A 137,500-nucleotide genomic window follows, 5' to 3' on the forward strand; every position below is an offset into this window, starting at 1 on the left:
GTGTGTATGTTCAGTCCATGAGTTTAACGTGGGTCAGATGTCAGGAGGCAGAGTTCAGGAGTCTGACAGCTGTGGGGAAGAAGCTGTTCCGGTACCTGGTGGTCTTAGTCCGGAGGCTCCTGTGGCGCCTCCCAGAGGGCAGGAGGGTGAAGAGTCCATGTGATGGGTGACTGGGGTCTTTGATGATTTTCCCAGCCCTTTTCAGACACCGCTTCCTGTAGATGTCCTTTATGGCAGGAAGTGGTGCTCCGGCGATGCGCTGGGCAGTTTTCACGACCCTCTGCAACGCCTTCCGGTCCGAGGCAGAGCAGTTCCCGTACCAGACTGTTATACAGTTGGTCAGGATGCTCTCGATGGTGCAACGATAGAAGTTCACCAGGATGTCTGAGGACAGGTGGTTCTTCCTCAGAGTCCTCAAGAAGAAGAGGCGCTGGTGAGCCTTCTTGACCAGCTTGGAGCAGTTGGTCGTCCAGGTGAGATCCTCGGAGATGTGGACTCCCAGGAACTTGAAGCTGCTCACACGCTCCACAGCCGTCCCCTTAATGTGGATGGGTGGATGTGGGTCAGCATTCCTCCTGTAGTCCACGATGAGCTCCTTGGTCTTCTCGGTGTTAAGCAGCAGGTTGTTTGTGTCGCACCACTCAGCCAGACGATCCACCTCCTCCCTGTAGGCGGCCTCATCGTTGTCACTGATGAGGCCAATCACCGTGGTGTCATCTGCAAACTTAATGATGGTGTTGGAACCATCAGCAGGTCTGCAGTCGTGGGTGAAGAGGGAGTAGAGGAAAGGGCTCATCACACAGCCTTGTGGTACACCGGTGTTCATTGTGATGGTAGATGAACAGCGGTTATCCAACCGGACATGTTGGGGGCGGTTGGTCAGGAAGTCCAGTAACCATTTGCAGATGAGGGAGCTGATGCCCAGGTCTGTCAGTTTCCTGATGAGTTGTGAGGGGTGGATTGTATTGAACGCTGAACTGAAGTCTATAAACAGCATTCTGGTGTAGGTGTTGTTGTTGTCCAGGTGTGAGAGGACAGAGTGCAGTGCGATGGAGACTGCATCCAAAGCTCCTTTATGTAAAAATGTATGATATTTATTTATAATAGTGAACCAAAAATACTGAAAAATTATGTTATTGGGCGTAACTACTGACCTCGTCATGGCTGCCTATCCTGCATGTGATAGCAGTCGTTTACTACATAGACTAGAATAAAACGCTGGATTTGTCCAATTTGAAACAAATGAGGAGTTTTCCTCCAACAACATACATTAGAAACACTTGATACATTTGATACTTCCATCCATGCATCCATCTCTTCCACTTACCCAATTCAGGATCACAGGAGGGTGGAGCCTGTCCCACCACCACAGGGCCAGAGCCAGTGCCTGTGAACCCAGATGAATACAAGTGGTCTACAAACATGTCTTAAAGACCCAAAGGCCGGGGTGATCTGACTTGACTAACTATATATTAAATAACAAAATACTGAACCTGGATGGCGTTATCCAGGATCCAGTGGTCTTTAATGAATAGTTAAGCTCATACATAAAACTAATCTCTACCTTTTTAAAGCTGCAGAATTTTACCATAAAAGATTGCGTCTTAGAGTGATGCTAAAATCTCCTCTGTGCAGTTTTATTTCCAGGGTTTACTGTTGTAAAAACCTGTTCAGCTGATCCGTTACAGGGACTGTATTCTTCCAAACAGTGCTCTTTGCTACCAGCTTACATGTGGTGCCTCGAGATCAGCTATAAAGCTCCTCTCCATTTGTTATCAGGAAATAGACATCATCTCTCAGGGACGAGGAAGTGGAGTGTTTTTAAAAAAAATCAAACTTATAAGTTTTACTTTACAATATTATTTCCCAATAGAAAGATGGATTTGAATTTAGAGACAGAAAGCGACTGCCAAGACAAACATCGTCTGAAGAACATTAGTAAGGCATCAATGACAGAATTATAACAAGCAAAGACTTTTGACAGGGCTTTTTCACAAGGAGTACTTTACATTATATTCCACACTATGAGGAATCATCCTCAATGGAAGACCTCATTGGATGATTGTAGGGACGAGGCCAAGGCTCTTTGAGAGGCACTTCCCTGCAGCTCTTGAGTTTGGTACAAGCTTCTGCTCTTGAATGATGAATAGCCTCCTCAACTAGCGGATGTGTAATGAGCCATTCGCAGCCATGACAACTGGAGGCTGCAAAGGTCAGAAGTCTTAAAGAGAAAGAAAAAGCATGCTTTCGTATACACACACACACACACACACACACACACACACACACACACACACACACACACACACACACACACACACACACACACACACACACACTCATAAAAAGAATTTACTTGAACTTTCAGTAATGTACAAGTTCTTTTTATGAGAGAGTCATAGATATAAACCTGCCTGTCTACATATAGACATACGCTCTGTTTGAACACACATTTAAAAAAAATGCGTTATTTTGTTCTAGATGTATCTTTTCCTAAACAAGAGATAGATTATTACCACTATGCTGACTTTTTGAAACATGGCAGCACTTTATTTTCCAGAATATATTCTGTAGTATTTTTCCCTTTGCTTTAAAGGAGAGAAGACAACAAACAAGGCCTGTATTTTTCCTTCAGTTGTGGGCCTGCCCCTTGTGACTGCAGAGCGGTGGGTGGTGGTTGCCTGTTTGTCAAAGGCCCACTAGCCTTGTCCATTTTGACATTCACATGGGAGCAGTAATGATCCTAAAAGCTGCAATTAAGCTGACTGTCGCGTTCCGGGGAAGTGTCTGGTGCTGGCACTGTGCAGCACCTATTATTCCCAGTGGGAATACTCTCTAAAGAATAGCATTTCTTCTCTTCTCCTCTTCTCTGCCCCTACCCCCATCAAATAACTTTTATCTGTCTTCAAAATGTTTAAACCCTAACACATACAGATTTTTCTAAGGTACTCGTGAATAATTATTTTTATTTCATCAGAATGTCTGTTTTCTGTCGACAGCAGATCACCTGCCTCCATCTCCTCCTATCCAGCAGTCCGTCCTGCCTCGTGGCTGAGCCGAACCAGCTCACCCTGAGCCGTCCCTCTAACGTACTCACTTGTCCTCCTGTTCATGCTGGTCACTACTAACATCAACCTTAACAGCTTCAACTCTGCCACCCACAGCTCCACCTTTTGTCTCTTGTGCCACCATCGCTCTGTGGCTGTAGCTCAGAAAGTCCAGCTGGTCATCTTCTAATATAGCACCAATGGATAAACAACTGAATCTGGACTATTAAACATGAGATATCGCTCTTCTAAATCCCTGTTAGTTAATGATTTAATAATTAACATACTAACATTTGGATTAATTTTGCCTAATTTTGCATGGTTACATACAGCAGGATGGTTTAAACAGGTCAAGTCATCCTAACAATCAGAAACCTTGAAGAACAAACAGAGAAGCAGCAATCTTTTACTCCAGCTTATTAATCATCCAAAGACCCAGATAGTTTGAATTTATATTAGAGTCAGACTCTTAGCCTTCATTTCTCAAACTATTCATATTATGTTATTTAGTATTACTCAGTTCTAATAAAATAATCATTATTATATAACTATGATTAGTATATGATTTAAGCATTCATGCAATGTGAAAACAACGAAAACAACACCTCGGTTTTTAGAGGCAGCTGGCTAAACTCAGAATGTAAATGATCACATTCATCATCTTAATCACACTCTGGATCTTGTCCCAACATATAGCAAAGAAACTGAACATTAAACAGCAAGTCCTCTTTTGTCTAACCACTTTTTAAGACACCATTAAATTTGGAAAACATTGAATTTCATTACACTGTCTGTCCACTGTTATCTCCTTCAGTGCCATGTGTCAGCACAGTCTAGACCTACCTAAACTCCCCAGAGGTCGGTAATCTCATCAATAGTGTTTCATCCTCACTACCCTGAATACTGTGGCTCTTCTGAAAAATAAGTCAGATTTTCAAACATGCACCTTAAATGAGGTAACACACAGGCTGGAGAGGAAATGGTGTTTTTCACTAATCTAGAAACAGTTTGTTACGTTATAAAAAACAGTCCTCCATAAGGCTAGGCCATCTTACTGACTGATAGGTCACTGATCAAAGAAAACAGGAACAACCCCGTGTTTGTTGTCAGCACTGTAGCCATGCTGACAAAATCAGAGCTCTGTTGAGCCAAGTATTCCTTAAACCTTAACTAGGAATTGTCACCCCAAGTGTGGGGGATGGACACAGAGGACCCAAACACAGGACTCTTCTTCATACGTTGTTCCCGCTGGTACAGCGTCCGCGTTGACGATTTTAAGTTCCTCCTTAATTTTGTCCATCCACCGTTTCTTCGGTCTGCCTTGAGGCCGGCATCCTTCTGCGTCGGTCCTCATAGCTGTTTTTGCTACAGAGTTCTCATCGCTTCGAATCACGTGTCCATACCACCTCAGGCGGGACTCAAGCATCTTTTCCTTAATTGGGGCTATGCCTAGTTGCTTCCGTATGTCTTTGTTCGTAATACGGTCCCCTCTTGTAATTCCCAGGCTCCATCGAGCATGCGCATCTCCATGGTGTTTAGAGCCTGTTCATGTGTGGTCAACGCGGGCCAACATCTGGAACCATACAGGGCTACTGGGCGGACCACCGTTTTGTAGATTTTTCCCTTGAGTCGATCTGGCACTCTTCTGTCGCTAAGGACACCAGTGACCTGTCGCCATTTTAACCATGCTGCATTTATTCATGCTCGGACATCGGAGGTGATATTTCCATCGTAGGTGATGACTGAGCCCAAGTAGCGGAACTCTTCTGTCTTCTTCAACTCTTCGTTGTCAATTATGATGGTGCCATCAGTTTGGGGGCCTCCTTCCAGGTATTCGGTCTTTTTCGTGTTGAGCCGCATAACATATTCATCGAGCCAGGTCTTCCAGAGTTGAGTCGTCGTTTGGGTCTCCTCTCTGTCTTTGCTGGTGAGGAATACGTCATCGGCAAAGAGGAGAGACCATGGATGAGGTAACTGATGGTGTCCATATGAAGAGGAGGGGTGACAGAGCTGATCCTTGGTGGATCCCAACACTAACTGGGAAGGGAGGCGATAGTCCAGCGCCACATCGGACTGAACTGGTGACGTTGTCGTAGAGGAGCTGTATCCATTTGACATTCGCCTCAGGGACACCATGCGATCTTAGGGAGTGCCATATGAGGTCATGGGGTATCCTGTCGAAAGCCTTTTCAAGGTCTAGGAAGGCCATATGTACCGTCTTGTTCTTTTCCCTATGCTTCTCCAGCAGGAGGCAGGCGGCGTGCATGGCGTCAGTTGTTCCGCATCCCTTTACAAAACCGCATTGTTGGGGGTGACATTGACAATTTCCCGAAGACGTGCATGGATGACTCTTTCGAATGTTTTCACCGTGTGACATAGTAGGCGAATAGGACGATAATTTGAGCATTCGGCTACATCCCCTTTGTTCTTCCATATGGGTGTGGTAATACTGGTCATCCAGGCCTTCGGGACTTCCCCTGTGCTGACAATGTTGTTAAACAGTTCTGTCAGGATGGCCATTCCCGGTCGCCCGAGAAGCTTCCAGACTTCGGTTGGGATATCGTCTGGTCCAGTTGTTTTTCCATTTTTCATCTTCTTGACGGCCGTTTCCACTTCAGCGGGTGTAGTAGGCAGGACTGGTCCGGGTACTGGGTCGGCGCTTATAATTGGAGGGTGAGGGAATTCTTTGTTACTGATCTCCGAGAAGTAGTTGCTCCAATGCCTTAGTATGGTGGGCGGATCTCGGAGGACCTGATGGTTGTTGTCCTTGATGCATTTGACCCAAACGCAGGACTCACAGGTTTATTATTGAGACAGGATGAACTGAATTGAGCTAGACTGTAAACACACGAGGAATTGATGATGGCGAGACAAGGAACCGAGGAAAACTGAGGGCTTAAATACACTGGATAATGACGATGACTAGAAACAGTGTGAACACGGCTGAACTAAATCTAACTAATGACCCAGAGGAAGTAGAACTAAACATATTGCACAAAGACAGCCTAACGCATCTTTTTGCTTTTTTCTCTCTGCTTTTCAGTTTCAACCCTGTGTCACTGGGAGGAGCTGAGAGGCGGGGCTTCATGGCTGAGTCTTGTACAGTGGGGCAAAAAAGTATTTAGTCAGCCACCGATTGTGCAAGTTCCCCCACTTAAAATGATGACAGAGGTCAGTAATTTGCACCAGAGGTACACTTCAACTGTGAGAGACAGAATGTGAAAAAAAAATCCATGAATCCACATGGTAGGATTTGTAAAGAATTTATTCGTAAATTAGGGTGGAAAATAAGTATTTGGTCACCTCAAACAAGGAAAATCTCTGGCTCTCACAGACCTGTAACGTCTTCTGTAAGAAGCTTTTGTGTCCCCCACTCGTTACCTGTATGAATGGCACCTGTTTGAACTCATCATCTGTATAAAAGACACCTGTCCACAGCCTCAAACAGTCAGACTCCAAACTCCGCCATGGCCAAGACCAAAGAGCTTTCGAAGGACACCAGGAAAAGTATTGTAGACCTGCACCAGACTGGGAAGAGTGAATCTACAATAGGCAAGCAGCTTGGTGTGAAAAAATCAACTGTGGGAGCAATCATCAGAAAATGGAAGACATACAAGACCACTGATAATCTCCCTCCATCTGGGGCTCCACGCAAGATCTCATCCCGTGGGGTCAAAATGATCATGAGAACGGTGAGCAAAGATCCCAGAACCACACGGGGGGACCTGGTGAATGACCTGCAGAGAGCTGGGACCAAAGTAACAAAGGTCACCATCAGTAACACACTACAACGGCAGGGAATCAAATCCCGCAGTGCCAGACGTGTTCCGCTGCTGAAGCCAGTGCATGTCCAGGCCCGTCTGAAGTTTGCCAGAGAGCACATGGATGATACAGCAGAGGATTGGGAGAATGTCATGTGGTCAGATGACACCAAAGTAGAACTTTTTGGTATAAACTCAACTCGTCGTGTTTGGAGGAAGAAGAATACTGAGTTGCATCCCAAGAACACCATACCTACTGTGAAGCATGGGGGTGGAAACATCATGCTATGGGGCTGTTTTTCTGCCAAGGGGACAGGACGACTGATCCGTGTTAAGGACAGAATGAATGGGGCCATGTATCGTGAGATTTTGAGCCAAAACCTCCTTCCATCAGTGAGAACTTTGAAGATGAAACGAGGCTGGGTCTTCCAACATGACAATGATCCAAAACACACCGCCCGGGCAACAAAGGAGTGGCTCCGTAAGAAGCATTTGAAAGTCCTGGAGTGGCCTAGCCAGTCTCCAGACCTCAACCCCATAGAAAATCTGTGGCGGGAGTTGAAAGTCCGTGTTGCTCGGCGACAGCCCCAAAACATCACTGCTCTCGAGAAGATCTGCATGGAGGAATGGGCCAAAATACCAGCTACTGTGTGTGCAAACCTGGTAAAGACCTATAGTAAACGTTTGACCTCTGTTATTGCCAACAAAGGTTATGTTACAAAGTATTGAGTTGTATTTTTGTTATTGACCAAATACTTATTTTCCACCCTGATTTACCAATAAATTCTTTACAAATCCTACCATGTGGATTCATGGATTTTTTTTTTTCACATTCTGTCTCTCACAGTTGAAGTGTACCTCTGGTGCAAATTACTGACCTCTGTCATCATTTTAAGTGGGGGAACTTGCACAATCGGTGGCTGACTAAATACTTTTTTGCCCCACTGTATGTCATCTGCATATAATTTGCATCCCGCCAAAGCTACTAGCTGCCCATTATACATGATGAAAAAATAGTTTTTTGAGTTCAGGTGACTATCTGCTACCCTTAATGTAATCAAGGTTTAGCCAGTCCAACATAAGGCATCACTTCACATGTAACCTGTGAATAACACAACATTTGTATATTTCAACTTGTTGTCCAAGAGAGTTCACAAAAACAAGCAAAATTTCTTTTTAAATAAATTAGAACATGAGCTTTAATGTTCATGGCTGAGCAGTCCTCACCTTTGAAAATAATCTCTTCTCTTCCTTTATTCTTACATTTTTCTCAGCAACAGTTTGTTTGTATGTTGAACTGTTTGAAATTAGTATTGAATGTTTTTCAAATCGTTTGAGCCCAGTTTAACCCCTGGGTTTCACATGTGTACAGGGTAATATTCTGTAGATAGTTTTGTCATTAACAAAGTAAAAGTATGGTGCATGATACTGTTATACAGACTGAAAGGCAGTTAATAAAGAGTGATCAGGCTTTGGAAAGTTTTGCAGCTCTAAAATGTTCCACTTTATTTTTCATGTTTCTTTCTTCCAGTTAAATTTTAAAATGTTTTTTTTTAATAAATGTAAAATAAATTTTACATTTACTTTGGCTGTATTAATCTTTTCTGAAAAAGCTAAAAGAAATACACCAAAAGAAATCATGAAGAAATAATTAACTTAATCCAACTTTAATGCATCTCACAATGGACTTCAGTTGTGCTCCTATTCAGTGAAATACACTTGTTCTGTCAGGTATCATAAGTAAAACAGAATCATTTACAGAATAGGCAAGATCAGGACATTATGAGTGACCAGTCTGTGGCTGAGTCATTCTCTGAACCACAATGCCTGGCTGAAGGAAGCTGTCAATCTTCAGAATCCCTCTCAGAACAATTACTGAGACCTGCAGCTAACAATGCAACAATACAACAGCTGAAATAACTGAAAAGATGTTTCAGATGATGTGTATTAGTAATCTAACGGTTAATGAACCTGCAGTGTCTGATAATTAGTTATGTGTGTAAAACAATGTCATAATTCAGTTCTCTTAGTGTTACATGTTTATAACAACAAAGCTCATTCTTGATGTTGTCAGCAGTTTTGAAGAGGTTTGTACCTTTCCAGGGCTGATCCCACAGACAGGCTCAAGCATTATGGTTGAATGAGAGTCCAGTGAGCATCTTCAGCTCTTCATGAAACAGAGGTGCACACATTTCAAACCGACCTGTATTACAAAAGACAAATCAGAAGGCCTTCAAGCTGGTAGTAATTAAAATGTTAAAAAGCCATCTCCAACCTTCCTTTATATCAAACATCCTTGAAAGAGTAGTTGTCAAACAGCTAACAGATCATCTGCAGAGGTTTATTTGAAGAGTTTCAGTCAGGTTTCAGAGCTCATCACAGCACAGAAACAGCTTTAGTGAAGGTTACAAATGATCTTCTTATGGCCTCTGACAGTGGACTCATCTCTGTGCTTGTCCTGCTAGACCTCAGTGCAGCGTTCGATACTGTCGACCATAATATCCTATTAGAGCGATTAGAACATGCTGTAGGTATTACAGGTACTGCACTGCAGTGGTTTGTATCATATCTATCTAATAGACTCCAGTTTGTGCATGTAAATGGAGAGTCCTCTTCACACACTGAGGTTAATTATGGAGTTCCACAGGGTTCAGTGCTAGGACCAATTCTGTTTACATTATACATGCTTCCCTTAGGCAGTATCATTAGAAGACATAGCATACATTTACACTGCTATGCTGATGACACCCAGCTCTATCTGTCCATGAAGCCAGATAACACACACCAATGAGTTAAACTGCAGGAATGTCTTAAAGACATAAAGACCTGGATGGCCGCTAACTTTCTGCTTCTTAATTCAGATCAAACTGAGGTTATTGTACTCAGCCCTGAAAATCTTAGAAATATGGTATCTAAGCAGATTCTTACTCTGGATGGCATTACCTTGGCCTCCAGTAACACTGTGAGGAACCTTGGAGTCATTTCTGACCAGGATATGTCCTTCAACGCACATATCAATGCACATGTTCAATCCAGAATTGAATTCAAAATCCTGCTCCTCACATACAAGGTCTTAAATAATCAGGCCCCATCTTATCTTAATGACCTTGTAGTACCATATCACCCTATCAGAGCACTTCGCTCTCGCTCTGCAGGCCTACTTGTTGTTCCTAGAGTATTTAAAAGTAGAATGGGAGGCAGAGCCTTCAGTTTTCAGGCCCCTCTTCTGTGGAACCAGCTTCCAGTTTGGATTCAGGAGACAGACACTATCTCTACTTTCAAGATTAGGCTTCAAACTTTCCTTTTTGCTAAAGCATATAGTTAGGGCTGGACCAGGTGACCCTGAATCCTCCCTTAGTTATGCTGCAATAGACGTAGGCTGCCGGGGATTCCCATGATGCATTGAGTTTTTCCTTTCCAGTCACCTTTCTCACTCACTATGTGTTAACAGACCTCTCTGCATTGAATCATATCTGTTATTAACCTCTGTCTCTCTTCCACAGCATGTCTTTATCCTGTCTTCCTTCTCTCACCCCAACCAATCACAGCAGATGGCCCCGCCCCTCCCTGAGCCTGGTTCTGCTGGAGGTTTCTTCCTGTTAAAAGGGAGTTTTTCCTTCCCACTGTCGCACTTTGGCGACAGTGGGAGGTCATATGATTGTTGGGTTTTCTCTGTTGTATTATTGTAGGATCAAAGTTATAGTAACATGGTGTTATTACCGTCACCTCAGAGCAACAAGGGCTCCAAGTCAAAGTACAGTGCTGCCGAGTTCGACTCCACCACCTGGCTGGGCCTTACTGTGTGGAGCTGGCATGTTCTTTCTGTGTTTGCATGGGTTAGGGTACTCTGTCTTCCTCCCACAGTCCAAAGACATGCAGTTAGTGGATAGGGTAATTGGTGAGTATATATTGCCCATAGGTGTGTCTAATGGGTGTGTCTCTACGTGTTAGCCCTGTGATAGACTGTCCAGGGTGTACCTCGCCTCTCGCCCAGTTACTCACCAAGGATGTATTCAGAATACATGACATCCCTTTTGACATTGTCTCCAATGTTCACTTCATGCATCTGGAAAGAATTATGTTCAGCACAGGTTAATCTATCGTCTGACTTCCATTCACAGACAAATGGTCAGACCGAGCATGCCAATCAGCTCCTCGCTGCGTGACCTCATCCAACCAATCTACATGGAGCTCACAGCTAGTATGACCCAACCTTCGCCTCTGTCACTGTTTGTGGAGGTCCATCTGGTAAGTCCTCAAAGATACAAAAAAATGCCTGGATGATCGACACCGGAGCCCATCCTACCAATCAGGTCAGAAGGATTGGTTGGCTGCAAAAAATATCCTGCTTCACACAGAGTCTGGGAAATTTGCACCCATTTACACAAGACCATTTAAAATTGGGACCATCGTTAACCCTGTCACTGCCCGTTTAAAACTATCACACAACATGAAGGTACACAATGTGTCTCCCAGATAAAGCCAGCCCAGTCTGGCTCTATGTGCCCTCCTTCCAAGGCACCTTCCCACCTGGGCCATTGACAGCAAACGGCGTTCTTGAGCACATGGTTTATGAACTCCAGACAGTGTGGGAGGGGCTTCCAATATTTGGTTATGTGGGAGGAATGGTCTTGTCTTTCACCTCACACACCCTGATCGGGTCGGTTAGTCGTCAGGAGGCTATTGTTAAGGGGAGGTTAATATCACTGTTCCTCTGTCCTCACTGGTCGACTTGCTGTTTTCAGTCTTTCTGTCCTCTTGTTGCTCTCTCTCCTCTGTATGTGTGTGTGTGTGTGTGTGTGTGTCTGTGTGTGTGTGCCTCCACACAATGCTTCAGTAGTTTCTATATCTTTGCCTTGCATTAATTCCTTGAGATTATGGTTCCTCTTACCTGTCTTTTCCCTGTTCCAAGGTTTCCCTGGAGGATCCCCTGTGAACAGTCTGGATTTGAGAGAGAGTCTGGAAAATATGGAGAGCCATAGTGGAGTCTGGGGCCACCACAATTGTTCTGATCATTTTGAAACTGTTAATATTCACTGTAAATAAATGCACTACGCTTTGACTTGGAGCCGTGTGGTGGCAGCTGTCCACCACAACCACTGGAGGGGAAAGAGAAGAGAGCAGTGAGCATTACAGGACAAAAGGCAAACTATAAAGTAAGCACCATGCCCTCCCGTGTTTTAAATGCACTTTAGAGCAACACACAGCAACACTACACATGAGCGGGAGGAGGGAGGTACACCCCCCCCCCCCCCCCCCCCCCCCCCCCCCGTTCTCTGCTGGCCATCGGGGCTGGGGGCTGGGAGGAGGTGTTGGCCGTCCGATTGGGATCTGGGATGCGGGCCTCCCTGCTGCTGCGGAGCCTGGGGCGGTCTGCTTGCCTCCACCCCGGGGGAAAGGGTAACATCTCCTGGGTCTAGATGTCGTTTCCCCCTCTGGGGGCGAGGGTACCTGGACCCGTGGTATAGAGTATGTTTGGGGAGTGTGATTGTGTGTACTGTGTGCTGAGTATTTGTATATGTGTGCATGAGGGTGGGAATGCATATTTGTATCTGTGTGTGCCTGTTTGTCTGTGTCTATATGTCAGGTCGGGTCTTAGACTCCACCTCTTTGGGAACTCCCAGGCCCTCCAAAGTGTGGAGGCCTATCTCCCCTCACCACACTCCCTGCCGGTGGCTGATGCCCACAGGGGTCGGTGCGTTGGTGGTTCTTGGTGTCCGGGGCTGGCCCTCTGGGCCTGCGGCTCGGTTCACTCTGGCACAACTGGCTGCCGGCAGAGCCGGCGGGCACGCCAGTGCAGCCCGCTCTGGCTTCTGCTCTATGGCTACTGGGTGACCCTTGTCTGGGGCTCTCCTCAGCTCTTCCCAGGAGGGTGGCACGGATGCCCCTTCATCTTTCTTTCTCCCTTTCCTATCCCTCAGTCATGTCTGTCCCATCTGTAACAACTGAAAATAAAATAAAATAAATAATAACAACAAAGGTCGATCAAATGGACCAATACGGCAATGCTGTGATGATCCATTTGGCAAAGTAAATCTATTTGGTATCCTTGCTGGTCTTCAGAAAAAAAAACTATAAAGTAAGAGTCAGTTTAATAACGATTAAAGACTGTAGTGGTATATAACCACACGAGAAAAGAAAAAATGCTGAGTGCATCATGGGAAGCCCCCAGTGTAATGCTGTAGGTCATTATACTAGGCTGCTACTGCAACTGTATCATTAGCATTTATAAAAAAGCATTGTCAAGCTCCACACACACAAAACAAAGGGTTATTGATTATCTATCGCTTTATCTCACAGTCCAGTACAACAGTAATCCTGCACAGTAGCCTGGGAATAGTACAATTGCTTTGTTAAAAAGGCCTGCACACAGGGTTTTACCTGCTTTTTTGCCCCAACATGGGGGAAAAGCAGGAAAACGAGATGTACAGTAAAACAGCAGGTGGTCAAATCTATCAAAGCCCTTTGGCAAACACAGACAAAAAGGGGGAAAAATCATTTTAATTAGCAGAGTGAATGCGATTTGCTGAATGTGAGGGGAGCCAGGCTCTCTGCTCTGCACATTAAATTGGTCTAATTTTCTGTGCAGAATAAGTCCCATCTGAGCAGCCCTGGCCACAGTCAATCATGTTAAAAGCCACGAGCGCTTAATTTGATTTACCAATATAAAATGCAAATTAGGTGATCAAGTGGAGTGGAAGCCAGGAGTAGGAGGCTCTTTTAAGCCATCAAGTTAAATGGGTCCAGACAGTAGACTGGCAATGTAAAGAATGTTTTAGCATATTCGTTTGATTAGCCATACAAAAATTTAATTAGTATAGCTAATTGTTAAACAAATTGCTCTACATCAGAACAAAATGCGGAATATATTTTTAATACACTAAAACACCTCACAATGGCCATATTCTCTCAACCCATATGTGGAGTTTTCATCCAAAACTGGGCCTTTCCAATAAGTGAAAAGCCAAATTAAATAAATGGAAGATGGCACAACAGTCCCTTACAATAGTCAATGAGATAATGCCTGTAATTAGGCTTGCACAAGCCTGGCCATATGCCTCTGTATAGCACTTAGGCTGCAACTGTAGGAGCAAATCGAATAACTGTGTGTAGGGAATGCTCCTGGGATTCAGCCATCTTATGTTAAGTAACCACACCGTCTATGCCGCATGTGAACAACGGAGATGTTTCCACCAAAAGGAACGAGATGTGCCGTGAAAACTAAGTTAGTAACAGTACATGCTTAAACAATGTTAGTGTATGCTGTTTGGCATATTTGGCAGCAAAATCAGACTGAAGTGTCTATCTACAGACTAAAATAATAGTCTGTTGCCTAGAGACAGGTCTAAAAAAGACAACCCACGTACTGCACAGTCACACTGAGACTTATTACATCTGACATTTAGTGTTATCATCCAGTGTCATTGACTTCCTTCACATTCGCCTAGCTATCCAAAATTCCAGTCTGATCGCTGTATGTAGAACAAAAACATATTGATTAGAATACACTTTATGAAAATGTGAGTGCCAATAACCATTTGATTAAACTGTTTTATACTAAAGAAGAATGAATAATGAACATTTTATTATTGTGTTTGCACTCGGAAAAGATTATCCAAACTCTGCCGTCATATAAATGTGCCAGCTGAGTTCAGACTGACTTACACAAAGTTTAAGTGCATGCTATTTAATGGAAGAATGTCACTGCCTCTCAGGGTGACTAAACATGAGGCCTCACATTCAGTTCTCGTAGCTCTGATAACAATAGCCATCGGCTATAATAAAAGAAAAATCTAGAATATAGGCAGTGAGGTGGTTAGATGGGCTAGAGAGAACATAAATCAACATTAGCTGAGAGGCCATTCTGAAAGCTGCAGATTTGATCCCTAATGGCTTTTCAGATTTTTGGCTTTTGTCGAGATTAAAAAGGGGATATAAGATAGTCGTCTGCAGAGGTGGTGGCAGAGGCAAACATTCAGAGATGTCGCTGTTTCTGAGTTCCTGTTCTATGATGTTGTAGCCATATATTAATCACTTCTTTAATGTTAGTTAGTGTTAAAATGCTGCATTCCCCACTTTAAGATACAAACTAACAGTAGCATTATTTTATTTTTTTCAGTTTTATTTATATAGCACCAAATCACAACAATCCCCCCTGGAAGCTTGATACTGTGAGGTAAAGGAGTTAAAAAGGAGGTTTTCCTGTCTACTGTCACCAAGTGGTCGTGTGATTGCCTCTGTATTATTGTGGCATCTTTAACATACAATAGAAAGAGCCTTCAGGCGGCTGCTGACCATATGACTACTAAAGAGTATCTATTGTAGTATTTTTAAACTTGTATTTGTAAAAGAGCATTTAACCTTTAAATGACAGCTGACAGCAGCTCTGCTGTTAATGGGATGTTGGATATGAGACCATACATACACATACAAATACATTATTGTTGTATCTTGACATTATAAAGCAGCTGTTTTTGTGATCTGACATCATATCGACAAAACTGAACTGAAAACATATCTACAGTGCATTCCATATGTAATTATTTCATTCGATGGGTCAGGGTCACAAAATCTTAATATCGTCCTTTGTTATTGAGCAACTAGTCGACTAGCTGACTAACAGTCACTGTTGTTGAACCAGACTTACTAGTCGTTTAATCTAATTATGTCACGGCCTGGGGAATCAGCAGGATGCTGATCGGCCATTTCTACCGTTTTCTCTCTCTCTCGCTCTCTCTCCTCCTCTCTGTCACCGGGGCGGAACTCATTGTGGGTTCACGCCCTCGGCCCACGCCCACAGCAGGGGACCACACCTGATGCCCATCAAGGCGATTGGCATTTAAGCCAGGAGGAGACTGCTGGTCTTCGCTGGATCGTTGTCTGCCACGCGTCAGTGAGAGTCAAAGCTACAGCACAGCTAAGTCAAGAGTCTATTGTGAAATTTGTAATTAAATCTCGTTTTCTCGTCTACAGACCTCCTGGACACCTTCCCTGTGTGAATCTTTGTGTCGAGTGTTAAGAGTGGATCTGCGGTCGTGAGTGTGGAGAGTTGGAGAACGAATGACTACCCCTTTGGATTTCCCTGGAGCCCCGTCCCTCGCTTTGTTGTATATAGCACTGCCCTGCACTTCCTGTATATACACCTGGTGGATTCTGTAAATAAATTCTTGTGTACAGTTGATTCTGGAGTCCTGCGCTTGAGACCCCCACGTTGAACTGTAACATAATGATCCAGTCATACTATGGACTCAGCAGACTCAGCCCCCGCTCAGCAGCACGTCCTTACGGACAAGGAAGTTCTGGAACACCACAAACAAATGCTGCAGCTCATCAATCAGCAGCTGGCCGCGTTAACGCAAGCCCTCGCTAAGCCCATACTTCTGGTAAGCCCAGTAGCCTCTCCTCACTCTGTCTCTTCACAGTTACCAGTTTCCGAGCCTCCAGCACCCGGGCCTCTGGCCCCACCTCAACCCACTCCCTCGGAGCTTTACAGGCACCGGAACCCTTTGCGGGTGAGTTTCACAAATGTGCGAGTTTCCTGACCCAGTTGACATATGAAACAGATGGGGCTAAGATTGGCTTTTTTGTCCAGCTTTTACGCGGACCAGCCTTAAACTGGGCTCAAGCTGTTTTAAGAACTGACGCTGAAATAACGTACCAGGATTTTCTTGCTTCAAATGTGTGTTTGAGAGAGGTACCGGCGCAACGCAGCTGCTCACCATTTGCTAAACCTTAAGCAGGGAAAACGGAGTATGGCGGAATACTCCATCGAGTTCTAGACATTGGCCGAAGAGACCGGGTGGGGGCAGCCGGCATTGATAAGTACTTTGTTGAACAATGTGTGTGACGAATTAAAGGGCAAATTGGTGATGAGAGAACTACCTAAAACTTTGTCTGATGTAATAACGTTGTGTGTAAAGGTGGACGAGCATCTACGAGCGTGCGCAGGACTGATGTTATCGAACAAGGTAATTTGAGGGCGGACCCTGCCAAAGTTCAGGCTGTTGTTAACTGGCCCACTCCATCCAATCATAGGCAGCTTCAGAGTTTCTTGGTTTTTGCTAACTTTTTCTGCCGTGTCATCCGCGACTATAGCCGGCTCGACCTGCCTCTGACTTGCCTCACCTCACCCATGGTCCCATTCTGCTTCACTCACCTGAAAAAGTGCTTTGCCTCAGCGCCCATCCTCATCCAACCCAACCTCAGTCAACCTTTCGTCATGGAGGTGGATGCCTCGGATGCAGGAGTGGGGACGGTGCTCCCCCAGCAACAAGGTGGTAAGCTCCATCCTTGTGCTTACTTCTCTCGCTGTCTCTATCCTGCAGAGAAAAATTATGACATGGAGGACCGGGAGCTACTGGCCATCAAGCTGGCCCTGGAGGAGTGGTGTCACTGGCTGGAGGGCGCTGCCCAACCATCCGTTGTATGGACGGACCACAAAACTTTATTTGTAGTACATCCGGTCAGCTAAGCGGCTCAACGCCAGGCAAGCCAGGTGGGCCCTGTTTTTCTCCAGATTTCAATTCACTATCACCTACAGACCCGGCTCTCTTAATGTCAAACCCGATGTCCTCTCATGCCAATTTGTTGCCTCTGCAGGCAACGAATTGACTCCCCCATCCTTCCTCCCATGTATGTTGTCGGGGTTCTAACCTGGGAGATTGAGTCGGCTATTCGAGAGGCCCAACGGACGAAGCCGGACCCTGGGACGGGTCCCCTGGGCCTACTCTTCGTTCCCTCTTCAGTCAGGTCACTAGTTCTGCATTGGGCTCATACTGCCAGATTCACCTGCCACCCTGGCGTCCACCACACCATTACCTTTCTCCAGCGCTTCGCCTGGCGGCCATCCTTGGCTAAGGACGCCTGCGAATACATTGCCGCCTGCCCTACATGCGCTCAAAACAAGAATGTCAATCAGCCCTCCTCCGGCCTTCTCCAACCTCTACCGACCCCTGGTCGTCCATGGTCACACATTGCAATCGACTTCATCACGAGCCTCCCTACCTCATCAGGTAACTTGGTCATCCTCACTGTCATTGACCCGCTTCTCTAAAGCTGCTCACTTTGTCGCCCTCCCCAAGCTCCCCACGGCTCTAGAGACAGCTCGGCCTTGACTAACCACGTGTTTCGTCTTCATGGGATTCCCACGGACATCATCTCGGACAGGGGGCAGACAGTTCACGTCACGGGTCTGGAAAGAGTTCTTCAACGCCCTCGGAGCTCAGGTCAGTTTCTCCTCCGGTTTCCACCCACAGACCAATGGCCAGACAGAACGGGCCAACCAGGAACTCGAGGTGGCTCTCCGGGCTTGGTGTCCACCAATCAGACAACTTGGAGCGAGAAACTCCCATGGATCGAGTATGCCCACAACAGTCTCACCTCCTCAGCAGAGTGTCCCCCTTCGAAGCGTCTCTGGGCTACCAACCGCCTCTCTTTCAGGCCGTTGAAGGTGAGCACTTTGTCCCCTTTGTCCAGCAGCATCTTCGGAGGTGTTGATGTGCCTCCACAACCACCTGAGCCGCCCTTCTTCACACAGCGGATCACAACAAGCACTTGGCGGATCGTCACCGGACCCCTGCACCCTCCATCTACCAAATTCGTTCCTCTCAGATCTGAATCCAAGAAACTGTCCCCCACCCTCATTGGCCCGTTTGTAATCGACTCTCTGGTTAACCCAGTCTCTGTCTGTCTCAAGTTGCCCCGAAATATGCGGCTCCATAACGTGTTCCATGTGTCTCAAGTAAAACCCTGCCAGTCCAGTCCTTTGTGTTATTGTGTCCATCTGCCACTGATGGCCCACCAGTGTTGCCTCAGATATGTTAATCTACATCAGGAGTGTCAGACTTACAGCCTGCGATACAGTTAAATCATGCCCACGAGATAACTTCATATGTCAGTCATTAATGGCCCATCGCTATGTGGGAGTCAAATCTTTTGCTGTGCTGTGAATCCATGCAGGCAGGCGTGGGACTTTGATGGGCACATCATGTGGCCAATCACATGCAAAGACAGACTAGGATCATACCATTATGTGAAAGAAGGAAGGGGGGCGGATGTTCCGAAGTGTAGTGGTACAGGCCGGGGACCAGGGAGCTGAATTTAAATGCAAGTATGTTGGAAAAAACTGAAGAAACGAAGGAAAACATAAAATGAGCAACATTTGGCTGCATTTCAGTGATCCTGGAGACTGCAACACTGAGTGCAGAATTTATCAGATTAGGAGCTGGCTAAAGTAATACCCATTTTTATTTTAATCCATTTTTCATTGCAGAGGACAAAAGGTTTCAAACTTGTACAGGCCTTAAAGCTCATGTGTGTCCTGCCTGGCAGAATAGCATAAAAATAAGGCTTTTAGGAAAACGCTGGATAAAAAATTTGCTTCCCTGAAAAAGACTAAACTTACAGTTCAGTGTTGAATTTAAGATAAATAATCCATAACCGAAGAGTCTCTGAATGACAGAGATGCAGAAATGTGTGCATGTAGCACAGAGCCATGGCTCAGTGTCTGAATGAGTCTCGCAGGTCTGAATGTGAAGTCATTTATAATTCTTAACATGTTTGATCTGCTGCTCACCACAAACATGCACAAGCAGAGTGTTTGGACTTTTAACTGTTTTCATCAGTTTTACAGCTTTTTCTACTAATTAAAAAAAACGTGTTTGTTTTTTTTTTAATGTAGCTCATTTCTGGGGGTTTCTTACTTTTACTCTAGTCTCTTAATCTAATTTCTTTTCCCTCAATTTAGCCAACTAAGACATTAGTTGACAGCTGGGAACATGCCTAGTATAAAGACACTGCAAGGTTTCATTATGTGATCATTTCAATGATAGTCATAAAATAATAATAAATAATAAAAAAGTGAAGAAACAGTGACATGCATGGTGTAGCAGAGATATTGTACAGTAAGCCATCTTGGTATCCAACGTATACCTGCTCAGTTCCAGCTGAAGGCTCTATCATTGTTATAATAATACTAATACAATTACTGCTAATAATAACAATAATACTTGGCAACCAATCATGATTTCTCCCGCCAGGCCCTGAGTTGTTGTTGGCTATAGGAGTACTGAAAAGATCTCACAGGCTCTGATAATTATAACCTGAGAGCTTTTAAATGAAGACTGCAGGGTTTTTATATAATTAGTTTCAAGTAGTTCACAAAAAAGAAAAAACATTTAACAATGCCATTATCATGTTCCCATTCAGTTCATCTGCCTGTTCACGCACTTGTATTCATTGATCATAAAAGTAAAGGTGAACTGTGATGCTGCCCTGTAAACAGCTGAGTCAATGGTGTTTGCCCTTTTTGGATTTCATATTGGAGTTGTGTAATAATGTAACTGTAGTAGATTGTCATTACAGAGCTCATCAGATAAAAGATGCATTCACATAAGAGCAAATACACTTATCAATCTTTTGTAAATTTACTCTGATGGTCTGTCATGACAGACCATCAGAGTAAATGCTCCGGTGGAAGCTGCAGGCGACGGTGATGGCTGGACCGGCTCCTCGGACGCTCCGGTGGAAGCTGCAGGTGACTGTGATGACTGTACTCCTCGGAGCCTCCAGCAAAGATGGAAGGCTGAAGCAGCTCCTCAGACCCCCAGCAATGATGGAAGGCTGAAGCGGACCCTCCAGCAAAAGCAGGAGGCTGGATCGGTTCCTTGGACCCTCTAGTGGAAACAGTCACAGAATCAGCAGGCACGCAGACCTCTGGCACACATGAGACAAACTGGAGCTGCGCACGCCGGAAACCACTCTCTGTAGCCCCTGTCTCCAAGGCGTGATGAAACTCCTTCTGCTCATGCCCGAGCCACAGGCTAATCCACCTCGAAACAGAGTCAGTTAATTCCTCCTGAAGCTCCTCGGAAGGTACGAATGCCGCTGGGTCCATGTTTGGTTGTGTTGTCTGTCACGGCTGGGGTAGCAGTGTGGTGTTGAGAAGGAGGACCCAAGATGCAGGCATAGACTGTGATGCGAGTGAGCTTTATGCTCAAAATACCCTGCATTTAATAAGGCTGTTGTGTTTTTAACATGTTTTAAAGCTTTGTATCTTGTTTTAATCAATCTGAACAAGCCCCTAAAAACACTGTCGGCCTCTCTCAGTTTTTATTACCGCTAATCATTTTAAAGCTCAGTTTTTAAATCCTTACAATGTAACTACAGCCCAGCCCATGCAGCAGTATGTTAATGACTAACCTCGTATTGTGGATGGATTATCTCAGTTGTTCTCCTGGCTTAAGTTTGGTCCGTTTACAGCATCCTGCCATGCGATTACATTTGTCCCTAACCACCGGGAGCCCTCATGTTAACTTTTATCAAGTGGAAAAAAGTTAGCATTCATCCTCCAGCTTCACTGTTTATGCTATGCTAACATAGCTGTGTCGCTAGCGATCACATCGCACATCATTATATAGCAGCTAGCCAAACTTCAGTAACCCTACAAACGTCACTGCTGTTTAGTTTTCTGTCTTCATTTATGTTGGAAGTGATAGCAGAGCTGTACGTTTTAATTTTTTCAGAGATCGCTCAGTCAGAACATGCTATATCATGTTTAGGTGGAAACTAGCGAGCTAACTTCCTGCTAACTTCTAATTTATGGCGTTATTTTTATGCCACTATTCTGAGCACACGTAAAAAAGATTTTAATGCACGTAAAAAAAAGTTTGCAGGTGCAAGTGTTGCATTTTGAGGAGAAATTTATTTCGAGTGAAGAAAAGCTGAATTTGAGTGAACAAAATTCATTGCTGCGTGCAAAAACTGTATTTCAGTGTTTGCTATTATCCACACACACCAGCAGCCCCTCTCGCTCAGTTTTTGCATTTGTGCTCGCTCGCAATGTGTTGCTCGCGCTCTCAACATTTCTGCCTGTGCACGCTCAACTCTTTCTCTACACCGTTATATTTGTGCCACAAAACCAGCCAATCACAGACTTGGATGCAAAAAAATCTGATTGGCTGTTCTGGTCTCCAATCAGCTCGAAATGACGAAATGCAATATCCCAGAATCCATTTCGTCCAAAGCTCAAACGAGGCAGTGGCGGAGGAACACAGAGTGGCGGAGTTTGAAATATTACTCTGTCTGCGTCACAAAATAAACTTTTAAGATATTTTCATGCGAGAATGTTTCTGTGTAAACTTCAAATACCATCACATATAATAGACATCACATATTTGCACAAGTGCTCTGACGTTTTCGGAGATGCCTGTTACCCACCAGCTGACCGGGTGGTCACTCGTGTTAAACATAATATAAAAGGCTGAACTGACAAAAAAATCACCGACTACACCACCAGGTATTATAGGAAAAACCATAAAGCCTTTGAACTAAAACAAACACTCTTGTGACAGTGATGTACACTGTCTTGTTGGTATATATGCCTGATTTGTATCACCTTCATGTTTCCAAACCGATATCATGAGCAGCAGCTTTTACAGCTGTGACCAATGACCATGACCAATTGGCTAATCCACCACCTTTCATTGTTTATACCATTACAAAAACAAACATAAAAATGAAAAATTACCATCGGTCCACCGGGCCCATTCCTCCATGCAGATCTTCTCGAGAGCAGTGATGTTTTGGGGCTGTCGCCGAGCAACACGGACTTTCAACTCCCGCCACAGATTTTCTATGGGGTTGAGGTCTGGAGACTGGCTAGGCCACTCCAGGACTTTCAAATGCTTCTTACGGAGCCACTCCTTTGTTGCCCGGGCGGTGTGTTTTGGATCATTGTCATGTTGGAAGACCCAGCCTCGTTTCATCTTCAAAGTTCTCACTGATGGAAGGAGGTTTTGGCTCAAAATCTCACGATACATGGCCCCATTCATTCTGTCCTTAACACGGGTCAGTCGTCCTGTCCCCTTGGCAGAAAAACAGCCCCATAGCATGATGTTTCCACCCCCATGCTTCACAGTAGGTATGGTGTTCTTGGGATGCAACTCAGTATTCTTCTTCCTCCAAACACGACGAGTTGAGTTTATACCAAAAAGTTCTACTTTGGTTTCATCTGACCACATGACATTCTCCCAATCCTCTGCTGTATCATCCATGTGCTCTCTGGCAAACTTCAGACGGGCCTGGACATGCACTGGCTTCAGCAGCGGAACACGTCTGGCACTGCGGGATTTGATTCCCTGCCGTTGTAGTGTGTTACTGATGGTGACCTTTGTTACTTTGGTCCCAGCTCTCTGCAGGTCATTCACCAGGTCCCCCCGTGTGGTCCTGGGATCTTTGCTCACCGTTCTCATGATCATTTTGACCCCACGGGATGAGATCTTGCGTGGAGCCCCAGATGGAGGGAGATTATCAGTGGTCTTGTATGTCTTCCATTTTCTGATGGTTGCTCCCACAGTTGATTTTTTCACACCAAGCTGCTTGCCTATTGTAGATTCACTCTTCCCAGTCTGGTGCAGGTCTACAATACTTTTCCTGGTGTCCTTCGAAAGCTCTTTGGTCTTGGCCATGGCGGAGTTTGGAGTCTGACTGTTTGAGGCTGTGGACAGGTGTCTTTTATACAGATGATGAGTTCAAACAGGTGCCATTCATACAGGTAATGAGTGGAGGACAGAAAAGCGTCTTACAGAAGACGTTACAGGTCTGTGAGAGCCAGAGATTTTCCTTGTTTGAGGTGACCAAATACTTATTTTCCACCCTAATTTACGAATAAATTCTTTACAAATCCTACCATGTGAATTCATGGATTTTTTTTTCACATTCTGTCTCTCACAGTTGAAGTGTACCTCTGGTGCAAATTACTGACCTCTGTCATCATTTTAAGTGGGGGAACTTGCACAATCGGTGGCTGACTAAATACTTTTTTGCCCCACTGTAAATGGCTGTTAAACTTAATTGTTACAACTGTTAAAGCAGCAATGCTGATCATTTGATTAAAGATGAAAGAATTTAGACAGTTTGTAACCTTCAGTGATGTCGCAGTGTTCGTTTGACTCTGAGACCTGTAGCGGAGTTTGGGCCCAGTCACGGCTAATGATGTCAGACTTAAAGACCGGATAGTTATGAAGAGGTCCCAGGGCGCATCTTCCCCAGCCGGCAGTCGTCCGGCAGACTCCACCAGTACAACATCGTCGGTAAACACTTTACCGACATCCTGGAGTCAATCAATAAGTGATTGTCCAGCTTCGATGCGAGGTTGTCCCTGGTGGAGATTTTACACCGGGAATTTAAATCCCTGAGGGAAATCAGCCAGCAGCAGGTGGAAACACTCGCTGCTGAAACCATCTCACTACGGGACTTGGTCAAGTCTCTAACTGAGAATGTGACCCAGCTTGATATTGAAAATGAAATAATAAAAGAGACTGTAATTGATCTCCAGGCCCGTAGCATGAGAGATAACCTTGTGTCTTCTGGTATCCCAGAGTCTGCTGGAGAGGACGACGAATCAACGGTTAAAACCTTCATTAAGACCCACCTGAAGCTTCCTGAGGACACCATAAAGAACAACTGCTTCGACGCAGTCCATCGTATCAGAGCTATGAGGCCTGGTGTCGGGAGACTGTGTCCTATTGTGGCCAAATTTAGTCTTTTCAAGCAGAAGGAGCAGGTGAAGAGTCGCAGCAGGGAGCTGAAAGGAACGGACTTCAGCATGAACGACCAGTTCCCTAAAGAGATCCTGGAACGACGCAAGGTCCTGTTCCCAGTCACGTCTCTGAACACCTAGATTGCACACTTGGTCTTGGGGAAAGAAATGTAAAGGTTCAAAACAGCAGGACCTCAGCGCTGTCAGCAGTACACAAATATAATCAAACAGTATATGAGCCACTTTGGGCTTTGCGACACATGGCGCTCCCTTCACCCCAACAGTAAGGAATTTTCTTTCTTCTCACTTGTCCATCGCTGTGATGAGGGGGAAAATAATTTCTTTCTCATCACATAAAAAGAAAGAAGAAAACAAAAACATTCAGCAACTAGAAAAAAACATCAAATCTTTAGAAGAAGCCTACGTGTCCGACCAAGGTCAGGAAATAATGAACAAAATGCAAGAACATAGAACATAAGATCAGTGTTTATGGAGATGATGTGTTGCTTTTCCTCCAACATTCACAAACCAATCTCTCTGAGATAGTCACGCTAATAAACTCTTTTTCAAGAGTTTCAGATTATTCAATAAACTGGTTAAAATCTGCAGTTCTTCCGTTGAATTGCTCCTTCCATAATTCTTCTTTTGCCCCACTGCAATCTGGAAATATTAAATACTTAGCTATTAATGTTTCTACTAAGCTTGCAGATTTAACTAAATTAAACCACATCCCAGTTCTAAAGAAAGTAGACGATCTGGCTAGATGGAAATCTCTACCCATATCACTCATGGGAAGGGTTGCTGCAATAAAAATGATTATCTTGCCAAAAATAAATTATTTATTCTCACTGATCCTGAGTGAACCATCACCAGACTGGTTCAGATCTCTGGATTTGTCTATTCCTAAATTCCTTTGGAAAGATAAACCCGTGTATCAGATTAAAAACACTACAAAGGACCAAGGACAAAGGACTAGATCTGCCTAACTTTCAACAACACTTCTTAGCCCACAGGCTTCATCTCAGGATGGTTTAAACACACCCTCTTAGATGAGCCCTGGGCAGATGTAAAACTTTGCACTAATCCAGAGATTTCAGACCATTTATCAGCTCAAACATCAAACGACATGATGCTTTAAAAGCATCAACATCAGCTCTTCTCTGACAGCATGGTGGGAGTTTGTAACAATGACGGAGTCTTCATGCAAACGCCTATCTGGAACAACCCTGACATACTACAGAACAATGATATGATAAACTCCCAGATTGGAGTTGTAAAGGACTTAAATACTTGGAACATATATTCAAAGGAACCTTTGTCAGTTTGACAGATTAGTTATACAAAATTGGTTTAACAACAACAGATTTTTAGAATATCAACTAATCAAATCCATAGTAAAAAAGTAATTTAAGTCTAATCAAGCCAAATCAATATGTTTTGATATGGTTTTCTAGCTCTAACCTTAATGCCGCAGGAACATCACCGTGAGGTTAACAGTGGCCTTGCTACCTCTTGTAATTTGTCATGTTTTCTATGGTCAAATAACATTGGAGGCAATCTTTCAAGTTGATTGGGATCGACTGAACCCGAGCAGCATAAAGTGCTAACAATATGGTAACAGGACAGAAACAAGAATGTAATAAAGTAGTAATTTCTAAGTTATTAACAATAAATTACCAAAGTAATAACCACCTAATATCCAAGTAATATAGTGGTAGTAACAGTGGTTACAGTTGGGTAACATTACAGTGAAATGTATGTAAATGGATAATAAGGGCCCAAATCTAAGGCCCTTTTCTATTAGAACTTAATAACTTTTCAAGGGTTTTCATTAAGCGACAGTACCTGGTACAAAGTACCAAAATAGTACGAGGGAAATGGCTGCAAAAACAACGCAGTGATCCCCACATGTGACAAAAGGCCACAGACAGCACAGCAGGTACACTGTAAAAAAAATCCGTAAAAATACAGTACAATCTACTGTATAAACGTGAAGGAATTTTCCGTATTAGTCATTTACAGGTATTTTTCTGTATTTCTCAACTACTGCAATGCATTGTGGGAAAAAGAACCTGAAAAGGAGGGAAAAGTAAGCGCAAGAGCAGCCATTAGGCTTCTTTCAGGCTTCATCTGGATTTTGGATTCTGAAGTTGGAGAAACTGCCTTCAAATTTCTGTGGTAAGTATTAAAATTCATGTTTCGTTTTATTAAAATAATGTTTTTCAAAAGACTCTGTGTTTTTATTTAGAAAGAATTGTTAATTTATTTGTTAACTGGTTTCGGCTGTCTCCAGACAAGTCAGGAATATTTTGCTGACTCATTTTTTAAAATAATTGTTATTTAGGTTTAACATGACTTAAGCTTTATTTTAGTTAATGTTAAAATAATTTTTACTGTGATACCACCAGTTTTGCCCTTCAGTGGCTGAACCAGTTTTCATAAATATTATAGTTAGCTGTCTGTGTCTCTCTGGGTATTACACAGCTGTGACTGCTAACTAGCTAATTAGCAAAAGTCAGCGATGTGGATAACTGGGAAAGTGAGAACTTTCGATCCTCTATGCTGTTGCATGCTGGGGGAGCAGGCTGAGGGTTGCAGATGCCAACAGACTTAATAAACTAATCCGTAAGGCCAGCAATGTTGTGGGGATGGAGCTGGACTCCCTCAAGGTGGTGTCGGAGAGGCGGATGCTGTCCAAGATAAAGACAATGTTGGATAACACCTCCCACCCACTCCATGACATGCTGGTCAGTCACAGGAGCACGTTCAGTGAGAGACTGAGATTACCGAAAAGCACCACTGAACGACACAGGAAATCATTCCTGCCTGTGGCCATCTCCCTGTACAACGCATCCACTTAACACACTGTTTGCTGCTACAACTACACATGTTTCTTTTCCAACTATTTATTTATGAGTGACTTATGTATGTATGTATGTATGTATATATATGTATATATTGTACTATTCTTAGTTAGCGTATTGTCTGTCTTGTCTTAATGTTGGTTTAAAATGGAGCACTGTAACAAAAAATAATTTCCCCCAGGGATCAATAAAGTATTCTGATTCTGATTCTGATTCTGATTCATGGTTCTAGAAATTATTCTAGGACTCTAATAAGTACTGTATCAATACCTGTGTTTTACAGTTGGCTCTACTGTACACTTTAAAGGGTTTCAGGCAAAGTTACACTAACCCTAGTTTAAGCCTCAGACCTTCCTGGCTGACGCTAGCAAATGCTAATGTTAGCCTCTGATTTGGGCTGCTAAAGTAAAGACTTTTAGCTAGCTGACCAGCATAGATTATTTCGGTGGTTAACAGACTGTAGTGGTAAAATTATTGAAAGTATAGTTTCACCTCAGCACATTTACAATTACAGTATGTCTATTTTGTAGCACATAGAAATGTTTAGTTAATATTTACAGACAGACACATTTTCCCTGTAACTGTGTTTTTACTCCAACATTTGTTGAAAATGTAATTTATGAAATGCTGAGCAGCATTTCTTGTATGTGGAATATTTTTGTCACCCCACTGTGCTAATGTGATTAAATACTAAAAATTATTACTAAAAAAATTCAATAATAAATCAATAATAACTATTTCTTGATTGAACTATAATGTAAGTGCAGTGCTGGTGTGCAGGGGCTCTATATGCCTTGTCTATATCAAGCTTTTAGCCAAATATAAGCAGAGATATTTGTATCTTTCTTAAAAATCCAGATCCTTACAGATTATTTGAGAAATGGATCAACAGCTATCACTACTTGAAGCACTTTAAGTCCTGCAGTGGAAAAATATCCCTTATTTCACCTTTGATCACACACTTTGGTTTTCCAGTGCAGAGCAATGGCCAAGAAAAGGAAAGACTTCCCCGAGTGAAAAAAAAGATGAAGATACAAGCTGGTGATGATCCAGAGCAGCTGGTCTCAGGAAATGAAGAAAAACCCTGATCACCTTCTCTACAAACACAAGGTGAGTTTAATGTTGTGGTTGATTTAGTTTTTCAAGGTATGTATGTTACTTTAATTATAAACTGCTTTTGTTGCAACAGAATGGTGTTATGTGTATGCAACTCTACGTGAATTATAATCCTTTGTAGGGCTGCGTGATATGACCAAAGTCTCATATCCCAATATAAGACGTATCTCTCCTGATAACGATATATATCACAAAATAGTGCATTTTCTGTAAATTCTGTGATTCTCGGGCAACTCGACTTATGTGAAATGTTTTCAGTTGGGCGTCGTGTACCTGGAGTCGAGTGTTTTGACCGATGCATGAAACTATACATTTTTAGACATGAGTTTAAATGGCCGCCATTTTCTTTCTGAGTATTTATTAGACGGCGTGCTGCAAGGAAAAGCCTGTTCTAACGTTTGAGTCTAAGGATTATTTTGAGCACCTGACGACTCTTTTTTGCTTTTCATTCGTAAACTCTCTCGAAACTCTTTCATGTGATTCTTGTGTAGGTGGTTAAAGAGGTTTGTCGTGTTCGAGTGGTGGTGGGGACCAGTTTGTGGCATAATTTGCATAGTACAGTTTTCTGGGGCGTGTCAGACTTTTCATAACCAAACCATGTCCATGCTACAGAGGTAGCCCCTCATTTAACAATAAGGTCCTCGATTTCTTTTGACTGGTCCTTCTGGTTCTGCCTCATCCTTGCTGGCCATGCTGGTATTCTCTGTGCCTTCATCTGCGTGGTGACTGTAAGCGCCATTTATAGTTACTTGATGTTTTTATTTGAGGTCATTTGTTTGATGCATATTCTGAAATTTTATGTTTGAGAATAATGTATATCATTTCAGTTTAGTTTGAAAAGTCTCAACAGAAACTTGAGCTTTATTGTGAAAGGTTTATGTGGAAAATAAACAAGCGGACGGCGGAGCCACACGATGGTTTTATCCTCATTGTTGGTAACGAAAGTACGCGTAAAAACAGTCACTTGTCCGTCCATAGTGTGGTTATTTTAAGTATAAGAGAAGGAGAGAACTTTAAGAAATAATATAGCAACTACAGTGACCATCAAAACCATGAAAAAAATATTGCCGTAAACAGTTTATTTTGCAACACCACAAAACAAAGAATAGTGTATAATATGAAACGATAGACATTTTTATATCGTAATCTGATATATATCGTCATATCGCACAGCCCTAATCCTTTTTTTGTTAATGTTGTTTATGTTCTAGGTAAAAAAAATTATAAAATGACAAACTTTTTAAAAATGTCTTGTTGTTTCTCTTTTTTTCCTCAGAATAAATTGCGACTAGTCTCAATGGCTGACACGGAGGAGCAACACAGCGACACGTTAACTCTGACTGCTGCAGTTCCTGTATGAACTGAGCAACTCTTAAAATCCAAGGGAAAGCTGAGTGTATTTTACTTAAAGCTCAGATGGACCTTGATGTACTAACATGCAGGCTGCATTCAGGACTTTGTCACACTGTTATATGAAGAGCGGTAACAAGACTTTGTAGTAATTTGTCTTACTATTGTCTTATTTGTTGTGATTTAGGGTCTGTGCGCACTAGCAGAGGTTTTTGTTTGTAACTGTAACCTCGTTTTCAGAGCCTTGTCTAACATTTAATGGTCATGAAATATGTCAGACTTTTTCCTCTACTTAACCAGCTTAGAGAATTTGAACAAAAGGCCACAGACAGCACAGCAGGTATAGTCTCATCTCGTTGTCCACCTTAGCGTTCATAGAGGGTCATATGATTGCTGGGTTTCTCTGCATTATTACAGGGTCTTTACAGTACAAAGTACCTCGAGGCAGCTGTGTTGTGACAATATAAACAAGTTTACATCACATTAAACTGAGTTTAAAAAGTTAAAATTAATTGGATGACACCAGTATGTTCCTTGAGTATTAATGTATAGCAACTTGGTTGTCTTAGAGGCATCCCAGCATGAATCAGAGATGAGGTTCAACTTTAATGGAGTTTGTTTTGAGTCATGTAGTTTTCACTAAAAAACGATGCTAACACTAACTCTTCTGATGTTTACTTTTCTTTTTAGTGTTGTTGGCCTGACTTTGAGCACGCCACGCGGACGGGTCTAATTCAGTGCCAGGTATGGTATATGAGGGGCCAGTATTTTGTGAAAATTTGTTCTTATCGTGTGACAGTATGTAGCCCGATACTATATTGTCTAGAACTGCCTGCATGCAGGACTGTGTTTTGAGCTACAGCAAACAGCCTTTTGTTTTAAACTTGCATAATTTTTCTTCATTTTTTAAAAATTATGCAAATTGTCTGCGGTGCATTATTGCTGGTGGCTCGATCCTCACGGCAGTCAGGGTATATGTGTGTATACATATCAGGCTTTGTCATTGATGTGCATGTCCCAGCATGAGTCAGAGTGAACCACGAGTGTGCTCTCCAAAACAGATAGGGACCACTTAGTAGCTTCTAGGATCCCCTACTTCTATAAATGCCCTGCCACTGTAATTTGTGCTGTCCCTGTCCAGTAGCCTGTTTAAGGATTCAGATACAGTACACAGAGATTGTAGCATGCTCTCTTATCCTATGCTTGTCAGCAGCTGAGTGACACAAGCAGCTAACTTTCTATTTTAAGGATCTGCCAAGGGTGTTCTTGTGAAAAGAAGCTGCTGAACAACTGAAGTGATTTTGTAGTTTCCTTTATTCTGCAGGGCTAAATTCTTTCTTTTTACCAGGTAGACTGAACAGCACTCGCTGATGTCCTATCTGCTATTCCAGAGCTAAATAGCACTTAGATATCTGTGGACGAGATGGGAGCGCTGCATTATTTGCAGATTGTAAACATTGCATTATTGTGCCCTGTAAAAGTTTACAGATTGCAGGCGTTTGGTTTTACATGTCACAGCCTGTGGTGTGAAGTCATACTCAGATATAATTCATACAGCATATGGACATAGTGTGGCAGACATCTGAGGCATTCTGATGCCGTCACATTTTCTTGGGTCAACCAAACCTGATGAAAGTTTCCAGCTGAAGCCCTAAAAATCAGCTACGTTTGTGTATTTACTACAGTCGTGTAAAATGTTCATCATTTACTCTCTTCTTCATGAAGGGAGCATTTCCCCTGTTTTAGCGATAGCCTATTGAAGTACACAGGTGTTGGCTGAACTTTTGTACTTGTTGGGGTTTCTCTGTATTATTGTACCGAATAATTACATTTCCACATCGGGCTGTCGACCTTCGAGCCATGATTCCCTCTCTATTAAAATTAACCTTCTTGCATGGTCGTGTTTTCATAGTGACAAATATAATTTATGGCAGTGAGGAACAATGTTGGTGAACATCAGCACTGTATATAAATGGTGTCCATAATATTTTGGACATCTCTCAGTAACCCTCTGTGATAAAACACTTCCAGGTGAAGAGCAACAGAGGTTGTTTTTATTTCTAAATATAGACACTTAGACATTTATATACTGCATCATAGTATAACATCATATATTCTTTATAGTTTTCCATTGATCACAGTTGACTCCAAGCCTGCAGCAGCAATGGTTAATGCGCTGTGTCGGTCAGTTTCTTTGCTCTGCATGCTGGACACTCTGAGACTGTGCTGACTTTAGTACCACATCAGGAAACAGCCGCCAAAGCTGAGAATCTGCATCACAGAAGAGCAATAAATACTTAGTGATATTTAATCCTTTGCCAACAAAGCCTTTGTCTACAGGATCTCAGGTTTGTTCATCTATTGAGCTGATTAACAATGTGTTGTTATTACACAATAGGATCAGATAAAAGTGCCAAAACCTGTCATATTTGCAGCTCGCACGAGGACTTAAGACAGAGCAGCTGCTTCAAACTAATAATGACGTTGTCGTTCTCTTTGCAGGAAATTCTATTTTCACGTCTCAACACTTTTCCCACTTACATTTATTTCCCTGATTTATGCAGACAGATTTCATCGACAAATCAAAATGACCTTTGTTCACCGTGGAAATTGTCGGCTGTACATATTCACTATTTTGTACGTTCCCAGGTTAATAACTGTCATGTCTGTTGTAGTCCACATTTAATAACACCTATTGCCAGCAATTTGACTTTTGAGATGGGAATATCTGCATGCATTTTGTACCACAACTGTTTCAGGTTAAAAGACTGACAAGTAAATTCAGAGAAGTCACAGAAAAATTACTCATTGCATTCATTTTCCACTACTTGAAATATATTTGTGGAACTGTTCACATAACAAATCTCAAGTATTGCTTCTATATGTATGTAGATCAGCTAATCCTCACTGCGCAGCTCAATGGCTATGATTTGAATAAAGTTTGTGCAGCAAATGCTACGGCTGTGTTTTTGTGATAATAATGATTAAACAGCAGGTCTGAACTTAAAGCTACACACGTGGACTCATTTCATCATTTTAAACACTGTATTTAAGAGATTTAACTGAAGCTGCAGCAACAAATCCTCACACATGAAAAAGAGTTCAAATTAGTATAAAAATGTTAATAATGTTAATACTGCAAAAAATAATACACAGCAAACATGAAAAACACTCATTTTTGTTGCTACAGATTTTTAATCAGGTCCAAAGCAGCTGAATTCTGCAGGCTGGACAGGAGGTCGCTCAGTACAGATCTAAACAGTGTGAGGAAAGGAAATGCATGACGAACCTGTAAGAGTTTGACCTGGAAGTTTTTTTGTGTATTATTTCATACTTGTTATTCTGTTTTTTTAGTAATGGATTAATTAATTTACTTTTTTAAATTCTGACAATAGGCCTTTTTACCACTCAGGATTTATATGACAGCTTCACCATTTACGCCAAAGCTAATTTATAATGATATATCAATAATTTGTTAAGAAAATGATCATCTGCTAGCAGCTGCCAAAGAAACATATCTATATCATTTTATAAATAACTTCAAGTAGTGAGGTAATACTGGCAGATGCTCTAACATATTCAGATATTTCTTACTAATGTTGAAGTCTCTTTGTTTCCAGGTAACAATGCAAATATTATGTTTAATGCAGAGAAACACCTGATGGTCGTTTAATAACCAGGCCTGCAGGTAAAACTGCCTGTTTACTTTGATAATGAAGTGATAATAATTTGCTTTATTGTCACTGAATAACAGAAAGTGTAACCAATATATGTGTAAATAATTAGAGAAAAGAAATAAATAAAAACTTCTGACAAAATACTGTTTGAGACCATTGATGTCCTTCCCTTTATGAAGAGTATGCAGAGAGGAGCGTGTGTAGCTTTGTTACATGTTTTGCACATTTCTATAACCTTCCACGCACTTCATGGTAACACAACTCTCTTAATTTTCAGTCTCGATTTCACAGTGACACTCAGTGCGTTGAGATTTTAAAGCTGCCTCTGACGCCGTCACCTCGGGTTCACGCTGCAGTTCTGCTGCTCGTCACAGACGTACGCACACTTTTCGTGCTCAGGTGGCTCCGCTGGAAACAGGATCTCAGCCCCATAAACCACAAAAGGTCTGAACTGGGACAAGATAGTTGCAAGAGAACAAAAATCAGACCTATATTTTGACACAGTGCAAAAACAGAACGTGCCTCACAAAAGTATAAAAATTAAATCCGCTCCCAGCGTCTCCGGAGCGTCTCCGCTTCCTGTTTAAAACTAGTGAGGCATTATTATTGTCCGTGTGCTGATGTCCTGACTGCTGGAGTCTGGGCAACGTCTGCTGCAGCTGATCATCTGTCACTCAATAGTACTATCAGTGTGATAGTGTGCTGACTGTATATGGAGACTGGGTTGTTGCTCTGGAGGAGATTATTGGCAGGTGACGGCAACATGTTTGAACCAAAATTTTTCCACAGTCCAAAAATGTATAATTATGTTCTCACTGACCACATGGTTCATCTGTGATCTGATCTCTCTGTATGTACAATCATTCAGTTTGTCGTGTGTGTATTCAGACGGATGCGTCGTTACAAACAGACGTTTAAAAGATTTCGGTTATGGAGCGCAGTCGGACGCTCACACAGGGCTTTATTCTCTTCCTCTGAGCAACCTGCTGGGAGACTGGGCATTGGACCATCAACCTTGTGAGTGACCCACTCTGCCTCTTTTCTTCCTATGTGTTTGTGTTTCTACCTTCATGATCCTCATCAAAACATGTAAATATCATTTGTGAACATTACACCTTTCATATTAATAACAACATAATTCTGCCTGTAAGTAAAATCTTGACTTGACTGCATGAATAACGTGTCATTCATCCAGAGCAGTGTGGAGGAGACTCATGAAGGTCCAACAGAACAAGCAGCACAACGTTTGTTTCTGGTAAAACACACAGAGCTCGACAATCATCTCAGATGCTTTTACTAACGTGAAAATCTGTACGTTGAAGAAGGAAAATCCTCGCGGCTCACCGTGAACAAAGACATGTTGGCTTTGTTAGTGGGTTAGTTGGAAGCACACAATGTGCTCGCCGGGAAGGTGCCAAATTGGAAACTTGGAGAAAAGCAACAAAAAACCTCATTGGGAATCAGCAGACGTACCCCACCCACCCACCCGACACACACACACACACACACACACACACACACACACACACACACACACACACACACACACACACACACACACACACGACTTTTATCAAAGAATCTTTCATAAACACATTAGGGATGAATTGCCCACCTGCATTATGTTTTCCCTTCCTACTTTGCCTTCCATTTTTCCTGCCAACTGCCCAGGACAAAGAAGAAGGTGCACCTCTAAGGTGTCCTCTCAGTGGAGAGGGTTTTTTATTTATTTCAAACAGGCAAAGCCTTCTCTCCCCTCACACCAAATGCTATACAGTGGGCCCCAGCTTTATTTCGCTCCGTGGGGAAAAACCTGAGTAGGGGACAACAGAAAGTGGCTTTAGAATACACGTCTGAAAGAGGGCAGCTGTAGACTGAATAAGACTCTATGTCCTTTTGTGTTTTAAATGAGCATTGTCTGTCACTCAGTCCAGGGCATACACTCTGTGGCAGCCACGGTGGAGACATCTTAAAGTGTTACACTGTGAGATGACAGAATACAGCAGGTTTAAACAGCATAATACAACGTCACTCGGTTATTTTACTGACGTGCTGCTGTGTGTGTGTGTGTGTGTGTGTGTGTGCCATTGAAGGCCCTCTCCAGGTGAAGGAAAGTGAGGAAGGTGATTCTCTTTGTCACCCTGTCTTCACTACCTTGTCCTGCTTTGTGTCCCTGAAACTATAATGAGAATTTCAAGTGTGCAGCCACCTGGTAGATCCACTTTCTTTTCTGTGGCCGTTCCAGTTCCATACTGGCTTTGGCTGCTAAAGTATCACTGGAAGACTGGTCTGTCCATCGCTACAGCCGACGATGGACTTGTTGAGCTCTCAGGGAGAAATTTAGCTTGTTTCATAAAGTGGAATAAAAGAGACACTTTGAATTTTGAATGTTATTTAAAATTGTTCAGTATTTGTAAGATATATTTTTATGATGCTGTTTTTATTAAATGGGGCTTCCTTATTAAAAATAAGATGACGTTTCACTAAATAAACCAAGATGAGAAGAATATTTGTATTTATTTACCAGCTTAAATTTTCATCATGTTAAAATGTGGACATGAACAAAGAGGCCCTGGTGGAGTCCACAGGGGTTATTCATAGACAAACAAATATCATCTTTGTTGCCAGAGTGATATTAAACCATATTTCCTTATTATAAAAAGACTGCTGAGCTCACCACAGTTCAGTGAAGCTTGTTCATACGAGTGTAACGCGTTTCTGTTTTACAGCCATGTCCTGCTTCAAATAGGAGAAACACTGGAGGAGGAATTAGGGCAGTTATCAGGGACCCCCAGTGTCAATCCCTGTGCTCCTCTCAATCATCAGCTCTCCTCACCGGGCCTGAAAGATGCCTCAGACTTTTGTCACCAGCAGGTTATTGTATTTCTAATTAAGCCAGGTTAATCTCTGAAGCCGCTTTGTGTTGTTTGCAAAGTGATATGGGGCCATCACTATGGCAGAAGTACCAGGACAGTGCAACGGAACAGAGAATGGCTGTTTTCACAGAGCAGTAACTGAACATCTCCCAGGAAAATGACACATGTTATATGCAGGAGAAGCCTGGCAGTGCTGGGGCGAGTCGCGGCGTTGTCCCGCTGAGACGATGGAGGACGTGAACAGAAAGACTGCTCAGTGGTTTTACTTGCACCAATAAGGAAAACATGAGATGAACTGTAAATTATAAACTAAAATCCTGTTTCTGTTTTTTATTGGACCAAATTAATGTTAGTGCCGCTCACTCACTATTATTGCCTGAATACAACACTTGGATCACAGGGAGGGCCAAGATGTCACCCCCAGTGTATCTGATCAGAGGACATGTTGCTTCACAGTGGTCGTGTGTGCTGTGCAGGCTGGATGTGTCATGCAGCCTGAGCGGCGAAGCCATCCTACCGTCTCTGTGTTCCTCAGACACTTACAGAGAGCCGTCTCTCTTCCCTCGGATCAAATTTCAGGCCAAAATAAAGAGTTTCAACACTTTTGTCAGAGAAGTGAAAGACTCATCTCTCTGTGGGTCAGCGTGGACAGACGCCAGCAATACTGTGCTTCTGACCTACTTATGTGAACCGGCAACAGACTTCCACAGTCCAAACAACACAAAGGAGCTACCTATAAAACAAACATGGCAGCAGGCTTTGTGCCTCATGTGATTGTGGATGGGGGCGGGGCTTAGGTTAGGGTTACTCAGTTAGTCTGAAATTTCAAATGAATATAAACAAAGTTATAATAAATTATAGAGCTTTACTTGACTACATGTATGTATGTTATTGCAGCTACGATCTGCAAACGTTTCCAACAACGTTTAGTTTGTGCACATCACCTGAGCCTGTGGGCCTCCACAGAGGAGCGACATCATCTGTAGCAACTGATTCTGGATCAGCTGGAGAGACATGCCTGTTAGCACTAACATGCTGCTTTCAGTGCCTTTAACGGGACAGGAAATCATAACGTCGATTTTGGGAGTTCACAGTATTTTTTGTTTGATCAGTCATTCGGCTGCTACTCGTTTTTGTGTATGTTGTGAGACACGAGACAAGAATGAGCGATACATGTTTCAAAAAGACATTCAGAGCAAAAAGTGAGTGTGTGTGTGTGTGTGTGTGTGTGTGTGTGTGTGTGTGTGTGTGTGTGTGTGTGTGTGTGTGTGTATATAAGGAGAGCTTTACATTATTTTATTTGTGCCTCGTATGTTTGGACATGTTTTGATAGATGTTCTGTACATTTTTCACTTTCTTAGTAACGTATGCGGGAAGCTCAAGGCTTTTGCACATGATCTAAAATAACATCAAGTGTCCTGCAGCCTGCAGCACCTTTTCCTGTTGAAAGCATGTCCAGTACTGCAACATATGGCAGAAAGTTAATTGAATGCGGTGCACAGCCTTCTTCCTTGGTGTCATTCATATATCTGGATGACTGCATTTATTTTTGCCATGGTGGGATCCAGTTTCACTGGGAGAAAAAAGTTTACCAGCATGATTCGTATGATTCATCACAGTTCCTCCCAAAAGCTGTGTGCAAAAAAATTAACATGCAATTACCGTGTCAGACAGTAGGAAGAAATAGCTTCAGCTTACCGAGAGCTCTGTGACAGGTACATTGTGGGAGAAGTGATTCTTGCACAGGGGGTAAGTGAATTGTCATTACCTGTCTGTTTCTTATGACACTTGGCTGGGTGCCATCTGATTTGTTACTGGAGTTTTGAATTGGCCTGCTGCCCTCGCTGCGGCAGGCAGCCGAACCAACCAGATTAGCAGGGGGCAGACATTAGCCTCTCCTTACAGGTCAAGAGCTCAGCCACTCAGAGGTTACACATCAGTCAAGCAGGGTGTGAGATTTGTGAAGTTGGGGAGCAGAGATGTGCCTCTTTGTGCTTATGCAAACATCACAAAATGATGGGGGAGGGACGGGGGAGGGGGGTATAAGAAATGCTGGATGGCTGCTCTGCTTGGAGTGGCTGATTCATGGTGAAAACCACAGTGAGAAGGATCAATACAGTCTATGCTGTCTCCATTAGCTTGATTAAAAAGAGGATGGATGAGAGCTACAAGCTAAACATCTTTATTCCACAAATTATAGAGGGATAAACATCTGGTCTGTAAACAGATGCAGAAAAGAGAACGTCACACTCAGGGTCAGCTGATGGCTTTGTGCTTTACTGACGGGGGAAGATTTCACTCATTAATATTCCACAGAGTGATCGCAGGGCAGGGTTCAGCTCATAGGACAGTAAATCTGGAAGCAATTCATCGCTGCATCTCTTATATTTCCTTTAACTAACCTGCGTGTTATTTTGTCTAAATCTGTTTTGCATCTTTGTATGAAATTCCAGAATGACGTTGTTGTTGTTGTGTTAGGTGAATACAATGAAATGGTACATAATCAAATGTGAGAGGGTTCAGCTTCCAGCCTGGGCATGTGTAAGTAGTAAGGCTCCCCAGACTAGGCCACCAATGCTACCCACGCCGGTCCGCCATATGTGAGATAGAAAACTGAAGCTATATCGGATGGACGTCACCCGGATATAAAAAACGCCCACATGTTGAGGAACCAGGACACACTGATTCAATTTAATTTATATAGCACCATGTCACAAAAACAGCTGCCTAAAGCCGTTTTCTATTGTAAGGTAAAGACTACAATAATAAGTTAAACCGTACCTTAAAAACCATCTCCAGACCCAGCAGTGATGATCCACCTGGTAAAGTAAATCCGTTGGCCTTCAGACAACAACTCTGACAGCTAAAGATCCAAATGGCACACGCAAAATAACCCAAAACCACAGACGCCAGTGTGTCAGTAACTAAATCACACACAGTACACGTGAATTTAATGTAAAGCAGTTATCCTTGTTCTAATTATTGTACTATTGTAGTGTCTACCTTACAGTATAAAGCACTTTGAGGAGGCTGTTGTTGTGATTTTATAAATAAAACTGAAATGAATTAAAAGATACAAAACCTGCAGTGTCCACGTCAGTAATCTGCGTCTCCTGTTCTGCCTTGCATGCATCACGCAGCATACGCTCTTATGCACTTTGGCTGAGTTAGAAATGATTCATTGAAGTCACTTCCTCCGAGTTCCTTTCCTCAAAGACTGATAATGATTCTTTGCCTCTCTTATCATTTAAAAGAGATCAAAGAGCAAAATTAGTCCCATTTTTCCCTTACAGTGACATAAGTGTTGACCTGGGAATATCCATGCCAGGCACACCAGAAATCATCAGGGAAGTAATGTTCAATTATACACACCATTTATTGTATTCCACTGGGCAAAATTAGAGTGGGAGGTTAAAGCAAGACAGAGGGTATCCCCATCATTTTGGTATCACTGCCCTAAAAGCCACTGACCTTTTATATTAGCACGAAGAAACACATTTGGTGTCATAACTCATGTCTTTGTGACATATTTCAGGCTCTATTAGCATTTTTGGCCTCTAATAGCTCCGTCCGAAGATTGTCACTTTTCCATAATATGAATACACATGTCTCTAAAAGTGAAGCAAAAGCTTTTCTGAATTAACATTATCGATTGCAGTGGAATTAAGTGCCTGTGTAATGGTTAATGGAAGGTTAATGTTAAAGTCTTAAGATAAGGTGTGGGGCTTAAAACACATGTATTGATTCTACAGCTCAGTGCGTGATTTCAGACATGCTTAGATATATATGCTTCTCTGCACACTTTCACTATCTTTGTCCTCCTAAAAGCCTGTTTGTCTATTTGCCAGCAGTTTGTAGTTTAACCTTAATGTTATGGTAAATGGTAGAAATTATGCTACATTATTGTTTATTCAAACGGGTTAGATCATTTTAATTATGGTCCTTAAAGCTAGTTTGAGCAGGTGTGACTGGACCCCCAGGCCTTCAGCACTGACCACTTACTATGGCTCCTCTTGTTGTTGGTGGGCCTGACAGATCCATGTGATTCCAGTGCGAGTGGCTCCAGCAGATCCCAGGAGCAACATCGGAGATCTCTGTCCAGAAGAGCGCGGTCCTGGGAACAGCTAAGATACTGCAGGACCCTCAGGACCCTCCCAGGCCTCTGGTAGAGGACCCGAGCTTGGAGGCTAGACCGCCCGCAGGGGCGAGTGGGGAATTTTTATTTTGTTATATCAGACAGACATCAAATATTCCAATGTGATGAAAAAGATGAATGAATTATTTAACTTTATACACAAATCATAAGGACACATTTTATATTCATTTTGAAATAGAACCATCTGTATCTGTGAAACTGCTTTAACGTTGTTTTTCTTTCAAAACTTTGAATTTTCCAGGATGCAAGCAGGCGGCTTGGTGCTACTTGCTGCAGGAGAGGCTGGATCTATGGCTGGCCAGGGTCAGTCAATGATCAGTGTGGCACAGCACCATGGTATTCCTGCTTATTGCACAGACACTGTCGCAGGTGTTTCCCGGTAATATTTTGTGTGTTTTAATAAGTTATAAACATGGTTATTCATATGTTAATAAATAGAAACAGGCAATTTTGCAGCTCTGTTTCCTGCTTATTATCTAGAAATGACCACAGGGAATTAAGTGGTAATAACTTGGAAATTACCATTAATTAATTCTTGTTTCTGTCTTGTTATTATTACCACTTTATTACTGAGCTGTATTTCCACATTATTACACCCAGTTGTTGGGTCCTTATAATCCAGTTACATAGGTTTCAGTGTAATATTACTGCACTGGAACCACTGTCGCTATCACTATATTACTTAAGTGGTTATTACTTTGCTAAATAAGAATAAGATTATTACGCTTGTGTTTCTGCCTTGTTACCCTTTGTTAGCACTTTATTACCGAGCTGTAATACAAATGCTACAAAAATTAAAATATTTCACAGGCATTAGTTTCCATCAAAATTAGAAAAGATAAGACAAACTTTAGTATAAGTTAATAGATGGATTTGGGTTACTGCATTTGAAACCTTAGTTACAACTCAATATGGTAATAGTTGGAAACAAGAAGGTACTAATACAGAAATAGGAAGTTATTACCCAAGAAATAACTCAGTAATAGCTTTGATGAACATCTTTTAGCTCCTAATACTGAAAGTTATATAATAAGGCATTAAGAGGCCAGACACTGTGGGTAATCATGTGGAAACAGGAACAGTATAATAATAAATTGTATTTGTAACATTTTCAAAATTAGCTAGGAATAAAATTACAACAGCCTTTTAGTTTATGCACTGACTGTATAGTGATAGTAACCCCATAATAATAAGGTAATATTAGCTAATGCCTTGGATATTACCATATCATAATGGTGAAATGTTACTAATGCAGATATTTTACTAGGTAATTTCCTTTCTTTGAAGGTAACAGTGTAAATATTGAGTTTATTATTGCGCCTTAATACCTGGAAATGCTTGGAGTAGTTTTGATGCAACTATTTATTAATAATCAACTATTAAAGAAAATGTCAAGTAATAAAGACATGTGGTCTCAGCCATACAGCATATGGCCCCCTGCTCATCCCAGTGAGCTAAACCAGCACCAGCAAAGTTTAACCTAAAACCTCCGACACGTTTCAGTACACCGGGACTAAGACTCTGTGAACACACTAAACCCTTTCTAGTGTTTTTCAGCCAGTACAGGCCAGGACAGCAGCAAATGTCTACCTCAGGGTGAGTGGGATATTCCCCCAGTGTAGCTTCAACAGTGTAAGTCTCGGCTTTTCTGACTCCTGCAGTGCCCGTCAACATCTTCTGCTCTGGTTGTGATGTATGGTAGGCTTTCATTTTTATCCTGCTATCTCCTTTTTGACTGGGGTTTATCTTTGTAAATCTACCTCCTGTACAGTAGATGGCACAGAGCATGTGTGTGGTTGCCGTGGCTTTAGTGAAGTGGCCACAGCAATGCTAACCAAAAATGTTGATTTTCAAATCCACGTCTTCCAGGCTTTTCCTTCGAAAATCCCTTTCTTTAGTCTCAAATTTGAGAGAATGATTGTTGGTGGTACAGGTGACATACATCTAATGAAATTATTTATTCATTTGAAACATGAAATAATATCTGAGGCACAAAATGCATTTGAAGTGAAACTCTTACTTTGGGGGAGAATTGATTGAGAGAAAATGAGATAATGTTTCCCTGATTCAGCGAACTCTCCGTGAAGAAAGGACTCTTTCAAGAAGCGCAACATGATTATTGTGCTACGAGGAATAGAACATTTTAAGGTTATACATCTTGTTGGTTGCACATGTGTTTTTCAAAAACTGGGGGGGGGGTGGAAGATTCAGTGATGATATCAAAAGAGCACCCACTGTTGAGAACATCTATTCTGAACTCAGAGCTAAAGCAGACAAAAAGCAGTGGCATCAATTCAGCAAGATTAAAAGAAAGCCTACTGTACTATTGAGTGCATCAATTCTAGAGTACAAAAGAGGGAGGTAAGTGCTGAGATGAGGAGAGGGCTGGCTCCAGTCTCTACATAACCTCTTGCCCCAACACAAAGCAGTGGTTTGAACCTCTCAGAGCAGCCGCATTCATACGGATAGGCCTGTCTACATGCTAAATCCAGGAAGCTACAGTTTGAAGCACTAAACCCCCGATGTCACATGCAAATCAAATTTCTGTTTAATCCAACAGACATAAACTGCCAAATACTGCAATGACTGGCCTGTACGAAGAGTGACACCAGCACCGATCAAAATGAGCAAGCGGGAAAGAAAAACACTTTCCCTATATTCTGCATAACACACATGTAGCTTTACGTCCTTTTAAATGAAGATGTTCTAATTAAAGCGATTGTGTCTCAGGGCGCCGGCCCAGCCGGAGCGATGTTGTAGCGACCACAGCGGAGAATGACGTGCTCTTCATTCAAAGACGCCCTCACAAGCAGCTGTAGAGGGGAGATAAATTGCGCGTGGTATTGCGTGTCACATTTTATCCCCATGTTTTCCCAGCCAATTAATTAACTCCATTTTTCTCCCGAACATTGGAGAAATAGGAAAGGCAGGGCAGCAAGGAAATGTTCGTTCAATGTCATCCCAAGAGCACTAACCCATCGCCTGATTGAAAGATAGCTGCAAAGATTTGCATCCTCCATGCTAAAGTTTTTTCTTTGACTACATATCCAGGGATGTGCGTACAGAAAGTAAAGACGCATTATGATGGAGACACTGCTGTGAACATGCAGAGCGTGCCTGGTTAAGGAGAAAACACATTTTGATCCATGTCCGTCTGAATGCCTTATTCCCTCTATTGTTTCATTTTTTGCTTGGTTTGTTAAAATTGTTTTAAAAGTAATAAATGTTTTCACAACAATATTTAAATCACATCTTTTCAATTTTCTCCTCCAAACAAAAACCTAAATGTTAACATTTATAAATACAACTTTAAGCAGGAGAAAAACTCTGAAAATTAAAATGATGAAATCTGAGATGGTGGGAGAATTCATTTTGTTCAGTCTGATTTTATTTACATAGGACCAAATCACAACAGCAGTCGCCTCAGCACACTTTAAGGTAAAGACCCCACGATCACAGAGACAATCCAAAAATCAGAGCATTCGGTGACAGTGGGAGGAAAAACTCCTTTTAACAGGGATCCATGAGAACCAGGCTCAGGGGCGGAGAAACAAAAGCACCTTTTATCAAGAAAAAACACATATGTGTGCATTCATAAATTATTGATAAATGAATGTTTCTGTGTTTAAATGATACTTCAAGAGTGGACACAAATATCAGTGTTGATATATGAAGTGTTATCATGCAAAGGTCTGAGCTCATTTCAGTAGCAAACAGCAATTCAACACCCAGTTCTTGTTCTGAAAGTCTTAAAGATGTAATGCAGTCAGATATATATCCATCGCCTTCTGCTTATCTGTATCAGGGTCACAGGCTGGGGTGAGAGGCAGGGTACACCTGGAAGCCAGCGTACCTGGAGCATGCAAATACAGGAGAACATGCAAACTGCACACAGGAAGGCCTCGGCCGGATGGTGCAGCAGCTTCTGTGTAAACAGTAAGTTTAGAGTTGGACACACAGCTTTTATGAGCAGCCACATTAGATCCATGCAGTGTTACATGGATCTAATGTGCTTTAATCAATATGTGATTAGAAAAAGAAACACTTTTTTAAAAGTACAGTGCAGAATTTTCCATAATCTAAACAAAAACAACCTTTACCAAAGAATATTATAACAGGCAACGTGACAGGAAACTTTAAAGATTCCCATTATTCCATGTTTTTAATGAGACAAATAATCAAACTTTGTCAAACTGAAATAACATAAAGATTGAGAAGGAACACAGAGGAGTGGAACAGCAAGAATAAGAGCCAGCCCGAGTGATGGCAAAGGAACATCCGAGATAAAAACATTAAAAAAACACTTATTTTCTGGGAACATGAGAACTCGCTGCTACAATCATGACGTGTTCTCTGCTAACTACAAATCACAAACCCTCATTCATCTATTGCTTTGGTTACTGTCTTCTGGACAATATGGTCAATCCCTCTCAGTTACGTGCCGTCCCACGAATTTAGTGCCATTGTGGGGAGTGAAGCAGCACCAATCAAACCCCAGTAACCAGCAATCAGCCTGGGACCCTTCAGCCAAGGGCATCCCATGTGCCTCTGGAAACCAAAAGAAAGAAGAAAGAAATGAAGCAAAATGGAAAAAGGCCGCATGTCCAGTTAAATCAGGATCCTGAAGACACTCAATAGCAGCCCCAGCTCGTGGCAGACTGTGCAGCATGTTAAAATGGCAGTGGGAATCAGCCATCACAGATACCCTCCAGTGTCACTCGGACCTCAATGCCCAATCAATTCCATCTTTTCCTTTAATGCCAGTGCGGTTAAAATGCTCTTCCCATTGGTGTACGTGTGTGTAAATCTATCTATATCTATATCTATAGATAGATAGATAGATAGATAGATAGATAGATAGATAGATAGATAGATAGATAGATAGATAGATAGATAGACTAATTGCCCAGCAGACACACTTACAGAACATATGAACAGCTAAACCATTGGTTGCTGCTGGGATGTAATTGCACCTAATAAACGGTGTGAAGTGCCCAAGTTCAACTCTTGGTCACCACTATTCTAATGTTTCAACCCCAAAGATCCAAGTCAGTAAAAATGTGTCTCTGCTCTTCTTTTTGTTTGCTTCTCAGTGTTGCACAGATTAGTACAAAATTATCCTTTTAATTATTTAATATTATGCAAAGTAAACGACACATATATATTGAAAGGTCTTTAATGACTTATATTAGGTATTATTTTTATTATTAGGTTACTGTTTACATAATGACTTAAATGAGGCAATAGTTATGTTCCACAGATGCACTGATAGAAAGCTCTTATGAAAAATGAGCACGATGACTGAAGTTGTACACAGTGCTACAAATGCAGCTGAAATGTTGGAGCCTCACTGCACACTGGTTTGATGTGATGGTGTGCAGCACAGGTGCACCACCTTGTAGTAAGTAAGCTGTAAGGTGCAGGATGTATACATGATGGGAACCAGGAGTTTCTAGGAAATAAACATGTAAAACTGCCAGGTGAGTGTATTCATGGCACTGTTTGTGCAGTGATTCACGCACACACACACACACACATGTAGTTAAATGACTTTATCTGTGCTTATTAAATCCTTTAAGACGGGCTCATTTACATCCTAACCCTGAATCATTACTGTCACTACTCCGTCTCTGGTGGCTCCTTCCTGTGGAAAGCAAAGCGCCTGATTTTTTGTCACCTAAACATGTACAGCTGTGTGTTTTTCTGGGTGCTGCAGTGATTACAAGCCTACCTTTAAGAGTAGACTCTAAGGAATAAGCTAAAATTAGCTGAAGTGCTTTTAATTCTCCAATTACCATGCTCCCACTTGAATGAGATGACATAATTGCAGTCTCCTCATGACATTCATCACTTAGAAGCAAGACTGAAGATGTCATGTTTGTCACATAATTATCTATTTCAGCATTACTGTCTGGGATAATTAATAATTGCCCTTCATGTCTCACTGTATACACTGGAATCTACTGCAGACGTGTAAAGCGTCGCACTTTTACCCGACTCGTGTCTCCTGTTTTTGTGGGAACTTACTCGGTCCTGCACTTTCCTGCTTTTCACAGGTCTGTCTGTGTGATGCTGCCAATTTTCTCCCAATTGCAGCCGTGGCTGCAGAGATTTGGTCACAGACACACACACACACACACACACACACACACACACACACTCTCTCTCTCCTTTGGCTACGAGTGACATGGGGCAAATACAACCGTGGCGTGTTACCTCACCTGGTGATTTACTGCTTTACCGTCAGCTTTCCTGGAAACTTCTCCAAATGTTCACATTTTTTCTCAGTATAAGCAGCAAATGATATTTTATGTCCATCCCCATTTTTAGCCTGAGCTATAGAAACATATTTGTCATACATTCAAACAGAATATAACACAGTAGTTGTTGTTTGTTTGTTTATAGTCACACGTCCGTTTTGTCCTGGGTCAAAGCAGCAAAGAGAGTGAAATAATCCTCTGAGGCTGAACTAATGTGTGACATCGATACGAAGGAGTGTTTCATATAAAGACAATGAGACTAAACCTACAGAAGAACTTCACTCAGGTGTTCATTAGAAACTGTTTGTATTCGTGGCTAATAGGTGTTTAAAAATACAGAGTTTGTTTGCATCAAAACAATCAATCGTTTTAATATTTACTAACATTTTCTTTAAAATCATTCAGCCTTTGCTGTTCAGCGTGGCAGCGAGCTGACAGCACCCTGTGAGGTCGTGACCTCTGTATTACAGAAAGAATGTCCTGTTCTCTTTTCTTCTGTTCCTCTCAGTCCACTGAGGAGTCCAGCTGATCTGAAAGCTTTCCACAGAGCCATCAGGACATCCTGATAAGAAACAATAACAACGACGGTAGCAGAGATTAGTTCATGGGTCTAACCAGGTTTGCTCACATGAGAGTATCTGCTTATATAGACATCCTTTAAAGAAACGGCAACCATGTGTTTTGTGTTTGTGATGCTGTAGATGTGTGAAGTCAGCTTTATCGTCAAAGACCATATCTACAGTCATACACAGGAATGTGAAATTGCAATGCTCCCACAAAATACCACAAAGATGTGATTTTGGTGTTGGCCAGGCCTCCCTCCCAGAGCAGAGCTGATCTCTGTGCAGCTTCCTGGTTAAACTAAGGTAATGATAATAATTTTACAGGTGACGCAGGCCTTTTTTAGAGTCTAACCAACTCTTTCATCTTCTAAACAGAGGTCGTTGTTTGTCTTTGTTGACTCTGTTTTCAGTGCCTTTGTTGATGTTTTCATATTAACAGAACTTTGGTAGAAATACTGTAAAAAAATATCAGGAGGATTTTTTTACACCAAACATTTTTCAGCTCCCGTGGTTTGTGTGTTTATTTATTTGAATGATTTATTATTCATATGTGTTATTTTGTGCGCTACAGCTAATGTGTTAAAAAGAACATAATGGATATATAGTGGTTTAATGGTGACTGAGTCCTGGGGTTTGCTTTTGTTTGTAATGCAACTACTTATTAGCATTTCCCATATTACACAGTGTTTGGAGAAAAGCTCCTGCCAAACTTATTATGTTCCTCACCAGCATTAGTATTATAATAATTCCCTGATGAGGCAATATTGAAGCTTTTAATAGTCAGTGTTTACACCACATTTGTTGCCAATAGACAAAAAGTAGAAACTGCTGATAATCATTGGTTCTGGCAACAGAAAATGCTTTTATGTAAATGTCTGTCCCTAAAATGTGACCTGGAAACAAAGGCAACTTAGTGGTGAGTGTGCAGCTAAATGCATTAGTGGATCAATTAAACACTAGTCTTCCTCTGCTCCAGTTGCCATAGCAACTGACCTACAAATGCAGTGAAAATGATGGAAATACGGGGAGTACACATCCAAAACCCTGATACTTCCTTTCAATCTGTCTTCTGTACCACAGAAAATATTTCTGCTGTGTTGTGTTATTTATACAATTATACCATAATCAGCTGAAATGACACGGAGCTGGATATCAATGTACACAGCTGATATCGCCCAATCATATTCATGTTTAATATGTTGTCTCATATCACGTTATTATAAGCGTAAGGACATTTATTTATTTGTTCGTGAAAATTCAGGCTTGTGAAAAATTTTTTTCCAGTTACATAAAATATATGATAATGAAAGTACAAAATCACATTCAAGTAAAAGGTAAAATGTGCTTTTTTATTATTATTAAAGTATATTAGAGCAAAAAGAATGACAGAGAAAGTAAGAAAGGCAAACAGAAATATGAAGATGGGACACAGTGTGTCTCAGCTGATTTACTGTTTATATAGTTAGAAACCAGATAAATCTCAGGAAAGAGCAAAGAATAAAGTAACAAATCTTTTCTTTTGTTCATTAGTGAAAACCACTTTAAGTTGTGGTTTTGCAAACCACTACATTCATGTTCTTAACTGAATGCAAACTGTAGGTACGCCGTACTACAGAAAGAATGATGAATAATAATGAATGACACTGTATTACCTCACAATGTAAAGCACCCTGAGGCAGTTGCTGTTGTTATTTGGCTCGATATAAATAAATTGAACTTACACTATGTTAAACATTCTGGGTGTATGCACATGATATACATGCTAGAGATGAGCCGTCTATTTATCTGGCACAGTTACAAGTTCAGGTGTATATACACACTCTGATCAGCTGTATCAAATGATACATTACCATCCACCAACACTACAGCTCTGTAGATGTCTTGGCATGTACGTTTGGCCCACATGGTGCCCTAGATGATAATAGAATTGGGTTATTTGAGAACACAGTATTTTGTATGTGCTATCTTACGAGGAGAGGTTTCCATTCAGCAGCAACTTTTAGAGGTAAACATAAAGCTAATGCAGTTCCTGAAGTGGCCACTAGAGGCTGGCACCAAAAGCAACCTTGAGCCAATCAATTCACACCTTGTGCTAAGCATGCGTACACCTGGTACCAACAAAAAGCAGCTGTTGTCATTCTTACTTTGCTCACAGAGCTCATAGCTTCCATTATGTTTCCCTTCAGGAGTTTTTCCTTCTGACTGTTCGGACGGTTTCAGTCATAAATTTATGTGGAATTTTATGCATCTGGCCCAGCGAGTTTAACTGTGACTATATCTGACAATACACCTCTGTGTGTGTGTGTGTGTGTGTGTGTGTGTGTGTGTGTGTGTGTGTGTGTGTGTGTGTGTGTGTTTCTGTGATGCATAGTCAGACAAAGCGACATAATAATGAGCAGAAAGTTGAACCAATCTTCATGTCTGTGCCGTGGCGAGACAATGGTTGTCATTTGACAGCAAAGAGAATTTGTATTGAATACGGAGAAATGTAAGGCAATTAGGTCAGGGGAAAATGCAATTGATGGTCACATGAGCTAGCAATGCATATGCCATCAGCACATTTGTAACTCTTGAGCTGTGAATAACTCATGTCAGGGTTGAATCCTGAGAGAATAATCATACATTTGAGAGGCGAATGAGGGAGAGTCTCTGGCAGCTGCACTGAAGATGCAAAGAGACGGGATTTGAAATAAAAACACGCACATCTGTTAAATATATTCATCTATAACCTGGTGTGTGTTCAAAGCGTTCTCTCATTGGTCGTACAGCAGGCTGAGAAATGAATGATGATGTCATCTGCCTATAAGGTAAAGTGTGCACAGGAACGTGACACTGGACCAGTGTACGCGTTTCAGGAACATTTAAATGTCTGACATTAATGATTAAGAGAGAGATCTATCCAACCTGTAACATGTTTCTCTCGTCTTTTTCCACATAGCTGAATATTTACTGTGGGCTTTGTGATCGGTGGGGGAACCATCTCTTCTGACAAAGGGAGCTTAGGGCTGGTTTTAGTGTTTCTGGTGAGACTACAGGAGAGACTTCAGTCGGGTTCACATGTGCAGTGATCTTAGCACTGTGTGCCACGCAGCAGCAGTGAAACCCAAATGCTCTAACACTAATGAAGGACGCGAGTGGGCTGAACACTAATTCTGAACACCGCTGCGGCTGCTCGGTTCGGTTACCCTACTTAAACGAGTCAAAGGACCAAAGTATGCTAATTGTCATGATAAGTTGGCTGCAATTTTGTCTCTGAGGATGAGATAATTTTCTCCAACACGCTGCCCTTCAGATAATTCTGTGGATGGAGTATCTCATCTCAGCTGAAGTACGGGGGTCATTAAGTGTTGTTGTGGGGACAGACCAAACCCCCACTCCACCCCCCATTACACACCACCACTTCTCCCATACAGGTAGTCTTCCATTGCAGTGCTTTTGCCTCTCGAGCTACTTGGGTGTGGTGTTGTAGAGCACTATGCAATTTATTGCAATTTTTTGATATATTCGGATTTTCACAAGAGTGATCCACACGGGAGCTTATGTAAGAACATGACAAAATGGGTCTTAACTTTTCCATTAAGGCAAGAATTTTCAAGACACTACCATTGCCAAACCAATCCATTGTATTACCACTAATAAGGCCTGTATAACAAAGGCAAACAACAAAGACATGTTGGTGCCATGAGTGCCATCAATTCATAAAGAGAATCTATTTTTCCTTGGGCAAGGGAGTATTTATTGCACCTCCAGCTTGGGGAGTGGAGTGCTAGAGGCCCAAATGGATTTTCAACTATGGACCCTAAACCTTTCAACCCACATCGCTGCTGAATAGCAGTTAGAGGTTGCCATGCCAACGCCATCTAGAGGGACATTTCGGCTGCATCAGAGAGAAAGCTTGGCCAGATGTCTTCAACAATTTGCTCTGAAAAGATTCACCGCCATGCTCATTAGAGAGCAGCAATCAGAGGAACAGGGAGATACTCTGCTTTCCTGTCTGGATGGCACATCTCCCCGGCTCTCTCTCTCACCTTTAGAAAAAAGAGAAGATGGCCACTAAAACACAGCAGTCCTCTCACATGTGCAGCCCGTCTGACTGGCTGTTTCTGCTCTATATTTTCTGAAATATTTATGTCTTTTTTCTGCATCTGTGACATGCCCAGTTCAGTGTGCAGCTGACATGTTCTGGCAGAACAGAGAGGCATCTGGACGACACAGAAGAGAGCAAGCAACTTTGTGAATTATTAATGGTATAAATCAACACCTGTGGTGTGGCTGACAGTTTGCAGGAGCAGGGAGCTGTCCCGCTGTAGGCCTCGGGAACGCTCCCTGCCCACTTAGGTCAGTGGCTAAGCTAGCCTTACATGAACTGAAAAAAAGATTCATTATAAATGCTTTTTTTAAATGCATTAATAAATGAATTATCTCTAATTTCTCTTTTAAAAACACTTCCTTGAAAGAACTGTACCGTTTAACGTGTTAAAGTTTTAAAACATGTCATGAGTGGCGTGGCTGTAGCTCGGGAGGTTGTGATACAGGCTGACAAACCACTCCCTTCGTATTACTCTGATTAATGGTTAGTGCCCCACCCCCTTTTTCACCGACATTCCAACCATCTCTCTGCTTCTGGAGAAGACAGAGGACACAACAGGCAGGGGTCAGGACACCCAAACAACCAGAGACGGACACACAAGCTCAGAGAACCTAATTGTCCACAGTGCACACCAGTGCTCCCACCTCCACCAGAGCCCCAGGCACCTACCAAGACCTAACAGAGGCCAGTCACCTCACTGGACTGGACATGTGAGCTACAACTGGAAGGGGGAAAGTTGTCAGAGTGTAAACTAATCTGCCACCTCTCCATACAGATAGTGATGTATCCACAGGGATGGAAAGGTTGGTGGTTTGATCCCCGTCGGCTCCAGTCTGCATGCCAAATGTCCTTGGGCAAGATACTAAGTCCATGTTGCTCTCTGATGCATCCATCAGAGTGTGGATGTTAGACAGAAAGAGCAAAGAAAAAGTGTTTGTGGATGAGGCTCTGAGCTTCTATAAGAACCAGCCCATTTAACACTTGTCAAACTCACTGCTATTTCACTCAGTTTTTTTTAATTGTGCTTTTAATAAAGTTTGTATTTTTCCAATGAATTTTAGTCTCCGTGTTGTTTTTCATGAATTCCAAATTTTAGGTTTTAAATTTTTTTTTTAGGCCGTAAATAAACAAGAAAATGAAAAAACAGCAAATAACCCTCTCCCGAAAATAACAAACTAAAACAACAAACAAAACATTTTTATTGGTGATGCATGGCTGGCGCTAGCTTTCGGCGGTGTTGTGCCTTCAGGCTGTGCTCATGCATCAGAGGCCGAATTCAAATAAAGGAGACTTCTCTCTGCCCCTCCTTTTATAGGCTTTTTGACTCCTCCCTATGGTGCAAGGGAAACCATCATGTCAATGAAGGTCCTCACTAAGATAGCTGAATGGGGTTGTGTGTGTGTGTGTGTGTGTGTGTGTGAGGGATGTTCAGTTTTGCTCCGCTGTTTTCTCAGGTAGATTCTGTTCAGCTGTGCCCCCGGGTGTGTCCACTCTGTCCCAGCTCCATCAGCTCAGCACACATCAGGGGACCCACTCAGCTCAAACTGCGGCCCAGGTCGGGCTATGGGGGTATGTGGCGGGGTGTGGCTTGGGCGCGACTGCAGGGGACACCTAGCCACACCGGAGCTCCATCAGCTCATCACGCCCCTCCTGTTTAAAAGAGTGTACCGCGACCTGAGGTGTTGTTGTTGTGTGTGGGTGTAGTTGGAAAGCTGCATTCAGGTACAGAGGACGAACTATGTGGTCGGGTCCATCATTCCCGTTACAAGGTTTTGGAGTGGTCTAGTCATTTTGGGACTTAAATCCAATTAACATGCTTTTGCATAGGCTTAAACAGGGTATTCTTGCTTGAAAAGCCTTCAGTGTGACTAATGAAAAAATTCATAAAAGAGTGGGCCAAAGTCCTCCACAGGTATATGAAAGACTCATTACCAGTGATCCCAAATGCACCTAAGTCGCCCTCTGACCTCTCTCTGATCTCTGATCCTTATGTGCACATATATGTTCACTCTTACACTGTTTTACTTTTTCATTATTTTCAAAGACCAGCAGGTACCTGCCCCTCTTCAACTACCACCCATTGAGGACACTACATATATAGTTTCACATTTCCAAGATTCCCTGAGACCATTTTCTCTGATTTGATTCATCGCTGGATCAAAATTCCTTCTGAACAGTTAAGCGTCAGATTTGACCCTGAGAAGCCTCAAAGTGCAAAATGTTGCACCAGCTCTACAACAGTGTAAAATTTTTAAAATATTTTGTGTATTTTGTCTCACTTTTAAAAAAGGTTAAGAGTTCAAAGATTTTACATTTACAAAACTTTTGTTTTAGCACAGAAGCATTATTTATTATTATCTGTGTCTGAATTCAGCTTCCAAAAGAGAAGGAAAACAAACACTTCTGTTTAGTAGATAAAGCGTTTAATTTTAAGAATGATAAATCTACAACACCATAAGAATATCTGATTTAAGTTTACTCGCCTCATGCTTTCAGTTACACTCCTTCAAAAGTGATACATCCTCCCTAGAAGTTTCATTCTGACCTTCAATTTGTATAAGAGGAAGAATCAGCAGTGATGCGGTTCTGCTTATTCTGGAGAGCAAGCTGGTGCTGAGTACTTAATGTGGCGGTGCAGCCAACAAACCTTTTAAGTGTTAGAGGTACTTTGAGCAATTAAATACTGTTATTATTATTATTATTATAACAATATTAATAATAACTCATATTATTTTTATTATTATTATTATCATCATCATTATCATTATTATTATTTGCAGCAATCGATCTTACAGACAGGGTACACAGGTGACTGCTCAGTTTTGTAATGTGGCCTTTGTATGCCACCACAGTCTATTTTACCCTCCTGAGACCCAAACTCTTCCATGGCAGCATTTTTAATTTCGCTTTGATATTTGGTCTGATTTTTACTTAGTGTAAAAACTAAGAATTACCAGATTTTTTTTTTTTACCTATTTTTTGTTTCTGAGAAAAATTAGATCCACATATGAGGATATTCATGTTAAATTTCGACAGAACAGCAGCAGTATAATGTCCTGGTTAGTGGATATCAGGCCCTTGTAGAGCAAAATGTAGTATTTTGGTCTAAATAACCCAAAATGTGAGTGGACACAGGTCCTAGGAGGTTAAACTGAATAATCCAAATGCAGCTTCCTGATCCACACGTTCAGCTCCAGTTTAAGGGGCTGTTCAATAATGTAAAATTCCTGAATGGAGACACACACACACTAACATTTGATTATAGGGTAAATAAATACATTTGTCATTTGTATGTTGATGGTTTCTGATGTTGCCCTCTGACCCCAGCATGTACTGACAGTTAGGGAGAAGAAGTACTTATAGCTCATGCTCACCAAGCAGGATAAAAAATGTAAGAAGAAGAATGTTTAACGGATCAGTAGAGCTGGGCGATAGAACGATAACGATATGTATCGCGATATAACTTTTACTCGATAGAGAAATTAAGCTATCGCGATAGACTTCGCCGCTCTTGTCCTCTTAAAATAAAAAAAAAATTAAAAAAAGGTCAGCCAATCCAAACTAAGTAGCGCAGAGCCGAACCAATCACAGCCACAGCGTCACGTCGCGTGACTTGTTACGTACAGCACAAGTGCCAAGCCGCACGTGTGTTTGTTTGGGAAGCAGGCAGTGGGTAATAATAATAATAATAATAATAATAATAATAATAATAATAATAATAATAATAATAATAATAGATTGGATTTATATAGCACTTTTCAAGGCACCCAAAGCGCTTTACAATGCCACTATTCATTCACTCTCACATTCATACACTGGTGGAGGCAAGCTACGGTTGTAGCCACAGCTGCCCTGGGTAATGGAGCCAGCGTGTAATGGAGGAAATGAGTGTGCCGACTAGAAAAATCTACCGAGCGTGACCGAAGAGAAAACAGATGACGGTTCCAATGCCGGAGAGATTGTCGAAGGGAAGAGCCATAGAAGTTCTGTAGTGTGAAGGTATTTCGGCTATTTCAAGTCTGACAAAAAACAGAGTAGCGTGCACTGTAAATGTGCCGAAAGCAAGTCTGGAAATACAATAAACTGGTGCATGCGTCACACAGTGCGCCACGTTATTGTTTCGGTGAAATGAATTTCTACAATACTGTTAATTCTACTCTCTGCAGTGTTTAAATGCTTACATATACACACAGTTACTGTCCCTCCACACATACGACTCGGTTCTGCTTCTATGCCCCAGCTTTGTTTACTTTTTCCCACCGAGGCTTCTAGACTTCTGATTGGCCAACATTTCTGCACGGTTAGGAATCTAGCGCCACCTGCTGCTTTGGCATGTTCATAGCAGCGTTTTCCTTCATTTCTGCCTTTATGTGTGGACGGGATTATTTTTTAAAACGAAAACGGAAAATCTCAGTTTTCAAAAACACCCGTGTACGTGTGGACGTAGCCTCAGTCTCTGACTGGAAGCGCTGATTCGTCATTCGGCTGTTGTCAGACTAAAGTAACTGTTACAACTGTTTGAAAAGCTCAGCTATACAACAAGGAGAGATTGAGAATTTCCTTTTAGTTCTCAGTTTATTTGATATTGACAAAAGTTAGTCAGTTTTGTCTGTTCTTCTGTAAAACAAAATAAGATTTATTTTTAGAATTAATATTTTGTTTCTAAGTGGAATTGACAATTTAGTCTGTTTTGTTTGTTCTGTTTTGAAACTTAAACGCTTTAGCGGCTGCCTTTTGTGTAGTTTGCAATATTTGCCTTTATTTATCTGAAAAAGTCTCATGTTCCTTAAGTACATCTACCCTGTTGAACTTATTATGGGAAATAAATATTTAAATAAAAACAAGCTGCTGATTATTTCACATTTTACTTGTGAGCAACAGCACATTTAAATCTTACAAATATAGTTATTTGGCTTATATCGTGATAGATATCGTTATCGCCTGAAATGAAAAAAACATATCGTGATATGAAAAAATCTCATATCGCCCAGCTCTACGGATCAGTGATAAAGATATTCAGACATACCTATATCTGATTTATGTCACAGGTTAACCTTTTATCACTGTGGAGAAGAATATGAAGGAAACTGTGCACCAAACGATTTCTAAATAGCAGAGTCTGATTTAATGTTGAGTGAAAGAGCAAGGCCAGAAAGAGAAAAGGTTGCTGTTGGTAACAAAAAGACGATAAAAAGGAGTACCACACGTCTTTCAGCACATCAGAGAGTCTTAAAGTGGGCACTGTTTCTAAAGGCTGCTAATGGACTGATGAATGCAGCTGCTGTGACTACAGTCAACACAGCCATTTCCTCGTGATGTGATTGGTTTATTATCATCATCATCATCATTATCATTATCATTATTATTATTGTTGTTGTTGTTGTTGTTGTTGTTGTTAGAAAAGGATTTTCTGAAGTTTATCTGAGATGCATTAGAGGACCAAAATCTTTAATTCTTTAAAAACTTTTTCATTGGACCAAAATCAAATGTGGCCCATTAACACCACACAGAGACGGAGCATTCTTGCCACTTGTCCAGGCGAGGTAGAAGGTTAAGACCAGCTTCCTCCTTTCAGACCACCAAACTGTTGACTTTCCTCTACACAACTGTTTCTAATCAAGCCTTTGTTCCAGCTTTGAGATAAGGCTCTGAATAAATCGTCAGCTCCTGCTGTTTATCAGTTTCAGTGTTTTGCTCCGTGTGTTTGTCAGCACATCATTAGGGGCCGGCAGACACCTAATTAGTTGTTTACATAGTAAGCTGATTAGCAGACGGACTTGCATTGTGTTGCACCATGGGATTCATGAAAAAACCTGAGCTCTCAGTTAACACTCTGAGATTCATTTCCCCTTCTTATTCGGGAACAGAAGGCAAAACTGAAGAAAGTTATGAGCCAGTGACAGATCACTGACAGGAGAAACGCTGGGTGGGTTTCAACAGCAACAGTTTGATTTTACCTTTTGTCTTATGTGTTTTGCTTCTTTGTGAGCCTTCATCAGCGCTTCCACACACAGTCTGCAGTCATTTTCAGATTTGAGATTGGTTGATGAGTTACAAAAGAAGCATAAATTTATCTTGAAAGTTATTTTGCAAAAAATATCCCCTCCAAATATCCAAGTCGAGTAACCTAACGTGTATTTATAGCCTGTGTTGTGTCCTTTTGCATAGCTCTCTGTTTGTGCAAACAGATACAACTGACACAGGGTTTATGGAGACATACTGAAGCGTAGTTTATGGCACAGCAAATGTGTCCATCTGCATGAGAATTCAATTCAGCAGTGCAATGCGGTGGGTTTTCACCCAGTGTCCTCCTGTGCAGTCTTCCAAAATCCCAACTGCGTGTCACTTGATTCACATGACTTCTGAATCTTTTTCTCCCATCAGGAACAAGCGCTTGCTCAGAGGGGGTAGTTCATTTGTTGGGGTTTCTCTGTATTATTGAAGGGTCTTTACCTTTCAATATAAAGCACCCTGAGGCATCTATTGTAGTGATTTGGAGCAATATAAATAAAATTAGATTGAATTGAGCTGAAAAGTCATAAACAAGACGGTTCAGAGGGAGGTCGCGCGCTGGACTGATCAATCGGTGGCCGCGTTACAGGACGCACTCAATGATGCAGACTGGGGCATGTTCAGAAACAGCTCCGACGATGACGTCAACGTGTTTACGGAAGCGGTTGTGGGATTCATCGGGAAACTAGCGGATGATACCGTGGAGACAAAGACTATCACAACGTTTCCCAACCAGAAGCCGTGGGTGGATAAAACCATCCGCGACGCTCTGAGATCCCGCACCGCTGCCTACAACACGGGACTCATGACGGGGGACATGGACCCGTACAAAGCCGCGTCATATAACGTGCGGAGGGCGGTGAAAGAGGCGAAGCAGCGCTACGGGAGGAAACTAGAGTCACAACTCCAACAGAGTGACTCTAGGAGCCTGTGGCGGGGACTAAGGACAATAACGGACTATAAAGCACCAACAACCGGTATGACGAACGCGGCCGTGACTCTGGCAGACGAGCTGAACACTTTCTATGCTCGCTTCGAGGCTGCAGCTAAGGACTCCAACAATGCTTGTGTTAGCGGCGCTAACGGCTGCAGACAGGAAGATACTGCCAGCACCGGAAACGTGCTCGTCATCTCCGAGCATGAAGTAAGGAGAGCCTTCAAGAGAGTGAACACCAGGAAAGCAGCAGGACCAGACGGCATCCCAGGTCGTATCCTCAGAGGCTGCGCATACCAGCTAGCTCCTGTGTTCACTGAGATATTCAACATCTCTTTATCTCAGTCGGTGATCCCCACATGCTTCAAAGAGTCCATCATTGTTCCTGTCCCGAAGAAACCCCACCCTGCTTCTCTCAATGACTATCGCCCTGTAGCCCTCACCTCAGTAGTGATGAAGTGCTTTGAACGCCTGGTCAGAGACTTCATCATTTCTTCACTACCAGACACACTGGACCCACTACAGTTCGCTTACCGTCCAAATCGTTCCACAGACGATGCCATCTCTCATCTCCTCCACACATCACTCACTCACTTGGACACTAGAAGGGGGAATTATGTTAAAATGCTCTTCATAGACTACAGCTCTGCATTTAACACCATAATTCCCTCCACACTCACCACCAAGCTGGAGCATCTGGGACTCAGCTCATCTATGTGTCAGTGGATCTCCAACTTCCTAACTGGCAGACCACAGGCAGTAAGGATGGGCGGACATGTCTCAGCCTCCACCACTCTCAGCACTGGAGCCCCCCAGGGGTGTGTTCTGAGCCCCCTGCTGTACTCTTTGTACACATATGACTGCGTGGCCACTACCAGCTCCACCACCATCATCAAGTTTGCTGACGACACCGTCGTGGTGGGCCTGATCTCTGATAACAACGAGACGGCCTACCTGAAGGAGATTAGGAATCTGGAGAACTGGTGCCAGAGGAACAACCTCCTTCTAAACGTCAGTAAGACAAAGGAGCTGATAGTGGACTTCAGCACTAAGCAGGAGAGGAACTACCAGACCCCCGTCATCAACGAGTGCCCAGTGGAGAGAGTGGACAGCTTCAAATACCTCGGAGTTCACATCACGCAGGACCTGTCATGGTCCTGTCACATCAACACCGTGGTGAAAAAGGCCCGTCAGCGTCTCTACCACCTCAGACGCTTGAGAGACTTCCAACTGCCCTCCAAGGTGCTCAGGAACTTTTACTCATGCACCATAGAGAGCATCCTGACGGGAAACATCTTAACCTGGTTCGGGAACAGCACCATGCAGGACAGACGAGCTCTACAGAGGGTTGTGCGGTCAGCTGAGCGCACCATCCGCTCCGAGCTCCCTGACCTGCACTCAATCTACAGCAGGCGGTGCTGGACCAAGGCCAGGAAGATCGTGAAGGACTTCAGCCATCCCAACAACAGACTGTTCTCTCTGTTGAGGTCAGGAAAGCGATTCGGCTCCCTGAAGACCAACACAGAGAGACTGAGGAGGAGCTTCTTCCCGCAGGCGATACGGTCTCTCAATCACACCACCACACAGTACTGACCCACACATACAGTTCTTACACACACACTGGACTTTCTGGACTTTGGTTTTGCACAACACTGGTCACTATATTCTTCATTTCCGGTTAATACTTGTACAGCTGCTGTTATTGTGTATATATTTATTTATATTTAGATTTCTTCATACATTCTTATATAGTTCTATATTGTGTATTGTGTATTTTGTTGTACAGTTATTTTATTTTCAACTTTAATTTATATATTTTATCTTATTCTTCCCAGTTAAATTTACCCTTCATTCTAATTTGTGTTGTACAGTTATTTCATTTTTAACCTTAATTTATATTTTATTCCTTCCTAGTTAAATTTACCCTTTTTAATTTTTCATATTTATTTCCTATCTTATTCATAGCCTTTTCCTTTTTTTCTTTAGGTCACGAGCAGTTGTCCAAGCATTTCACTGCATATCGTACTGTGTATGACTGTGTACGTGACAAATAAAATTTGAATTTGAATTTGAATTTATATATATGTTTCTGGTCAATCGTTTTGCAAAGCTCTGTGCTGCAACTATGAACTGCCAGTGCATGCTGTGCCAGCATCTTAAACCTTTTAATTTGTGCTGCATATAAACAGAGGTTTATATGCAGCACATATAAACCTCTGTTTATGTATGTATTTTTAACATGTTTGCTTTATATCCTTTAACTGTTTCTGTGTTGTGGAGAGAAACTTTCTTGTTTTAAAATCTCCAAATTCCTGCCCAAACTTTTTTCTTATTCTGCTAAAAAGATGTAAAACACTAAATGACACTAGTTTGTTTATTAAAAGAAGCAGGTCAGTGCACCTGGGGCCAATATGTCCTACTTCTAATCTAATGACAGTTTCAACAGTGAGCTCCTGATTTCCCACTGCGTCACACAAAAGCTGTTTAATTGATGAGCATGATGATCATGATCAAGGGAGAATTCATCTTGTTAGGCTTCAGGTGACACGCTTGGTTTGAAGTTGGTGAAATCCACAAAATTCTGTGAGAAATACTGACCAATAAAGTTGCTACTAAAAGCAAAGATGCCTGTAGCAGCATCCTAATTGGCCAGTATTTTTGGTGTTGTGATATCACTTTTTTTTTAATAATTGTTGAATTCTTCTCTGCAAAGACGAGTAGGTAACTTCATTGACTGCTGCTTTTAAAACAGCTCACGCGCTATAGCTTACTGAGCTGACTGTTCAACTTAGCTAATGGTAACAGTAGGGGAATGGATTTTATCCAACCACTTACTCATCAAATCCAGTATTACCGGTTAAACTGTTGTTTAACTAGTTTGCAGTTGATGATTTTCTACATGGTTCTCTGTAACAACTCTGAAAGATCAGAATAAGCTAACCTGCCCATAAGCTATATGCCCATGTTTTTCAGATTCATTACATATTTTGCAACTTTGTTTTATAAAAAAGGAAAAGGAATAAAATATCTAAAAAAAAACATATAGTGTCCTCTTACCACTTCTGTAGACCTTTTATGTTACCCACTACAGGTAGTATGTTATAATAAATAAAATAACAAATAAAAATAAAATAATAAAATAAAATAAATAAATGCATATTAAAGATAAACTAGTATCAAATCATATATTTGAAGTTGTGTCATAGGAATCAGCCCATATTTGGTTCCCAAATTCCATGTTTTCTACAGTGAGGACTGAATGGGGGCTGCTGGCTGGGCTAACCTTTCAGGTGACTATGAAGAGACGTAGTCATTACAAAGTCATTACAATCAGAATTTACTGTTAATGATGGAGACATGGTAAATGGTACATGGACTGGTTCTTATATAGCACTTTTCTACTCTGTCTGATCACTCAAAGCGCTTTATACAACTAATTCATTCACCCATTCACACAAGCACTTTTTCTAAGCTCTTAAGTGCTCTATCTAACATTCATACACATTCACACTCCGATGGACGCATCGGAGAGCAACATGGGGTTAGTATCTTGCCCAAGGATATTTGGCATGCAGCCTGGAGCAGCCTGGGGTCGAACCACCGACCTTCTGGTTAGTGGCTGACCTGCTCTGCCACCTGACAGCCACATGACACATGACATTTCTAAATATTTTTGTTTGCACTAAAGTTAGGGGTTCATCCAAACTGCAGTTCACAATTTGATGAATAACAAAAATGCAAATGTCATGATACATTGCTATGACATTATATAGTTAGGCCTAAGCCTGGATCACTGCATTTGCTACGTCGAGGTCTGGGGCAATGTCTCTGGATTGGCAGACGGGGCTGGTGGTTCCCCTGTTTAAGAAGGGAGGACCGGAGGGTGTACTCCTATAGGGAGATCAGACTCCTCAGCTTCCTGTTAGTGCAACCTTGGATTCAGGAGGGACAATTCCGTTTTAGTCCTGGTCATGGAACACTGGACCAGCTCGTCATCCACTCAAGGATATTCAAGGCTGCATGAAGTTTGCTCAACCAGCTTATATTTGTTTTCTTGACTTGGAGAAGGCATATGACCACTTCCCTCGAGGTATCCTGTTGCAGGTGCTTCACTAGAATGGGGTGTATGGACTGTCACTATGGACCATTTGATCCTTATACAATCGTAGCTTGGTTTGTATTGTCACCAGTAAGTTGGACAACCAAGTTAGTTGGTGTTAGACTCTGCCAGAGCCTACACCAGACCCCCCATTCTAATCAAGCCTACCTGAGACATGAGCGACAGACATGAATATGAAGCCAGCTTGGACGTTGCCCAGGTTGAGGAACCAGGCACCCCTGATGAGAAGTGGGCTACTGGAACAAGACATACGTTATAACTTGGCAAGAGATAAAAATAGGGTGTGATTTGAATGCTACTATGCAAGTAACCTAACCTGCTGTTCCTATGAATTTCACTCTTCTGGACAGAGATCTCGAATGTTGTTCCTGGGACATGCTGGACCCACTCGCCTAGCTTGGGAGTCACTGCCTCCCTCCACATATTCTCCAGCTCTTCTCTGAGCCCTTGGTACTTCTCCAGCTTCTTGTGTTCCTTCTTCCTGATCTTGATCTCATTCAGTATCGCTACATCGATCACTACGACCGTCTTCTTCTGTTTGTCTACCACCACTATGTCCGGTTGGTTAGCCACCATCATTTTGTCCGTCTGAATCTGGAAGTCCCACAGGGCCCGAGGGACCTCCAGGCCATATTCAGCACAGATGTTCCTGTACACTATGCCGGCCACTTGGTTATGGCGTTCCATGTATGCCTTGCCTGCTAGCATCTTGCACCCTGCTGTTATGTGCTGGATTGTCTCTGGGGCATCTTTACACAGCCTGCACCTGGGGTCTTGCCTGGTGTGATAGACCCCAGCCTCTATGGATCTTCTGCTCAGAGCTTGTTCCTGTGCTGCCATGATTAGTGCCTCTGTGCTGTCTTTCAGTCCAGCTTTGTTCAGCCACTGGTAGGATTTCTGGATGTCGGCCACTTCCTCTATCTGCCGGTGTGTACATTACAAGTGACACTTGCAATATTCTTTTTTCAAGTCCTTTTTCCAAGTGCACAAAACACATGTAGACTTGTTGGTAAAACTCCCATGCACCATCAAGTATCCTATAGAGGGTAAAAGAGCTGGTCCAGTGTTCTGCAACCAGGATGGAAACCGCATTGTTCTTCCTAGGAGAGGCTGAGGAGTGATCGCCTATAGTTGAAGCACAGCTTCCTCCCTTCTTAAAGATATAAACCACCTCCCCAGTCTGCCAGTACAAAGGTACTGCCCCTGATCTCCACGCAACACTGTAGAGCCTTGTCAACCAAGACAGCCCTAAAATATCCAGAACTCCACTTTCTCTACGGAAGATGTATCAATGTGATTAAAGAGGTCCTCAAAGTATTCCTTCAACTGCCCAACAATATTCTCAGTTGAAGTCAGCAGCGCTTTCCCCCTCCTGAGTCACCTTACAGTTTGACGGAAACTCTTCGAGGCAGTCCAAAAGTCTTTTTACATAGCTTCTTCAAACTTCAACCACACAAGAGCTTTTGTTTCGACCACTGCCTGAGCCATGTTCAGCTTGGCCTCTTGGTACCTATCGGCTGCCTCCAAAATCTCACAGGTTAACCAAGCCCGATAGGACTCCTTATTCAGCCTGGTGGCAACTTGCCTGGGTCTGGGGCTTGCTGAGCCTTGGTCGCTGTGGGACATGGTAATGGAGGGAAGGGCTCCCTCTACCTGGGATGCAGATACCTATTGGTTCCAGGGCGCGTGGCTGGATGTTTTGGTGTGGTTGTTAAACCAACCCATCCACGGGTCTTAGCTCGTACCAGGGTGGCTGGCCTCTAGCGGGGTTGGCTGCCAATTGCCCCTGGGACTCCCTCCTTCTCCTGGTGGGAGGATGGAGTCTCAGATATCACAGCGATGGCCTCAGACACACACACACACACACACACACACACACACACACACACACACACACACACACACCAAAAGAAGATTGTTGATATATGTATGTGCATCGTTTCATATTTTTGTGGCAATTTGGTGGCAACAGGAAGTTTTGGTACAGCGGGAACATACTAAAGTGTTAACAGGACCAGGTTGCGGTCTGATCTACCTCGTCTGAAGTGGGTTAGGCATAGTGAATCAAGATGTGCAGAGCAATAGTAAATAAGGGCAACCATGAAAAAGAGCACTACAGATTTGGTGTTTGCTTTAAGAGTGTTGATGGAGAAATATAGAGACGGTCAGAAGTAGCTGCACTGTGTCTTTGTACACTGAAACAAAGTATATAAGAGGCTGCCAGAAGAGGAACTGTGGTACTACATGAATAAGTTAAGTGTGGCAGAGAAGTACTGTATGTGATCTTTGTGATGTGCAGTGACAGTGAAGAGAGAAGAGCCTGATGAGGTGGAGGTATACACTGGGAAGAAGAGGAAAGGGATACAGGTGGAACAGCGACGCTTCAAGGAATAGAGACAGTCAAAGAGGATGAGTTCGAATGCCGGGGATCAACCATCCAAATGGTAAACGGACTGGTTCTTATATAGCACGTTGCTATCTGAGTACTCAAAGAGCTTTATACAACTTCCTCATTCACAACACTGCTTTCTATCTAACATTCATACAGATTCACACTCCAATGGATGCATCGCAGAGCATCTTGGAGTTAGTATCTTGCCCAAGGGTATTTGGCATCCAGGCAGGGGCAGATGGGGATCAAACCACCAACCTTTCGATTAGTAGGTGACCTGCTCTACCTCCTGAGCTACAGCCACCCCACCCAAAGTAACAGACAGCGCAGGCAAGGTGGAGTGGATGGCAATGCGTGTCAGGGGTGAGTCACGATACAAAGATATCGAGGGAGAAAGAGGGAGGCTTCCAGAATGGTACTGAGGCCTGCTAGTGATGTATGGTTTGGAGACAATGTGCTCACAAAAAGACAGGCTCAGCTGGAGGTGGCAGACATGACGTTTTCCATTGGGAGTGACCAGAATGGACAAATATAGAAATAAGTACATCAGAGCGACAGCTCAGGTGCTCAAGTAGAAACCCACTGTACAGGAACCGGTCCATTTACATTTACCAGAGGTTGAGATGGTTTGGGCACTTGCAGTGGAGTGATGTGGGAAAAAGCTAAATATCAAGCTTCCAGGCAGGAGGAAAAGAGAACAACCTCAAAGAAGAGTTATGGAGTAGTGACATGCAGAGGGTTGGTGTGACAGAGAAGGATAATTGGAGTAGGGTGATGATCCATGTCTAGTCTCAGTTCATGTTGGAAAATAATATACAAAATAGCAAGCAATTAAACATCTGATTAAATTTAGAACAGAAACACTTTAGGCATATACTGGCAGCTAATGGTAGTGCAGTTTACAGCATGATTTTACGTTTTCTGCAGTCTTTGCTCACTGACACGAAGCACCTGTTGATGGTTTTTCTCCACCTTTTGTAAAACAGATTCAGATCTAGCCTTTAGTCACAACTAACTGACGAATCGCCCCAACAGCATGGCATCCCTGGCACCCGCCTACCCCAACATGGCCTAACCAAGTGGCCTGTTTTGGGTAACGCTGTTATTAGCTCGCAAATACCCAGCATTCACACAGAGGGTAATATGCAGCATAATAAAGAGGAGAGAAACTCAAGCTCTAGGGTATGTGAAACTATTGTCAAGCACAGACAATGGAAAACCAACATTGGCTGGAAGGGGAAATTTGAGTCTCCAATCGGTTCAGCTTTATATCCTGATAAGAGACGGGGCTCTGCTCACGCTTTAGCAGCCACAGAATACAGTAAACACAAACTGTGAGCCAGAGTAGGTCACTGAGAGTCTTCCCTGCCTTGGGCTTAACATGACACTTAAGTACTACTACAAGGATAGAAAGAAAAGGCAAGGCTGCACACATTACAAACTGCCTCTATTCTCTGCTCCCAGGCTGAAATGTCAGAGCCATTCTTTCAGTGTAAAGAGAAGGGGTGGGGCGAAGGTGGCCCACACAAAAGGCTGCGGATTCTATGGTGATTTGTTGCATTTTCATTATAACTACTTTGATTGTGCAGAGAGGGTAATCATGGATCTAAACAGGACCTGAAAGTAACTGTTTTCCAAGTGTGTAACTTGAAACGCGAACCCCCTCTCCTCACCCCCACACACACACACACACACACACACACACACACACACACACACACACACACACACACACACACACACACCTGCTCCCAGACAAACGGAGCAGTGTTTCCTGCATGATAAAAAGACGGTTTCAAACATGCACTTATAGCCCTAAAGGAATCAATCTAAACAAACAAAGAAACAAGGACCACAGATGGAGTCAGAAGGACATGTTGAGCCTCCTTTGTGCTCTTCCATTAACCCGCATCAAAAACATAATCACATTAACTAATATTATAGCACTGCTTGCTAATGTGAGAGGGGAAAAAGAGTAAAAGTCTTGTATGATTTTTTCTGTTTTACTGCACCTACAGAAAGAAAGTTTCTCGCTCCCGTACTGCATATAAAGTATATGATTTGATTATAATTGTTCTTTGTAATATTTAGTTCTATGGTAACCTGTGAAGCATTCACAGTGTGAGGTGGCAATAAAGGCTGAAGTAGTTCCCACATCTTCATCATCTTTAATGCAAGCTCTCCAAATTCATCCATTAGCTTTGAAAATCTCACAATACCATTGATTAACTGAAGGAGGTTGTAACCAGGTTGTCTTAACTGTATTTTCAGGCTGCAGTCCACAGTGGAAGAATCCACAGGCTCCCAGCTTAGCCCAGGACACACTCGACAGCCCGGACAACGTGACACATAAATGTGAGTGGAAGCTAACGGTTATGCTGGTTACGCTCTGGAAAAAGTAAAAGCATGTTACATGTCTATTTTTAATACTAATCACAATTATTTGCAGTATATATGTGGCATTTCTTCTCCTTAACTTTAGCAATGGTAGAAAAACCACTTCTACTGGTGTGTAACACACTGTAAATGATCACGACAAACAAATCGCACACAAAGAGAAAGAGCAACAGGAGGGGATATTTGAACTGCGACAGAGCTTGTCATGCGATTGGAACGAGTCCATTGCAGCCAGATAACAATGCCAGGTCGGGAGACGTTTTGCCTGTCAGGCCACTTCGACTGAGCAGACAAAGAGGTGAAACAAATCCTGCAGAGGCTACAAAGCTGCAATCCCTCCTAGGCCAGACAGTCTCAACCTCCTCCCTCTGCTCTCCGTTGGCAGCCGCCACTCGTTTAAATAGATGCTGTTAATTATACCTGGATTGCGAGGCGTTCAGAAGCTGTGGTTAGCAGCTATCCATCAACCCCCTACTACACCCGCCCCCTTTCATTATTCCAAGGTCTATGGTTGAGCTTCCACAGTGGCCAGTCGGCTGTGCGCTGGACAAAATAACTAAAGCGTTGCACTGAATCGCCTTTTCCTTTCATTTATTTAATTACAAGTGTGATCTACACAAGGCTATATCACTTTTATCATCTTTTGGCTGTGTTCACTATTCTTCTTTTTTGCTATATTTGTTTTTCATACTGCTTACATTATAACAAATATCTCTTAAGTGGGAGAGAGAATTTATTTATATCTAAGCAGAGTATACAGGTAAAAAAAAGTATTTTTAAGCATTTTACAAACGGCACAAAGATGGGCTCAAAATGCTGCTTTCATGCAGTTGTAGTTGGACACACAAGCTGTAAAAACATATTAATATGAGCAGCTTCTCACCTCAAATAGTGCACTCATTAAACCAAAGAGAAAAAAACAATACCCTTTCCCCCTAATATTCATTGCTGTGTTGCACTCTCGTGATTGATGCTGGGCTTTGTTTAATTAATTTCAGGCTTGATAGGATGACTGGGGCTTATGCCTCTGGCACAGGGCTAACACACCGGCCCTTTAAGCCTCAAACTCATTGCCATAATGTGCTCAAAGGAAAACCCTGCTGAGAGAAGAGAAACCAGCAGGTCTTCGATCTTATCACAGCCACAGCCACTCCTTCCTGATTTAGACCCTGGTAAGGCGACACCGGCACTGTGGAGATGAGGCCGTCCGAGCCTACAGTATGTTTTATCACTGATTAATATGCAAAGAGTCAACCGATCTGCGCATGTGTACAAACACAAATATACAGAAACATACAACTTTGTCTCGAGTCTTCCTTCATCATTTCACGTCTTTCATTATTACAGATGATTTACAACCTTACTGAAAAAATAATGCTGCAAATGATTGTTCGGTGTTTTTCGTCCCTGGTTTTATGTCACTTCACCGACAGATTCTCAGCCTGACAGTCCGTCGGGCCAAATCTTGTTTTGCATTTTTATCAAAGAGAAATTTAAATTTAAAGTCAAAGATGTTTATAGCTGACAGTTTTTATTGGAAATGTGTTAAACTGAATTTTTGTCACACATAAATCCTTGATTACTACAGTATAACCCCTCCAAAAATATAAAGATGAAAATTGGGCTTATCATCGATCAAAATTCTTCCACAGATATTTGTGGTTAAAACCAGCACACATATGGCCCAAATTCACAAATAATTTGACGTTCGAATTCCTAAATGCTTCAGTTTATTCTGAAAATAACAACATACAGAAATAACTCGTGTAATTCAACAATTTGAAGGAAATTGCAGCAAAGCTGAAAAGCCGGCTGCTTCAGGATGAGAACGTTATTTTTACATGTGGATGCTGAAACACGGCTGGAGAAATGTCAAATTTGTGCTCAACATATGGAGTTACTGTGAATTTCTATATAAATTCAGCTTTGCAAGAATCCGTGTACAGTGGATAAGCCTGCTGTGTTTCTTTTTTAACGTGTGTGTACTCGGACTGAGAATATTCCCATCATATTTGGCTTGTGCAAATACAAGACAGCCACTGTGCATCGCTTGACTTAAGCCTCACGGAACAAAATATTAATATGAAGCAGAAGCTTCTTCTTTTAAAGTGATAAAACAAGGACATTTGTGAATGGCAAAAATGGGGAGAAAATACTATAAAAATGAATTCCATTACATTTGGGAGAATTTAATTCAGGGCAAATAATTTGAGAGATGAGCTACTGCTAAAACGATGGTCTTAATGGACAGGTGTCCACTTAAAATCTCTGGCAGAGCTAAGACTAATGGATTGCTTTATATGCAGCATTCAGAGAATGGAAAAGGGATTGGGAGAGCTTAAATGCCTGAAGCACCCTGTGTGCACAGATTCCTGCATAAATACGTTGCTTTAATTTCCACGATTGAGACATTTGTCAGATACAGCCCTTTTTCGGTTCTCTATTTCAGCACGATAAAAATGAACCTGACTGCCACACAGTTCAGAAAGCTACAGAGGGCTGTAGCCGGCTGCAGGGTTCAGCAGGTCGTCTTATGCACGGCTACATTTGTGTCTGTTTATTTAATGCAATCCCACTTTTGTGTTTGTCTTCTAAAGAAATGCTGCCGTGCTGCAGGCTGCATTCATGAGCTGCAGGAGATGAATGTGGACGCTGATTTAAGTCACGGTGGTCTTTGTCACATTAAATCTGAAAAAGAAGGATGACGGCTTTTTATTATTTTCTTCCTCTTGCCTGGTTTGCTACGTGTCTGGAACATGTGCCAGTCGGGTGGATACAAAGTCACTTTTTCCTGGACTTATTTGTGCAGCATGTAAAGACAAACGGGGCGTATTTTCATAGAGGAGACACTTGATGCGCAGCCACCGACATACAAGAGCAGCCCGACTTGTCTTTCACACAGTGTGTCGCACATACAGCAAACACGTATCAGCAGCAGGTATAAAGTCCTATAATGCTAGCTTTGGTTTTATGCCCATGTATCACACAAAACTATGGTAAATTACATTAATACAGTGCTTTTCTGGTATTATTCATCACTCAAAGTCACATTCACAAAGTGCTTTACTCTTAACTTCTTTATCTATTACACAATGGTGGCAATTTGGAGTTCAGTGTCTTGCCAAAGCACACGTGAACATGCAGACTGGAGGACGCTGGAAATCGAACCAACACAGCCGCAGACATCCCACCTTCAGGATTATCACAAATCCAAGTGTTGCTGTTACACAAGCTGTGAAATTTTAGAAAATAAATTTAAAAATTAAAAAAAAAGTGGTTATCTCATGGTGTCATCTAGTGGCCGTGCTATCTTACTGCAACTGCTAAAAAACAAGGAACACTTCAAATAGTGGCAATAAAAGTGTGCTACAGTGGCATGTGCTGCCATATACCTCTGACCCACGCTGTTACTGCTGTAGGTAAGGATGCCACCACTGTTCAGTCTGCTGTGAGGACACCACAGAAGAAGAGACGCATCGACTGAGATGTCGTTTTTCTCGTAACATAATATGAATGCGTGTGAAGCCCATGTGCTCTGAGCAGAGCTCAGTGAAGAAGACCTGAGGCATCTATCAGTAAATCAGAACTATTTCCTATTTAATTATTTCAACATGTGTTAATAATTGTATGATTATGGTGTGCAATCATTATACCATGCTCAATACACACACAACCTCCTGTGAACTACACATTAAGAGATTCATCAGTAAAGTAGGAGCCGCACACACAGACATCAATAGATGATCACTGAACACCAATAGAAATATCAGCAAAGCAGCAGGGAAGCTGTGTTTTTCCAGACTGCAAACAAGTGAATATAACTGACCCCCTGCAGTCGCTGAAGATAATGTTATTATGTGAGAATCAATACTGCAGTGTAGTGCACCCACAACAAAGATTCACATGGAGGCATCATCATAAGGAAAGCCCCTAAACAAATCTGATTAGCAAACATTTGAGAGGTCTGTTCCCAGAAGGACCTGCTGTCACGCTGACCCTGCTTAACCTCTTGATTTTCTGGGTTCAAGTCCAATTAACCTTTGGGAGGATGGAAGAGTGTCACCAGCAGTCCAGTCAGTAGATGCCCAATAGCAATCATTTCATTTTCTGGTTCATCAAACAGCTCTGGGCCCCACCTCAACAATTTCAAACAGAGCCATTTATCACTGCCGACAAGGACAACAGTTTGGTCATCCGTCAGTCCTGCACCGACTCGTCAGTTTTCTTCTTCAGAGCCAGGCTGTAAAAGGCCTGCAACACTGAGGCTGAACTGACAGTTAGAGAGAGGACGGCAGGTCAGTAGGAACTGAATACACCAAGAAAGTGTAACAGACACGGCTTTTAAAAAGTTTTTTCCTTGTGTCATAAAGCTCACAGACGTCTCATCTAATACTCTCTTTGGTTACTTTGTAAGAACACTTTAAGAATTTGTAACAGAGAGACTGAAATAGCAGCAGAATTACATCCATGTGGTGAATTGACTGTATTTAATCTGCCACGGCCGTAGACACAAGGACTCACGGGCAAGTGTCCTCATGTCTAACCTTAATGCGGCAGGTGTCCCTCGGTTCGTTTGTCAAACCTGATATATTACATTAAAGTCACCGCTGAAGTAAAACTTCATAGACCAATATTTGAAAGAAACCTTTGGTTGACTGAATTGTTCCATATCTGATGGCAAACCTCATGAATAACCATCTGCTGTAGCTGCACAATAACATACTGCAGAATAAAATTGCTGTTCCTCAATTACCACAAGCATTACTATCAAGTCATCACTTGACCAGTGGATGAGTGTCCACTTACTGAGAAGGAGTGAGCTGTGCTTCTCCCTGTCAGATCACCTGCTCGCTGTGTTACACAAGCATGCATCCCTCACCAAAGGGACAGCCCTCTCAGCCTCTGTCTGCATTTACTGACGTTATATTATAAGACGTTTATTAGCTTATCAAGTCTGAAATATGAATATAAGCCTTGACTGAGAAACCGGTCCTCACCCCTAAATAACAATGATCAAAAACATGCAACCATAGTGATGCGGTGTGAAGGAGAGGTGGCTCTGTGGGAGGACAGCAGCAGATCCTTTAGTTAGTCCTTTATGTCATCAGAGTCCTGCTTTGTCTTTAGTAAAGAAGTCCAAACTATTCAAAAACAACACAAACTGTTTAGCAGGTAATAATGAAATGTGTTTGTCAAAGCCTCTCACAAGCTCATTCAGCAACACTGTAACATTTAAATGTAAGAAACACAGAAGCTGCATGTGAAACTGATGTGTGGGCTGGCTAAGCGGACAGCTATCTGCTGTGGGATCAGGTGTAACTCCCCTGATTTTACTCTTACTACCACAGTCAGCGTTGTTTGTTGTTTAGCAGATTGAGTTGAAACTGACAAGAAGCTTCTAATCTGGCTGAAGTTGGACAGCCCCCCTGTTTCTCCCTTTAGAGATGCTAATCTGTGAAGAAAAAGAAACAGCTCCACCACCAGCAGACAGTGGGGTCACAAAGTCAATACAGAGACCCGCTGAGTGTTAACAATGTGCTGCTGGGAGAGCGAGGGGAGGTCGGCAGCAGGACGAACAGCCTTTGTTGTGCCACATGGCTTCCAGGTTGAATATGGGCCATGAGGGAGCTGTTCACCCAATTGTTCTACACTGTGTGGTATGCATGCACTTACATAGCAGCTCTGTTTAAATAGCTGCACCCCCATTCCCCACTGACAGATGTATCTTTATCCAAGGATTTATGCTGCCTTTTTTCTTTCTTTGAACAGGATTAGGATTATTTAGAGGGGATTAGTGTTATTTTTATGGATAATGTCAGAGCTTGTGTCAGACTGAGGGTCATTGTCTGCTTTTCTGATGTTTGTTTGACCTGGAATGAACTGGAAATGAAATGCTCGTTGTCATGTAGTGCGTCTGTTATCAGGATGTTAACTGGTATCTAATTACACGTTTAACCTCAGATAAACCAAACACTAAGCTAACACTTCGTAAAACTATTATTTATTCCTGTGTAAATACAACAATAGACTCAGTGCTGCTGATCAATGACAGGTACACTAAACTAACAAAGCCATGCAGGACCTGACGTGTGTTTTATGTAACGTGCTAGAACATAACTTATTTAAATATTTCGGTGTCTGTGCCTGAAAGCACTGCAGCCGCACCAGGGAGCTTTTTCACAAACACGGCGCACTGAAGTCTTTGAATCAGTGTTTGATAATCACACTCAGAGTCCAAACAGCAAATGTAAAGATTTCTCTTTTGATTCACACAATGGTGGAATATACATTAAAGTATCAGCTGTCTTCTTTGAAAATATATATAATAAAGTCATGTTTTTCTCGCAGTTTTGTAAATGTTTATAAGATTTACTGGAACTATTTCTGATCTGTACTCTGTGCAGAAACACATGATTTGTGTGTTTGGGACGGCAACAATGCTAAACGTATTTAGCATTTTGTAACTGTCTAACATTAGAAGACTGTTACACCAAAATAAAACGTTGAATAAAAATGTAACCATAACCATGGAAATAGCCTTATGCACAGTAGACGACATCATTTTGAAACTATGCAGGTTTTTAAGACGCTTGTACTGAATGAGCTGGAAATAGAAACGCACTCCTGTGTTTGGGTACAACAACAGCTCTGAATCACACAACATCCTGCTGCCATCTTCACAATACAGTATGAGACATTAAAAGGTTTTAGTCGTATGCTTGTAATAAACTAAATGTGACTCACATGATCACATTCCTGCTTTATACGCGATATAACCTGATGCACCGTGTACATTTTGACTTTGTTGATCTATAATCACGGTAGTTGGGAAGTTCTTGAATCTGCATATACGAACTTTTCTCATCATCTCATTTAGTATATTACTTTTGAAAATGAATGTAGCTCTGTTTCCTCCATCCTCTGGAAAGGAGGAAAATGACTGTCCTCTATATTTACATCAGATCTGGAGGGAAAGTAAAAAGTTAAATTCAATTCAATTTGATTTGTGTAGCACTAAATCACAACAATAGTTGCCTCAAAGTGCAGCTATTGTTAGTACTGTTGAGGCAACTATTGCCTGAATAGCACTGCTCTCCTCAAAATATCAGTCAGGAGTGCAGACTGTTATATATGTGAATTTTTTTAATGAGGTTTGTTTTGTATGTAAGCTAGTTTAATTATCCAGTTAGCTTACAGCAACTGCTATCAGTAATGAGTAATGTGAGTTAAGATTTGTGGAAATGTTTCCTCCCCATGCTAACTGAAGTAACAGCTAGCATCATTGTGCTGTAGTACTGGGTTGTACCCGCAGTCCTAACAGGTAAACAAGCTAATGTGAGGCGGAGGATGTGACTGCTGAAACAGGCAGAGATGTCTAGTGTCACAAAATAAGGGAAAGTCACTCTCATGTAAGGTCATATTTTGTTATGTTTGCTTTAGTAATAGATTTATTTCAGATTTACTTGCTAACAGGAGGAAGTTGATCATTGTTAGGTCCAGCATTGTAAGAAATGAAGCATAAGGAAGTAGACCTTAACACACTGATTTGGGTTCAAGTTTGATTTTAATTACTAACTTGAGGCTGTAGGGTGACAGCTCTGGCTGGCAGCTGCAGCCAGTCTGTCACTCTGTTAGGATTTGCATCAGAATAAACATGAAGCTGGCCATCAACTCATGCAGTTAACCCCAATTTTCCCCACAGCTTTCACATGGAGGATGTGGTGATAGCAGGAGCTAACCAATCTAAAAGCGGCAATCTGTGGATCATATGACTTTTCCTCCAAAAAAATGATCCCTGTGAGTACCACCTACTAATTATTAATCTCTCAGACTTGGTGAAGGCAGTCTCACAGTTTAACCAGGTTGTACTGATGAAGATAGAAGTAGTAGAGTGTGTTCTGAAGTGCACGAAGTCTCAAATCCAGACTATTGCTGCAAAACTAAGTATATAATGCTTTTGTTGCACAAAGGGATAATTATCCACATACTGCAAAAGCCAACTAAGACGTTCTCGAATAAAACTGGATATTCTTCAGTGACCAAGTCAGTAATCTCTCAGCCCAGTAAAGAATACTTTTCAGTTACTGAAGGCAAAATGAAAGACAGAGACGCACAAATGAGGAGGTATAAACAGTAACCTTGTCTCATCCAGCTGTTGTCTTTATCAGGTGCTCAGCCTGCAATTCACAGTCTGCTGATAGATTTTGTCTTTCAAGACATGAAGTTAGCGCTGTGTTATCAGCTGCCGCCCAGCCACATTCTTTGGTTATCCACTGTGTTGTAAGACAAGCCAAGGTGGGAGGTGTTTCTAGAAGGTGACTAAATGAAAATGTGATGCCAACAGACTCCATGCCGCCAACTGGCAAGTCACTAGCATCACCAAACAACTCATGAAAGCGACTCCTTTACAGACATGCAATTTATGAAACCCTACAAAGAAGGAAATGCCTCCTGCAAAACCAACACTGGTCCAACGAAAAGGTCCAGAGGCTTTCCATCGGTGTAGCAGCAGGTATGCTGACCAAGTCCTCCATTGTTGTGTTTTGTGTGTCACATACAAATGATGTCACAGAACTTTCGCCCATGTTACTATACGGGCCCAAGCACACTGAGGTGTGTTGAGTTTTGAAATATGTATTTTGAATCTTATTTGCTGATTATATTGGTTTAGGTATAAGAGAGGGCCAGCTTTGAGTTTGAGCTAAAAGTACGGACAGGAAACTGCGTGCAAACTAAGCAGAGTGTTTGATCGAAACTTAAAGTGTGGTGTGACGTCGAGAAGTACATAAATAACCTGGCTTCCTTTTTCTGCTTGAGACCTGAGCTTGTGTGTTCGTGTGTTCAGGAAAATGTAAAATTAAAGATCATTTTTTAAGTAAAAGACCACTTTGAGCCGTGTCTGTTTTGGCCGTAAAGAATACAAAAGAACTGGGATCTAATAGGTGGTACTTATTTCCTGTCCTGTCAGGTAGTGTAGCAACAGTAGCTTTATTGTCTGAAGGCCAAGAAAAATGCCCAACACTTACTTTCCCAATTGGACCATTATGGCTTTTGCTATACTGGTCCACTTTAAGGTCATAGCTTATTAGATTTTTATTAGAATTTTTTTGTTTTCAGTTATTATATCTATATCTATATTATTGCTAATATATATTGTAATATATCTATATCACTAAAGCACTTCTGGATGGATGCAAACTGCATTTCGTTGCCCTGTACCTGTGCATGTGCAATGACAATAAAGTTGAATTCTATTCTATTCTATTCTATTCTATTCTATTACAATAAGAACAGACAGGACCGAGGACAGGAAAGAAAAGAAAGTAAGAAAGAAACTTAACAGAAGGAGAGAAAACTAGAGGAGCAGAGAGAAAAGACACTGAAAATCTGCTTCAAAACACAAGCAAAAGACAACAGAGTAGGGAAAGCACAGCACCACCCAACATATTCAAAAGTAACAGTAAATAATGTTAAATGTTACTGAGCAGCACACAGTACTAATAACACCTGATATGTTCAGAGGCAGCAGTCGACTAAGATAGTGTCTGTGAGTATGCCGTTATTTTTGTGCCACTGTTCTGAGCACACGTAAAAAAAGTTTGCAGGTGCAAGTGTTGTATTTTGAGGAGAAATTTATTTTGAGCGCAGAAAAGCTGAATTTGAGTGAACAAAATTCATTCCTGCGTGCAAAAACTGTATTTCCGTGTTTGTTATTATCCACACACACACAGCAGCCCCTCTCGCTCAGTTTTTGCATTTGCGCTCGCTCGCAATGTGTCGCTCGCGCTCTCAACATTTCGCATTCAACTCTTTCTCTACACCGTTATATTTGTGCCACAAAACCAGCCAATCACAGACTTGGATGCGAAAAAATCTGATTGGCTGTTCTGGTCTCCAATCAGCTCGAAATGACGAAATGCAATATCCCAGAATGCATTTCGTCCAAAACTCAAACGAGGCAGTGGCGGAGGAACACAGAGTGGCAGAGTTTGAAATATTACTCTGTCTGCGTCACAAAATAAACTTTTAAGATATTTTCATGCGAGAATGTTTCTGTGTAAACTTCAAATACCATCACCAGGGACGTGCAGAGAGGTTTAAAGGGGCGGGTGCTCAAAGTTAAAAAGGGGCACATTGAACCATGCTGAATAACAACAACACACATTCATCAAGAATCTAATATGGGAAGGGCAGGGCTGTGTTGATCTGAGACTGTAGACATTAAAAAGTCCACAGGAGAGATGGTAGCTGATTAAACAAGTGTCATGAGATAATAACAAAATGCAAAGATTGGTGACAGCGCTTGCAACGAAAAACTGTGACATAAACTCGGCTCTGCCTGTGAATCACTCTTTGCTTCTCTTCTTCCTTCCATCCCATCATTTCATATATCACTCTCCACTTGCTGTCTATCTGAGAACAAGGCACAACTTGCTATTGCAATAAACTATAATCTAATTATCCACACCTAACAACTCTTGCACTTAATCTATAATAAAATGATGACAGAAAAATGTTATAGCCCTGCCTTTAGTAGCCTCACACAGCTCCTACTGTTTCCTCCTCATGTCCTTACCAGGCATGTCTGCACAATGTTATATCATGAGTAATAATTTAAAAAAATCTATATACATAAAATACACACATGCACGCACAGTGACATTTTAGACCTTCTTCAGAATACTGTATATACTATGGGCATCCTTACATTATTATTTATTACTAGAGCTACAATAATAAAGCAATGAGGAGGGGGGAGTAATAAATATGAAATAATGTATTTATGATGATTCCATTTGTTTCACTATCCACTCTGTGCAGGGCAAAGCTTATTACATGTTTAAACTGTAGAGATACAATCATTTTACTGCTGTAAAATCCAACTTTTGTCTTATTTAAAATATAAATCTAATATAATCTGCTTCTTAATGTATGTTCTTTAAAATACAGCGTGTGTTTTTAATATATTATAATTATTATTATGTGGACATGCATATTAGATCGTTTTTAGTGAAATATAATCCTCCAGAAAGGCAGGAAAAGCCCGGAAACTTACTTTAAAACTAAATATGTTCCCTAAAACGGTGACAGAGCTACAGACCCATGACAGCCTTACACAGGTAGCCAGCAGCTGTGACCAGCACTACCTGTGCAGTTAATAAAAGGACAGGTAATGTTTGTCGCGCTGTTGCACACACAGCACGCTCGTTTGTTTCAGTTCGTCAGTTGCAACAAGACAGCTTACCAACGTGTACGTAATAAGCTAATACTCCTGGGTGCTACACACTACAGTGTACGCTGTACACCTACTTACTGGTTTTGTCGCATCAGTCTGTGTCTCTGAGTTAACTTGTGTTTCTCCTACAGCTCCGGACCGCAAAAAATGCGCGTGCTCTTTGTGAGCTCGTTCCCGGCTCGTAACCAGCGCGTTCTGCCGTCGAGGGCGATCATTGGTTAAATGTGATCATGTGACTGATGCAAGCCAGATCCTTTTATTTAGCAAAACTGTGATTAATAGTTAAATATTATTGTTGAGGGGCACAGACAGGACTCCGCACGCACACACACATAAAAAAAAATAATAAATAAATAAAAAAAATTTAAAAGTTGCCTCAACAAAAGGGCACTTTGGGCACTCATCAGGAAAGGGGCGGGTGCTCAAGCCCCTCTAGCCCCCCCCTCTGCACGTCCCTGATCATCACATATAATGGACATCACATATTTGCACAAGTGCTCTAACGTTTCCGCTGGAGAGAACTACACCCATCCCAACATTCAGTCAACTCCCAGATTATAAAAGATAAGATAATATAAGATAAGATAAGATAAGATAAGATAAGATAAGATAAGATAAGATAAGATAAGATAAGATAAGATAAGATGAGATGAGATAAGATAAGACTTTATTGATCCCACGACGGGGAAACTTTTGCGTCACCTCAGCTCAGGTACAGATATATGAAGGAAATACAAAAATACAAATAAGTACAATCAATGAAAAAAAAGTATGATACACTATATACAATGGTAGCATAGACAGTATGTGATTATGGACATGGTTGGAAATATGCAAGACATAAACTATATAACTTGACATAACTATTGTACCACTACTATTCCTATTTATAGACACACACACATGTACACACTAAATATACATATGTATACATATGCATACATATATACCTGCACATGTCCGTACACATGGAAGGTCCATTATGCATGAAGTGGTGACCGTGGATGTTCACAGTGTCCAGTGACTTATGACATCGTGATTGAGGAGTTATAGTCTAACTGCTGTTGGGATGAATGATCTGTGAAAGCGCTCCTTCCTGCAGCGAGGGTGTTTCAGTCTCTGACTAAAGGAGCTGCTCAGCCCACTCACAGACTCATGCAGTGGGTGATGTGGGTTGTTCATGATGGATGTCAGCTTTACTAACATACTCCCCTCACCAACCACCTCCACAGACTCCAGGGGACATCCCAGCACGGAGCCAGACCTCCGCACCAGTTTGTCAATCCTGCTCCTGTCCCTGTCCGTGCATCCACTCCCCCAGCAGGCCACTGCATAGAAAAGGGCAGATGCTACCACAGTGTCATAGAAGGTCCTTAACAGAGTCCTGCAGACTCCGAAGGACCTCAGTCTCCTCAGCAGGTGGAGTCGACTCTTGCCCTTCTTATACAGGACGTCTGTATTTGTAGTCCAGTCCAGTTTATTGTTGAGGTGAACACCCAGGTACTTATAAGAGTCCACTATCTCAATGTCTTTCCCTTGGATGTTCACTGGTGTTGTAGGGGGGACTTCCTCCTGAAGTCTATGATCATCTCCTTTGTCTTGCCGGCGTTGATTTGGAGTACGTTGGTCTCACACCAGCCAACAAAGTCACTGATGATCCCCCTGTATTCCTGATCATTCCCGTATGATACGCATCCAATGATGGCTGTATCATCTGAGAACTTCTGTAGATGGCAATCGTCCGAATTATAACAGAAGTCTGAAGTGCCCTGCAGTGCCCTGCAGACTGTTCACAAAGCTGAGGGATCTGGGACTTAACAGCCGTCTGTGTGCATGGGTGTTGGACTTCCTCACTGGCAGAACTCAGGTGGTGAGGGTGGGCAGGTGCTTCTCCAACAGCATCACCATCAACACAGGAGCACTTCAGGGATGTGTCCTCTCGCCACTGCTCTACTCCCTCTACACTTCAATCTGTGTGGCCACCCATGGCTCCAACACCATTGTGAAGTTTGCTGACGACACAGTGGTGTTGGGTGCCATCTCCAACAACGATGAGGCGGCCTACATGGATGAAGTGAAGAATCTGGCATCGTGGTGCCAGGACAACCACCTCCAGCTGAACGTCAGCAAGACCAAGGAGCTGGTGGTGGACTTCAGAAGGGGTCAGCACAGAGACTACAAGCCCATCATCATCAATGGAGCTCCAGTGGAGAGGGTGCAGTCCTTCAAGTATCTTGGTGTCCACATCTCCTCAGACCTGACATGGGCTGCCCACATTCAGGTCCAGACCAAAAAGGCTAGGCAGCGCCTGTATCACCTACGACAACTGAGGAAGTTCAGGGTCTCTCCAAAGATCCTCAGGATTTTCTATACAGGCGCTGTGGAGAGCATCCTCACACAGAACATGACATCGTGGTTTGGGAACAGCTGTGTGAAGGACCAAAAAGCTCTCCAGAGAGTGATCCGTACAGCAGAACGCTGCTGCAGGATTGCTCTCCCCCCGCTTCAGGACACCTACACCAGGAGATGCCGGACTAGAGCAACGCAGATACTGAAGGACCCGTCCCATCCTGGCAACAAACTGTTCCAACTTCTGCAATCTGGTAGAAGGTTCTGCATCTTCCGGGCAAGGACAGAGAGACTCAAGAGGAGCTTCTATCCCCAAGCCATCCGTGCCCTAAACACACACACCCGCCCTCTCACATCATCTGTAATTGACTGAGACAGGACTCTTCCAGACACTAAACCAAGGCACAATGTACATTTCAATTCCTTTAATTTTAAATATGTTTATATTGTCTATCCTGTAAAATAGTCAGATGTCTATTCATATTAATGTACAGAATTCACCTGCTTGCTGCTACTACTGCACATTCACCCAGTGTATATATATATATATAAGACACCAGGCAAGACCCCAGGTGCAGGCTGTGTAAAGATGCCCCAGAGACAATCCAGCACATAACAGCAGGGTGCAAGATGCTAGCAGGCAAGGCATACATGGAACGCCATAACCAAGTGGCCGGCATAGCGTACAGGAACATCTGTGCCGAGTATAACCTGGAAGTCCCGAGGTCAAAATGGGAGACGCCCCCAAGGGTGGTGGAGAATGACCGAGCTAAGATCCTGTGGGACTTCCAGATACAGACGGACAAAATGGTGGTGGCTAACCAACCGGACATAGTGGTGGTAGACAAACAGAAGAAGACGGCCGTAGTGATCGATGTAGCGGTTCCGAATGACAGCAATATCAGGAAGAAGGAACACGAGAAGCTGGAGAAATACCAAGGGCTCAGAGAAGAGCTCGAGAGGATGTGGAGGGTGAAGGTAACGGTGGTCCCCGTGGTAATCGGAGCACTAGGTGCGGTGACTCCCAAGCTAGGCGAGTGGCTCCAGCAGATCCAGCAGGGTCGCAGATGCCAACAGACTTAATAAACTGATCCGTAAGGCCAGCAATGTTGTGGGGATGGAGCTGGACTCCCTCAAGGTGGTGTCGGAGAGGCGGATGCTGTCCAAGATAAAGACAATGTTGGATAACACCTCCCACCCACTCCATGACATGTTGGTCAGTCACAGGAGCTCGTTCAGTGAGAGACTGAGATTACTGAAAAGCACCACTGAACGACACAGGAAATCATTCCTGCCTGTGGCCATCTCCCTGTACAACGCATCCACTTAACACACTGTTTGCTGCTACAGCTACACATGTTTCTTTTCCAAATATTTATTTATAAGTGACTTATGTATGTATGTATGTATATATATGTATATATTGTACTATTCTTAGTTAGCGTATTGTCTGTCTTGTCTTAATGTTGGTTTAAAATGGAGCACTGTAACAAAAAATAATTTCCCCCAGGGATCAATAAAGTATTCTGATTCTGATTCTGATTCTGATTCTGAGATCCCGGGAATAACATCGGAGATCTCTGTCCAGAAGAGCGCAGTCCTGGGAACAGCTAAGATACTGCGCAGGACCCTCAAGCTCCCAGGCCTCTGGTAGAGGACCCGAGCTTGAAGGATAAACCGCCCGCAGGGGCGTGCTGGGTGTGTTATATATATATATATATATATATATATATATAATGTTCTTCCTCTACACCCCCCCCATTTTTGCACATGTCGAGGAGCGTGTCAGGCTACATTTCACTGTGTGTTATACTTGTATAACTATGCATGTGACAAATAAAGAACCTTGAGCCTTGAAGTGTAAAGGCTGAACAGGAAAGGTGAGAGAACCGTGCCCTGTGGTGCCCCCGTGCTGCAGATTACCACCTCGGACACACAGTCATGGAGCCTCACATACTGTGGTCTGTTGGTAAGGTAGTCCATGCAGGCAGCTGTTTGCCTACTCCGGCTCCCTCCAGCTTCCCTCTCAGTAGTGCAGGTTGGATGGTGTTGAAAGCACTGGAGAAGTCAAAAAACATGATCCTCACAGTGCTCCCCGCCTGCTCTAAGTGAGAGAGGGATACCAGGGGTACCAGGTAGATGACAGCGTCATCCACCCGAATTCCAGAACGGTAGGCGAACTGCAGGGGGTCCAACACTGAGCCCACCAGTGGCTGAAGGTAGTGCAGGATGAGCCTTTCCATGGTCTTCATCAGATGAGAAGTCAAGGCAACAGGCCTGAAGTGGTTGGGCTCCCTGGGGTGTGCAATTTGTGGCACCAGAACCGCACAGGAAGTCTTCCACAGTTCAGGAACCCTCTCCAGGCTCAGGCTCAAGGTTGAAGATGTACAGGGCCACCTGACAGAGCTGGTCTGCACAGTCCCTGAGCAGTCTGGAGCAGATTCCATCCGGACCTGCTGCCTTCCTTGCCTTCGTCCTCTTGAGCTGATTTCTCACCTGATCAGCTGTGAAGTAGATGTGAGGCTGGGCTGGAGTGGGGGGTAGGGCTCGCTTTGTTGTGGATAGATGTGTGGATAGGGGTGAAGCAGGGTTGTGGTGAGAGGAGAGCTCAGGTGACAATGGCATTGCACCCGGGGGGCAGAAACTGGAGGGGAGTTGATGGAACCTGGGGGGTGGGAGAGGTGATCAGTGGGCCATTGTCAAATCTGTTAAAAAACAGATTCAAGTCGTTAGCCCACCCCCGGCCAGCAGACACTGTGGCTCCTCCATTGTCCTGGAAGTGTCCAGAGATTTGTTTCATGTTCCTCCAGACGTCTCTGACGTTTTTCTGTTGGAGTTGGTTTTCCATCTTCCTACTGAAGCGCTCCTTGCCTTCTCGGATCTTGTATTTAAGATCCTTTTGGACTTTCTTCAGTTCCTCCTTGTTTCCCGACCAGAAAGCACTCTTCTTCTTGTTCAGCAGGGCCTTCAGTTCTGGGGTGACCCACGGTTTATTGTTTGAGAAACACTGTATCTTCTTGGTAGGCACAGTGTTCTCAACACAGAAATGAATGTAGTCCGCGATGCAGTGGGTGAGGTCGATGTCCTCACCGTGAGGCTTGCAGAGTTCCTGCCAGTCTGTGCATTCAAAACAGTCTCTTAAGGCCTCAGTGCATTCCTCAGACCACACCTTTATTACCTTCTTCTTACACTCCTCTTCACCATAGGAGTGTAAGTGGGGTGGAGAAGGACCAGGTTGTGGTCTGAATTGCCAAGCGGGGGGAGGGGTGATGCACTGTAAGCCTGCTTTGTGTTGGCAAACAATAGATCCAGGGTTTTGCTTTTTCTGTCCCTTGTATGGCAGTCAACGTACTGGGAGAAGTTTGGGAGAGTGACAGATAGTGAGGCATGATTGAAGTCCCGAGAAATAATAATGAGGGACTGCGGATGTGCCATCTGTAGCTGAGACAGTGGAGTGAATGTACTCACAGGCTGCTGTAGCGTCGGCCGAGGGTGGGATGTAAACAGTCAGCACAATAACGTGTGAAAATTCCCTGGCCAGGTGGTATGGCCGGACGCTAACTGCCAACAGTTCAATGTCTTTGGTACAGCTCTGTTCCTTCACAGTGATGTGCCCCGGGTTACACCATCTCTCACTGACAGACATTGCTAGTCCCCCACCTCTCCTCTTACCACTCTCCATTGCATCCTCAAACACAATAATAACATGGACTGAACCACCACTCACAACCACTAGCACTTTATATAGCCTCTGTAGAAACTATCTACACCCTCACTTATCTTAACTGCACTACTGTATAGCTCTGTGTAAATAATCATTCTGTACATTCGATAATTTTTAATCCTACAACTGTTTACAACTTGCATAGTTCCCATTTCTGTATAGCTGTATATCCCAGATTCTGTAAAGTTATTTATTTCATATTCTGTATAGTTTTTCATATTTATATCCTGTTCATATCCTGTACATAGCTTGTACTCACTACAGCCTGTACATACTTATAGTTATAGAATATTCACAACATACTTCATACCGTGTACATTATAACATACCATAATAGACCCATTTCTGTAATATACTCACATATCTATATTATTGCTAATATATATTGTAATATATCTATATCACTAAAGCACTTCTGGATGGATGCAAACTGCATTTCGTTGCCCTGTACCTGTGCATGTGCAATGACAATAAAGTTGAATTCTATTCTATTCTATTCTATCCCTGTCCGCTCTAACCAGTTGAAAGCCATCCAGAGTTATAACAGTCCGGTGTGTGGTCCGTGAGCCATGTCTCAGTGAACAGGAGGAGGCTGCTCTGCTTGTACTCCCACTGCAGTCTGGTTAGCGCAATTAGCTCTTCCATCTTGTTGGGTAAAGATCTTACATTACCCATGAGAATGGATGGAATGCTTGGTTTGTACCATCTCCTTCTTTCCTGGTACTTCACTCCAGCCCTGCATCCCCTCCTCCGACATCGTAATTCCTTCGGAATCTTGGGTCGCTCCTCCGGGAGTACTTTCCTGTTGCCCAGTGCTAGTAGCTGCTCCCTACCGTAAACAATGGCTTGGCTTACAGATTCTCCAGAAGTGGTGGTAAAAAGTCCCAAAAAGAGTAGAAGACATGTTACTACTCTCACGAAAATTTGTGGGTCCATGTCCCGTTGCACGACAAATAAAACACGACCAAGAGTGTCGGGTAAAAAAAACTTAAAGCACAAGAAAAAACAGAAAGGAAAGGAAAAAGCTGGGAGCTGAGGAAACACGCTGCCTACTGTGGCGCCATCTTGGAAAGAAAAAGAAGAAAAAAGGAAAAAAACACAACAGGGGAGTGGAAGAGGCCCGGTGAAGAGGCCTGCCGTTCCAACGATCTACCAAAGGCCCCGGTGCAAGGGCCGGGCCCCCATGCATGCACCCATTCAAAACCCTGGCAACACACCTGGTGACCCAGGCCCTCAGGCCCAGCCACAACTCCAGCCTGGAGGCGGAGCACCTCCAGAACCCCAAGTCCACAATCCCACCCTGGACCCACCCAGGAGTAACGCAGCTACCAAGCCGGTAGCTTCCAAGCAGAAGCGGCGTCCGCATCATTGCTGCACAAGAACACGGCCGGAAGCTGGGACTTCTGCAGAGCACCCGGCAGTGGTAAGTAAAAAAGACTATTTTGCTCATACTCTTTCCGAGCTTGGAGATAAAGAGACTCCTTTGTCGGAGACTTTGTTAGCTGTTCACAGGCACGTTTTCCAGAGTGTTTGGACTCCAAGTCTGTCTTTTCTAGGCTGTTATTTCCAGCTCTATGGACTTTAAAGACTGTTTTCATCCTGCTCCTTCTGAGCCTGGAATTATAATGACAGAGACAGTTAATTCCTGCTCATTAGATTTACAGACTGTTTCAGCTGAGCTGGCTACAACTAAGGCTGTGTGTGAGTCTGATACACGATGCACCTCTGGACCCCTGGAGGTTTTTAAACCGGTGCAGCCCATTCAGCCATTTCAGCCATCTGTCTCTGATGAGAGCTCAGGCGAGCCGACCCAGTCTTCTTCAGTCAGCTGAGAGCTCTGATGTGCTCATTCAGCCAGATATGGACTACTTATTGCTCTCTCTGCCTGACAAGTGCCCTGAGCAGACTGAATACTGGTAGCTGCGGTCTGAGTGCCCAGCTTAGCTCCAGCCAACTCCACCCCAGCTAGAGGTTTCTGCAGGTAGCGGTCCCCTATGTCTGCAATGTTGCCATCCGGTAGCGCGATCCCCTCAGTTCTGACTTCTTTCCGTCACTTTGTTACCATCCAAATACACTTTTCCGGTCTGAACGACATTCCGATGTCATTGCTGTATATCCTGGTGGTGTGGATCCGTGAATCGATGTCTCGTTCATGCCTGGAACTGGAGGTGGCTGAAAATTGCTCCATTCTGTAGTCAGTATCCGTAGCCAGTCTTGTCACTGAGGGGGTTCAGGCCTATGCAGAACAGCAGTGGGGACAGAGCATCTCCTTGGTAGATCCCTCACTTGATGGTGACTTGTGCTATTGGCTTGAAGTTGGCCTCTAGTGTAGTTTGTGACATACCAATTGAGTTCCTGATGAAGGAACTTAGGGTCCTGTTGATTTGTACACTTTTAGGCATTCCAAGATCCAGGTGTGTGGCATCGAGTCATAGGCCTTCTTGTAGTCAATCCAGGCAGTGCACAAGTTGGTCAGTCTGGTCTTACCTGCTTTGTCTAGGAGGAGCTGGTGTTTTACTCCTCTGGTATTCTTGCTACTTCCGTTCTGTCCCCCCACTCATGTATAGACCAATGTCCCTGTTCATCTTAGCCTCTATTATTCCTGATAGGAGCTTGCATATGGTACTGAGGCAGGTTATTGGCAGGTAGCTGGATGGGAGCGGTCCCTTCTTGTCATCCTTGGGGTTCAGGACTGTCCCACCTTCAGTTAGCAATTCCGAGTGTCAGATCAGGGGGAACCAGGACATCAAGTCAGTAGGGAGATATCATCGCGCCTACACAAGATTAGGTACTAAAGCCCCAAGTACGACTGAAGGTGTGAGAGTGTGAGAGCACTTGACCTGACCTACGGGATCATGGTGAAGCCAGAAACCTAAACCCTCCATGGCCGATTATCAAGACTATATGAAGTACCATCTGAAGGTCTACTAGAAGATGTGAATGCAGCATTACAGACAATCCCTACTGCGACCATCACTGAGACTAATCAGCTGATTTGCACCATGGCAGTGATCACAGAGATGGATGGCTATAAGATGAAGAGCCACAAGGAGAAGTACCCTGCATGGAGAAGGAGATTAAAGGCCACAATCAAGGTAGCACGGAGGGAAGTTAGGCAACATCTGAAGCTGCAGAAAGGTGTGATGTATCATTCACACAGAGAAACTTAGGGTTCAGTATCTTGCTCAAGGATGCTTTGACATGAAGATTAGAGGACCCCAGGCTCTCCAGCCACAGCAGACATAAATATAAATGAAATCAAAACAGTCACATGCCATTTCAGCCCTGATGTTGCACAAAGAAACTGTAAAGACAGTTTCTTTGTATTTTAAAAAGTACCAATGTAGTTGAACTTTTAAACTTTATGGCTACTTGTTCAATCACATTGATCGCACATCCCAACATTGCCTTGAGGCATCTGTTGTCACTGAATTAAATTAAATTAAACATCTGTTACTTTTATCCAGCAATGACACAGACACAGTTGGAAACAAATGAAATTCTGTAAATATGCTTTATAAAATCATGTAATTTCTTCTTTTAAAGTACCAGTCTGGAACACTTGTTTTCTTTGGTGGCACTTGTTGTGACAAATTCATTTTAATACTACACAACACAGGAAATCAGGCAATAATTGGTTTCTACCATCATTCTGTGAGCAGCTGTTCTCTAATTCTATGATAACTATGATGTTTAAAAATGAACAATTCTTTGTATATGCTTTTGTACTGTTTTCGTTAACTACTCGTGTCAGGTTCGACCCAGCATTTTGAGTTCTTATGTTTTGGTTTATTTTTGAATGATTGTTTTGTTTCTCTGATGCTATGATGATTATTATTATTAGAGTCCATGTTTCTGTTTATCCGTGTTTAAGGATTTGTTGTTTCATGTATTGTTTGAGTTGCATGTGTTATATTCTGTCTGCCTCTCTGTCTGCGTTTAGTGGTTTCTGGTTTCCTGTTTTATTGTGAAGGTCTGTGTCTCATGTGAGTGTGTTCAGTTCTGCTGCTCCCCTGTCTCGTCAGTCCAATTTCTCCCAGCTGTGTCTCCCTCCTGTTGCCCATTCCCTGATTACCACCCTGTGTATATTAGCCCTGTGTTTTCCTGTGCTCGGTGTCGCGTCGTACCATCAGATTATGCCTGTGTGTTTCTGTTGTCAGTGTTCACTTCATGTTTTGTCTTCATGCCAGCAATAAAGCTGAGGTTTTGAGTTGTATTCAGTGTCCGAGTCTCGCACTTGGTTCCTCCTCTCCATCCGCCTCCACACAGAGCCCTGTGTTTTGTTTAATCCAAATATTCAAGTGTAAAAAATCTAATATTGCATTTCCTGAAAGGTGAATTATGATTATGCAGTTATGTGCTTTTAATGTAAAGTTGCAACAAATTTGCAAATAGTGCAACAAGCACAGAGTTGATAATTGTGTAAATACTGAACTATTGCAACATGTGGCAAGCTGCAAACAGACTGAATGTGTCATCCTGTGTGAACCTGTAACGAGGGTGAGCCGCGCCTGATAGCGAGCAGGACAGATCTGCATCTTATCAAAGAAACTGATCTCTTCTTTGTTTTAGGGTGCATATCTCATTCTCTCTCTCTGCAGAAACACTGTTCATGTCACTGTGACTCTGCCAAAGGCAGAAATGCAGCTCTGTCCATTTTTATACTAATATCCCCTCGAAGTGTGTTTACTCTCAAACTCAAGGTCAAAGGAATCAATTCATCAAAGGGAAATCGCTCAGGTGTGTGTGTGTGTGTGTGTGTGTGTGTGTGTGTGTGTGTGTGTGTGTGTGTGTGTGTGTGTGTGTGTGTGTGCAGGTGTATGGAGCAGTTAGCAATATTGTAAGTAGCCAGCAGTGACTTATTTAAGTTCAAAGACTTTATTGATTGGCGAGGTGGTCTTAATCAAAATGCACTACATGTGATTAAACACGATGTCATATGTCTTCAGTCTTTTCAGTGTTTAGCACCTTCTAGCTTGTTTCTGTTTTACCACGTAAATAATATTTGGATGGTTCTTTTTTAGGAAGCATTGCAGAGTTTGACACAGATCAAGTAACAGAAATTGAAATGAGATTTGCACCCAGGCTTCATTAACTGCACATTCTGGATGAAACAACTTTGGTTCAGCCCCTTTTTAGACGGGAAAGAATGAATGAATCAGTATTACATGGCATCATAACATAAAAAAATACACTGACACACATTCCTGTTAAAAAGTCATGAACTAAAAATGAGTGAAAATGCAGCCAAAACTCTAAAAGATCTTCAGACAGCCTGGAGAACGATTGCCCAGGAACACTTTGAAATGGCAGTGATTCAGTGCTGTCAATTCAAAATTAAAGTGAGACAATGGAAACAGCTATGATGCAATGCCACACGACGTGGTTCACAGTCTCCCTAGCTCTCCTTCCCTTTGTTCTGCCGGTGAATCCAATCTCATCTCAATCAGCACAAGTGCTGGTGTTTCCTTCTCTCCGCTGCACTCTGCACACAGATGTTAAGCAAGAAGGCCATGCATGCATTCAAGTGTTACTGATCTGTTTCTCCTTTTCATCCAGTTATGGAGGTTGATTGAGGAAAGGGTTATCAGATGATTCAAGAGCAGATAAAGTGGTCCCGAGGTGTGGGCCACAGCATAAGGGGATCTGATTAAAAAGCCAACAGGTGAAACACCGGGAGGGTATTTCCACAACACCTGCATCAGGTCTGCTTTGAAAGGTGAGTACTGATCTCTGAAGACCGGGAACAAAATGCCAAAGCTGCAGATGTGGATGTGTGACAATGTTCTCCTGCCAGATAGTCATCGTAGACTTTCAACATTTGCAAAGACACACTGATGATTTGCACCGATAGAAAGATTGAGCAGACTGAGATAAACATTGTTGTGCATGAAATGCACTGTCAGATCATTATTTTCATGAGGGTAGCGCGCTATCATGACTGTTTATATTAACAGTTATACTGTAAGAATTCAAGGTGTCTCAACCTTTTCAGGCCCATCAGTTGATCCGATGGTCCCAACAATGAGAGCCACGGGCCTCAGGACCCCCATTGTTGGGACATGTGGTGGGTGAAGTCCTTCTGCTGTGCATAGCCGATGTTCTTCGAGTCTAAAACGCCTCTCAACAAGAAATAGTCAATATAGGTTTCATATAATGAAGCGAGTGCTGCTGTGCATTAATACTCTCCCCACCACTTAAAAATGTGCCATCAGTTTTTTCGTGTTACACATTAGTATTAAAAAAATGTTTATATGTATGCCCACCTCTCTCACTGTGGGAACAATGTGGAAACTGTATGTTAATATTTGCATGACATGTTTCTAACTTCACAAAAGAAATACTAACTCTGAATTATAGCTGATGGAGCTGCTACAGGCCTCCAGAACTTCCTAAATCAGCTTCCTCAGCTGCATGTTAGCTGTTTTATACTGGACAATGGCACTCTCTGTAACTTTGCTTTTGTATCATTACCCAGGGAAATTACTTTGATAAAGCAGAGGCTTCCAAATAACTGGAAAGCAAACTTGAGAATTGGCGGGACTGTGCGTGAGTCTATGACTAAAGGTTGCATGTCTCAAAGAGAGAAATGATATAATGATATTTTCTGTAACAACCGTTTATCACCAGCCTGTCATAACCTGCCTTAATCAGTCCAAACACAGATATTCATAACAGTGTTGCACTGCTGTGTATGTAAGGGCCAAGAGAAAGACGCTGAGCTTCGATGTGGGAAAATAAACAGTCTTACAAAAGAGCAAACAAGAGAAGGCTGATATTTTTGATGATATTAGACGTCAGAGGTGATAAAAACATTGCAGTGAACAAGCATAATCTTTTATGCTTCTGAAGTGAGTGTTTGTCGTGTTGATAGGTGTGTAAATGTTATCATTCTGATACACTCGATGTGTGGCTTTGAAAACATTGTAATTTCCATCATCTAAAGAAATCCTGCTGATAACGATTTCAGTTGTTTCTGGTCATTGTTATTCAGGTTATTGCAAAACTATCTAGCGCGATGCTTAGACTGCGAGGCGTTCCTCTCGCTGCTTTGATTGGGTCTTACGTGCAATAGCGCGTTCAGCTGAGATACGTGATCTGCAAGTATTTTCCTCCAAACTGTTGCAAGGTCAGCCATAGGATGACAAAGAGCTGGGATCTAATGAGGGTAATACAAAGAGAGAAGATGCACCACAAAATAAGGCAAAGTGCATTTGAGAAATGGTGCAGAGCATTTCAGAACACTTAGCCACGATATATGAACTACTCAGGGTCTACCACCTAAACAACTTATTACAGGATTTGGTTGCATCGTCTGCTCTATTACTGGATTGCTGTTCCAGTGCAAGAATCCACTTTATAGCTCACATCCAAAAGTGATATTTATCTAACAAAGGAAAAGGTGGACAGTAAAACAGATTACATAGTTTCATTATTGATTCGCCACAATATTCTTAAGTTACTTTTAGAGGTCCTGAGCAGTATCCGCAAGGCTAAATGATCACACAATGTCATTATACTCTGATTTCACCAGCCTTTTTAGGCCATCTGCTCGACTACAAGAAGAAAAATGTTTTTTCCTGCAAGAAAATGCAAAAAATAAGAAAATGACTTCAAAGACAAGAAGAGCTACGCTCATCTTCCCAGTCTGCACCCAGTTTAGGGCTCAAGTAGGGAAGGATGTTATCAAAGTTTTCATTTTGTCTGTTGATCTGTGCAACTGTTTTATTATTAGTATCAAACAGGCAAGCTGTTGTAACTGGGAGAGCTCAGATATGCTTTACACAATTTTAAATAAAGCAATATGCATCGACACAGCCCATAGTTCACCTCTCCATGAAGCTTCATTTCATTTAGTTTGACAGCATTTACATAACTTTGTTGACAAACAAACAGAAAAAAATATACACCTCAACACACATTTCAGGGGCGTCCCAGATACTTCGGTTTGTGGACCTAATTTGGGAGGTCCAAAGGTTTTAGAAATAATGACAACATAATCGTGATCCTGGTCACCTCCAGTGGATTTGAAACCAAACAAGACTGAAGTGCAGACTTTCAGCTTTATTTCAAGACCTTAAACAAAAGTATTACATTAAGGGATTACAGCCATTTTTAAACATTTTCTCCTCTGCAGTGATCTAGAACCCAAAGATGTCGACTTATTTCCACTCTTGAAACTCTTTACTGCAGCGGTCTTCAGCTGCTTCCTGTTTGGTAAAAACGCTCTGCTGCGGTGAAATCAGGTGACAGATTTGGTCATCCCATTTGTCTGACTTTAAAAACTATTGGATTTATTTAACCGGTATCTAAGTCTCATTTCTTTATATTTGCTTTGAAGAAGCCACACTTTCTTTATTTTGTTACAGTCTTGAGCAGTAGATATCCATGCTCAGTTTCAGTCCAGTCCATGTACTTAATCATTAGGTTTCTTGTTGTTTGTGTTGTTTGTTGTTGGTTCAAGGGATGAACCAGAGTTGTATTTATGCACAACAGTCAGCTTAGCAAAGAACCAATTTCAAATTGTATCTTTAGGCGCTTTATTAAAGGCAGAAACACAGGACGTTCTTTGCATTTCTTTAGTTGAATTTGTGAGAAATACCAAAGATAACACATTTATGAAAGACAAGGTTATTTCTAAACAGTGATTACCTGAACTATATGTTGGCATGGTGTGTCATTAAACATCAGATGAAACTAAACAAATGGAGGACAAAGAAGACGAACTAAAAGAAGTTTGAAAGTTCAGGCTGTGTCAGAGGGGGTCAAAACAGATGTTGACTTTTAAGCTCGTCAGAATTTTACAAGTTTTTTGTTTTTTTTACATTGCATCTCTATTTATATTTCCACATATAAATATATAAATCACTCAATCTACCTTTCCCATTTTCCAATCACAAAGAGAAATAAGTGGTAGCCAGGATTGTGTGCACACTTGTGTTCATCCTTTCTCAATAGTTTTTTTCCATAACTAGTTTTAGATGTTTTCTGGAAAAGTCTGATTTGATCTTCTTGTTGTTTTAGAGTGGGACCTGTCGACTTAAATCCTCTGTGTTGGTTTGTCCATCAAAGACTGGTTTAATTCACTTCACTTCAATTCAGTTTTACTTATATAGCGCCAAATTACAACAGTCGCCTCAAGGTGCTTTACATTGTAAGGTAGACCCTACAATAACACATACAGAGAAAAACTCAACAATCATATGACCCCCTATGAGCAAGCACTTTGGCGACAGTGGGAAGGGAAAACTCCCTTTTAACAGGAAGAAACCTCCAGCAGAACCAGGCTCAGGGAGGGGCGGGGCCATCTGCTGTTATGGTGACAGAAGAGGGGCCTGAAAACTGAAGGCTCTGCCTCCCATTCTACTTTTAAATACTCTAGGAACAACAAGTAGGCCTGCAGTGTGAGAGCGAAGTGCTCTAACGGGGTGATATGGTACTACAAAGAACTGGAGCTTCTCGGTTGGCTCTTGACGAAGGCGGTCGCACTTTCTCCCTTCCCTTATCTTTCCTGCTTGGCTTTCTCATGTCTCTGTCTAGTCTTGTCTGCTTCTCTCCCTCTAAGAGTCTCACAGTCTGTTTTCTAAAACCTAAAGGACGAATTATGGATTTGATCAACTGGTCCCTGAATGCAATTGACACCCATGACAAGACATTGAAGACATCTTTTCAGAACCATGATAATGGGGTTCTTGCTGATCGGCGTTGGCTTGGCCCTGGCTTATGGAAGAATAAAGAAAGTGGAAACAACTGTTCAAATCCCCACAAGGCTGCCCGCTGTGTTGATTGGAACGATGGAGCGAGCCGTGGCTTCTCAGAATGAGCTCATCACTCATCAGACGCAGCACGGAGGACATCTTGGAGAAGCTTGCAGCCACTGTGAGTGCTGAGACTCTGACAATCTGACAACATCTTGGAGAGGCTCACGGCTGTCGTGAACACTCGTGCTCTATGAGCAAACTGGATAACATCTCGGTATGGATGATAACATCGTGGAGAGGCACACGGCTCTCCAACGGGAAGGGTGAGGAACCAGTGATGGACATTAGATCGACTGTAAAATTGACATGCAGTGGTTCGCACTAAAGAAAGAACACCACCATTATTTCATGCAGCTACCATATCAGCGCAGCTGCGGTCTCAAGGCTGGAGCTGAACATAACAAACTGTGTTTAGACTCCTCGTTCCAAACGCCCTGGTACGCTTATCTCCAAGGCCGAGTCGGACGGCGGGTCTGGGCCCAGCGCTGGATGAATAGCTGCAGGGCTGGGTGTCTGGATCGGCTTACTTCTCACCCCTCACTCACCCCTTACTCACCCCTGTTGCTTGTCACGTGCTTCATGATGTTGTGATGTGGACACTTTTTTGTTTTCTGTTCTCATGCTGTCCTCCCATAGGAGCCCAGCATGAGTAGAGGTCTCCCCCCCCCCCCGTCTTGCCCATTGTATTGTACATTTCAGTGTTTTTTCCAAAATACCACCGGTCTCTGACCTGTCTCCCCATCTCATGTCTGTGTTGTGTATGATTATTTAAGACCTTGTATGTGAGGAGCAGGATTTTGAATTCTGGATTTAACAGGAAGCCAAAACAGGAGAAATCTGCTCTCTCTTTCTAGTCCCTGTCAGGACTCTTGCTGCAGCATTTTGGATTAGCTGAAGGCTTTTCAGGGAGTTTTTAGGACTTCCTGATAATAATGAATTACAGTCGTCCAGCCTGGAAGTAATAAATGCATGAACTAGTTTTTCAGCGTCACTCTGAGACAGGATATTTCTAACTTTAGAGATGTTGCACAAATCGCACACACACACACACACACACAGGAGCAGCTCAGCTAGTGACTGGAAGGTTGGTGGTTTGATCCCTGACTGTTCCTCGTGCCATCCTCGGGCAAGATACTGAACCCAGAGTTCACTGGAGTATAAACGGTAAATGGGCTGGTTCTTATACTCAGAGCACTTTACACAACTGGCTTCATTCACCCATTCACAACCAAGAGCATCAAATTTATCAACTGGGTCAGTTAGAGGTAAATCAATCAAATAAGTTTACAATATCCACTTAATGTTGGGCTTACTGTAGCTGCGATGGTGGTTCATGTTCGTACCACAGTCCAGGTAAAAAATACATGTGGACAAAGGCTTCAGCCTTGACATCCTGTGCACATTTGTCGTGCATGCAGGCCCAGTTTGTGATAGGTGCCTTGTATTGTCTGAGCCGTTTGCTCTCAAGTTTGTGAAGATAAAGCTTTTCCTGCTTTAATGGTTGCTGCTGGGTTTTGTGAAAAGCCAGCGCCTCCTGAGGAACGACTCAGAGAATAATGTCATATACCCAAATACCATTTGCTTTTTGAGTGGTCGAACAACATGTGTGTTACACACTCTTATTCAGTGTTTCAGTACCAGTGTGCTGGATTCATGCATGTTCTCATTTTACTTATACAGTATTACCTTAGTATAGACTTGCAACTATAGCTAGCACGTGACTCTTCTGTGTGTGCAATGAAAATGTGCAGAACTTGCTGCGATATTTGTCATAAAGCTTGCATGTGAACACATAGTGTGTCACATTACCTTATAGTGCATTTTATGAGAGTGTATAATATCTTTCAGTGAAACATCTAGTTCTTATGCCCAGATTTCAACAATAGTATCCATATTTCAATGGCCTTGTTGCAGCGAATGTCTCTCTTTCTACTTAATCCGGTGCAGGTACTGCCACTGAAATAGCTACTCTAGCTACCAGCATCAAAATATCCACACCCCGAGGCACAATGATCAGAACACAGCTTGAATACTTAAGTGTGGAGGGGAGTGTGCGAGGGGCGAGGTGCACTTCAGTATCCATTCAAGCCCATCTCTGACATATTCCATGGCCTTGAAGTCTCTGGAGAGCATGGCGGTGCTGTCTGGGCTTTGTTTACGGATCACAGCTTGTTTACTATGAACCCCGGTGCCAACGCTGAAGAGATGTGGGCCCAAGATGTTTTATCTCTTGTCAGGGCTTGCTTCAATTAAATTAATGGAATCCATTCAGCTCTCCTCTTTTCCTTTCCCTTTTAGGCCTCAACCAGAGATGAGAATACATTAAAAAGATCTTAGAGCCCTAAGATGGTACATCACAGTATTAGCCTGAGTCAGTCATTTTCCCCAATAGATTTTGTTCTTTTCTTTACCCACTTCTAAACAAGGCAGGCTCCCAGGCATATCCCATCTGTCATTTATTCTTTGGTAAACATTATAAATTCTGTACTAGTTTTTCATAAGAGATTATTATTTGAAGATCACGCCCAGAATGTTTTCATAACCTAGTAGCCCAAACATTTGCACTCAGACTAGCCTTTAACTTTTTACTGTAATAGCCACTTACTCAGTGACTCATTGATAAGGCCATTGGTTACATCCCAGGCTCAATAAATCATTTTGCAGATTATTTATAAAAAATAAAGAAATTCCAGCACTGTCAAAACTCTCTGAGACCTTTGCAACCAGGGAAATTCCTACTTCGACTGGAGTCTTTGTTTCACGTGTTTGTCAATGAATACTTTGTTTGCTACCTGTGCAAACAGGTATCTGCAAATAATCTTATCTAAGCACAGGCTACCATGGATACATTTGCTGGAATGTTATCTTTAAACAACCACAAAAGTGAGATTAAAGCTGTTCGTGTTGGTTTACAGCAATCACGTTAAATGTCTGCTCCTGGTTTAATGATTCAAATTATAACAACTGATGGAAACAATAATGCTGATGGTTTCCCACCCACGTAAGACCGATGGACAACAAACATATAGACCAAGAACTAGTTAAAGTGTTGGTGATACCACTGTTCAATGGTTTGTTTCCTACCTTCCTGTCAGAGAGGGGATTCTTGACCATAACTGACAGTTTGATGATGCGTTCAGATGAAACTGAAGCTGTAGGGATCTTTTCTCTGTTTAGACAGAAGAGGTGTTTCTTTCAGGCATTTTTGTTCTAATTATACTGTTGTGAACATTTACCATGATAACTCGGTGTGTAGAGGATTTTCTCTGAGCACTTGACTGAATAGATTTGTGATACGTGATGTGTTGTTGTTCATCTCCGGCTGTATGAATAATGTCATTATCACACTTTATCTACAGTACTCTGGACCTGATGGATGTCAACAAATTCCCTCTGTTGAAACTCTTTACTGCAGCTGTCAGAAATGTTCGTGACTGACTGTATTATAGGACCAGACTAAAGAAACACAGGTCTTTATATTCTCCTGCACAATCCAAACGAATTTTAGGAACGAGGACAGGAAAGCAGGTTTTATCACAGTCCTTATCATATGCAGTGGTAATCGTAGCTGTGGTCCACCTCTGAAATGACGTGAAAATTACCTATCAGCTGGCAAGGGGAAATTACTGGTGAAGAAAGCTCTTGTATTCCTCCATCCTCCCCCATGTTGATATTACACCCTTCACCCCCACCCCCCAAAACCACCACTCACACACACACACACACACACACACACACACACACACACACACACACACACACACAAAGCAAGCAGTGGCACACATGGAAATTAGAGATTATTATGATAGAGGGAAAGTAAGGCTGGATTGGGAGGTGATTTTCTGCTGAAACATGACAGAATAAATACTTTGATAGTTATGACTGAGCCCAGTATCGGCACAAACAACTGACACAGGATATACTTGGGTATAAGTGTGCGAGACAAGCACTCCCTTGGCAATCATTATCAGAGTCATCTCTGATTTAACAACACCAATTTGTCATGCAGTCATGGCAGAGGGATTAATAAAAAGTATCAAACATCAAACATACCAATCTCTGGACGTCAGTGTGTGACAGCTATGCTCAGAGCCTGCTGGTGACTTTGTGTAGCCATGCATCACTGATGATTAAACTACATACTGCACTTCATTAAAAGTGCTTGCTGCATGACAATCATGCTGGACAACACCAGTTTATTTAGCTGTTTAGTCCTGTCTGTGCAGGTGCTGAGGCTTCTTTCTACTACTGAGTATAGTTTGATTTGCCCTACACAATCTATCGCCATCGCTCAACATCTGTTACTGCTGCAACATTGGAGCAACACTTGGAATAAAACATAGAGCGACAGTAATAAAAATAACAACAATGATAGTGCCCAAAGCCAAGAGATGTTTGAAGCTATAAAACATATTGAACATTTGGTGGCTTGATCCATGACTGCACTGAGTAATTTTATATTTGCCAATATGTGCCAAGTTTTAAACTTTCTATGCTGTCCTCGCCCTGAGTCTCTTGGTTTCACCAGCTACACAGCGAGATAACGATGCTCCAATAACCAGACTTATTTTCCTTTTTGCGCTGATTTATTGAAGAATGGCCTCTGACCATTGCCTTCTCTTTGACCATCGTAAAACTGAAAGTACAAAATACTGTATTAGCTAACTAACATTGTAAACTAGCTTGTTACACTCTTACTGCACACTAACAAGATAAAACTTTCAAATGTACAAATTATCGTACCATTTTTACACAAAACAAAAGATAATAATTATTTTATCGACACTCATACTTACAGACATATCTTGTCCAAGGCAACAACATTTTAAGGTCCGTATCAGCTTAGAACGATAACATTACGGTATCACTTTCCGCCATCTTTTATTTCTTCTTCACGTTCTCATTTTTTCCTTTCCCAAAGTAACCGAACCCATATTACAAAGCAGCCACTAGAGGGAGCTCTAGGGCAGTTTACAACTATAATATCCGATTTAAGTTATAAAAGGCAGAACACTTTCTATGAAAGAAAGGGTTTGACATAAATATATATGTACTGTTCACAACATGAGCGAGAATCATAGCAACAATATCAAATCTCATTTTCTGTGTAGGATCACGTTTTCACCTCATCCTATTTCACCTACATTTCCCTTTCAAAATAAAAGTAACATACTCTACAAAACTTACAAAAACATATAAGATGTTCAAGCATACTGAAGTCTTTTACATAATACCACAACATTACACTTTCTCCTATATATCTGATAAGGCTTATCCTTTTAGTTTGTTATGAAATCTAATGCTTTTATTTTGAAAGGGCAATTCGTGCAGGAAACAGCACAGTTAAAAAGCAAACACATAAATTAAATAAATTAAATTAGATATTTTCAGCCTTACTAGCACACAGCTGGTTATGGTTTTCTTTATTTTGTCGACAGTACTGATGTTTTTGTTTCTCATAGATTTCATTTATTTTTAAGTGAGATCATGTGAGCTGCTAGCACATCCATCTAGCCTAATATATGGCCAACATACATGTAGGTGAATAGTATCAAACTGTGAAATGAATCAAATTCGAGCATGCTTAAATTCACTGAGTTATATTTAACATGTGGACAGCTGTGTATTAGCAGAGTTTATTTTGTTGTTATTTCATGCTAAGTAGATTTTTTCTAATAACCATTAGCCTAAGGTTGTCAAATAGCATTCGTACTGCTGCTATTACATTATTATTGATAATAACATTATTTCTAATGTTAGTATTTTTACTATTAATGTAAACTCTAATTAATTTAAACTTTTCAGGATGTTAAAGTATGGTTATTTATTGTTTTTATTTCCTGTTACAGGCCAGAGTGTGAGAGTGGACCCAGAAGCAGATACAGGCCGAGGCCCAGTGCTAGATTTTCTAACAGAGCTTTATTTACAAATGCTTGGGAACTGTGAACATGAAGCCAGAGTGAGATTCAGTGAGGGGGTCGTGGTTCGACAAGCGAGAATCGGAGTCACGGCAACAGAGGGAGAGATGTGTCAGCACGGCCCTGACAGGAAAGAGAGTGGACGAGTGAATCTTTGGAGGCTCACTTTTCTGCAGGCGGAGAATTTGGAGCGGTCTGGGTGAGTATCCAGATGGTGTGAGCGATAGCAGTGAGTCCGGGCGGGATGATCCACTGACTCCAAGTGACGGAGGCAGGAGGGCAGGTAGGTGAGGCTTGAAGCTCGACAGTATGAGTCACAGCTGTGATTTCACAGGAAAGGCCAGCGTTCAGGTGTCATGGTTAGTGAGTCACAGGATGTAAATATGGTAACACTGTTCTGACAGCCACTGTGGACATAATCTCTGTCATTTCCCCAGACCATGCTGACTTTAGCCTCTGTTTCAGTGTCTCTCAAAACACTGTTTCCCTCCACCAGCTCCACCAGCCACGGTTCATGTTCCTGCCCCATGTGACAGACCATAGTTCATGTCCATGTCACTCTGAGCCTCTGCTTGAACCTGCTCCTGGGTCCACTGTAGGACTGGGCGATATGACCCAAAATTTATATCTCGATATTCTTTAGCTGGATGGCGATATACGATATATATCTCGATATTTTTAAAGCCATAAAGTAAGAACAAAAAAAGAGTTCTTAGTCACACTGTGTCCCAGATGTCACACAGGCACTTTTGTTAACATACAGCGTAGATGCACATGAAGAAATTACTCAGAATTATCAGCATTTATTAAATAATAATGCTCCATAAATAAAATAAAACAATGTTGTTTTTGTGCATAACAAAAAGCTCAGAGCTGTGCAGTCAAAATGTAAACTAACAGACCCTGAGCATAATAACAAAGATTTCACAGCTGCTCTGTTCCCAACGTGACTGACAGGCTGGAGTTTGAAGTCCTCTTTGTAACCGTGTCTCTTACAGGAGCCATTTATGGTCCTTATACACACAGTACGGAAATATTACGTTGAAGCACAGTACGTATCACTCCGCGAGTCTCCTGCCTACGGTAGCTGTAATGCTCCGACAACCCATCAAGCGGTGCGGCTTCGTAGCTTAGCAAAGTCGTACCAAAACATTGTTTGAAAGGTTTCTGAGCGCCGTGTACCACAGAAAATCGGTTTGCGGTCAGTAAGCACAACCAGAATTCATACATAAGGCGCGCTGGTGATTTTTGAGAAAATGAAAGGATTTTAGGCGTCAACGCGTTAGCCCGGTTAGCTCGTTAACGCGTTAACGCCGTCCAGCCCCACGCACGGGGCGATCCACAGTAACTCGTTAACAGAGATTTGCCCCGTTAATGCAGTTATGGCGTTAACGTCATGCTGACAGCACTAAAATAGTAATCTCCAAATTTTGTTGTTTACCGAGCAGCTCCTCTTTGGTAGCTGCCGTGTCCGTCCTGTCGTTGCCTGCAGGTGAAGCGATGGGGGAGGCGGAGTTGTGTTCAGTGAAGGAGAGGCGAGGCCGAGTAGAGACAAAAGTGGACGAAAGAGAGGCAAACTTGCGGCTCCACAAGTGTGATTATAACGTAACATAGACTATATCGATATAAACGATATTGTCGCATCTCATATCTCGTATAAAAATATATTGATATATTTAAAAACTCGATATATCGCCCAGTCCTAGTCCACTCCTTGTTTCTGGCTGCCGAGCCGTGACACCAGGTAAACATGAGTATGGGTGAGTTGGCAAGTAGATGAACTGAAAAATGACAGGAACACAAAGACACCACAAGGCGAGTAAAACAAGTACTGTGATCCACTGTAGGACCAGACGTCCGAGCACTAAAGCAGGTTGGTAGACGATCTGGCGAACACCAGCTGTGTGTGCTGGTCTGAAGTACAGCCGGCTGGAGTCACCACCAGGTGTGGATAATAGGAGCACCAGTGAAAACTGTCTCAGCCTAGCTCTTCTGGGATCCAGGTGCTGTTGACATTCCTGAGTAGGGATGGGTATCGTTTAGGTTTTATCCGATACTTATTACATATTACATTACAACCGGTACTTTGGAAACGGTGCCGGTGCTTAAACGGTGCTTGAACCGGTGCTTAAAGAATGGAGAACACAAAATTGGTCCAAAAACCTCTCATGTTCAGCTGTTTCCCTCTTTTTCTTTGGTCATTTTAGCCTTTTTGGCCAGGGTGAAGGGAGTATCTGCCATCAAACAAGAAGACAGCCGCATGTAGCTATGATGATGTTTGCTAGTTCACCTTACATGCATTAACGTAATAACGTGGTTAGCCTACTCAACGTAAATGACACACGAACAACATTAAGCTACTCACGCAGAGAAGAACGGCTGCTGCTGCATCATCATCCTCATCATTTCTGCTACACTGGCAGGGCTAGGGGCCAGAACTCTCCTCTTCGGGTTTTTGGGGGATGTTGCTAACTCCGGGTCCGATAACAGGCACCACACCCGCAGTAGATGTGCTCGGTGTGAGGTCTCGCAGCAATCTTTTGCTGTGAAGTACAGCCAGACTTTTGACCGCTTCGCCTTGGGCATTTTTAATCTGTAGCTCTGCTCTAAAAGATTGTACGTACTTGGGCCCGCCTACTATCCTTGGAAACGTAAAATGATTGGCTAGAATCTGAAGTGTATGACATCTCGGGATAAAAAAGCACCGAAATAATGCACCAAAATGTGCGCTGCTTTTCAGTCTGATTACTACCGTTTATGTCAGAACCGGTGCCATCATGGCATCGGATACCGGTACCCATCCCTATTCCTGAGCCTGGAGCAAATTTTCCTGTGATAATCGAACCAGTGTGTAGCTTTGCTCTCAGGTCCAGATTATATTGAATTTCATTTTTCCCTGTGCTCGGACCTTCCTCCCAGTTTTCTTCAATAAGCTCCGACACTCTTTTTCATATCACACAGCTGTGTGTCTTCATCAGCAGTTCTTCAACAGTTGGCTCAAGGACCTTTATAATGGGAGGAAGGCAGGACAAAGACGTGCTGTGGAAGAGAGCCAGAGATTGATAATGACTCAGTGCAGAGAGGTCTATTAGCACATTGTGAGTGAAGAAGAAACACCCAGTGCATCATGGGAATCCCCCAGCAGCCTACACCTGTTTTAGCACAACTAAGGGAGGATTCAGGGTCACCTGGTTCAGCCCTAACTATCCGGTTGTTCAGTCTGACGTCACTAGCCGTGTCTGGGTCTAAACTCCGCTGCAGGTCCATATATCAAACGATCACTATGGCATTACTGAGAGTTGAAAAACTGTCTAAAGTCTTTCATCTTTAATAAAATGATCAGCGTTCTGCTCTACCAGGTGTAACAATTGAGTTTAACATCCAGGCATCCATGAAAACGGAATTTATGACATTTAACGGAGTTAGAAGTTAGCAGGGAGTTAGCTCGCTAGCTTCTATCTAAATACAATATAGCATGTCCTGACTGCGGGGTTTTGGAAACAAATTAAAACGTACAGCTCTGCTATCACTTCCAACATAAATGAAGACAGAAAACTAAACAGCAGTGACGTTTGTAGGGTTACTGAAGTTGGGCTAGCTGCTATATAATGATGTGCTACGTGACCGCTAGCGACACAGCTATGTTAGCATAATATAAACAAGCTAACTTTTTTTTCCACTCGATAAAAGTTAACGTGAGTGTTCTCGGTGGTCAGGAACAAATGTAATCGCATGGCAGGATGCTGTAAAAGGACCAAACTTCAGCCAGGAGAACAACTGAGATAATCCATCCACAATACGAGGTTAGTCATTCATATACTGCTGCATGGGCTGGGCTGTAGTTACATCCTAAGGTTTTAAAAACTGAGCTTAAATAAACGATTAGTGGTAATAAAAGCCGAGGGAGGTCAACAGTGATCACTGACTGTTTTAGGAGCTTTTTGAGATTAAATAGAAGAAAATACATAACATTAAACATGTTAACAACACAAAAGCCATATTAAACGCAGACTACTTTAGACCCGGAAGTAGGATTCGTCACGTCATCACTGAACAACCAGATATGCTTTAGCAAAAAGGAAAGCCCACCCTGTACGTGAGGGGGAGGGTTTTAAATTCTGGATTCAGCAGGGAGCCAATGAGAACTGATACTGTGAAAAGTCTGCAGCCCCTGTCTTTAGACAGTGTTAAGTTATTTATTGTGCTACTGATAAACATTTCCCTCCATGCAGGCTGTTTCCCAGCTGCCTTCAAACATGCTGTGGTGCAGCCACTTGTCAAGAATAAACTTTTCGGCCCTCCTTTCCTGTCAAACCTCAGACCTATGTATGTCCAAGCTGCCTTTTTTTCCCAAGGTTCTTGATAAATTGTTTTTATCCAGCTGCAAACTTTTTTAGATGGCAGCTGTATTTATGAAAAGTCTGGCTTCAAAAAGTGTCACAACAATGAAACTGCTCTTTTGGTGTTTCTTAATGATCTTATTATTACTGTGGATCCAGGAACTCCTGCTTTTCTGCTGCTTTTAGATCTAAGTGCCACGTTTCACACTGTAGATCATAGTATTGTGTTATCAGGGAATATTAGATTGTATTATATTATAAGGGAATGCTCTGCAGTGGTTAAGGTTTTAGCTGATGAATGGGAGCTTCTCAGTCCAAATATATACTTATTTCTCAGCTACAGCACGAGAAACTCCACAAGTGGGGTCTGATTTTGGAAATAAATATCTCTGTTCACTGATGACATTCAAATCTATCTGTGCATTCATTAAAAAAGTGTTATTGGACAGACAGATGATATAAAGGCCTGGATGATCTCCTCCACCTCAACAGTAATAAATGATGTCCAATGGAGACATCAGGTGGAGTTTGCAGCAAGAAGGTGCAAACTCCACCTTCTTGATGTGACTCGACAGTGCTAAGTGTTGTGTTGTGGCAGGGATTTGTCCACCAGGGGGCAACAGTTGTTGGAGCGTTTTCAGTGTGTGTGGTGCATGCCCCGGTTCTCGGAATAAAAGAAGTAACTGAGTTAGACGTGGTCTCCGTGGTTCCTTAGTCATAGGATATCACACTAAGGTTGTCCTTATAATGAGAACCAGGGAGAACGGATGGATGGAGAAACTAAAAGTGTCAGAAACTATGGGAGAGTTTAACCACTCAGAGTGGTCACTACAGTGGACAGCTGTTCAAAGGCTGCTTCCTTGTATTTGTGTCAGTGTTGATGGTATACTTGCACATAAAGCACTACATTGAGTGGACATGTAACAAACTCTTTGAAAAGTACATGTTTAAAAAAATGAAGTTCAAAAATCTATTTTCATGCCTACAGATGAATAAAACTCCTGATTGAGTTTGTCATAATTCATGCATTGAAGTCCGTTTTCATGGAGCGAACTCTTATAGTCAGTGTGGCTGTTTTTAACGTCGCTCTTAATGATCTGCTCACATGTTGGTGATCACTTGTGTGTCTGGACTATTGTATTTCTTACTTGTTGTATTTGGTGCAACGTTTGCTGGACATTAGATTTAAATCTCAAAGAGACTTTTCACCTGGATGAATAAACAACAATGAATGAAAAACCAAATGTAATAAACAAGTGTTATTGATAAAAACTGGCTCACGTGCTGTTAAATAAAAGCACTACTTTGCATGAGAAGCAAGACGTGAATGAGAAAGGAACAAGGCCATAGGAGCCTAAGAAAAGCTAAACCTGGACAAAGAGCTAAAATTACTAATTGGTTTACTGATCAGTTGTACTTTGTTCGATTGATTTGCAATTAATTCTGGTTTGCGGTGCAAAAAGACAGAGGCTGGCGCCAACCTTGGAGGCTGTGGATATCTTATACTCACTTAGAGGGTGAAGGGAGGAGAATATCAATACAATGTTGTGAGTCTGGCCCAGTGCTCACACTGATACTGTCTTCTTCATTTGTTGAAGCTATGAGGAAGAGTGTATGGAGCAATACATTTTCTGTCAATTTAAAATGGAAGTGATGGATGATTTATCCTTTTAAGTGCAGGTGGGTGGTATGTAATGCTGATCTGCCGGTGCCATTAGTGTGACCTTGTGCTTTAGGATACGTAATGTGGAATTAATGTTTCATACTCCACGGGGATGAGTTACACAGAGTCATGGAGTAAATATAGCTCCTTTTATAAGAAAACCATATCACTGTAAAAGAAAATATGGAGGCAGCCAATAAACTCTCACCAGTGTGCATGTTTGCCTTCCAGTGCAACTAAGGATGTTTGTTCATGGCCACATAAACACTGTTTGTCAAACGTGATTTTGAATGTGTGACCCTGTGAGTCCCTTGAGTTGCTTGGACAGAGAACTTCAACAAAGGAGGACCTCTAGAAGCTGGTTTTGGTGAAGGTGACAGAGCTGGAACATTATTAACGGTGTTTTGGTGAAGTTTGGACATTGAATTGAGAAACAGAACCGTGAGCAGCAAATGAACTAAACACCCAGACGTTACAGCCAGCTCAGAAACAGGAAGCCGTCTTTAGATTGGCAGGTTCAGAAACGAATGACAAACGTTGATCACGAGCTCAGAAACACAAAATTCCCTTTGATCATGATCGGGCTCAGGAAACAAACACATCACTGGCTCAACAAAGCAAAACATTCCCATATTATCAGATGGCTTGGAAACAACTTGGTCTTCACGTTAACTGGCTTCCAAACAGAGGACATGGACTTATCTGTGCGTGAGAATCCAGGTGACAGGTCGTCGTAACACAAAGGCAGAGCAGCAGGTTCAAGCTGAGGCACAGACCAACAACAGGAAGAACCTTGCTTCTGCTGGGAAGAGCCGAGGACGCCGTGGTAGCTGATGCAGAGGGAGAGGATGGTGCAGCTGCTGCAGGCTGATGAAGAGTGGACTGACCACAGTGATGGGGAGGGACCTGTCCACTGCTGCACCGCTCTCTCAGCTCCACGCCTGTATTTTCTCCCTTAGTTCAACTAAGAACACAAGTCTTGGACAACTGGAAAAGCTGAGAACTCTCCCTTATTATTTCTTCTATGGCATTCAGCACAACTGCCAGAGTCTTTAAATCTGGCAACTTGAAGATGTGGTTGATGATCTTATGCATACTCTCCAATTGCTCACTTCTAGCAAAGCTGAGTCCACTGGGTCCATTGTGGTTCATTCTTCTGTGCAGGCTTTGTGTCAGGTCCAAACATAGGACTCAGAAACTAAAAGGGTAAACTAAAAAGCAGCTTCGCTGTACAAAATAATCTAGGTAAACAAAACAAGGACATCAAATTTGCAATTAATCAAAGAGGGAAAAGTGCAAGGGAGAACATGACAAAGGACAAATATACACAAACACACAGAATAACGAGGGAACGAGCAAGAGGTGAAATAAAATCCATTCATAGGTCCATAATCTTTGGAGGGCCTATCAGAGCACAGCAGCACTGGCCTGCTCAAGAGATGAACAGCTGAAGCTAATCAGAGATGATAAAGGAAGTCGAACTGAATGCAAACCACAAGAGACGAGCGGTGGGCTGGACTAAGAGACATGTCCTTACCAAAGACAGAAGATAAGGCTGGGACAGGCTGGACACAGAAGGGAATAAACATGAAGGAACCAAGGAAGGAGGCAAAGATACCACGTCAGTTTATGACCCCCACCCCCCCTTACAGACATATTGTCCTCCCTTTGTTGAGTTCTCATTTCTTTAAGGATAGTTTCAGGTTAGGATATCTACAGCAGTTTAGGAGCACGCATCAGACAGCCGCTAGAGTCTCAAACATCAGTGCAACATAAAACCTTTTGTAAAACCATAACTCTTCTTGAAAGCACTCAACAGCACGAAAATGTCCGACTGTTTCAACAATTTAATTATTTATGTGGACAAGTTTGGTTCTATAATACTGAGAAATCATCTTATCTGTAAATCCAGTCAAATAATAAATGAATAACTTGATGAAAACCTTTTGATTTCAGTGCCTGCTGCTGTGTTTTTGATGCGTGGTGAGGCACAGCAGCCCTAATGCCCTCTTAGGGGAGGAAACAGAGAGATAAGGAAGTGAGAGAAAGTCTTGACCACAGATGTTCTCTGAGTCCAGACTGTTAGCTTTTTAGCTCTGCGAATGTAGTGATCTGGTTACCCAACATGCCACTGCCAAATTCAGAGACACACTAGAAGCTTCCCTTGAGACGCAGAAGTGCTGCTCCACTGTCTCCAGCATGGCTGAGAAAAAATCCGTCTTTGACGTCACTGTGTCTGACCACCTGCCAATCCTCCCCCGTTACACACTTTCAAATACACATTCAATTCAATTTAATTCAGTTCAGTTTTATTTATACGGCACCAAATCACAACAACAGTCGCCTCAAGGTGCTTTATATGTAAGGGAGACCCTATAGCAGAAAATCACAGAAACCAAATGACCCACTATGAGCAGCACTTTGGCGACAGTGGGAAGGAAAAACTCCCTTAAACAGGAAGAAACCTCCAGCAGAACCAGGCTCAGGGAGGGGTGGGGCTATCTGCTGTGATTGGTTGGAGTGAGGGGAGAGTTTTTGACATTAAATGGTTTAACCTGATATCTGAAAGGATACGAGACGTAACTAGGAAAGAAAAAACTTAACTTGTGACTAAATTTCCTAGTTTTAGACTAGTTGGTTAGTCTAAGGGTAACAACAGGCCGGTAACACTGTGGAAGCAAACTGCGCCTGCAAGGATAAACAATTATAATAACATATTTGTAACAACATCATAACCTGCTGCCATGAACATGATTAAATCAAATTTGTATATACTGACTTCTGGTATTAACATCATAATAATAATAAGGTAAAATGAGTTGATGCTTATTATAATAATCCTTCCTCGTGTCCTCAGCATTCTTCTTTGTTTGAAGCTAACAGTGTAAATATTGTGTTAATATTTCATTGTGGCTCATTAACTTGTGCATTTTGCAGCTCTGACTCTACCGCACGTTTCCAGGTCATCATCACACTTCATAAAGTTTGCTGTGTTAGTTTATTAACATGGAATTAGAAAGAAATGTGCAGTTTCACATTTTGCAGCCCTGATTCCTGGTTACACAAAAACTACAACACGTGCAAAAAGCCACAACTTTAAACACAATCTTTACATTATTACCTTAAAAAGAAACAAGCATGCCAGGACATAAACACAGATAAAGTTCCAGTGTAGCAATACAAGCAGCTCCTGTAGGTGTGATGTAGGCCAGTGCTGCTGTGCGCTAATAGGCCCTCCAAAGATTATGGACCTGTGAATGGATTTTATTTCTACTGTTGTAGAAATGTTTTAATTTGGGATTCATGATTACTTGGAAAAGAGTTCCTGATGCTCAAAGATATCATCTTAACAAATCAGTATTTTGAATGTATAAGAATCAATATTGGTTTTACTGTCTCGAATATATAATCATGATAACTGGGCACAACAGAGCATACAGCATATCATACAATTACTGAGAAGATATGGAAATTAGAATTGCTTTAAAAATACCCAAATAAAAGACATCAAACATAAAAATCTGTGTATTTTGCTATTATTTTACTCTACAGAAGGCCAAAAAGCCCCGCTATTAATTCTGGGTCTGTGTCTGAAAAGTGCACCTTTGCAGGGATGGCATTTTGTGTCACTCCACCTCATCCTATGGCATCTTGTATTCCTTTGAAGGAAGGAGCTTCAGTTACAGGAAAATGAAAAAATTGCAATACTTTTCTGTCATTTTGTCTGCCTATTTTGAGTCAAATTAGATCAAGGGGTGTTGCATCTGTCTTGTGTAGCACAATGGGAAGCATTGGTTTGTTGGAAATGGTGGATGCACCTCTCCAGAAGATCAAAAAGGCTTCCAGTCACACTGTGTTTCATGTCATTTCTCAAGATATAACAATATTTCTAATGAAATCAGGCTCAAGTCACAAGTCTTTTCTTTCCTAGTTACGTCTCGCATCCTTTCAGAAATGTATACTAACTACCTACAGATAGAGAGTACATTATGAGTGACAGTGCAAAACTATTGGTGAGGCATGATGAGCAATGTCAACTAAAATATGTCAGATGAATGTTTCCTGTATTATTAGCAATAATTCAGTAATAATAACCTTAAAAACAAGCAGACATGCTGTATGAAATTTCAATAAGGAGAGATCACTCTGAAGAGTTGAACATGATTTACTGAGAGAGACAAATTGATGTGTTTCATGACTCCAATAACAGCAGATGGGAATCATGGATTTAGGACAGGACCCCCGGAGTCTAGACACTGGTGGTGAAGACTGAGGCTTAACTAGAGCCTGAGGTGTCTCAGGTGGAGGTGGGGAGGAGGTGGGTTGACTTAAAGAAGGTGGGCGAGAAGATGATTGGCCTATTGTAATGATGTCAGTAGTGAGATAGACACCGTTGGAAAGCAGTGGACACTCAGGACAGGAGGCCGACCGCGGGGCCAGCGGGTGTGACGGAGCAGACCAGTAGGCCAACCATGTAGAAGGCGGTGACAGCTGAGTAGGAGTGGGCGCCGACTCTCGGGCAGCATGGCGAGCGGTCGACGGTGGCGTGGACATGGACAAGGACCCTCGGGTTGGCGGGTTTCTGTGGACGGGCTGTGTTGGCAGGCAGCGAACAGACGTGACGAACCGCTCCCACTCAGAGATAGGTACGACGCATTACCTCACCTGTTCACCACCGACACTGATAATTCTCAGGATACTTGGGTACATTGCTTGGGAGGTGGAGGACGCCATTCGCCGAGCCCTGGAGACTGATCCGGAAACTGGCCCTGCGTATTGGTGCTATGCTGCAGCTGCTCACTCCATGGTTCTGGACTGGGTCACACAGCCACATTCTCGTGCCATCCTGGGAGAAGTAGGACCACTGCGTTACTCAAAAGATATTTCTGTTGAAAGACTCTGGATAAAGATGTCAGGGAGAATGTGGCCGCCTGCAGTCTGTCCCACACCCAACGCCCGCAGCTGCGTTTCAGCCATTAGTTACAGCAGACCGACCGTGATCGCACACTGCTTTGGATTTTGTGACAGTGCTACCTGTCTCTGCATAGAAGCGAACCATACTCACCATCATAGATACATTTTCGAAACCCTCACATTTCATAGCATTGCACAAGCTACCCACAGCTACAGAGACAGCCAAGATTCTAGCAGACGAAGTATTCAGACTTCACGGGAGTCCACTTGAAATAATGTCTGATAGAGGTCCTCAATTCACGTCTCAAGTATGCTTTCTGCACTGCTCTAAGGGCTAAACCCTGCCTTAGTTCAGCTTATCATCAAACCAATGGACAAACATAACAGTTAAATCATGAGCTAGAGGCCACCCTCCATTGTGTTGTATCCTGGTCCACATATCTCTGGTTGGGCAGAATATGCTCCTCCTCCTCCTCTGCCAGAGGCGTGTCACCTTTTGAATCTTCTTTAGGATATCAACCCCCACTGCGGTACCCTCCGTCCAGCCCCACCTGCAACGCTGCCGCCAAGCCTGGACACAGACGCTGGAGGCGCTACTCCGGTCCGTCAATCTGCAACGCCACTGCACCAGTCAGTGACCCTAAATCCTCTTCCACAGCATGATGTCTTTGTCTTGTCTTCCTGCCTCACGCTGTTGTGAGGGGGGGGGGGGGTGTCATATGATTGCTGGGGGTTTCTGTTTTCTTTGTATTACTGTAGGGTCTCTACCTCACAACATACAGCGCCTTGAGGCGACTGTTGTTGTGATCTGATGCTATATAAATAGAACTGAATTGAACTACACTGAGGAACCATGTATGGTAAAATCTTTTCCTTTGCCAGAACAGACAAGTGGGCACAGGCCTTCTTTTATTAAAAACAGTGTCATGATCAAGGCCATTTGCTTTCAGTCATCTTTATACTATCGTCAGTGCTAAAATGTGTTTTTCAGAGCTATGGCAGCAATGATAGCTGTTATCATAGATCTTTTACATCACGGTGCATCTACCAGGGCTGATAGACCTGAGAAGCTGCACATTCAGTGTAATGATGCATTTAACAAAGGGATCTAAAACAATGGAGATCACATGTAAAGGCAGAAATGAAGGAAAACGCTGCTATGAACATGCCAAAGCAGCAGGTGGCGCTAGATTCCTAACCGTGCAGAAATGTTGGCCAATCAGAAGTCTAGAAGCCTCGGTGGGAAAAAGTAAACAAAGCTGGGGCATAGAAGCAGAACCGAGTCGTACGTGTGGAGGGACAGTAACTGTGAGAGTAGAATTAACAGTAACAGTATTGTAGAAATTCATTTCACCGAAACAATAACGTGGCGCACAGTGTGACGTCAAAAAAGGCGCACACCTTTGACGCTGCGTTTTCTCCGTTTTTCTCGTCCACACGTAAATGCAAAAACTGAGTTTTCAAAAATATCCACCCTGGCCGGAGTTTTTAAAAATCTCCGTTTTCAGTGACCAAAAACGCCGTTTACGTGTGGACGAAAGGTGCAAACGCATAGAAAAATCTGCGCTTTCAAAAATACCCGGGTACGTGTGGACGTAGCCTGAGATCGGGCATGAGGTTGAGAGATACGGACTGTCAGGCTTATTGCAACACACAGCTCAGGTTCTGGAGGCAGTCTCCTAGAGAGGGCCTGGGTTCTACCCTAGTATTGGCCTTAGTGAACAATGGCAGACGGGGGTGAGTATGTTTGTACTGACTCAGGCTGGGCCCTTGCTGGGGAACTTCAACAGTATGCTACAGGAGGCTGAGGATCAGTGGATCAGAGTGTGCCATGTTCTCCATCTCCATTGCTGAAGCAGCTGGATGAAGCACCAGCTGTAAGGTGCTTAGTGCTAGTCATGGCTGAAACCCTTAAATCAGATAATCGACAAGTGAAGGGAGCCATCAACCTGAGGCCAAGAGTAACGTGGTTATAATGGCAAACCGTCATGCAACTAAGCAGGGGAAAGCGGTGCTCTACTTACAGTGTCTGTCTTGATTGACATGTCTCTGAACATTGTGTAGAAATCTGGACTGGAAGAATGGGGTGGTGGTGCTTCAGGAGCATGGGATGTCTGGCCTGTTGCTATGAGCCATTTGTTTGCAGTGCAACCATTGCAAGAGTTTAGTCCACATTGCTGACCATAAGTCGGACTCGTTCCAGGTGGGTCTGGGACTCAGGATTTCATCTTTGCTGTTGGAGACAGTATGGTTCTGTTCACACTTGGGTGGTTCACAGTAGAGTGTGAAGCGGTGGTAATGAGAATTAGCACCTTTAATTCTCAGCCCATGGTCCTCAAGCATAAAAGGGTGGAGTGCCCACTCCTGGTCAGAGACAAGTTGCTGTCCCAAGCTGAACACAGCTGAGGGGAGCAGGCGATTGGGAGACCTGTGATGTGGATGCTGCTCAAGTTTTTCCTTCCTACTGTCACCAAGTACTTGCTTGTCTGATTGACAGGCGACTGTTGTTGTGATTTGGTGCGATATAAATGAAACTGAAGTGAATTTGTGAAAAGAGAGCTGAGCATAAAAGATGTCAGTTGACCGGTGGATCTACATCCCTAACCTCACCAATGATCACAAGCTTTGTGTAGTGTAGGTCAGGGACTTCATCTGCTCTGCACTACCCGATCCACTGATGATGCCATAGCCCTGACACTACACACTGCCCTGTCACACCTGGAGAAGAGAGACACGTATGTGAGAATGCTGTTTGTAGATTACAGCTCAGCATTCAATACCATCGTTCCCTCGAAGCTGGACAGGAAACTGCAGGATCTAGGACTGAGCAGCTCCCTCTGCAGCTGGATCCTTAGCTTCCTGTCTGACAGACGCCAAGTGGTCAGACTGGGCAGCATCACCTCATCCCCCATCACACTGAACACTGGTGCTCCACAGGGGTGTGTACTGAGCCCTCTCCTGTACTCACTCTACACCTACGACTGCACAGCCACTAACAGCTCCAACATCATTGTGAAGTTTGCAGACGACACTACAGTGGTGGGTCTTATCACCAACGGTGATGAGACGGCTTACAGGGAGGAGGTCAGCGCCCTGACCCACTGGTGTCAAGACAACCATCTCACCCTCAACGTCGCAAAGACAAAGGAGTTGATAGTGGACTTCCGGAGGTGCAGAGAAGTACACACCCCCATCACCATCAACGGCGCTGCTGTGGAGAGAGTGAGCAGCTTCCGGTTCCTTGGTGTACATCTGGCTGAGGATCTTACGTGGTCAGTACACACAAACAAAACAGTGAAGAAGGCGCAGCAGCGCCTCTTCTTTCTCAGGAGACTGAAAAGATTCGGCATGAGCCCCCGCATCCTCAGGACCTTCTATCACTGTGCCATTGAGAGCATCCTCACTGGATGCATCACCACCTGGTATGGCAACAGCACCGTCTACAACTGCAAAGCTCTCCAGCGAGTAGTGCGGTGCTCTGAACGGATAATTGGAGGTGACGGCTACAAGGCACAACCCCGCCCCCCATTTGGCAAATCTGATCACGCCGCCATCTTCCTCATGGCAAAATACAAACAAAGGCTGAAACAGGAAGTTCCGGTTCAGAGGAAGGTCGCGCGCTGGACGGATCAATCGGTGGCCGCGTTACAGGACGCACTCGATGACGCAGACTGGGTGTTCAGAAACAGCTCCGATGATGACGTCAACGTGTTTACGGAAGCGGTTGTGGGATTCATCGGGAAACTAGCGGATGATACCGTGGAGACAAAGACTATCACAACGTTTCCCAACCAGAAGCCGTGGGTGGATAAAACCATCCGCGACGCTCTGAGATCCCGCACCGCTGCCTACAACACGGGACTCACGACGGGGGACCCGTACCAAGCCGCGTCATATAACGTGCGGACGGCGGTGAAAGAGGCGAAGCAGCGCTACGGGAGGAAACTAGAGTCACAACTCCAACAGAGTGACTCTAGGAGCCTGTGGCAGGGACTAAGGACAATAACGGACTATAAAGCACCAACAACCGGTATGACGAACGCGGCCGTGACTCTGGCAGATGAGCTGAACACTTTCTATGCTCGCTTCGAGGCTGCAGCTAAGGACTCCAACAATGCTTGTGTTAGCGACGCTAACGGCTGCAGACAGGAAGATACTGCCAGCACCGGAAACGTGCTCGTCATCTCCGAGCATGAAGTAAGGAGAGCCTTCAAGAGAGTGAACACCAGGAAAGCAGCAGGACCAGACGGCATCCCAGGTCGTATCCTAAGAGACTGCGCATACCAGCTAGCTCCTGTGTTCACTGAGATATTCAACATCTCTTTATCTCAGTCGGTGATCCCCACATGCTTCAAAGAGTCCATCATTGTTCCTGTCCCGAAGAAACCCCACCCTGCTTCTCTCAATGACTATCGCCCTGTAGCCCTCACCTCAGTAGTGATGAAGTGCTTTGAACGCCTGGTCAGAGACTTCATCATTTCTTCACTACCAGACACACTGGACCCACTACAGTTCGCTTACCGTCCAAATCGTTCCACAGACGATGCCATCTCTCATCTCCTCCACACATCACTCACTCACTTGGACACTAGAAGGGGGAATTATGTTAAAATGCTCTTCATAGACTACAGCTCTGCATTTAACACCATAATTCCCTCCACACTCACCACCAAGCTGGAGCATCTGGGACTCAGCTCATCTATGTGTCTGTGGATCTCCAACTTCCTAACTGGCAGACCACAGGCAGTAAGGATGGGCGGACATGTCTCAGCCTCCACCACTCTCAGCACTGGAGCCCCCCAGGGGTGTGTTCTGAGCCCCCTGCTGTACTCTTTGTACACATATGACTGCGTGGCCACTACCAGCTCCACCACCATCATCAAGTTTGCTGACGACACCGTCGTGGTGGGCCTGATCTCTGATAACAACGAGACGGCCTACCTGAAGGAGATTAGGAATCTGGAGAACTGGTGCCAGAGGAACAACCTCCTTCTAAACGTCAGTAAGACAAAGGAGCTGATAGTGGACTTCAGCACTAAGCAGGAGAGGAACTACCAGACCCCCGTCATCAACGAGTGCCCAGTGGAGAGAGTGGACAGCTTCAAATACCTCGGAGTTCACATCACGCAGGACCTGTCATGGTCCTGTCACATCAACACCGTGGTGAAAAAGGCCCGACAGCGTCTCTACCACCTCAGACGCTTGAGAGACTTCCAACTGCCCTCCAAGGTGCTCAGGAACTTTTACTCGTGCACCATAGAGAGCATCCTGGCGGGAAACATCTTAACCTGGTTCGGGAACAGCACCATGCAGGACAGACGAGCTCTACAGAGGGTTGTGCGGTCAGCTGAGCGCACCATCCGCTCCGAGCTCCCTGACCTGCACTCAATCTACAGCAGGCGGTGCTGGACCAAGGCCAGGAAGATGGTGAAGGACCTCAGCCATCCCAACAACAGACTGTTCTCTCTGCTGAGGTCAGGAAAGCGATTCCGCTCCCTGAAGACCAACACAGAGAGACTGAGGAGGAGCTTCTTCCCGCAGGCGATACGGTCTCTCAATCACACCACCACACAGTACTGACCCACACATACAGTTCTTACACACACACTGGACTTTCTGGACTTTGTTTCACTTCATTACTTAAATCACGCTGCTGTTATTGTGCATATATTTATTTATATTTCTTCATACATTCTTATATAGTTCTATATTGTGTATTGTGTATTTTGTTGTACAGTTATTTTATTTTCAACTTTAATTTATATATTTTATCTTATTCTTCCCAGTTAAATTTACCCTTCATTCTAATTTGTGTTGTACAGTTATTTCATTTTTAACCTTAATTTATATTTTATTCCTTCCTAGTTAAATTTACCCTTTTTAATTTTTCATATTTATTTCCTATCTTATTCATAGCCTTTTCCTTTTTTTCTTTAGGTCACGAGCAGTTGTCCAAGCATTTCACTGCATATCGTACTGTGTATGACTGTGTACGTGACAAATAAAATTTGAATTTGAATTTGAATTTGAGCTTCCCTCCCTCCAAGACATCTACAGGAAGCGCTGCCTGAGGAAAGCGGGGAGGACCATCAAGGACTCCAGTCACCCCAGCCATAAACTGTTCAGACTGCTTCCATCAGGAAGGAGGTTCTGCAGCATCCGGTCCCGTACCAGCAGACTGAGAGACAGCTTCTTCCATCAGGCCATCAGACTGCTGAACACGTCATAGACACCTCAGCTTCACTACTGGAACTTCAACATTATGCACTCCATACTGTACAGTAACGCCACTGTTTTGCACATGTTCAACTCTGTATATTTTATTTATTGTTTACTGTATTTAATTTGTAAAATATGTGTACACACACACACACACACACACACACACACACACACACACACACACACACATGTAGAAAAACATTTAGTATACACATCCAGAAATGCATACACTATTATATATTGTACATATATTTATTAGTTTCAGATGTAGCCATTCTTGTATTTTGCTTGTTTACATTATTGTATTTTGCACAACTCTGTTGCTTGTGAAGCTCGCACACAAGAATTTCACTCGCATGTACTGTACCAATGTACCTGCACATGTGATGTGACAATAAAAGTGATTTGATTTGACCAAAAGAAAATTAGATCATGGACACAAGCAGCAGAGCTTTCTCCAAAGCATAGCTGGCCTCTCCCTTAGTGATAGGGTGAGGAGTTCAGTCATCCTAGAGGGGCTCCGAATAAAGCTGCTTCTACATTTTCAAAGGAACCATTTGAGGTTATTTGGGCATCTAACAAGGATGGTTCCTGGGCGCCTCCTGGGTGATATATTCTTTGCATGTCCTACTGGGAGAGACCCTGGGGTAGACCTAGGATACACTGGAGGGATCACGTCTCCCTGCTGGCCTGGGAATGCCTTGGTATTCCCCTGGATAAGTTGGAGGAGGTGCCTGGGAAGAAGTAAGTCTGAGAATCTCTGCTTTGGCGAATGCCCCTCCAACCTGACCCCTTATAAGCAGAAGAATATGGATCAATGGATGGATGGACATTTAGTTTTGTGTCTTTTTAATATTTTAATAGAAAACATACAACCTTTAGTATAGTGTAAACACAGGAAAGTACATGTGATGCGTGTAATAGTTCCAGGTTTATTCAGCACTGAAATATAAACCGATACATTCTCTATATTTTTTTAAATGTTCTTCATGTGTTACAGTTTGCATTTTGTGCAAATATATGATGATGCATGTGTTCACTTTAAAAGGTTGGTTAAAGTCCTTTGATATTCAGCAGTGACACAGTACAGGCAGCCTTACTGTAACTGTCTGCAGGCAGAACCAGGACAGGCTGAATACACTTTTGTATCAGAGATGTTGTGGAAAGATAAAACGTCTTTTTTTCTGCTGCTATCAAAGCTAAAAATATTATATATGTAAATGTGATTGCTGACATTCTTATTTCATTTTTTTAAAACATTTTGTAGTTAGCGCCATGTTCAGACTGTTTAGGCCTTTCTGACTTGAGCAAGCCTGCTTTTATTTTTAAAATACCTTCTTTCAAAGCACGTTTTCTCCTCAAGATGTTTTTTAATGTATAAAAGATAGAAGCAGGATGTTCTACAAAAGAAAATCCAAGAGAGCACCTGCATTTGATTTTTCAGCCTGCCATTTTCCTCATTAGCCGTATATTCAATTAGGCTACACATCCCCTGCATTGTACGGCTGAGGAGTGGGTCAAACACTCAAGACACTTGAAGAGCTTCAATGCGTATGCCTGGCTTCATGTTAGATACCAGAAAACTGACTGAAGATTATCATCAAACACTTGTGACTAATCTTGGATTAAATCAGTGACAATGACTTTCTGATTAAATATTCCTCATCCTATATTCTGCTGAGCTCAACAACTTCTCCATTTTATATAAGCTATATCTGCCAAACCAAGAACTCGAGGGTCTGCATGTGCACTTGATCATTGTCCTCAAGATATTAAAAATTGAAGTGGCAAAAGAAGAAACACTGAGATGAGAAGATCCTGCCAGGGATTAAAATGAATCTTCATTAGCAGCTAAAAGCTGAAAATCAGCAACTAAATCAAAAGAATGCACTCTGATGAAAGCTGGAAAATTACTGTGGATCAAAACAAATGGAGTCGCATTGACAGACAATAACCTTAATCCGTCCCTGCACAAGAGAAACAGACTATCGTTACAGCAACAAATCAAAGCTGGAGCTGGAGATGCAACTCCCTCAAAATGCTACCGTATCAATGACATACAGTCATGTGGAAAAGAAAATACAGTCTTTAGTTCTACGGTTTATAGAGCTCATCAAATCAACTGTGTTTTTATTTCACAACATCTAAGCCAAAATAGACATGCATTACACCAACTATTTCCATACAAATTAAGAAGACAAATAGCTGCCAGGTGTGTCTAATCAAATGTACCTAACTGATCATCACCGACTGTGACCAACTCTGTAAAAGCAAACATTGTTGGTCTGGAGCATTACATGTGTGTGTCAGACACATTTCCAAGGAAGAAACACACGTGAGAACCAAAGGTTTCCGGTCATCAAGGTCAGAACATTTCCAAACATCTTGTACCTCATCATTCTAGAGAAAAATAGATTATTAACAAGAAGAAAACATTCAAGATTGCTGTAAATCCTCCCAGTACTGCAAGTCCCAGCAAATCCACCTAAGGCCTGATTGTCCAACGATCAAGAAACTGCAGAAAATTCTAGAACTACATTTAAGAGTCTGCAGGCCTCAGTTAGCATGCTAGATGTTAAAGTTTGCAACTTGTCTGTACAGAAGGGCTGAAATGAGAAAGGCTTCATTGTAAGAACGGAACGAATGGGTCTCATTGGCGAACTGCACACACACAAACCTGTCTGTGAATTCTGAATGACTTCTGTCATTGCTGTCATCACTTACAGTATTATTTCTTGGCTCCATCCCACTGATGCTGGAAAATCTGGATGTTTTCATTGTAGTGAGTCTCTCACATGGGGCTGACAGATTAGGCTACATGAGCCCGAGTCCCAGTCATATATAATAGGGCATGTGCTTTCTCCTCTTCCCTTTTCCTTGCTGATAATTATGTCGTCAGCAAAGTGGACGATGGAGGTGTTGCTGTGGGAGGAGACAGAAGAGTAGGTGAAGAGTCTGTACAGGAGTGGACTGAACATGTAGTCTTGTGCCTTGACTGCCTGAGGTCTATCTGTCAGGAAGTTCAGGACCGGCAGAGCGAGGGTGCTAGTCCAAGAGCTTTTTTCCAATTCTATTCAATTCAGCTTTATTTATACAGCACCAAATCACAACAACAGTCGCCTCAAGGTGCTTTATATTGTACAGTAGATCGTACAATAATAGATACAGAGAAAAACCCAACAATCATATGACCCCCTATGAGCAAGCACTTTGGTGACAGTGGGAAGGAAAAACTCCCTTTTAACAGGAAGAAACCTCCAGCAGAACCAGGCTCAGGGAGGGGCGGGGCCATCTGCTGCGACTGGTTGGGGTGAGAGAAGGAAGACAGTCAGTTGTCATCCCAATGTGCCTGGGTTGACGGTGTTTTACTGTGCCACTGAAGCCCTTGTATTTATAGTCACAGTTGGTTTGTTTTCTCTTTATGACTTTCAGATTTTGAAGGCCTGCAGTGAAAAAGCAACTGGGAGTCTGGTGGCAGGGTCCCCTCTGGTAAACGACTGGTTCTTATATAGTGCTTTTCTACTCATCTTATACAAAATGCCTCACTCAGGTTTTCATACCAGTTCATACAAGCACTTTTTTCTACTAAGGTGCTTTCTATCAAACATCCACACACAAGCAGACCCTGATCGGAGCCCAAGTAATCTCTGGCTTGAAGAATGAAGCAGCAAGGGATTGAACCACCAACCTCCTCAGCTACAGCCTACACGACAGAAAAACACGACAGACCCACTGTGATCATCTTTATTTGGTACGGTTGCTGGACACACAGAGCTGCAGCTCTCCCGCTGCCAGCTCAACCTAACACACAACAACATTCGCCAAAAACTCTAAACTTTTAAGCCGGCGAGGCGTGATTGCAGGTGTCGCAGGTCAATCGCACCTGCATCATCACCGCAAACCACGCCCCGCCACAACCGCCCATCACCGGACTGTGGCCGGGGAACCACCCGGCCGAACCTACTCCCCCTCCCCCAGGAGCGGGAACCGACCCCAGCCCCTGGGCCAGCAGCAGGGAGGTACTATCTGTTCTGGTGGCGGTGCCGGTGATGAGGTGGGTCCGGGAGTCGCCCGCGTATCCAGTGGCAGCCCCACCCATGTGGCAAGCAGCGGCGCAGCCGGTGTGGCATCCAGCACGCCGGACGCCGGCCTCTGGTGGAGGTGAGGCCGCTCTGCTCAGCACATCGACCTCGGGCTTTGGTGGCGTGGACTCCCCTAGCACGGCTGGAGCGGCTCCCTGAAAGTCCATGTTAATGATCCGATTTAAACTCCCATCTTAGCAACGCAGAACCTGAAATATCTCTGCTTACATTTACATGTCAGAAGCTCCTGAATCTTTGAATGTTTCAGTCTCTAAATTTCCAAAATCACGGTCACTTGATGGGATCTCAGACTTGAATCACACTGTAAATTCTGTTTGTGGTTTGGCCTCAGTGACGAGCAGATGCAAATAAAAGAAACGCTGTGAGACTGAATATTGCATTGTTTCAAAAAAAGACAACATGTCTGCGACAGACACCCAAGCAAAGCAGGGCTAATTTGTGCAACCTTCATGTGTTCACTTGACAGAATAAAGCCAAGCTCATGTGGAGATGCACTTATTTGCAACATTATATTGGTGAAATGAACCTTTATTAAAGAGCAATATTCTCCATATACCACCTGCTAGTCTCATAATGAGAGAGGATTTAAATGAGGGAGAGGCGCGCCTTTCTTCAGCGGCTGCCTGTTTCTTTTCATCACTGAGTGCTTTATAAAATACAAAGAAGAAGCAGGGAGAGCGAGAAAAAAGACAATAACATAGCGCACAAAGAAACCATTTTTCATTGCCAAGTTTAACAAGGTTTTTAGAAGTAATAACTACATTAAGAAAAAGAGTTGTCCTCTTTTATTCTGAGAAGAAAAAAATAAAGACACAACCAGCCAAAGAATATTTGACAGTGAGATCATCACATACACCACACACCTGCCTCACTGCAGCTTAAACTTCTTGAATTTCTGATTAAGTTATGAGTGACATTAGTTTGCAAACCTCTGCACTGGATGAAACATAATAACTGCACAAACACGAGTGACTGATTAATGTCCCTGACATGTTAATGACTTAAACTCCTTCATTTGCTCACTTTAGGAGCTGCCAGAGCGGAGCGTCTGCCATCTTCAGCATTAGCCCTGTGCATGTCTGTGGACATGCCTCCCCTTTGCTCCTCTTTAGTAGAAGAGTTTCTGTGCTGGTGCTCATTGTTACCTCAGGCCACAATCTGGGACGTCAGTCTCAAATTCAAATTCAAATTCAAATTCAAATTTTATTTGTCACGTACACAGTCATACACAGTACGATATGTAGTGAAATGCTTGGACAACTGCTCGTGACCTAAAGAAAAAAAGGAAAAGGCTATGAATAAGATAGGAAATAAATATGAAAAATTAAAAAGGGTAAATTTTACTAGGAAGGAATAAAATATAAATTAAGGTTAAAAATGAAATAACTGTACAACACAAATTAGAATGAAGGGTAAATTTAACTGGGAAGAATAAGATAAAATATATAAATTAAAGTTGAAAATAAAATAACTGTACAACAAAATACACAATATAGAACTATATAAGAATGTATGAAGAAATCTAAATCTAAATAAATATATACACAATAACAGCAGCTGTACAAGTATTAACTGGAAATGAAGAATATAGTGACCAGTGTTGTGCAAAACCAAAGTCCAGAAAGTCCAGTGTGTGTGTAAGAACCATATGTGTGGGTCAGTACTGTGTGGTGGTGTGATTGAGAGACCGTATCGCCTGCGGGAAGAAGCTCCTCCTCAGTCTCTCTGTGTTGGTCTTCAGGGAGCGGAATCGCTTTCCTGACCTCAGCAGAGAGAACAGTCTGTTGTTGGGATGGCTGAGGTCCTTCACCATCTTCCTGGCCTTGGTCCAGCACCGCCTGCTGTAGATTGAGTGCAGGTCAGGGAGCTCGGAGCGGATGGTGCGCTCAGCTGACCGCACAACCCTCTGTAGAGCTCGTCTGTCCTGCATGGTGCTGTTCCCGAACCAGGTTAAGATGTTTCCCGTCAGGATGCTCTCTATGGTGCATGAGTAAAAGTTCCTGAGCACCTTGGAGGGCAGTTGGAAGTCTCTCAAGCGTCTGAGGTGGTAGAGACGCTGTCGGGCCTTTTTCACCACGGTGTTGATGTGACAGGACCATGACAGGTCCTGCGTGATGTGAACTCCGAGGTATTTGAAGCTGTCCACTCTCTCCACTGGGCACTCGTTGATGACGGGGGTCTGGTAGTTCCTCTCCTGCTTAGTGCTGAAGTCCACTATCAGCTCCTTTGTCTTACTGACGTTTAGAAGGAGGTTGTTCCTCTGGCACCAGTTCTCCAGATTCCTAATCTCCTTCAGGTAGGCCGTCTCGTTGTTATCAGAGATCAGGCCCACCACGACGGTGTCGTCAGCAAACTTGATGATGGTGGTGGAGCTGGTAGTGGCCACGCAGTCATATGTGTACAAAGAGTACAGCAGGGGGCTCAGAACACACCCCTGGGGGGCTCCAGTGCTGAGAGTGGTGGAGGCTGAGACATGTCCGCCCATCCTTACTGCCTGTGGTCTGCCAGTTAGGAAGTTGGAGATCCACTGACACATAGATGAGCTGAGTCCCAGATGCTCCAGCTTGGTGGTGAGTGTGGAGGGAATTATGGTGTTAAATGCAGAGCTGTAGTCTATGAAGAGCATTTTAACATAATTCCCCCTTCTAGTGTCCAAGTGAGTGAGTGATGTGTGGAGGAGATGAGAGATGGCATCGTCTGTGGAACGATTTGGACGGTAAGCGAACTGTAGTGGGTCCAGTGTGTCTGGTAGTGAAGAAATGATGAAGTCTCTGACCAGGCGTTCAAAGCACTTCATCACTACTGAGGTGAGGGCTACAGGGCGATAGTCATTGAGAGAAGCAGGGTGGGGTTTCTTCGGGACAGGAACAATGATGGACTCTTTGAAGCATGTGGGGATCACCGACTGAGATAAAGAGATGTTGAATATCTCAGTGAACACAGGAGCTAGCTCACTCCTGAGCTGCATGTTTGCTTTGGTACAGAGGAGCTAAATTTGTCTCTAAATGGCATGGTAGTTAAAACACACACACATTACATAAAAGTTATGAATTGAATATGTGTCAGAATTCTGGCTCCCATGTGGGACGCATACTTCTGATGTATCAGCCACACCATCAGTTTCTTCTACTTTAACATCTCCACCATCATGGGCAGGACCAGAAAGCTGCCAAAGGATGTCAGGGACGGGACTCTCGATCTGCACAAGGCTGGAATCGACTACAAGACCATCAACTGCCTTCAGTCTGGAGCTCCATCCCTCGCTGGGATGATCATGAGAAAGGTGCTGGATCAGCCCCAAACTACTGTGGAGGAACTTACACCCTAATGGAGTGATTTCATGCATCGTGGAGCTCAACAACAGGCCCATCTTCAGTTTGCCAGTGAACATCTAAAGGATGCGGAGAAGGCTCAGGAGAAAGTGCTGATGAAACCAAAGCAGAATCAACATGTGCCTGACCCAAACAACCCTCAGTCAGCTTTTATCTAACGTGTTATAACATGTGTAATTGTTTTGGCTGATAGTCTCGTTCCAATAACATGAAACTACAGTAAAAACTGTTGTATTTTTTCTAAGTGAGCAAACGTAGACATTCAGCAGGAGACCCAATGATTATTCCCCGACTGTAGCTTCTGATTAGAAAACTTCCACCATGACTCCCAGTAGCCTGAACGTGCCTCTGCTGTGCACATGCTTGCTGTTATTCTTCCAAAGAAAACATTCTGTGTACATTGTTGGTTGTTTTTAAAATCCACAGTTTGCTCCGAGCAGTTCCCACTCATTGAACACTTTCCCCACTGCCTGTCATCTAGAACACAGAGCATGGCAGAAGTCCATGCTGACAGTTCCATCTTGCTTGCCATGATGCTTCCTGCATCCTATGTAATCATAATTCCCTTTTACACAACCTAACCTAACCCCCATCCACCTATTTTCTCTTACATCTCTCTGTCTCTCTAATCCTTCCATCGCTGTCATCTCAGATCTTGGTGGACACCACGGGTCAGTGCTTCACTTTCTGAGGAGACTCCACCATCCACTGGGAGCAGAGCAGGAATTTACATCTCATGGCAGAGTTTTCCCCTCCATTTGTTATAATGTCAGGTCACTGCACTGCTCTGCTCGCAGAGAGGGAAAGATAATGGCTTCAGCACACACCCTCCCAATTTATTACACACTCACTGGCTCTGACCTTGTCTGCAGTTTGGGATGTGTTCAGATTTTTATGTCAGCCTGCACTACTTTAACTTCCCAGTTAGCTCGTCGGATAACTGTGGTGCGGCTTTCTGTTATCATCGTTTGACTCAAAGTGATTTTAATTCACATGTACATGTTTTTAGAGGAGAATTAAACAGTCGTCAGCTATTTCGCTCCGACCAAACCAGTGAGTTTGGTTTTAACATAGTCAGGACAGGATACTTCTACCTGGTTCTTCAGGGTGGTGGATCAATGCATCCAACCACTGTAGGCATGTTGCTTCATTTCCTGGCTCCCTGAGTGTCAGTGTGACGATGTCCTTGGGTGGTGCACATATAAACAAGCTCAATTCAAATGGATTCAACTCACACAGGACGCCAACTGCAAATGAAGTTCTTAATCATTTCACATTTATGCCATGAGATCATCTAAACGCTGCTGTTGTTGATGCTGAATAGTGAGACACAAAGGAGATGTTTTTAGCATTTTCTGAGATGAGTTCAGCTGTGGCTCAGGAGGGGTCATCTACGAATACAGTGTGCTTTGTTCCTGATACCGAAGCCCAACTTGATCCCAGCGTCTTCATCAGAGTGTGAATGTTAGAGAGGAAACACTTAAAGTGCTCTGAGTAAAGTACAAAAGCTCTACGTAAAGAACCAGTTACTGCTCAGCTGTTACAAATATTACAGGATTCGTTGTCCATCATTAGTAGTTTTACTCATTTATATGGGAATGATTGCTCTAATTTGGGTGTTTCTGTATTTATCCTTAAACAGTGCCAAATCAGATTGGTTATGGATTTGACAGCCTCCAAACTCCAGAGCAGCAGAGCGTCAGGAATAATCATCCTGTCTCAAAGGTTAACAGAAAAGACTTTTGTAACAAAAAGTTAGTTTTGTTTGATTAATATCAGTGGCAGCTGCAGCTGCTGTGCAAACAGTTCAGTCCCTGTGATGAATGCAGTCCATCCTTATCCCAGCATTTCTCTCCTAAATGATGCTGAGAGTGCTGTGTGGAGACAGACAGACCCCCCCCCCTGAGAGGCTCTATGTGATTAATGACCTGGAAATGCCTTATCTTTTCATGTGATTAAATAAAATTGAATGGATTTTTACATTTTATAATAAAGTGACTCCACAGGGCTGAGATGACATTATGACATGCTTGAGAAACTCTGTGTGTGTGTGTGTGTGTGTGTGTGTGTGTGTGTGTGTGTGTGTGTGTGTGTGTGTGTGTGTGTGTGTGTGTGTGTGTGTGATGGAAGTTTCAAAGTGCTCCAGGCTGCAGGTGTTGTGAAGCAGAAAACAACAGTTTGTCACCATCCACTGACACTACCTGCCAGAACCATGTGGATGCCAAACAAGACCTGCTGGCAGCACCAAGTTTACTTTCAATTTTCTAATTGGTCACTGGAGCGTTGGTGTGCAATCCCATCTTCAGTCTGTGTGCTCACAAAAGCCCCGTTTCATTTATTATATAGAGCCATGGTAAAGAGAAAGTACAGCCTCCTTCAAGTTTTTCTATAAAATACTTTGTCCTTGGTAAGTCTTACAATTACATAAATGTAACCAAACATGACACATTGTCACTGTCATTGTTTATTATTCAAAATACAGGAGCAGCGTGTCAAAACTCAAATGCACCGTCTCACAATTTCATTTTTCCTATCAAAATCTGAGAACACCTCTCACCTGATGCCCGACAATCAGCTTTCCTTTACTAACTACATTAGTACTTTCAGTATATGAAATAGTATTCTGTACTGTACTATTTTACAGCTCACAGCCTGTCGTAGTAGTTTCCTTGCATTATTCCAACATGGATTACATTCAGTGAAAACGATTCCTTGGAATTCTTGCAGATTTATTCAAAATAAAAAACAAAACTGTTTTTACGGCCTTTGCTCGAAATTTTGTTGAAACACGTTTGGCAGCAATTAGAGCTGAAAGTCTCAGCACGCCTTTTCTGGGGAGGTTTCTCCCACTTTGGCTGCCCATGATGCTACTGTGCAGACTGGGAGTGGTGGGAGAAATCTGTTGGGTTGCATCTGTGCATCCATGCAATCCTCTCTCAGCGGTCTGCAGACTGTTCCTTGGACTTCATGGCTCGGTTTGTTCTGCGTATACACGGCCTGTCCGAGTCGTGCACATGCAACCCATGCATGAGTACAAATGGAGCGCAGGAGGCAGATTTGTCCTCTGTCAGTGTGGAAGAGGAGAAATGCACATTTCCATCTTACCGTGATGGAATAACGACTAACCTTCCTCCAGCATTGATCAAACACTGCGCATCACTGGTCTATGTTCATCAACATCAAACCCATTTGAGCAGAAAAACTGCAGTGTCTAAATGATGTTTACACTTCTGCTCTGATGTCCCTACTTACTGATATAGCTGCTCTGCCCACCATATTTCCCCAGCCAGCCTGCACAGGAAAGATTAATACATAAGATTTTTATTGCACTTTTTGGGGAATGGACATTTATGTCCATTAGGGACCAAGGTGGATGTCTTTTTTAGGGATCTCCAAGGGTTAATGATCCTGTGCTGCCAGAGCCCAGTAACATTATGTGACATTTACAGAAGGCACAGAAGGATGAAAAGCAAAGGCTTAAACACGGCAATTTTCAAAGGTCAGCCATTTGTAAATTTAGAGGGAATACATTTTGGTGAGTGATTGAAGAAAGGGAATTTTCAGAAGCTCGCCATTGTCTGTGTTTGTGTCGTAGTGGGATATCGATGAAGAAACAACATCTGCATACTGTGATAAGCATTTCATTTACTGAAGATGATTCATTTACTGAGCCCACGAGGTGATGATGAAGGTGGAGGGTTGGTGAGGACGGGGGGAGATGGAGGTGGGTGACCTCTGAAGGGAGCAGGTGAAGACAGTGTTCACAAAGAACAGTCTCTGAGAGAGGATCGTCCTTATAATAACCGCTGTGTTAGTGTTTTCCTCAGCAGCACATCTGTGAGACGCAGCTGTTAATAAAGTGTGTCATGGCTCAAACACCTCCAAACGATTCAGTACAGTGGGACTGGTGTACATGTAGTTTGAAGAGGATAAACGTCACAGTTCCCATCTGCAGTGATTCCCTCAGAGTGTGTTCTCCTGTTGTGTTGCAGAGTCGAGGGAAAGTTCCAACATTAGCTGTTGCAGCAGTAAAATGTGATGCATTGCGAGCACGCAAAGGGCTAAATGAACACGGAATAACACGAATCTTAGCTCCAGGATCTCTGTGGAGCTGTTAGCCTAGCTCCGGGAGCAACAGCCTGCTTTCATGTTACTGAAGGACGGCGTCAGGAATTCTTAAACATTAAGAAGTTCTGATTCTGTATCGATATCACTTATCATTAGATTCCTTACTGATTGTCGTTGGCTCTATAAATGTGTGGTTTACGTTGTCATTAGTAAAGTTGTGTTATTGGTGAGATAACATTTCACATCAGTTTTGTCGAATAACATTAACACTTTATTTTAGTGCTGTGGTGTTTTGAGCAGTTTCAAACTGTTTCGTATTTGCAGACAGTCGGGTGATTGTGGGACTGTTGTCACGGTGACACACGAATGCTTTTATTTGAAGGTGCTATGCAACCTCCGGGCTTAATGGCATCTTGACAAACAGTTGCTTGTCCTCCGTCAAATATTTGTTCATTCTCACTATGTGCCATCATGTCCCCGTATCATTATCCAAACAGCTTATATAAACACTTTTACCATGAGCCACAAGTTAACTGCTCCATCGAGAAAAGCCTCCTCCACACTAGGATGCTTAATGACTCCACGACTTTTAACAGCATGAGCAGGTCTGATAATTCCATGAATCCATGACAGCTGCACAGGGATGATGACTCTGAACAAACAGCAAAAACGTTTTTTCTCTGAACGCGGAGGTTTTGATAAACCGCCTGGATTTTCAAAGACTGGCAGGTTGTCAGTTTTTGTTAAACTTCAGCCATGAACTGCAAATGTAACATTTTACTAAAGTCGAATCGTGCCTGATATCCGATCATCAGGCTCTGATTCCAAGAACAGAACCCACAGTGTGTTAGAGTTAGCTCTGCATCACAATCAAGAGTTGCATTTTAAGAATTGTGCGTTACATCTTGTCACCCTAAAATGAGTTTCAGTGTAACACTGTACATAGCTATATTTTAAACCTCACCCTGGTTTTGGGAGTTGAACTGGACACGAGTAAACAGGAAGTTAAACCCCATCCATGTATGAGTGTGATGTGTGTTTGCAGCACCACCATCATTCTTGTCATTTTTGGGAAACACTCAGATATGCTCCTTATGGGTCTTTTCTGCTTGTTTTCATGCCATTTCTTACCATCTTGGCTAACAGCCTTATTATTACCACTGCTGTCATTGTCATGGATCGCTGTGTGGCAGGCAGGAGGAGGACCCAAAATGCAAAACTCACAGACACGGGGATGAACTCAAAAATTACAGCTTTAATGCTGGAGAGGCAGAACGTAGGAAATACGAAACTAAACTGGGAAAACTAAATACAAAGCTCGCCAAGAAACACAGGGAGGAACACACACAACATGAGGGAGAACGCGACGCCGAACAGAGGGAGACGCAGACAGAAATACACAGAGGGTTAACGAGGAAAGTGGGAACACACGGGGAACACAGCTGACACAGATAACCATAACGAGACAGGGCGGGGTGAACATAACACTGACGGGAGACGGGCAGAGTCAAACAGGAAGTACGGAGGTTCAGACAGGAGGAGAGAGAGCACGGGGAAAACACAGACATAACGGGCTGGGGAAACATGGAATAAAACATAAGGAGAGACGAGGGCTCACAGATACACAGAGGGGCACACAGGGGGTAAAAGCCACGAAGGGAAAACACACAGGGAACAACATAACAGGGCAACTCAGGAAACATGGCCTAAATAGGGAACTAAATACAAAAATACAAGAGAACTAAGAATACTGGGCCAACACGGCCCAGGACCATGACAGTCATTGTGTCATTTAAAACCATGAAAACACATTCAAACACTAAAATGTGTGAAAATGACCAAAACTTTTGCTTGAAGGGATGTTACTCATACGATTTCATTATAATATAATATAATATAATATAATATAATATAATATAATATAATATAATATAATATAATATAATATAATATAATATAATATTATATTGCCCTGTATTATATATATATTATATATAATACAGGGCAGCACGGTGGCACGGTGGTTAGCACTGTTGCCGCACAGCAAGAAGGTCCTGAGTTCAATTCCTCCATCAGGCCGGGGTCTTTCTGTGTGGAGTTTGCATGTTCTCCCCGTGTTTGCGTGGGTTCCCTCCGGGTACTCCGGCTTCCTCCCACCGTCCAAAGACATGCAGCTTGTGGGGATAGGTTAATTGGATAATCCAAATTGTCACTAGGTGTGAATGTGAATGTGAATGGTTGTCTGTCTCTGTGTGTTGGCCCTGCGACAGACTGGCGACCTGTCCAGGGTGTACCCCGCCTCTTGCCCTATGACAGCTGGGATAGGCTCCAGCGCCCCCCGCGACCCTGAGAAGGATAAGCGAATGGATGGATGGATAATATAATATAATATAATATTTACCCCCTGTGTGATATGAATAATAAAATCAAGTGAATAAATACCTACAGAGAGTCTATGGGGCTCCTCCTGGGAAAGCAAATATGTCTGTCACTACAAAGCATTCAGATTATGATTCTGCTGCACAGGACATTACCTGCACAGGTAAAAACATGTGTCAGAAGAGACAGAGGAGTTCTGGAGTTGGATGAAGTGTCTGCAGGAGAAATGCAGAAGGACAGATGGTGGTAAACACGTACTTTAAGAACATACAGGGGTAAATAAGAGTGGAGAAAGGTGCATGCAGGTAGATTACATTTACAGTCTGAAAGAGATGGGACACTGCAAGGGATGGCAAGAAGAAAGGAAAAGGCTGATAGTGAGCTGTATGTGAGGCTGCACACTCAGGAAAGAGAAAAGGACTGATTCGTAGGCAGAGTGATTAAACTGAAAAGGATGTGCAGCAGGATCGTGATGAAAGGTACAGATGGAAATATGCGACTAAGTGAAGAACGTGCTGAGAAGATGGAAGGAGCTAATGAATCTAGAACATGAGGGTGAAGGACAGTTAGTGAATCAGAAGGAGCAGAGGAGGAGAGTAAGGAGCGAGGGAGGAAGGAGGAAGGGAGTAAGGAGGAAGAGAGTAAGGAGCGAGGGAGTAAGGAGGAAGGGAGTAAGGAGGAAGAGAGTAAGGAGCGAGGGAGTAAGGACCAATGTTCCCTCTAAGCTGCGCACTGCTGGCACGACTCTGCGCACAGAAAATCTGTGTTGTGCCCAAAAAAAAATCTAGCCTGAATTGAAATTAACATTAATAATTTAGCAATTCTGTTCTGCATGTTAGTCAGTGACTGGCTGCTCCCGTATGGGATCAGAACGATGCCACCTTATCCCACAGTCCAGCCAATGATGCGATTCACATTCTAATCAACGTCGCTGACAGGCTATGACAGCGTCCTTATGTGCCGGTGTTTTAGCAAAGAGGCTGATGAGGAGTGAAGCCACGTTAATGACAACGTGTACAACCATTGGAGATGTGAGCAGGACAGACGGAACAACTGACGGGAAAAGTGTGGACTTTATACCAGTTTTTAAACTGTGTTGATCGGCCACATAAAACCAGAGTTATGATAAAAATATCTGCAATGTTTGTTTTTCTTCCTGAATACTGTCGTTGTTTATATTTACTGCAGGAAGAAACGGTAAAAACGGCGTTTTATAAGGAAAACGCTCGAAAGCCTGTGAGCAAAACCAAACGCCCCTGCCTTTCCTATTGGTGCAAAATGTACCATGTGGACCAATCAAAAAATGATATGGCAACATGGCATTTAGTTGTTTAGGAAAGGGGGAAGTTTTAGGAGTGACGGCGGTGTTTTGAGATGTGAGAGATTTGCAACGTTTAGCGCAAATCTTGTGTAGTTAGTGTGTAGTTAGTGTGTAGTGTAGTTGTGATGCCTCAAAGGCATTTATGTTTATCTTTAATGTTTGCTTTAAAATAATTCATTTTTATGTATTTAAGTTAAAAAGAACAGTAAAAAGAGTTATAAATGTTAAGAAGATTTAATTTTGAAGGTGAACTTGCTAATAACCTCACTTCCTGGTGGGTTACCTGTATCCGGTCGTTCAGTCTGACGTCACTAGCCGTGTCTGGGCCTAAACTCCGCTGCAGGTCCATATATCAAACGATCACTATGGCATTACTGAGAGTTGAAAAACAGTTATTTTTACACACCGACCAGTAGGGCTGCTCAATTAATCGAATTTTAATCACGATTACGATCTGGGCTTTCAACGATCATTAAAAATGACTGAGCCGATTATTAGCCTCTCCCTCATTTATCCGCGACACCTTAAAGGCCGGTCCGTGAAAATATTGTCAGGCATAAACCGTCCGTGGCGCAAAACAGGTTGGAGACCGCTGATTAAGAGGACCCGAGGGAAGCTCGGAAAGCTAAGCAGAAGTTATTTGAAGAGGAGAGTGACTGCCGTTGGTTGAAAAGAGAGGTAAAAAAAAACTTCAGTGGTGTTGCACACTATGTTATATTATTTTTTAAAGTCATTATTCAATACGTTGTTATTGTTAACCCTTTAAAGCCGGTCAGAGCAGCACGCTCCGTTTTGCGTAACTATTTTTAAATCCCTGTAGAACCTGAACCGTGTAAGCTAGCGCAATAATTTGTTTTGCATATGAAACCGGAGGAGTTGTACTTACATCTGATGCCATCAGCTTGTCCTCGGTCACGGTTTTCTTCCACATAAAGCTTTGCAAAAATTGCATAAAAAGCGCTTGCAGGAACAAAAACATAATATTCCAGAAACACGCTTTGCCGATCCGATCAGCTGTTCGTAACACTTCCCACAGTGAAACAGACGTCAGCAGTGTTGCCAACTCCTCAGTAAGGAAAATCGCTATTGGCTGTCCTAAAAGTCGCTAGAAGTCGCTAAATGACGTCATCGCCTAATTTGCATAATTGGTCATGCTAATCTAATTGTAACCTATGTTGTTGGAGAGAGAAACAACATCGTGGAAGAGACATAAAGTGAGTAAAAAACGTCCTAAATGCATTTAGTGTTTATTTAGAACTACAAATTAAATTTCTTTTAGCAATTATTGTTTTTTTTAATGTCACAATTCCAACCCTGCTCCTTTACCCGGGCTTGGACCGGCAAAAGTGACCCGAAATGGGCGTTCTGGTGGAGTTACTTTGTGTGTGTGTGTGTGTGTGTGTGTGTGTGTGTGTGTGTGTGTGTGTGTGTGTGTGTGTGTGTGTGTTTATAAGTAGTTTTAAACCTTGTGATCCTCAAAACAGCATAAGAGTAAAAGAGTAAAAGAAGAACTGACTGCGTTACAGCACCCGCTGCTTGTTGAGAGTAAAAGCAATACGCGCTTTCACATCTTTTTTTAGCGGGTCTGAAAACTGCTAAATATAGCGACAAAGTTGGCAACACTGGACGTCAGCGCGCCATTTCCTGCCCGAAACCGGAAGTGATGTCATTTTTGCGGAAAATGTAGTTTTTTACTTGTAGGCCTTAAAAGCCTATACTGGTGTTTTTATAAGTCATGTTTGACTTTTCTGAATAGTTTCTGGGATGCTTAGAACTCAAACTGCACTGCTGGAAATAGTTTATTTTGATGCACCTGCTGTTTTCTTTGCAAATTTGCATCATAGGATTGTTTTTTCGTTTTTCCTGCAGTATATAAAAATTGGTGTATTTCCAAAATAAAACTATGAAGACACTCAAAATAAATTTCCTGTTGTTGTAAACTATTTTTTGCAACTTTTTTGTATTTAAAGTTTTGAGGGATAAACCTCTTAAATTTCTCCAAGTAGAAATATATGTAAAAAAAACAAAAACGATTTTCAATTTTTTTGTAGTTTATTGCACTTTTTTGCAATTAATGTAGTTACTATGGACTTAATGCATACATATTATTAAAATATGGGCTATAACAGTTGTATAGCAACTTGAAATGCTCCCACAAATGGCACTACAACATGTAAAAAAATAATATAAGCTCTGGCGGACTTGGTTCTATAGTAGGTCGTAAGGGTTAAATAAATATCGTCAAATAATCGAGATCTCAATTTCAGTGAAAATAATCGTGATTATCATTTTTGCCATAATCGAGCAGCATCTGGCCAATCCACCACCTTTCATTGTTTATGCCGTTACAAAGAGAAAAAAAAGTCACCAGGCCACCAAGCAAATGCTCGATATGCACGATGGCCAGTCCAGCTATGGTCGTGCCATCAGTTAACCCTTCGCGTGCCAACTGTGGCACGCGTGCCTAGGGTTGCCGACCCCTGATCTAGAGGAAGCATATAACCAGGATATGATGTCTTTTGATGTGCATGTTAAACAAATATGTAGACTGATTTCTTCCATTTGCACAATATCTTTAAAATCATCCTGTCTCAGAGTGATGCTGAATAATTAGCAATGCATTCAGTACTTCCAGGCTGGACTACTGTAATTCATTATTATCAGGAAGTCCTAAAAACTCCCTGAAAAGCTTGAATGGCAGATTTTTGTTCAAGGTGGGGGGCTATGTTGTTTGCAGATGACAGTGTGATCTGTAGTGAGAGTAGGGAGCAGGTGAATGAGTTCCTGCAGATGTGGAGGTATGCTCTGGAGATAAGAGGGATGAAGATAAGATAAGAGACAGAATACACCTGTGTGAATGGGAAGAAGAAGTAGACGTAATGAAGGTAGATGAGTTTAAATAGCTGGGCTCAACCATCCAAAAGGGTGGCTAAAGCTCAGGTGGTAGCACAGGTCACCTACTATTCAGAAGGTTGGTGGTTCGATCCCAGTCTGCTCCAGTCTGCATGCCAAGTATCCTTGGACAAGACACTAACCCCAAGTTGCTCTCCGATGTATCCATCAGAGTATGAGTGTGTAAGTGTTGGATAAAAAGAGGAATTTGAGTGCTCAGGTAGAGCAGAAGAGTGCTACAAGAAGGATAAAAGAAGAATAGAAGCTATTAGAACCATGTAGTCTTCACCAAAGCAACAGCAGTGCACAAGGGAGCGTGCAGCCAGGGTGGTGTGGGTGGAGAAGAGTGTCAGAGTGCTTTGTGATGGAAAGATAGCAGCAAGAGTGAAAGGGGACATTTAGTGAGTGAGACCAATGTATGGTTTGGAGATGATGCACTCCCAAAAAGACAGGAGACTGAATTAAAGCTTTTGATTGGACGTAAACAGGATGGCCAAGGTTAGAAATGAATGCATCCGAGGGACAGCTCAGAGCACTTTGGAGACAAGGTTGGAGAGGCAATGCTGAGATAATCTGGACATGTGCAGAGGAGGGACCATGGATGTGTTGGACAAAGGATTTGAAGATGGTGTTGCCAGGCAGGAGGAAAAGAGGAGACAACAGCAAAGACTCCTGGATGTATTGAAGGAGGGCATGAAGAGGTTGGTGTGGCTGACAAAGATACGAGGGACTGAGGGAGATGATCCACTGTGGGAGGAGCTGAAAGAAAAATTAGGTGCTATTTATTAGAGTCTTTTATTCCAAGCTATGGAGTGGTCGATGTTTTGTCCTACTCCTTCTGCATCAGAGTAAACTTAGTATATGTTTTAATATTGTGTGACCTACACAGCAAAACTCTGCAGTGAGGACAGCAGCCATCTGTTCCAGAGAAATCTGACCTGGACAGCAGCTGCCTCCATATTCCAAGACTTCTGGGAAAGATTGAGTCTATTCCTTATATCATACCTGTTTCTATAAACCACTGAAAGAACAGTTACATACAGATTACCATTCATTTGACTTGGTGTGACTGACTGTGTGACAGATCACATTTATTAGTAACAGTAGTATTATTAGTAGTAGTGATGGAGTCGTATGATATGTTTACATTTAATGTTCGCCTTAAATTAAATTAAGTGTATTTTATGTATTTATTCATTTATTTTATTTTTAACAAAGGAAGAAATGCATAAAACAAACAAGTGAGACTAAAATAAATAAAAAAAATAATGATGACTCAAACAAACATTTGCTGATGTATATGCTAATCTGCACACACAAACATCCGCACAAAGACTCATTTATATCTATATTTATATCTGTGGTACTTCTTGAGCTTCTTGTGGTCCTGATCTTTCACTTGTTGTATCTACACCGATCACTGGGGCTGTCCGTAAAGTCTGGATGGTGTAAAGGTGAAACTGCACACCTTTGGAGTTAAGCCAGAAAGGGTCCTGGTTAGACCCCCTATGCTAAAACCAAGCCCTGGAATGGTACAGCTCGGACACATGCATTTCCCTACAAGTTGTACTGTGTATGTAAAAAATTTAATTTGAATGTATTTATCTTCCTCTGCTCTTGTCCACCACTACTATAGCCACCCTTGGGGGTGTCTCCCATTTTGACCTCGGGACTTCCAGGCCACACTCGGCACAGATGCTCCTGTACACTATGCCGGCCACTTGGTTACGGCGTTCCATGTATGCCCTGCCTGCTAGCATCTTGCACCCTGCTGTTGTGTGCTGGATTGTCTCAGGGGCATCTTTACACACCTGGGGTCTTGCCTGGTGTCTTTCTGATCTTCTAAGTTGGTATTTTCCAGCGAGATCTTTGAGGTCTGCGGACCAAATGCTTCTAGTTGTCCCTAGGTGTAGATTAAAACACAGAGGAGATCGGGTTTTTGCTGTGACCGCTCCAAAACTGTGGGGTAATCTGCCTTTACATATCAGGACCTCTCCAACACTCATCTAAAGACCCATTTTTACTCGTTGGCTTTTAAGTCAGTATGAGTCTGTTTTATTCTTATTAATTTCTTATCCTTGATTTTACTTTCCTTTTAAATTGTAATGTTCATTGTCTCATCCT

At 42.8% G+C, this 137,500-nt stretch overlaps 2 long non-coding RNA genes and 1 pseudogene across 2 annotated transcripts; 1 reads left to right on the forward strand and 2 right to left on the reverse strand.

The window, feature by feature from the left end:
- Positions 1–26,352: 26,352 nt before the first annotated feature.
- LOC146656521 (uncharacterized) lies at positions 26,353–29,710 on the forward strand. The gene is made up of 3 exons (XR_014914164.1): positions 26,353–26,525; positions 28,187–28,321; positions 29,604–29,710. It is a non-coding gene; the product is annotated as an uncharacterized LOC146656521 (long non-coding RNA).
- Positions 29,711–43,778: 14,068 nt separating this feature from the next.
- Positions 43,779–78,690, reverse strand: LOC146656522 (uncharacterized). Its single transcript, XR_014914165.1, has 3 exons — positions 78,469–78,690; positions 47,031–47,208; positions 43,779–44,934 (listed from the first exon to the last, which is right to left on the reverse strand). It is a non-coding gene; the product is annotated as an uncharacterized LOC146656522 (long non-coding RNA).
- Positions 78,691–82,583: 3,893 nt separating this feature from the next.
- Positions 82,584–85,220, reverse strand: LOC146656523 (uncharacterized; annotated as a pseudogene).
- Between the last annotated feature and the right edge of the window lie 52,280 nt (positions 85,221–137,500).

The sequence above is a fragment of the Rhamphochromis longiceps genome, linkage group LG12 (assembly GCF_057381845.1).
Source record: "Rhamphochromis longiceps isolate RC_006_pf linkage group LG12, R_longiceps_female_GT1.1, whole genome shotgun sequence".
Classification (NCBI taxonomy): domain Eukaryota; kingdom Metazoa; phylum Chordata; class Actinopteri; order Cichliformes; family Cichlidae; genus Rhamphochromis; species Rhamphochromis longiceps.